At 38.0% G+C, this 123,913-nt stretch overlaps 1 protein-coding gene across 1 annotated transcript; it reads right to left on the bottom strand.

Moving 5' to 3' along the window:
* Positions 1-2,707: 2,707 nt before the first annotated feature.
* LOC150085614 (heart- and neural crest derivatives-expressed protein 2-like) lies at positions 2,708-110,341 on the bottom strand. Its single transcript, XM_090373393.1, has 2 exons — positions 109,790-110,341; positions 2,708-2,933 (listed from the first exon to the last, which is right to left on the bottom strand). Exons 1-2 carry the CDS (start codon positions 110,222-110,224, stop codon positions 2,835-2,837), a joined length of 534 nt encoding a protein of 177 aa, XP_090229519.1. The 5' UTR covers positions 110,225-110,341; the 3' UTR covers positions 2,708-2,834.
* Positions 110,342-123,913: the final 13,572 nt, after the last annotated feature.

Raw genomic sequence — 123,913 nt, 5'->3', positions numbered from 1 at the left:
TGTGAAACCATGCTCCTGCAGCATACGTGGCGATAGGTAAGAAAACAGCTTTATAGTATAACTGTAAGGTACGCTTAGAGAGACCCCAGTCGCTTCGGGAGATTCTGATAATTGAGGCAGAGAATTTTCTGATTTTGGCATATAAATGTTGCAAGTGTGGTAAGAAGGATAGCCGGTGATCAATAACGACCCCAAGGACCCTGGTCTGTGTCACCAAGGGGAGCCGTATTCCATCTATCTTGACCTGAGGGGGCCGCCGAAGATCCAGTTTAGTTTTAAAAATCATCATATTTGTCTTGTGAGGATTGATGTGCAGTTTGTTAATCTTAGCCCAGTTGGTAAGGTTAGTTAGTACTAGGTTAGCAGTATCTTCCAGAGCAAGTCTTGAGTGTCCGGAGACAACAATGGTAAGGTCATCAGCAAATGCAATGACCTTGGTGCGTTCAAATGATCTGCTTAGCCAATCTTGTAAAACTACATTCCAGATCAGGGGGCCTAGGACAGATCCTTGGGGGCAGCCCCTAAAGACTGGTCTGGTGACGTGCTGATGTGTACAGTACTCATCTGATATTAAGAACCTTGTGATCGTACCTGTTGGCAACTTACGTTTGCATACCGTACGTTGAATTATCTGACTACGCCAAATGCAAAAGGTTCCTAATTTTTTGGCCAGTGACTGCATGTGTTTCTAAGCACTTACTATGATGATATTAATGATTTCGTGGGTTCTCTACATATCTAGTAGTGCACCCTATATATGTAAGTCTACATTGTTGTTTAGCATAATTTTGAGTAAAGGAAACTAAAGTTATGTGGTATCAGTATATTGTGTAAATTGCGCTTGTTCTATGATCGGTTTTTGCCCTTGCACTAGCACACTTAAGATAATCACCGTCCTTCCCACACCAGGTGGAAAAGACATGAGTTTGACTCCCGTCAATAGCGCGAGGAATTTTTATGGGCCTTTTTCACAATGTGACTGAGTTAATCGGTCTCAGGCGAGGGAAGAGCGGGTTTTCTCTCGGAATCTCGGGTTTTGCGAACAGCAAACAAACAAATCGACCACATAACACACTCAATTTACGGACATAATAAATACGGCGCAATATGGTCTAATTCGCTGATGTACCTTAAACCTTACTACAACATGATCAGTTTGCTTGTTTGCTGTATATAAAGCCGAGTTTCCTGGAGTAAAAGCTGTACAACCCAATTTCGACTAAGTCAGCTACCGTGTCATACCTAGACAGGATTTGGACCAAGCCTTTTCCACACTGTGAAGAAGAAGAAAAACAGCGATCGTAATTGCTTTAATTGCTTCGCCGCATTATACATTAGAATACCTACCCATAAGGAAAAAAAATCTAAGAATATTAACGAAAAATGAAAATAAAAAGAAATCTGTGGAAAAAGAGATCCTTTTTTTGAGTAACCGATTGAACTCTAGTTAAACGGAATGTTTTTTCTGCTGTCTTTTCGGTGTATTGTTTTATATATAGAAACCAGCATAATAAAGTACCCCGTGAAATGTTAACACGAACAAAATGTATGTGTATCTTTTATCATTAAGAAAGTTACTAGTGATTTATATCCGACTTCACCTTCCCTTCCCATGTTCCCAAATGGCCGACTATAGAGTCAGTGGGTGTTTATAAGAACGAACGACGTACAGAGTAGCTACCACTCACTATATCCATCACTCTCCAGGAGGCCAATGTTTACAGCACGTTATAACAATAACATGGGCTCTAATGGACATCTTAACAGATGGGAGTCAGCCGTTCCACTTGCCTTACAGATTCAGAAATAATCTATTAAAATGTACCTTTTTTTTATGTAACGATCGTAGAGCATCAGTTTATGTTTAAACAATTTTTTTTACAGATTTGTGGGACAATTTTAAAAATATACACTTCCATTAAAATTAGCATAAAATATAAGGACAGAAAGAAAGTATATAACACAAGAAGAAAACCAGCAGATGAAAAATGATTTAAAGAAAAATTACATTTTCTTTGAATATAATTATTTTAAAAAATAAGTAAGTAAGTAAATAAGTAACCTAACAAAAATTTTAAACATGTTTACTGCATATATTTATATTTTACTTAGACGTTAAAATTTAAGCTCTTTCCATCATTTGGTGAATTAGGTTCTGTGTTACCCAATTAATGAAAATCTTTTTCCTGTAATTGCAGTTCAATTCTTTATTAATAACGAGATCTTGCAGAATATATTTATTTAGTGTAAATTTGATAAGGCTTTTTGTAGAAAGACATTTTAACCATTTTTGTTTCAATTGTTTGGTCGGTTTGTTCCTCCGCGAATATGTTACAGCTTAGCAGATTTTCTCCGTTATTGTCACTCAGAATAAGATTAATTTTAAAATGAAAAGAAAACACATACATTGCTTTTCAAAAACATATCGAATCACATTTATATCTGTACAATATCGATTAAAATCCATATTTCACATTCACTAATCACAAGAAAGTGCTATCAGATAGTAGAATTGATACTTTAAGAGTCACAAATGCAAAAGCATTTTCCTCTAAGTTTTGTGCTTGAATTATCTTTATATATATGTACATTTTCCCCTTAAAATTTCAATCTGTGAGCAATTACTCTGTTATCACTGTCACTGTCCAATCTTCAATTCTGCGGACTGGAACTCTGAAGCTACTTTATATAATTTCCTGTTCTTATTTTTACGTACCAGTTTCTTCAGTTCCTGGGCATATCTTAACACATCTTGCAAGGACTCTGTTTTTGTCGGCTAAAGCAAAGAATAACTTGTCTCACTTTCACTTTTCAAAATCTTTATCGAGTTGTATTTATGAATCGTGCTTTAGTTCTAGCGCCCACACATGCTGTGGCCATCCTGTCCGTCCCTTTGATCGCCTTTCACCAGAGTTTCCGCATACAAGGTTGGCCTGCGGAGAACAAAACAAGTATACAATACAGGCATATTGAACTGCAAGCTTACTCAACATAAAAAAAAAAAAAAAAATACATATGGCAATAAACCATTATTGAACCAATTTACATGGTCATCAAATGTAATAAGTTAAAATTGTTATAAAATTGTAATGTATACCATTAAAAATATATTATTATTTAAAATTATTATTCTATTATAGAAAATTAAAAATGGTAAAAAATGCTACCGCTTTTGAAAAACTAAACATACTTTCAGTTGTAATGTGTTTTCTTACTAGTCAAAGGGCAATGAAAATTATGATTTTCAAGTATAACAAGCTAAAACTCTCTCTCTCCCTTCTTCTGAATAACCAAATGTGTTATCAACTTGATAGTTCAGGTGTAAAATCGAAAAGTTATAGTCCTCAAAGAAAATATGGTTTTTCATTACTCGAAGTGAAAACGATCATACACACAAGTTGCTGAAATGATATAGAGAAGTCTCGTGGTCTTAATTACCTCAGTGCTTCCAGGAAAATAATCCAACCCAAATTGTTTTCATTTTTTTAATTCAGTTTTATATTCCAGACACCTAAATGCACGCACTGTTGTGTTGTCTCCATGATTGTAGGAAAGCACAGAGATGACAGCAGTATGCTCGAGTTGGAAGGGACATTCGCATATTCATTTATGTTATCATTTCTGTTTCTGTTTTTATTTTGGTTCTGTATGTTTTTAATATTTTGTCTCGTATTGCCATGTATGTATGTACTGTATATGAATAGCAATTTGTAATTTATTATAAATTTGTTGTGAGAAACAGTGCACTGTTTTGACGTTAAAAACGTTTTTACTGGCGTTATTCCAAAAATTTTGTAACGAAAAACTGTCATGCGAAAAGCGTTACGAAAATTTGTTCCAGTTTAATTTATCTTCTACTGGACCAAATTTAATGAAATTTTTCACGGAGCTTCATCTTAGCTCTATACTCGAGGAAAAACTTTTAAACCTCTGAAAATTGCAGTAGTTTTTCCAGAATAGTGGAAAATATGAACATGTGATCAAGGAAATTTTTTCACTTAATAAACGGGATAATGTGTACATATAGATGGAAAGCTAAAGAATTTAGAAAGAGAAATACTATGGTTTTAAGATACAAAAAAAAAAAAAAAAAAAAAACTTTCGGAAACTGGGAAATGTGTTAATTCGAAAACGCATCTGGTTTCAAGTAACCTGGTGTTTTCAGATTGAATGTAATTTTTTTCTTTACAATTAAACTCTGAGGCTGGAAAAGAATTCTGCACATTTATGAAAACATTCTTCAACTTGGACATGTCATCGGATCTTTCGATAAATATCACACGTAATGGAACAACTACAGATGGTGTATTTAGTCATGAACTCTTCAATATAAAAATTATATATCCTACTTTAGTCATCACAGACCAATACTTTCAGTAACCGATATGTATTTATTATTAATAAAATAAAAACATTGTTATATTATTATCCATGAATTTTATTAATATCTGAAAATTAAAACGCTTTTAACGCCTGCCGATGACTCTTAAATGTAAAACACGTTAAATATGCTAGCGGCAGGACACATTATGTTCCTGGTACAGAAATTATTTTTTTTAAATTTAGTCCTATTACAGGTAGCAAAATTTCAAAATTGATCCCATCCCGATTAAGCTTAAGATTCGTAGCAACTCTTTCTGCATAAATATAACTAAAATTTTTCTCGATCAGATCTCTATCGGGCAGGCCACTTGTCACTCGTTTGGAGAAGCTTGAATATGTATGTATGTATTTCCTGCGTACAGTATAGTGTCCATCTGCATCTAAAGTCGTTACAGTTATGATAGCTGACTTGTAACTGATGTAAACAATCCAGGGGTGAGAGTTTTATTTCAAATTGAATAAATAAATTAATTAATTTGTGTGCTTGATATAAAGACACCTTTGAACACAGACATCGAAGCAGTTATGTTTGTAAGATGTAGGTTTCTTCATATCAACTTCATAATGAATAGGGAAACCTGGAGATAATCCACCGTCTTTTTTGCAAGAAAGAATAAAAGAAGTTCTATTTTCTCTCTTAAAAAGCATGGAAACTCTTTACTAGGTTTTCGTTACTTACATATTAATTTCATTTATTCCATATATTTATTAGAATTTTAGAATTTTCTTTTCACATATTTTAGAATCTTTTTTTAGAGCTCTTATTCAAGTCATTGTCCAAATTTGATACAGCGCCCTCTGTATACTTAAATATTTTTTAATGACACTAAATAATTTATCTTCTTTCTACCAAAAAAAAGTAAACCTTTTACTTAATTCATTACTGAATTCAGAGTTAAATAAAAACTGAGAAGCCCCTTTCTGGAGCAATTCTTAATCTCTATGACAGTATTTCGACCGTGAGTCTCATTAGCTGCTAAACGGCAAACACATTTTTAAAAATAGATACACGATTTCATCTCAGTAACACTGATGTACATTCTAGAAAATATATTTTTGCTTTTCAATGCAAACATGTGAACTTTTACAATTCATAGGCGCTGATTTCAAACTTTAAATGATTTAACTGTATGATGCCATCTTTGCACCAAAAAAAAAAAAAGTATTACCTATAGCAAAATACGGAATGGTTATGAAGTCTAGCTATTTAAAAAAATTAAAAAGTGTAGAACTAAGCTTCAAAAAAAAAAAAAAAAAAAATTACCAGTCGGACAAAATTTAATGGAGTTTTATATTTCTAAAAATGAAAATAGTTCTAATTTTTGCCACCAGAGTGCTAAGTTTTATTGTAATAAATCTTGGTTATAGAAATTTCCATTATAAGTACTGTATGTCAATTTATAACTTTAGGCATACGAGGAATAACATTGTAGGTCCTGTTTAACAGCAAGTCAGCAGAGAGCTGAAATTTCGTGATGGATGTTATTTTTCAAAGACTCTAACATCATTTGTCCACCCTTCAAATAACGTGTTTAATAATTCCTTAAATTTATTCAGACTATCCACTTCTACGACACCAGATGGAAGTTTTCCCCAACAATAAATTACATTCTGGCTAAAATCAATCTGTCGTGCCTTATCCTGCTACAGAAGGCGACATAAATTTGATTTGAAAAATCAAATTTATGTCGCCTTCTGTGCGCCAGCAGAGAAAGTAAGGATGCCTCAGCATTTACTTTAGTCAATCCATTTAAAGCCTTAAAAATCAATCACATATCTTTGCAGGTGCCTAGACGCTTGGTACTTGATAAGAGAGGAACTTAATAAGAGTACCTTTCTCTGACTCGCCTAGCCTTGACCTTTTTTTTGCATCCATTCCAACAGATTCACGTTATTTCTAAAATGAGGCTTCAAGACCTGCTTGCAGTACTCAAGATGATGGTGCCTAACTGTAGCCTAATACAAAGAAGAATCAACTCCTTCTGCTTGCTGGCAAATTCCTGTATATTATTACCAGAACCCCATGAGTAAAGTGACCAGACGTCTCGGATTATGTGGGACAGTCCCGGATTTCAGTCATTTGCCCCGCATTGCAAAATCTCCCGGATTGGACATATAGCCTCCATACTTAATGGCAAACATACTGCAAATCATTTGCATTATGTTTGCCGGGAACCAGTGGTACAACGGAAAGAGTTTTTTCGGTAGTAAATAAGTTATGGACGTCAACAAAAACACAATTGACCGTAGAAACGCTGAAAACAATACTACAAATTAAGTGCAATTTTGCTAATTCTTGTGAAGAATTATTAAGTAAAATAGCAAATAAGGAAGAATAATTAAGAAAAACAGCAAATAAGGAAGAATTATGATTGTTGAATGCAAATGAGCGTACTTACATATTAACAGCAGAACACAGATTTAATTTGCCCGGAGATACACCTTTTTTTTTTTTTTTTTTTTTGCTTGCGTTCGGAGTTTTCGAACGCAGCTGCCGGCCTTCTTCTGTGCAGAAGGACAGTGGCTGCTCTCGGATGGTTAGTGGGGCCCCGGCCGGGTACCCTTTGGTCGGTTCGGGGAGAAAGTGGATCCCAACCTTCGTCTGCTCTGCGTGTGTTGGATTTGTATGCACAGGAGAAAAATCAGAAATGAACCCTAGCTAATGGTCACTGTATCGTCTCAAGAGGGGAAGATTTGTCATCCTGAAGAGGGTTTTTGTGTGGATGGAGAAAATTTTTCTATCCACCAGTTGGCATTGTTTATTTTCTGTTCTGCTTGGCGGCGATGTTGTATTTTGTCGATCAACGGTGGCTCATAGTTGTAGTGTGTATTATTACTGGGAGGGTGGCATGAACGGATGTGTTTTTGGAAAGTGTTAAAATGATCGCCTGTGATATTAAAATGAGCTTAAATGAACAGTCTGAATTAACAATAAAAGAAATTGCCGTTTCTAATGATTCAGGTATATATTTTGTCCTGATCCGTCCAGTCTGTACATGGTGGCAATTGCCTTTTAAAATCCGAAGACAGAACTATCGGCTGGAGGATAATAACCACAGAATTCCGTGGCAGGCTGGCGATTTATCACAAAGTGATATCCCGACATGGTTATGGGCTAAAACAAACAACATCTATCGTATTTTTGTTAAAGGGGTAGAAAAAATAAAAATATTGAAAAACTTTACATCACTGCCCCTTACAGATGTGACCGATCTGAACTGTCCACCAATCAGAAAATTACATTTCGATACGGTAGCATGTTCTTTTCGTCACTCGAGTCGTTACTACACAACCCATATTTCACAATTGCTCTGATTGTGGCTGAAGGAATCATTTCATTCTCAGTTCTTGAGCATGTATTCGCTAACCAAAGTGTCAAGTACAAATTATGACCCGCCCTGCTCGGGTACAAATTATGACCCACCCAAGCATCTATAGAAAATGTTGTTTTCTATAGATGCTTGGGTGCGCACTCAACACTCCGTGCGCTGTTTTTCTATTTCCATCCAGTTATCCTCATTGAAATGTCTAAAGCTGACATAAGTTTGTTCAAAAACCAATGGACTGAGCTGAAAAGGAAACTTGATGAAATTTTATTCCTCATACGTGGAAGAACTAAAAAGACTTTACATCTTCGCAGGCTAACAATCGAAAGACGTAATGCTTACGCGGTTATAGAATGGCTCGCTGACATTGGTAAGGCTGAAGTGCAATTAACTCTTGACATTTCCCAGTTAGAGGTCTTATCTCTTGAAATCCCCTTCATTGATGATTTCTTACAGCAATTGGAATCAGAAAAAAAATTATTCCATCTAATGGAGCTTACAGTTATGGAGGATCTCGATTAGGTACATGAGCGACTGAGATCTGAATATTTTCCTGGTTCATTTGAAATACCTTTTTTTTTTTTACCTGTTTATGATATCTGTGCACAGCAAGTCCTTTTATTACGGTGCAAATTTTTTTAGCTAAATCTAAGAGAGAAGATAGACATCCAAAATTCGACTCCTATGCCATCTACCAGGCTGTTGTAGCTATGATGAGAGAACTAGAGGCCAGTTATTCTCGCAAATATAGTGCTTTCCCGTTCAACTAGATCGAAAAGAGACAGAAAATGCGCTCTGTGTAAAAAAATGTGAGTGACTATTATATTTATGTACATGAATTTCGCATTCTGTTGCTAGTGAAGAAAATAATATATGCTTACTGGTATCTTCTTTAGAATTTGTCTATTGGGTATATCCAATAAAAGTTATTCTTTTTTCTTTTTTTGCAAATATTATCTGTCTCTGCGTCTATGTGATTCTTTAGTATTAGAGAGAAAATAACCTTTTAAGCGTTTAACAACTACTTAATTTTAAATTTTACTTTGAATAGATTTTACACATTAAGTATGTACAGGGGTTTGAGAAAAAAACACAATCATTGCAGATAAAAACTTGATAATACTCAAACAAACACACGCGTTTAATTTTCAGCTTTTCAAGAGCAGGTAATAATCTTTTAACAACAGTTTAATCTTAATATTACTTTGGAATAGATTTTACACATCAACATATACAGAGGCTTGAGAAAATAACAATCATTGCAGATAACCTAGATAAGTCTTCAATCACACACAAGTTTAATTTTTCAGCGTTTCAAGAACAGATGGAACTTTAGTCAAGAAAAAACTTTTAAGAATACAGATAATTTAATTACTGTGGATAGAAATATGTGTAAAAATAAATTGTTGACGATAGAAATATATATTCTGTATAGCTTTTTCAAGGGGAAAATATCCATTTTAATTCCAAAGAAGAGCAATATAACCAGATTAAAATCGAATTGTCTAGTTCTCGATGTTCACAAATTACAGTTTTTGAGAAAATACATAATCATTGCAGATAAAGATGACAAGTACACACACACAGGTTTAATTTTCAGATTTTCAAGAACAGGTGGCTCTTTTGAATTTTATTTTCAGATCTCAGCAGCAGATAGAAACAACAAGGAATTTATTTTCAGGTCTCCACATCAGATGGAAATAGCAAGGAATTTTTTATCATTCAGGAAAAAAAAAGTTTTTTCATCCCATACGCAAGGTGCCACATCTGCAGAGCGGCGGCATCTGCAATGCAGACGCGGGCCGGGCGGTCCACAGCATAACCACTCCAAAATAAAACTTCATAGAATGCCTGAGGACGACCTTCCCCCACAGCATAACTACCCCCAAAATAAAGCTTCCTGATTAAGACCCACAATGCATCGCCACATAATTAACGTCAAAATTATTCACAAAAATTCACTATCACAACCAATACATTCAAAACCTACATCTAACCCAAATCTAACGGGGAAACCTGCACAGTCGTGTAGTAAGATCACCATACACTAAGCATAACAACCCTGGTTCGTGCCCCGAAAAATAGATAGGAAATTAAATTCTAAAATTACAACTAATGCCATCTATCGAGAGAAAAACAAACCTTTTTATTTCCTGCCTAACCAGGACTCGCCTCCGTTCCCGCAAAATCGGTTCATATTGTCGGGACCCGCATCCTCCTGTGTATCCAGACCTGTCCCCACGAAATCGGTTCAAACCGTCCTCCGATACTACTTCGGACAAGTGTTTCCTTAAAAAAAAATCTGTGCTGTGATTGCCATAGAACTGCATTTCTGCGAAGATGATCCTGAATTTCTTCTTTCATGACTGATTTTATTACTTTGCTACTTTGCTTTGCAATTTTAGCCAAAATTAATAAAAATCGGGAATGTCAGTTCGTGGTCTGTCACAGAGATTTCCTGTTTCTTCGATTCGTGTAATCATATTAATGAAGAGTAGTCTTGAACACAGATATCGTGAAGAAGTAGTCTTAAACACGGATATCGTGTTATAAATTTGAGAACTTGAAGACGGCGGAAAGACCTAATAACGTTACAATTATTTTCATGGAAAAGGTGAACTATTAAATACTTGCCTTGCGGCAGCATCATTTAGCTTTACTTTATCCACGCACTAAAACACGATAACCTATGAGGCTACTTTTCCATTTTGTACTTACGCTGTAACATCTAATTATCTAAATCTTGGCTCTGTGATGATGAACAATATTTTTTTTTGTTTCTCAAAAAAAAAAAAAAAAAACATTAAATCTTATGCCTTACTGCACAAAAAGTTTTCGAAGCAGCTGTCACAATCGTGACATGTGATGCGGTATATCGCACCGTTGCGTAAAAGAAGGGGGGGGGGTGTCTTCACCCTTGAGACAAGCGATCGCAATACTCTACCGGGAAGTTGCAGGTACTTTATCCAGTACCCACGTAAGATCTTAGAAATGCAACACAACCTCAATACTAGACGTCATGCAGAGGTGTTTGGCCAATTCCACCACTACCATGAACGACTGTGACTTGAGTCATTGAACATATCTGGTTGTCATAGCGTTTTTAACCGCAATAGAGGCGTGCGGCTACACCCAATCATGGCATCTGTAGTGTTATAGCATAATAAACGTTGACAGTCAGCCTATGTACGCAGCCGGCATCTACAACAATCACCTAGTTCGACACTGTGATGCTTTAGCATTCGCACATCCTCGTGCACGCTCTCTCTCTTTTTACTCAACATGACCATTCAATTTGTAAAGTTTCATTTTTTATATTTATGTACGCATTCATGCAGCTGACGAAGAGTTACTTAAATCTCGAAAGCTCCTGTTAATTAATTACTTATTAAACCCAGTTACTGTTCTTACCAGTCGCACTGAATTTCTTTCTCATCTATGGAACCCGGTACCACAGTACCGGGTTCCATAGATGAGAAAGAAATTCAGAGAATATGGCGTTGGATGAAAAACGGCTCAATGTGGCCTAAATTGCTGATGCGCCTAAAACCGTATACCATAATACACAGCAATGCTAATTTTGTGTACCAGATCTAAATGTCTATGCAAACCGCTTGTTGATCATCTATTACAGCTAATTAATTTAGAATTTTTTTTTTTAAATATAACTTTGTCTTTGTCATTTTCCCTTTGCTAAATAGCTCCAAACATTCGAAATGTTTAGATCTATTACTTTCTGTAATGGATCTAAGCGTTATTTTGTAAAATCTTAGTAACTGCTAAATAGCAATTATTTATGTGATCAATTATAGATGTGATCGTCCTCGATCACATATTATTATTATTTTTTTCAGTTACACTGTAATTACAAAAAATAATATATTTTAGAATTTGTGATATCTTTAGGCAATAAATACTAATTATTAAATTATTATTTAATAATTTTTATTTATTTCCTTGAAAGGATTTAGATCTATTTTGAAGGGCTTAGATCTTTGAAGGTCTACATTCTTTAAAGAAATTATTCTCGCTATTTGTCTTTGATTGCAACTTTGATTTTTGAGCGTTCCCGTCACAAAATCTAAAAGGGGTTCTTCTATGAATTTTGAACTGTATCTTTTTGGATATCATTTGGGTAACAAATCCCCTCCATAGGAGGGTTTTTCGATCCCATAGTTGTGTCACAGTGTCTAATAAAGTTATTATCAATGTTATCAGTATTACCTTTATTTGCTGTTAATATTGGATTGTAACCGAACATATGAATAATGAAATTGTATTCAATGTAGTTTGCTTTCATAACATCATCGACGCTTTTTAAAAATTGCTAAAATTTTCTTAAATTACAACCTGCACGAATTCATGATAAACGACAAACGATCTTAAATTGCAAAATAATTGCTAAAATAAAATAAACTATATACAGTATTAGGAAATTTTGTTGCAAAGAACATAGCTATTTTTTGGACATTTCCAAATATTTTAGTAATAATTTTTAATTTTAGTGATATAATGTTTTATGTCCACTAGGGGGCATTTTATGGATAGTTGATAATATAAGCTGATTATGTTTATGTGTTGCGTTTTATGAAAAATTATCGTGTTAATTTAAATATATTAGTGAAGAACGATTTAGTATTTGTGCTTGTGTCATGTCTACGGTAGTTCTTTTAAAAGTTGTTGGTATTGTCTTGTGTTTTATGTTATTTGAAATTAAGTAAATTTCGAAAATGGATGAGGTTGCACCGATATTAAGTAAGTGAATTTTTATCTCTTTTCTTATAACAGAAATAACAGAGAATTTAAAATTAGTTGCTACATAGATAAATAATCTTAAATTACTGAAATACTAATAGCTATAAGTGTTACGTGTTTTTAAGAAAGCATGGGCAAGCAAGCTTTACATTATAATAGCTAATAATGGCTAAATGACTGGCCATTGCTATTCGGCAATGACTGCCGTAGCGTAGTAGTTAGTGTTACTATTCGACCTTAGTGAATATTCAGCTATTGCACTGGGAACATTCTTTCCACATCACTGTAAAATAATGATATGAAGTGTTGAATTTGAAATTGTGAAATTTTATATTTGATAAATAATGAGTTCCGACCATATCGTTTTAGTTTGGTTTGTATTATAGTTTGTAAAGATTGTTTCTTTTTTTTTTTTTTTTTTTTTTCTGTTTGTTATGCGTAATGTCTTTTGAGTACTATTTGGACTTTTGAGGACTATTTCATTATAATGGATATATTATTTATAAACAGCCTCAGCCTCGTGTTTACGCCACTGTAAAAGTAGCATGAATTGCTAAATTTCAAATATATTTATATTTTATATTTTGCTTTCAATCATTATATATTTTTAAGTCATTTCGTGCCTTTTTATAATATGTTATTTTTTGCTAACACACTGCCGTTCAAATGGATAGTTCTCTGCCAGTCTTGTGGTGTATTCAAATACTTGGAGGCCCCCATGGCGTTTTTGCTATGGGCGCAGAAATTAAATCAATGAAATTAACTGTAAGTTGTAGTGGACACAATATGAACTCTTTGCCCTAGCAGACTAAATTATCGATAATCGATTAAATTAACAAGTGAAAATTCATATTGGGGGAGTGCAGTGTGTACATTTGCTTACATTAATTTATTTATTTTACTACGCATACAAAAACACAGCTTATATTTTAATTTAGTCTAGTTTTCTTTTATATTTTGATGGTATCTTTAAAGTGGTTAGTAAGATGCATTTAGGGCTAAAGCCTCAAGCTGCGAGAAAATTTAGACTATCTATATATTAAATGCAATAGCATCATTAATACACAGCCATTTCTGAATAAACAGAATATTTAAAAGGCGGCATCGTTTTAAGTTATATCTCATATTGTGAATACCTTCACAAAGAGTTGCCATGATATTGCACTACTTCGAATAAGTAATGCTTCACCTAAAGAGAAGACTAAGGACATTAGTCTTGCACTTAATATATACATAGTGGTTAGTAATAACCACTATGTAACTAACAGCGGAACTTTTGTAATAATTTGAATCGATAATAGTAAAATATGTTTCTTGTGGATTGTGCTATTATATAATGTGGATAGGTACGGAAATGAAAACTTCCCTTGGTAGAAATATAATAATTATGGGGCGTTATAACTACATTTTTAATAATCTTAATTAACAGTAACTTAACTACTAGAATTATTGTTATTTTATAAGAATAAAGTTAAAACTTTTTTAGTTGTAAATAATGGTGGTCATATTGGGGGAAAAAAAGGTTTCCTTTTCAGTTGCATAATGTATACTAATCTGAAACTCTTGAGGTTTGAATCTTTTGATAAATGCTTTACATATGTTACACTCTGTAACAAAAAACGTTTGTTTATATTTAACTGTTTCTTTGTATTTTTTGCTGAATCCAACTGTCGATTTTTCTTTAGTGTCAATATTTTGGCAGTAATTGAAATATTCATGCTTTTGAGACATTTATACGCATTGCATAAGCGTTTACGAATGCTATGATATATGGGAGCGTGTAGTAGTATTCGTGTATATATATATATATATTTTTTTTTTTTTGGCACATCTCCAGTCCGCGGGGATCTCCCCTGAGTCCAAGGATGCTCTCATAATTATGGCTAAGGGTTTGCTTAGTTCTTTTGCACCTCCTTTAATATAATTGTGCCTTTCTTATGTTTAACTTCAACAATTTCTCCTCACTTTGCTTTCAGTTATTACAAAATCATTAAGCACCCTGCTACAATTTGATAACCTTCTGGTATTTTCCTTACCTAATAACTTCTCATGTAACTTCCCAAAGATTACGATTGCCATATTTGAATTGGGGGATATATCCAGGGTCGCCTACGGGGGGGGGAAGTCGACGTGGCATTGGCTCAAGACTCCGAAGTTTTATGTTTTATGAGAGTATCAAAAATCGAAAGAGCAACAGATAAAAAAAAAAAAAAAAAAAGAACAAAGAAAAAAAAAAAAACAGAAAAAAAAAATATCACTAGCAATCAACAAGAAACAAGTGCACAGTTTAAAATACGAATTCTATGTAGAAAATTATGGCGATTCTTTACGGTTGAAAAAAAAAAAAAAAAAAAAAAAAACGTAAAGAAATTTATCTGCTGCCTGATTATTTGGTACATTTTGAGCCAAATGAACGTCACAGGCAAAGTCCTTTAAGATATCAATTTAACTCTTGATTTTAAGGAGTCCTTACGTGCTGTAATGTAATAACTAGATCGTATGTATAGCTTAGCTTAATTTTCAGCACTCACCTCATAGTAATCCGCTTAGCTGGTGGAGAGTTTTACCATATACATAGTGGTTATAGGATTCTAATAACTTACAGGGATTATGGGTTTAAAAATTAAGTTATGGGCTATAAAAATTTTCCTAAGAAAGGAAAGTGCACCTTTCATTCTATGGTTGCTTAATTAAATTAAATTGAATGAAGAAAATTAGAAGCTAATAGCCGCGCACGAGCGACTTTCGAAATCGTCCTCAGTTAGCGATAGTGGGGAGGGGGGAGAGGGCGCGCTTGTGTTATATATGGGTTGGGTTTCCCGAAATGCATTTCAGTGCATGTGGAAACTTAATACGTGCTAAATTCCAAATGGGGGAGAAATTGGCGGGAATCTTTTTGTTTAAGTAGATGAAATGATCCGAAGATTTGCAACTATTAACGTAGCTGAGTGGTCATGAGCAAGAGTGCATAGCACACGTTCATTGAGTGGACCGCGGTTCAAGCCCGTGACTGCTAAATCCGTTAAACTTTTGTATTGACGATTTATTGTAAACTCTACTGATCTTGTTGTCGTGCCAGAGTGTATAAACAGAAAAAATTTAAAGTTGGGAAACTTAATATTTGAATCCGAACTTTTAGCTGTATTTAATAATCAACGCTACTTGTTTATTAAATTTAAATAAATAAATTATATTTTAAAGATTTTAATAAAATGAATTGGATTTTAATATTTTAATAAAATGAATTAAATTTTAATAAGATGAATCGTTCTTTGTTGAGCCAACGATGGTCAATGTGCACTGTGCATTATATAATTTATAAATTTATATTATATTCTATATAATCTTAAATTCTATTATTTGTTATATAACGCTAAAATTGATTTTACTATAGCGCATGTTGATGATCACAGAAACAGAGAACCCCTTATGCTTTCAGTTTGGGTGGTTGACCCCGGAAGAAGTCACCCAAATTATAGATATATAGCGATAAGTACAGGTATCTGTACTCTTTAACAATGTACCATATTTTACCTACGCGTTCTTCATAGATTTATCTAGGTATGTGTTTTGCGTTACTCTTCCCCATAAAATAACTAATACATATATTTAACAAATAATACTATATATATTATATTATGTACTTAGTGTATATATTGCCACTGCAATGGCACTAGCCCATAAATTCCGTATATTAATGATTACCAACATAATATACACCTCATATATACCGGGTGGTTATAAAGTAAGTTCTCCTATTCAGGAGACCCTAGTGCCAAAACAGTTAGAGTTAGCGTTGTGAAAACCGGTGGGTATATCATTTAGGGAATGAGGAAGCGATTTGTAGAAGGAAAAAAAAAAAAAAAAAAAAAAAAAAAAAAATGATATATATATATATAGTTCAAATTTCCGCCACCAGGAGGAAAACGGCGCTGCACATATGTAAAAATTTTCATTTACTTCAAGACACTTTACTTACGCAAATGACATCCTGTTAGATAAAAGCAGAAAGGTCAGCGCCACTGTAAATAACCATTATGGCTCTTACAAAAAAGGAACGTGCTCTTTTAGTAAAACTGTTTTAACAGAATAATAGTAACGCTAATGCAGCACTACGTGAATATCGGAAACTTAAAGGTTTGCGTAAAGACCTTTAACGTCAGTGGGGCTTCGAAAACTAATAAAGAAATTTGAAGCGACCGGGGAGTTAGGTGTAATTCCACGTATCGGAACGGAGGTAGTGGATGAAGTGGTGGTTGCAATGGTCAGAATGCGAAACACTACCAGTCAGTAGTGCCAGATGTGTGTCAAGAGACTTGAACCTTCCTTGGTCTACTGTATGTAAAGTGCTTCGAATAATTTTACGCCGGTTCCCGTACAAGATTCACGTAGTGCAAGAACTAAAGTCTTGCGATCAGCAACAACGAATAGACTTTGCTCTACGATTTCTAGCTCGTTTGGAACTTGGCGATACATGGAATCGAATGATCTTGTGGTCTGATGAGGCACGTTTCACGTGGGACTGTAAGTGCACAAAACTGCCGAATATGGGGAACTTCTCGCCCATCTTCTGTGCATGAAATACCACTACAAAGTCCATACGTTACAGTATGGTGTGGATTCATAGCAGAGTTTATAATCGGGTCATTTTTCTTTGAAGAGTCTACACCTCATGGCCCCTTAAGGTGTACGGTAACTAGTGCACGGTACTGCTCTCTTCTAAGAAATCACATTCCCGCTCCGCAAGAAAGGCAATGCTTAGAGACCGTAGTGTTCGTGCAAGATGGTGCCCCTCCCCACGTTGGTCGACAAGTGAAAAAGAACTGCTTCAATTCGTCCAACATTCGGAAATGATCGCATCAATTCTAGAGACTTTCCGCAGTTCTGGTCAGCCCTCAATCCCACAGATCTCAATCCACAAGTGAAAAAGAACTGCTTCAATTCGTCCAACATTCGGAAATGATCGCATCAATTCTAGAGACTTTCCGCAGTTCTGGTCAGCCCTCAATCCCACAGATCTCAATCCCTGTGATTTCTGGCTATGGGGATACCTGAAAGACAGGGTTTACCATGGCGGCATACAGACGCTTGTCAATTTGAAAGCAAGCATTAAACAGCATGTAGCCAACATCCCCAATGAAATGCTACGCGAAACTGTCGCACGCAGTCCTATTTTCAGAATGTCATCTGAAGTGAAGGAAAGCACATAGAAAAATATCTGTAGATTTCAATGTTCTGATATTGAAATCTAATCCTAAGTTAAGTATTCCATCTCATGTTTACAGTGCCAATTTCTCCCCTGGTGGCGTGGATTTGAACTAATTGTTTTTTTCTTCTTCAAATAGCTTCCCCATACCCTAAATGGCATACCTACCGATTTTCACAGCGTTATCTCTAACCGTTTTGACACTAGAGTCTCCTGAATAGGGAAACTTATTTTATAAACACCCGGTGTATATATATATATATTCAGTGCCGGATTAAGGCACGGGCTAACAAGGCAGAAGCCCGAGACGCCATTCTAACAGGAGCTTCTGAAGGAGCAAGGGAAAGATTTTTTTACAAAACTTTGCGTAGATTTTTAGGATTTGCAAAGGGGCGCAAAAATAATCTTTGTGCCCGGGGCCGCGAGGATACCTTAGTCATGCACTAATATATATATATAATGAAAAATTAGGGAAAAAAAGAAAGAAATGAAAAAGCATAATGTCCTCGAACATAATAAGTGGCTGCATAAAGCAATAATATCCAACAACACGTCGTGTAATCTATCTATCTTCGAAATTGTGTTCCTCCTGTTACTGGAATTGTCATATGTTTTGTGTAGTATTGTGGTTTATTTTAACTATTCATGATCTAATTTTCTGAGTTTATATATATATATATTTTTTTTTTTTATATGAGTTTGATTTTTACAATGACTCTCAAGCAATTTCACATAACAAGGAATGACTCCTTCCTTTTTATGTGAACCTTCAATAACACAGTATTACGCTGTCTCAAATTCTTGCAAGAATTTTGATGTTCTCTGATTCGTCTAAAATGATTATTTTTATTATATATATATTTTTAAATTTAAGTTTCCATCAGTTGTTATTGGTGGGTTTTAGGAACATCGGCGACTTAGGCCATGTTTCTCCGTGTATATTGTCTGTAAATTGCGTGTGTTCTGAGATCGATTTTCTGTTTGCTGGACGTAAAACCAGATTTTCCAGGAGAAAAACCATGTTACCCTCGTCCTCGATTGAGTAAGTGAGCCACGTTGTGAAAAAGACCCATAAAAATTCCTCCCGTCATCGATGAGATTTGAACTCAGGTCATTTCCACCCGGTGTTGGGAGGACGGCGATTCTACTAACTCTGCTACCCACGAAGGCTTTCATCAGTAGTTTTAAAATTATGATTTTTTGTTGAAAGCTCGAGATTTCTCTGAATTTTTACGTATGAAATTTCTTTTTCCATATAATATACTTTAATATACAGTTTCTTTTAATAGTTTAGTTTCAGAGAAGATATGCTCTGCAGAAACCATTCATTCGCATCAAAAACCGAAATAGTTTGAGTATAGGAAGGTAGTTAAATCTATGACGACATTTTATGGGTGTTGGAGATTTTGCAACCAAGAGAAAGGTGTGTGTGTGTGTGTGTGTGTGTGTGTGTGTGTGTGTGTGTGTGTGTGTGTGTGTGTGTGTGTGTGTGTGTGTGTGTGTGTGTGTGTGTGTGTGTGTGTGTGTGAGAGAGAGAGAGAGAGAGAGAGAGAGAGAGAGAGAGAGAGCAAAATTCGCAAAATTTGTTGCGATTTGATATATGGATGACAAAAGTGTTGTTTTTGACACCTATGGCCAAATTATCAGAAATGTACCTAGCTTTTTATACGACTTATTGTTACAAAAATATGTTTAAGATATATTTGAATTACGATTTTACATCTGCGCCTTTCATAAGGCGCAGATGTAAATGTATACGTTATCGGGATTATCAGTTCATGTTTGACCTAAGAACTGTACAGCCACGGTTCTTAGTTCAAACATGAACTTAGAACTGTTTTTTTTTTTTTTTTTAATTCTAACAGTTCTAAATTTATGTTCAAACATTAATTTAGAACTGTACATATACAAATTTCATGTACATAGTACCTGCTGTGTTATTATCTAAATGCAAACTGTACTGTTTATTTCCCGCACAAGACTGTTCACGCCACAGGAGTGTTTGAAAAAAGGAAAAACTGTATAGGCACAGACTTTTTTTATAACAGTTCATTAGATAATAAAAATCGTAGATATCTTTTAAATGTATATATTAAATTCAGTTATTTGAGTTTTTTATTTAATTAATTCCTTTTGGCCGATGTCCTGAGGCACGCTAACCATTTCCCTGATACTCCATTCAGTCCATTGAAGCCCTTAAAAAAACAGAAATAAATTCTAAAATACTAGTCTTTGATATGTTTAACCAGACTTTTCTTATGGTAGTAGAGCTTTATATTAATGCTCCTCATCATACCCGTACATTATCGATAAAATGCATTTATGTCGTTCTTTAATTCTTTTGCCCCTGCTTTCCTCCCTGCTTGTATGAGGTCATGACCTTTTTTGTTCTTTGATGTCCACGTGGAGTCAAAGAGCGCTGCTAACACACACACACGCCCTCTGTTCTTATGTGGACCTTCTGCAGAACTGGAAGCGAATAAAAACAAACCTTATATGCTATAAATCAGTTTTATATATGAGAAGAGAGAAGAGATCACAAGACAAATAAATAGACCGGAGACAAGCCGACACATGTAACTAGATTCCTCTAAAGCTTGCAGTTCACTGAAGCGTTGAAAGATGGACATGAAGTTTGGACTTGAGCTACTGAACAACGACGGCATTTGACAGTTGAAGGCTATAATATATTTTGTTTTCGATTACCATCAGAGCGATTCAGGCCATGAGGTGTCAGTGTTTTGTATCTGTTACGGACATGAAAACTGTGTTCTGCAGGATGAACATTATCCGAGAAGCGATTACCGATTTCTCTCTCGAAAGAGCTAGAATATATTAGCTGAGTTCTTAATGCTGCATTTATTATTACGAGAGGAATATCACTATAGTTTAATCGCACAACCGCTCTAGATTTATCCGAAAAACTCTATTTTCACAAAGTCCGTCTTCGTTTACTTACGACTGAAATGTGGGCTTATAAATTAACTGACATGTACTCGAACGATATAAGTAGTGTATTTTGTAAATCCGCAAGTTGGGAAGTTTTTCTGGCCATTTGAACGTGAAATTGCAGCTGCAACCAGGGCCTTGTTAGGATCGAAGGTTAGAAGCGATTACACGCCGGTGTCAGCTCTAAGGGGCTGCAAAATGTGTAGTATCACTGGGACCTTGTCCGTTGTGGCGAGGGGGCTGCATTTCTTGTTTGCACCGCGTGCATGAAAGCTTTGTTATAGCCCTGACTGCAACAACGCCAAAGCAGTTACTAGTTTCATTTTTTCTCCCTTCTCTGACGTGTTTAGATATCCTTACCCTAGAGTTCTCCGTAGCAGAGTAGTCGGTACGATATATCGCATCTGCCACTCGTTTGGAGAGGTCTGGGTTCAATTCTCGTTGATCACTGGAGAAATTTCTAATGCCATTCAAGGCTGTATTTAATCGATCTTAGGCGAAGGGTATAGGATTTTCTTCTGGTAGTTATTCTGAGTTTTTCAACATGCAAATCGGCCTGTGGACATACTATTCTACAGCCATAATACACGCTTGGGGCCGTTAAAATCATGTTTTTTGCGTATAATGCATTTTTTTTTTTTATGTCTGACTGGGAATGGTTTCATGGAATTTATATTACAGTTAAATTTATGAAGAATCTGAGTGAGCGACGGATTTTTTTTTTTTCAAGTTTGAACCTCACATATTGCCTTCTTTCTTTATTTATGATTCGCGCGTAGTTGCTAAGCAACTGCACATTTCTGGCTTGTGTAAGTTGATGCTACACAGCAGTATCTCTAGTCCCATAATAATGTACGGTGAGCGCATCTCTCGAACCTAGGGCAGTAGAAATGACCTTCTCACTTTGACCTAGAGAAAGCTAGTTTTCAATGACTGCATATTTTTTACCTATGAAAAATCGACAAATATTACAGAAAGATATACAGTATATATATATATATATATATATGAAGCGTCTTAAACTGCAAATAACAATAACAGTCTTAGGATTTTCTTATACACCTACAATAAGTAATAGGAATTATGTCACCTTTAAGAGATCTTATATTATTGTATCTATTTTTCGTTTTATTTCCATGCTGGTTTAGCAATAAATAGTAAAATGCTGTATTCTTAAATTTCTGATCAACTCGGAACCCACGATGAAGAATAAAAGTTCCAGGCATTGAGGAAAACTAAATCAACTTTCCACAAAAACTAAATAGACTACTCAGTTACAACTTTTCAATTGTATTAGTTGACTTATATATCTACTTAAACTCAGTTGGCCACCAGATTAATCACAGTAAGTCAGTTAAAATGGCACTTACGAAGAGAAAACAGAAGAATGATATAAATATCTAAATCAGTAACGCTCATATTCAAAATGTCAAATCCCATAAAGACCTTGGCCTCGTCTAGGATAAGAATCTCTTATTTCTCTAGCACTTTAAAGAAATAAAAGCAAAAATACTAGCAGCACTTTGGAATATCAAACAATGCGTCTGTAATCTGGTCATCTACCCCATCTATTCACCTGGCGAAATTCCTCAATATCGAATACTGAATCCTCCGATGGCAAAGTAGAGTTACTCGGAACCCACTAACCATTTCGAAATCTGTGATGCTGGCTAACTGCAAATCATCCCATGGAAAAAAACTTGCAAGTTAGCAAGAAAACATATTGAAACGTGTTGAAACTTATTGTTGCTAGAAACATCACTACCCTATCACAACTCATAATGGCCCCGGGTGCCAAGCGTTTCTTGAGGCCAAGCGATTTTCTGTGCTAAATAGTACTGCGATTCCTATAGCGATTTTCTAAAGCGACTGAGTTTTTCCTTGTTTCATTTCGTTCGTAAGTCTTTCTGTTGATTAGCTCTACTTTTTAAAAGTATAGAAAGAGAGCCAGAAAAAGGAAAGTACCTTTTTCTTTATTGTATATACTAACCGTACTAACTCCTACGCTTGGCCACAAGCGGCACTGCTCCTGCCTCCCCGTGGCGGGGCCGGTAACCTGGGTGGAAAAGCTAATCCCCCAGGGCGAAAAGGAGCCGACATGGATAAAGAAAATTATCCAGCCTTAGAGCCTTCAAGCTCAAATACCATAGATTGGTATAACTCTGATGAAGGTAGTGCGCAACATAAGCGCTTAAAAGTAGATAATCAACCTGAGTATCCAACTTTCCTGATTATCCATTCCTTAACTAATCAACCAGTGAGCAAACTCTCCCCATTTATTATACAGAGATTTCTAGAAAATGCTGCTGGATCACCTAAAATGGTCAAAAGGTTACAGTCAGGAGATTTGCTGGTGGAAACTACACAGTCGAAACATTCAGAATTATTGTTAAAGATGACAACACTTGGTGGTATCCCTGTTAAAATATCTCCCCACTCAACCCTAAATAGTTCCAAAGGTGTTATCTCTGAGTGGGATCTATTGAATGTAACAGAAGAGGAGCTTGTACAAGAACTTAAAGACCAAAAGGTCATACAAGCTAAGAGAATTTTGACTCGTAGAGACGGCAATCTCATTCCAACCCGCAGTGTAATTCTCACATTCAATACCCCAAACTTACCAAATACTGTAAAAGCTGGTTATTTAAATTGCCATATCCGCCCGTATATACCAAATCCAATACGGTGTTTTAAATGTCAGAAGTTCGGACACTCTCAGGCAACATGTCGAGGAAACACAATATGCCAAAATGTGGATCCCAGGATCACACTCAAACAGACTGTACTGCTACATCTCCAGTTTGTCCTAACTGCAGGGAAGAACATCCTGCATATTCTAGAAATTGTGAGTTATGGAAAGTTGGGAAAAAAATACAGAAATTTAAAGTTGAAAATAAAGTGACTTATCAGGAAGCGCGACGACAAGTACTGAAAGATACTCCTGTACGTACATATGCAGCTGTTACAAAGAAATACCGTTCAATTGCCACACAAACCACTGACTCAGTTCCACCGAACATATCACTTGCTGAATGGGCTAGAGCTCAGCTTTCAGTTCCTCAGCCATCCTTGAAGCAAAACAACAGAGACCAGACTTGCAATACTCCAATCTCCATCCCAAATACTAGCGGCATTAAGTCCCAAAGTGAGACCAGGATGACACAAGCCGAATCTTCTACTAAAACTCAAATTAATACTGCAGAAATGGATACAGATGACAAAACTGAACAAGAACCTATATTAGAAATTCATGCCGAAGAAGATATGGACACTGGACGGCCTACCTTTCCCAAAAAAGATAAAATTAAAATAGATCGCAATAAGCCTACTGCCTCTAAAAGGCAACCGGATCATCCTACCACTAAAACTAAATAATGAAGTGCATTTTACAATGGAACTGTCGAGGACTACGTACTAATACAGATGAACTTTATGACCTAATCCGAGATTTCAATCCAGCAGGCATTTGTTTACAGGAAACATTTTTAACTCCTCAAGTGACCCCCTCAATAAAGAAATATATTTTGTACAGGCGTGACAGGAATGCAGCAACTGCAGCCCATGGAGGTGTAGCGGTTTTGGTATCCGTTACTATTCCGTCTAGACAAATCCCTTTAAAATCCAATTTAGAAGTTGTTGCTGTGAGAATAGAAATTGGAATATCTTTATCTCTTATTTCTATTTATCTTCCGCCGAACCAAACGTATATACTCAGAGACTTTGATGAGCTCCTTGCCCAGATACCACCTCCTTTTTGTCTGATGGGTGATTTTAATGGACACCACCCATTATGGGGAAGTCTCCATATGGATAAAAGAGGGCAGCTAATAGAAGCATTACTGGACAAACAAAATCTAACTCTGCTGAACACCGGTGCACATACTCATGTTCATTTTCCTTCAGGAAATACTTCAGCCATAGATCTATCTATTTGTTCCCCAGCTCTGTACCCAAGTATACATTGGGCTGTATTGGATAATCCCCACAATAGTGATCATCTTCCAATTACTTGTAAATTCCAAACTACCACCACCTATCCGGAAACTCGCAGAAGATGGAAATTTACAAAGGCAAACTGGGAAAAATTTTCCTTAAATACAGTTTTAGATAAAAACTTCATTCTGAACCAGTCAATAGATGAAGCTAATGACCATATTACTAAACGGATACTAGCAGCAGCTAACATAGCTGTCCCTCAGTCGTCGACTCATCCACGCAGGTGCAAAAACTACTGGTGGAATGATGAATGCAATAGAGCAAAAAAAGAAAAGAACAAAGCTTGGAATATCTTCCGCAAGCATCCCACTATTATAAACCTTATAAATTACAAGAAATTAAATGCTAAAGCACGACAAATAAGAAGGAAAGCCAAAAAAGATTCCTGGATACAGTTCGCTTCCACTATCACCAAAAACACCGATACAAGATTAATCTGGAGGAAAATCCAACATCTGAATGGCAAATATCCATTGTCATCCTCTCCAATATTGATCTGTAATGGACAGGAACTGTCTTCCTCCAAAGACATAGCAAATGCTTTTGCTGAAGCCTTTGCAAAAATTTCAGCAGCAAATTCATATGATGCTTCATTCCAACAAATTAAAGTGGTAGCAGAAAGGTATAAGTTAAATTTCAACACCGGTCTGTCTCTTCCATATAATCAGCCTTTTACTATATCCGAGTTAACGGATGCTCTTAACAGAGCACCCAATAGTGCAGCTGGACCTGATGGTATATTTTATATTATGCTAAAACACTTGAATGATACTGCTTTACAAATTCTTTTAATATTTTTCAACAGAATTTTTGAAGAACATATTTATCCTAGCTCTTGGAAACATTCACTTGTATTAGCCATCCCTAAACCAGGGAAAGACCTCTCTAATCCAGGAAATTATCGTCCAATTTCCTTAACTAGTTGTTTGGGGAAAACACTGGAGAAAATGGTTCTGAAGCGCCTCACCTGGTTTCTTGAGTCACATAACACCTTACATAAAAATCAGTACGGTTTTCGGCAAAATAGATCTGCATTAGATATGATGACCAAAGCAGAATCGAACATCAGAAACGCTTTTGTCAGAAATGACCACCTTGTTATGGTAAGTTTTGATTTAGAAAAGGCCTTTGATACAACATGGCGTTTTGGTATTCTGCGTGACCTTTACACCTTTGGTCTACGAGGCAGGCTTCCTCTGTTTATTCAGAGCTTTCTCCAGAGCAGAACCTTTCAGGTTAGTCATCTAAATACTCTATCTAGAATTCATATACAGGAGGAAGGGGTCCCTCAAGGGTCTATCTTGAGTCCAACTCTATTTTTAATAAGAATAAACAAAATCATCCATGATATTCCAAGCACAGTAGAATTATATCACTATGCAGATGACCTCATGATTTCGTGCCAAGGAAAAACTATGAATTCTATTGAGAGACAGCTTCAAATCTCAATTAACAACATCGAGCTGTGGATGTCTCGCAATGGCTACCGCTTATCACCACAAAAATCTAACTGTATTCATTTCTGTAAAAAACGTAAGATCCACCCTGAGCCTGAACTACATCTTAAAAATACCACCATACCTCTTTCCAATAGTATCAGATTTCTTGGCCTAATCCTGGACAATAAATTAAATTTCTTACAACATATCACGTATCTGAGAACCATTTGCTTGAAAAAATTAAATATCCTCCGAGTACTATCTTCATTGACGTGGGGTGCTGACCGATATACTCTGCTTCGGCTATATCGGGTATTAATCCGATCTCGCTTGGATTACGGAGCTCCAATCTATGATTCTGCCAGGAAAAGTGCACTAACTCGGCTAGACACCATCCATCACAGTGCCCTAAGAACTGCTTTAGGAGCATTCAGAACATCCCCTGTACAGAGTCTATATATAGATGCACACGAACCTCCACTCCATCTTCGGAGGAAAATGTTGATGCTGAACTATGCAGCAAAAATACGGAGTCTTCCTTTTCATCCTATCTTGCCATACTTATTTGAGCCCCAGTGGACCACATTTTATCAAAACAAGCCTAACGAAAACAAGCCTATTGGGATAAGGTTGCTACAGTTAACACAATGTTGGAATCTAGACATGGGTAATGTCTTTCAGGAAATGAGCAATCACGACCCTGCGTGGTCTGATTATACACCAATTTGTGACTTCTCATTCCAACAATGGGGGAAAAAGCAAGCAGCAGACCTTACCATCAGGAAACTCCATGCTGCACATGTAGCAGAAAATTCTCGGTATCTTCAAATATATACCGATGGCTCGAAAACTAGTACGACAGTGGGCGCAGCAGCAGTTTCTTCTATCTTTTCTACTTCTGTGTCCCTTCCAAAGGAATGCAGCATCTACTCTGCTGAACTGTGGGCGATTAAAATAGCTCTGGATCACGTTATTAATCTGTCTAGTAAGCGAATTATGATCTACTCTGATTCTCTGAGTGCAATAAAATCATTGAAAAATCCATCCAAACCAATCCACCCCATCTTGAAGCAAATTAGATCACAGATAATTGCGTTACAAGCTGCAAACCAATTAGTCTGTTTCTGTTGGATACCGGGTCATGTAGGCATCAAAGGAAATGAATATGCAGATCAAGCCGCTAAACATCCAATCACTGCAAGATCTCCGAACTACCAAGTGCCATATGTAGATTACAAATCAGTCATAAAAAACGTGTGTGAAGAGCAATGGTTGCAAATCTGGCAGGCTCAGTGTGGAAATAAACTGCTTCAATTTAAACAGGAACCTAAGTTATGGCCATCAAGTATGCGATCAAATAGGCAAGAGGAGGTGATCCTGGCTAGGACGCGTATTGGGCACACGCATCTAACCCATATTTATCTGCTCATGGGGGAAGATCCGCCTATTTGTACATATTGTCAGACTACACTTACGGTGAGGCATATTCTAATAAATTGCAATCATTATAATAATTATCGAAAAAAATTTTCAAATCGCTTTCATATCTGCAAGAACCTTTGAAATTACCCCATCTGATTGGAGACAATGCAAATCTAGCTGAGTTCTTTTATTTCTTAAAGCAGACGGGATTATTTTACAGATTTTAACTGTAAATTGCACTATCAAATAGAATCAGGCACAATATGGCCTTAGCAGCCCTTGTGCCATTAAACAACACATCAACCAACCAACAACTCATAATAAGGGAGATTGACACCCCAATATCTTTAGAGTTCTGACAGATCCTTAAGCAGAAGGTAGGAAATACTGCACCCGTAACACCCAATGGCACTCTGAATTCAATAACCTCAACTACTTCGAAACCTTCTTCCAAATCAATACAGTTCATCTTTGCAAAATGCTCTGTCTGGATGTCAAGATGTGCAACTCTAAGAAATACAGAGTTTAAGCCTTGTCACAAACATTCCAATTCATTCAGTTCTTTTTCCTAATGGTTAACTGTAATACAATTGTAGGTGATCTAATGAACACGCCCACTTAAAAGTTTGGAATCAGGTTTCATTTTTCTTAATTTACAAAATTTTATTGAAACAAAAACTTGTTTATCAATTTTTATTAAAATATTTTCTGTTATATAAAAAAAATCAGAAAACTTAAATAATATTTAAGAAATGTCTAGCATATTCCAGAGAAGTGTATGTACTCGTGAACGTGGTAGAACATTGTAGAGATTCCTGAATGTGGTAGAACGTTGTAGATAATTCTTGAATATTCTAGAAAATGGTAATATTATTTCAACATTATAGAAGATTGTAGATGTTTATAGTGTTTTCCAGTAATATAAATTGAGGAATAAGAGTTGTAACTTATAAAATCTAACACCTGTCATTCAGAAAGCGTGTTGGGTGTAAGTTTTGTGCGTTTTTGGCACAAAATAAGGAACTAGGTTTTGAAAAAGAAGTGCTATTATAGTATAAAGAACGTTATTCTATGTGGCAAAACGAGGTGTTTAATTTTGGTTGATTGTTAGTTGTAGTTGGATTTTAGGAACATCGGCAACTAAGGCCATGTTGCTCCTGTATATTGTCTGTAAATTGCATGTGTTTTGAGGTCGATTTTCTGTTTGCTGGGCGAAAAACCTGGAAACTTGGTTTTTTTCGCCCAGAAAAAAACCATGCTACAATCGACTGAGACCACGTTGTGAAAAAGACCCATAAAAATTTAAAGGCCAGAGATTTAAAAGTATATGGATATTGAGGTGTGTGATGTCGTGTACCCGTGTTATTCTGGCCATTTAGCCGCCAGACCCCTGCTGAGGCCCGACGTTGCCCACACTTCGCCCCGTGGAGGCAGACCAAGTACCCAGTAGTTGTAGTTTACTCTGGCAGATCCTGCCACCTAGTTTCCTGAGATTTCAGTGGCTAGGACCTTAAAAAAAAAAAAAAAAAAAAAAATACGTTTGCATGGGTTGAACGCTAGATTGAAAGACTGAAATTTGGATGATATTAAATTTTGACCTGTGGGGGGACGGGATGTTTCGTGTAAAGGAGTACAAACCGCCATTTGAGGATTCAAGGAGGCTGGCAGTTTAACGAATAAACCACAATCAGGAGGACCGCGCGGAACAACGAAAGCACAAGATAAGACTGTGATACTGATTTATAAACGCAATCGGCATCTAAAATCCGAGCTGAGTTCAATCAGAGAAACACCCGTGTTTCTCTGTTCCTATTGAACTTGCTCGGATTTCCGCTGTAAAAGTTCTTCTTAAGCAAGCAGGACTTCATTGTCTTGTAGCGGCCCGGAAACCCTAATGAAAACTGAAAATTAGAAACAGTTGACTTGGGCTAAGAACCATCAACATCGGGCAATTGAAAAGTATAAAAACGTACTGTGGACAGATGAAGCCGAATTTGAAATTTTTGAATCGAAGCGTAGAGTTTATGTGAGAAGTACAAATGAAGTAAAAATGGTTCCATCATATCTGGGATTGTTTCTGTTTTTTTCTGGAGTGGATAACATCGTCAGAATTGAAGGAACTTGAAGAAAAGAAGGCCTTAAAAGCATTCTTGAACATAATTCAATATCCTCTGACTTCGACTTTATGAAAGAAATTTTTAATTACAACAAGACAATGGCTTGAAGCACAGCTCTAAGCTCTACAGGGACTTTCTAGCAACTAAACAATAAGAGGAGATATTACAAATTATAGTGTGGCTACCCCAATCACCTGACTTAAACCGAATTGTGCTTTTGTGGGATTATCAGGGCTCTAGGCCGTCAAGTCCGTGAAGTCTGCCATCTTAAAAAAATTTACGGGAAACCTTGATGGAATAATGTTAGTGAAGACACTATAATAAAACCAATTGCCAGAATGCCACACGTCTGTGTGAGGGAGTGCCTAAATCTCGTGGAGGTTATTTTGATGAAAAATCAGTATAGTTCTTAAAATTAATTAATTCGTTGTATTAAACCCTACGTTGTCATAGCAAATAAAAAAAAAAAAAAAAACATTAACGAAAACTGTTGTCATACGCTGTGATTCGAAACTTTTAGGCGTGGGTTTATATAATGTATGTATGCATTTAATCCATACAATTTAATGTAATAATTCCATATGGTAGTATTAGTCAAAATAGCTATGAAACATGTAGTCGTCCTAGCCCATACGCTAATAGTTATTATTATTAGTTGTTATTAAAACCTTTTTCTCCTTTATGGGGTTATTTCCGCCCCCTGGCGGGTACTGGTGCCAAATGCACTGGTGGTTGGTTGTATCCTGTTACTATTATTGTTATTATTACTACTTGTCAAGGAATTCTCTTACTGCCCTACAGGTGTTCAGGATCGCGGCTTTCTGGAGTTCCATGTAAGTGTTCTCTGGGAGGCCTATTTTTGCTAGGCTCTTATGGACGCTCTTTGGCACCATTTCGTTCAGCAAACCCTGTTTGCTTAATCGAAAAACCCCATTTTATGTTTGCTGGACTAAAAACCCTAGTTTCCGAGAGAAAAAAAACCATGCTACTCTCGCTAAGACCGACTAACTCAGGCACATTGTGAAAAAGACCCATTAAAATTCCTCAGGTCATCGACGGCAATCGAACTCAGGTCTTTTTCAGCAGGTGTGGGAATAAAGGTTCTACCAACTGTGCTATTCACGAGGGCGGTCAGGTGGCATCGACGACATGTGTAATGTTTTACTCCAGGGTTCTTGGCGATGTTTTTCCTGTAGTTCCTGGATAACGAGCATGAATCCTTCGTTCTAGGAGAAGAGCTTTCCTTTCGTGAGCTTAGAGTTGGAAGCCATTTTATCTATGTAGTCTTGATTGAGGTCATTGTAGTGTCTGCCCTGGAGTATGTTTTTCGCCAATCTTTCTGTCTTTGTATCTTCTATCTATGTGAGTGTGGTCTCCTTGTTGAGATTGAGTGTTGTGTGCCGCTTTTCTATCTTTCTTATGTCTTGGTAGCTTGGTCTGTGTTTTTCTGGAAGTAATCTCGCAGGTTCTTAATCGTCTGCTTCTCTTGTTCAGTGAGGTCAGTCAATCTTCTCCCTCCTTCTTTATGGGCTATGGCCAGTCTCTCGATTGCCGACTTCGGGTGTTTTTGCCAGCTCTTGGTCATCATTATGCTGATCGATCTCATAATCTCCTCCAGCTCGGTGTTGGACCAATCTATAGTTCCAAGGGAAGGTTAGTACTGGCATTGTCTGCGCCAGTAACACAATGGTATCGGACTGTCCTCCGTACACCGGGTGTTAAATGTCCGGGTTCGAATCGTGTCGATGACGCGAGGAACTTTTATGGCCTTTATTCACTCCGTGGTCGGTCTCAAGCGTAGATAGCAAAGTTTTTTTTTTTTCTTCCGGAACCCGAGGGGTTTTCGTCCAGCAGAGCAGGCAAATCGACTAGAGAACACACGCAATTTACAGACACAATGCATATGGGTAGATGAAATAACTTTCCAGGTGACGCTAATACATGTATTTGTTTCAGTACTGGGACTGCGTAAGTGTTTATGCCTGTGACCATGTTCCCACCATTCAGATTTGATTTTAGCAGGCTTCTCAGTCTCTGATGGCATTTCTCCGTCAGGCAGCCTTGATCTCCTTGTACTCTAACTGGTAGCCCTGCATCATTCCATATATTTATGTCTCTCCCTCTGCCATGGCTTCAGTCTCTTCATCTGGTACTTTTGTCCGACTAGATATCCTTGATGTAATCCACCGGTCTTGCATTTGTCTGGGCCAATTTGCATCCTGATGTCAGTGCTGAACATGTTGGTGATCCGGAGTGGCTATTGGCATTGATTCTATTCTCAGTTGCGGCATAGAATTTAATGTCATCCATGTGAATCAGGTGAGACAGAGTGCACAGGTTCTTCCTCTCTTTTCGGATATATCCCAACTTGCTGTTATTGAGCATAGTGGATAGTGAGTTGAGTGCTAGACAGAAACATAGTGGGCTCAGAGCATCTCCTTGCGCCCACTATGATTCCTCTTCTCATGGATATAAGTCTGGTCGTGATGTTCTCTATTTGAAGGCGGTCGTCCATTTTGCCATGGTATCAGTGTCGGGTTGACTTTATAGATCTTCACTGTCTCTGTCAGCCAACTATAGACACGGAGTCGAAGGCCTTCTGGTAGTCTATGTCAGCTGTGTACAGGTTCTTGTAGGCTTGCTCCATAACTGCAGTGTCAACGGTCAATTGCTTCTTACATCCTTTGCTCATCTACTTACATCCCTTTTGCTGCTCGGCCATAATTTTCTTTCTCTCAAAGTGGTCTTGTATCTTCTTAGTTATGCAGCTGGTTAGGATCTTGTACATTGTTGGGGGACAGCTGGTTAGGATCTTGTACATTGTTGATTGGTCTGTACTTTGCCGGGTTTGTGGTGTTTTGTTCTTAGCCTTCAGGTAGGTGATTCCTTGAGTCAGAGACTGGTATTATGGCAGGACGCCTTATTATCTGGGTGAATTGCTCCGCTATGTGCCTGTGTGTGCTGCTGAAAGTCTTGTAGTTGTGGATGTTATCTATTTCTGGGGTTCACCAATTGTGGGACTTCCTGATTGACTGTCGTACTTCTTTCTTCCGAATCTCCCATTCTGTCATCTCTTATACGTTCTTTGTTTTCTCCCTTTCTAGATATATCCAGTGCACACAGCCGTTATGGCTAATGTCTCTGCTCCACTGGTTACCCCAGAACTGCTTGAGTGCCTTTTAGTTGGGGGAAGCCCGTTGCCTTCCTTCTCGTCTTGTGCGATTTTCCTGTAGAAGGCTCTCTGGTTTTCATCAAATAGCCTGTTACCTGTTTTTTTTTTTTCCTGCCCACTCTTCCTGTAACGGCGAAGTCTGTTGCTGAGTGCCAAGGGGATTTGCTTGAGAATGGATGTAAAAGTAGTCTTCGATCCTCTGATTATAGGTCTCGTGTTTGCTATGGATATTATCTTTCTTAAGGATGGCCTTCACTTTTCTGATGCGCTTCTTACGTCTGTTGCCTAGTTAATTCTGGGTCAGTTGGCCAATCTTCACTCTTATCTCTTCTATCTTCTGCTGTAGCCTTCTTTCCCAGGTTGGTGGTTCCTTGTCTTTGCGTTTTGTGTTATGTTGTTCTTTGATTTCCCTTCCGTTCATCCTGATGGCTGCTACAGCAGCACAGTAAATGGCCGTTCTCTTGGTGTCTGGTGTTAATTCGTTGTTGTTGAGATAATCCGGCGTTATTCGCCTATTGAGGTGGTCTGTGACTTACCGCAGGATTCTTTTGGGTTTCTGCTTCGGTATGGTGTGGGTCTTTGTGGGGTACATTCCTTCGAATTCAGGTAGGGCTTTCTTCCACTCTTCTTCTATTCTGGATATTGTGATCTCGTCTGTGTCTACTTCAACTGCTCCGAGTTGTAGTTGTTCTCCAAACTGTAGTTGGTGTTAAAAAGTTTGTTGAGTTGTGTTCAAAAATAATGGACACAAACAGAAAGGAATTTTTCCAGGATTTTGGAAAATTGCTCTGTTAAAATTATTACGAAAACCTAGCAAATTGTTGACTGATCCTTATAGACCCATTTCTTTGTTAGCAAATTTGGGAAAAATACTGGAAAGATTGTTGTTTTAACAACAACAATCTTTCCAGTATTTTTTCCAAATGAGAAAAGAGGCTAGAGAAAATGTTCAGTGAAGAAAATTTTCATTTTAAATATCAGTATGGTTTTAAGAGAAATAACTCAACAGAGGATGCCATATATGATTTGATTAATTTTAGTGTAAATTCTGGTGAGAAATATGTACTAACATTATTCATAGATTTCGAAGGAGCATTTGATACTGTATGGTACCAAAGTGTTCTTTTTTCTTTAAGAGAATTAAATTGTCCTGATTTGCTATATCAAATTATTAAAAGTTATTTAATGGATAGGCAGATTATTATAAGATCTCAACATCTAACATTTAATAGAGTTATTGATCGCGGTTGTCCACAAGGATCTGTGTTGGGAATCTGGTCTTAAACCAGTGGTTAAGTAGAACAATCCCTAATTGTTATAAGGTGGCTTATGCTGATGATTTGGTTTTGTGCGTGACTGGGAAATCTAGAGTAGTCTTAGAAAGTAGAATAGAGAGGTTATTGTTCAGGATTTAACTGATTGGGCTACATTAAACAAACTAAAAAATTCATCTACTAAAACTGTCATGATGTTACTAAAAGGAAAATTAGACTACAACAGACCACCTCAATTATTAATAAACAGTAAACAAATTCCTCTTGTTTCCCGGAAAATATATTTAGGGGTTATTTTAGAAAGATGATAAGTTATTGTTTTCACACCATTTGAATTATTTAAGTAGGAAAATAAAAAATTACACTGCTTCTATAGTTAGGGTTACCAAAAAAGATTGGGGATTAGGTAAACGCATTTTGTATCTATATTATAAAGCTATTTTTATTCCAATTGTGGCGTATGCTGCATCAATCTGGTACGTTCGTGCTTTCATGTAAAATTTAAACAAAAGCTATTATCAATCCAAAGAATAATATTAACTATTTTGTGTGTTTGTAAGACCGTTTAGACTAATGCTCTACAGGTGATTGCGGGGATATTGTCTTTGGATTTTGCAGTCGTGTACAGAGCTTTTTGTTATTAAAATACGTAAGGGAAAACAAATTACATTTATGGGGATTACTAATGAAGTTTCTTCTGCAATTAGCAAACAGAAGAAAGAAATTTTGGTGAAATTAATTAAATTATGGCAGACAGGACCGTTGGGATTCCAGTAGTACTGGTAGAGTAACTTATTTATTTATACCTAGTGTCAAATTTAATTTTAATAACAAATTGCATTGCTGGTTTTATCCAAGTATGGAATGCTCATATTTGATTACGGGGCATGGTTCCTTAAAAAGCAAATTGCATCAGTTTGGTTTAGTGGAAGATCCTTACTGTGTTTGTGGAAGTTTGGAAACATGGGATCATATCTTATATGAATGCAATTTGTATGACGAATTTAGATTAGACTTATTTAATTTGGTACCTAATTTGATTAGGGATTCTAAATTAATTTGGCTGTCTAATGAAAGGAATTTTGTGGAATTTTAACGGTTTTGCAGGTTGACATTTAATAAAAGGAGGCGTATACCTGTGGTTACTAATACTGAGTAAACACCTGTACACATCCCCTCCCTCTCCTTCTCTGGATGGATAGGCATTCTGTCTTGGTGGGGAAGAGAAACTTTTTTTTTTTTTTTTTTTTTTGCAGGTTTCGTGGAATGACCATGAGGCGGGATTGTTGCACTCACTAGTAAGGAATATTCTCCTAGTTGGTGCATATTTTTCTGTCTCTTGGGTGCGAGCAGCCCAGGAGCGGGATTGCTGGCACCCACCAGTCTTGCACACTTACTGGTAGGTGCGGGATCTAGTGTAATATGCACCACCAGAGTTAGTAGACCCAGGCTCGACTCAAGTATCTTCTTTCATCTTCTCAACATTCAGCCCATGCACAGTACTAAGTGCTATAGACTCTAATATCGATCGTGTTTGGGGTTTTCATTAAAAAATTTTAAAAAATAATTAATAAATAAATTTCGTCGCTTTGACCACCAATAAATGTAAACCAGAAATTGCTCATAGATGAAATTTGTAATAGTGTCTGCAGTCTAGACCAGAGGTTTTCAAAATATAGCCAACCGGTTGGATCCGGCCCTTAACAAGGTATTACTCCACTTGCCAAAGAATTTTAAAAATTGTCACTAGTTAAATTAGACATTATAGAAGCAAAATATCGAATTACGGCTTTGCACCACAGCAGTCAAGGCTGTTCAGATATAAGCATGCGGTCCAATATATATATATATATATATATATATATATATATTCATTTGATATATATATATATATATATATATATATATATATATATTCGTTTGATATATATATATATATATATATATATATATTCATCTTCAGTTTAACTTTAATTCAACTTCAGTTTAAAATATAAATTTATATTTTTATTAAAGATCATCAATTCTTAAATATAAGCTTAAATTCTGCAGTTTGGTTAAGTTGTTTTTCGATGAAGACCATGCGTTTTCATTTGCTGTTACAGAGCGAAACAAAGCTATGTTAACGCACAGCCCTCGGAGCCTCAGACAATCTGCAATGCGGCCTTTCCACATAAAAGGTTATGCAGCAATGGTCTAGAGTTTAAACCATGTGGAAACGAAAGGTACAGAAAAAAAAAGTTTCAAAAAATGATAACGCACACACCATGGATTCGATACATGCAGATGCAGTCATATTATCAAGAAAAAGTGAAAAAAGGCAATATCGTACGGCAAATGAAAGCTCGCACTTTTTTTGAGAAGGCTGCTTTTAAAAAACAATAACACGCCTTAGCTGCGCTTCGAGAATAAAAAAAAAAAAAAAAAGAAAACCTTAAAACTTGTGACTACGGGGACCTTCTCGAAATGTATTGGGAGAGGTGACGAAGAAACCCTATTATTATTATTATATATATATATATATATATATATATATATATATATTACGGTAGAAATTATATATATAAGTAAGGGAAAAAATGTGTGCTGAGCACGCATAGTGGAAGTTAAGTGAAACTTCTTTAAGCGAATATTTATCACTTGACTGAGGATCCAATATTGACCTTATGAATGCCGCAGGTGACGAATCTGCATAATTGGGATCCTTAGAGATATGAGACGTTCCGTTACCAAATCTACTTTCGGCAAGTTCTGTGGCATCAAATGATATTTAAAACCATTTGACTTCGATAGAGCCGGAACCACTTCTTGAGAGAGCCACCACGACAGCTGTTACAGGCTAACATTTGATTTACATCCTCATTTGGAGATGCTTTTTGAAGAAGAGCGTGATCCCGAGCTGCTATAGTCTTCACATCGTTCTTTAACCAAAGCCAATCACACACACGGAACAGACTGAACCGAAATCATTATCCAGGAATGTATGTTTAAACTGTGCATGGATGCTTCGGTGTTTCTTAAAATCCTGTTGTTGTGTATTACCCTCGCTACTTGTTGAATGATTTGATGGAGTTCTTCTGGCAGTCGGTTTGGCTTCTTCGTTTTTCGTTCAGGACTGGGCCCCGAGGACTCTTCATAGTTTTCATTTGCAGTATCAGCTTCCATGACTCTCCTTCCAAATTTACTTCTAACATTTCTGGGGAGATGTAAGGCTCGGAAGATGTGGATGGATCTTCTCCGGCTTCTTTGTTCAACTCCTTCGCACGCTGTAATTCTTCCGCTGTGGAAATAGCTTAGATCTCTGCTTTGTACTCAACGGAGGTGGTTTCAGTTGTCGCATTGCACGTATACGTGCTGTATATGCCTTACAACACTCACTATTGGTCTTTGGCATGTTGAAATTATAAATTCTTTTCCGTTGAAATTATAAATTAAATAAGGTGGAGAATGATGAAAGAAATAGCATGACGCAATTAGTAGGAATACTGATTGTGTTATGCGTCGCTCGTGCCTGGTACGGAGTGGTACAATGGTTTGGGAAGAGATGAATCATTTCTTGTCGCGTTTTCTGGCGATTTTTGTCAATCCACGGACGCATTGCACGTGTACTATACGCCTTACAACGCTCACTACAGTGGACCCCCACTTTACGATTGGTTCACTGTACCATCAAATCACTTTACGATGGACACTTCATAAAAAATACCGTTCACTATACTATAAGCGCCGGTTATTGTGATGATGATTACGAATTGAATTTTAATGCTATTAACAGCGATTCTAATAAGCGAAAATAAGAGGAATATTATCCACGGGCTATAAAAGTAAAGATATAAAGTACAGATTTACACTTTATTACCTTACCTTACCATACCAATTAACAAAATTAAGTGATACGTGAAAAGCAGAAGAATGTTTTCTACAGGTTAATAAAAGAAAAAAAAAAAAAAAAAAAAAAAAGGAAGGTAAAAAGTCGATTACACTGGGTATTCCGAGGTGATCATCCCTTCAATTACTAACTGTGTCTAACTTCAGTAATAGCACGAGAACCAGGGCATTTAGCCTATTACGATAGGTGACTGTTCAGGGCGCCTGTAATGCATTTACTTATGGCAACGAGTGCATTTTCGTTGCTTTTTTTTTTTTGTCGATCCAAGCAAGTTACTCCCATCTGAAAACTGCTTGGAGCGCACCTAAAGAAGTTTCACTTCAAAAAAACAAGTACTTTGTGTGTAGATCTCGTTGCCCAAATTATGACGAGTATTATTATAATCGCTGCTTGCTCTGGCCGCTGGTGCTACACGAAATATACACAAGCTGCTAGTACCAGAGAGAAGTTGCGACAGTTTTAACAGTCCACAAAGTGCTTCAGATCTTTCTTGCGGTGGTTTCCTTACAAAATACAGGAGCGTTGAGAGCTATCATGGTACTCCGGGGCAAAGAACCTTACCAGGCCCGTCTTTCTCCTCCAGTTTTTTCTTGTTCTCTTTTCTGTAGCTTATGCCAGTGCCCCTCCTCCCGGAACAGCTGGTCTTACTTCTACCACAGAAGTGGTAGAAGTAGAAGCATATAAAGAGTATATAGGACTGAAGACTATTGTGAACACAGTAGAAATTATAGTGATAAATCATCTTGCCTTCAAGGATAACATGTCTCATCAGCTGTATCTTGAGTTTATCTAGATTCGTTGAAAACCTTATCTGACGATTGAGGTGGAAGATTTTTCCATGTTTCAACTCTTCCATATTTTCAGTTTATTTGGCTAATGGATTTTTCTGAAGAGTAGACTCTTTAATTTTTACTTCCAGTTATAAATTTTCGTACATCTTTGTTAAGGAAAATGATCTTTAAAATCCAGAAAAATTCTGCAGTGGTTGAGATTATTGAAAGCAAAGATTGTTTAGGATTTATAGAGTATCTTTTGCATATTTAGAAGCCGAGTTTTTTAAAATCTTCTGCTAACTGATAGATACCATTAAAAATCTAGAATTTTAGGTTAGGTGTGTTAAGTGCCAAAGCAAGGTTAAGAGGCAGCAGTATATTGTGTCTGTAATTGCTCGTATTCTTCGTTCAATTTTTTCTGGATGAAAACCATAGTTTCGGAGAGGGGGAAAAACTATGCAAACTTCCCCTGAGACTAATGTAGGGAAGATATAAAGAACCTCCATTACAGGACAGAAATAAGCAATAAAATTGTATTAACGGAAATGACACGGAGGTCCACGTCTAATGAAAGAGTATATAGGTAATCTTGAATTATTTCAGTTTATTATGGCCATTTTTGATGACCATAATACTTTGATGAACCATTTGCATACGCAGCTGCAATGGGAATATCTGTTTTGTCGGATTAAAAAACTCGAATTTCTATTGGGGGGGGGAATGAGATGCATCGGTTGTCAGAGATCGACTAACTCGGCCATGATGTGGAACAAAAGTCTTTAAGAATCCTTCCCGTCTTGACGAGATTCGAATTATGATTTCAGTCTCGTCAAGACGTGATTACGACACTTCCGTACTTTGCAAACGGTACAGGAAGACAGTGATCATAACCGCCGTATTACCGGTTGGGATAAGCATTGCACTGGTAAATTGTCAAATATTATTAAACCTAAGTGTGTTACACTATGATTTTCGGTGTACTAATAACATGATAGTATTATTTATTCATTAATGCTAGTAAGCCATGTTGTGATCATCAGGGTCTTGTTAATGTGGAAAACATTAGATATTCACTAGTTGTGTTGTTATCGATCTAATAATCCTATCACATCGATAATCCTGTGTAGTACCAATGCGATTTACGGATAAATTCTTAAAAATGATGGAAAAATAGTTCATTTTTATGGGTAACTTAATTTTAAAATGCGTAAATGCTATTTATATCACTTATTAACTGAGTGTAACCAAGTGATCAATTAATGGTGGTTAACTATTCTGTGGATACTATATCTATATTGAAATTGTTATACGTAAATATTGCAACTGCGATGGGAATATATGTTTAGGGCGAAATGAACAAAGCAAATAATCCAGTTTTTGCAAATAATTCTAGTGTCATTTGTTTGTTTACCGTCGGCTCGTTCGTTTTCCAAGTTCACTTTAAGCTTAATTCGTTGATGAATTTAAAATTTTTCTTGGTTTCCGTGGAAAAGAGGATAATTGCACATCATATTTGAAATATTCATATGCAGTTTTTGCTTTAAACATCAGTCATAAAGAGTTTATATTTTAATAGCAAATTTTACATTCTCGTTTTATAAAGACGTTTCTTAATTTAGCATTTAATTTAGAGGGGGATTTCCTTGTTTCTTTATGTTAATATTTATATTTAATATATATTTGGGATTCATTTGGTTGTTTAAAGCAATCTTTGTTACAGGAAGGGAATGATACTGTAAAGGTATTTAGGCCATATACTGTTATAATGAATAAAAAAAAAAAAAAAAAAAAAAAATCGTTTTGCCCCCTAGTGAGGAGCAAAAGGAATAATTTGGATGCATTTTATAATCCTGTAAAAAAGAAAAGATTTTCAACTGTATGAGGTTCCCATTTTATTTCTAAAGTCTGAAGTATTTCTTCCATTCAGATCATAAATTCAGAACAATTCAAAACGTATTTCTTTCATTCAGAACATAAATTCAGAACAATTCAAAACAAAAATTTGTTTTGTTTTCCTCTGGAAGATGTAAGGCTCACTTCTAATTACATAACCTCCCTAGTTCCTCTGCATAAATTTATACACTTGTCAAGGCAATTAGAGGATCACTGCACAATGTGTTGAGCAATCTACCGTATCGATATCCATTGTAGCTTCAATGATAACACTTTCACTGATGTAAATTACTAAATTCTCCAATAATTATATAATTAAACGCCTAGAAAATGCAAATTCATGCCTACGACTGTTTCTTTAAAATACTCCACCATGTTGCAGACTCATTTCATTCGGGAGCTACAGCTGTAAAAGACAACATACCCGTTGATTATCATAGAAGGCATTTAAAAATGCCATCTCAGACGAATTTGCTCGAGTGTTGGTGACTCTATTGTCAGGGAAACGGGGAACATGCTTTGTAAAAAGGATAGGTGGAACAGGACCGGGGTATGTCTGCCATGGGCAAAGGTTGATGACGTTGTAGAGCAGATATCATCTTTTAAGGGCACAAAAGGTGATATAGTTGTACACGTTGGCACTAATGATATCAAGAGTAGGCGACCGGCAGAATTGCTTAACAAGTACAGGTCACTATTGAACTTATCTTGGAAGCTACTAGGCTTTACATACCAACTAAGACATATTGTTCAAGGTTTAGGCCTAAATGGATGTCAGATGAACTGATGCGTCCACGGCTTTGAGGGTCGTTGAGGGACTGGAAGCGGAGTGTCACAATGCCAAGTTGCAGCACGGTTTGGTGTGTCTCAAAGTGCCATCAGCAGGTTGTGGAACCGGTTTCAAGAAACCTAGACCGTTCATAGATGTTCAGATCAGTGTTGTTGACCATCAACAACACCGAGATAGGATTGCTCTCTCTTTTTCTTCCCCCGACCTGACTCGTACCATGTCTGATGCGCTTTGGAAATACATGTTGCGGATTGTCTGGATCTTCCACTGATATTTAAATCAGCCTGGAAGACAGCATTTACTCAACAGTGGCGACTAGGGCGTGAAATAGTAAATTGTATAAAACGGAATGCTCGTTAATAAAATGTTATTTTTAATAGTCAGATATATAACATGACGTTACCGGTATTTTGGACTCTCCAGACCAGTTGATATCACATTTGAATCAAAAAACTTCACTTAATATTTAAACTAATTGCCTTTTAGAGTTGCAAGTAATGTATTTTGAATATTTTAATTAATTCACTTTGAATGTTGTTACTAATTTGTTTTAATACTTTAACTTTAATTAAGGGCTCGATTATATTTGTTTACTCCTTTTCGATTGTTTTAACCTTGTTTTTCCTTCATATCCCAGCATTAATTTTCTTTATTATCTCTAACGTCTCTTCCATGAATGCAGTTGTACAACGCTCAATATACCCAGCTACACTCTAGCTGTACCGTAATGATCTCTAAATTACTACTTTCAAATTTGCTGAAATAAATTAAGTAAAAAAAAATAATAATAATAAAAACGACAAAATTTAGCGATAGAGTTTCTTTGTGATGAAATGATAAGATTCATAATGATTGCATAATCATTATGAGAGAATGCATCGAATAATGAAGACATCACCTTGTGCTTGATCTGGCTTCATCAATAATAGTCGATCAATAATAGAAGAATACATTACCTATCAACAATTCTCATAATGCTGACATCTGTCCTCCCTTACAGCTTATCCTGCAGAAATATTTCCGCCTAAAATGACAAAATTAATATCGACGACCGTTGGCCAGGAATGTCGCTGTTGCTGAACAATGGTCTTGCTATGAGAGTTAGTGCACGTGTTACAAGGAGAGCATTCCAAATCTACCCTTGTTCTATGTTAGTTTTGTCGCAAGACGTCACAATAATTGCGATTCTGGGGAAATAGTTGATGAGCGACCTCCGTGCGCATTCTCCAGTTCACTCATAAACGCGGATGTCTAGAAATGCCTTTCCTGTGACAGATTAATTCATACGCTGCAGCCCTTTAGCTTAATTTATTTCATTACCCTCTCTTGCTCTTTTGTAATTTTCTCTTTTTTTTATTAGAGAAAAAATATATGCATAGACACATTTCGGGCTATAATTACTTCCTTTCTTCCCACTGCTTATTTGTCCATTTTTTTATTATTTTTATTTTTTTTATTATGTAAAAATAAAGTATATTTCGATACTGAAATTATTATTAATTTGAGCACCTCTATTTGGATCGTAATTTGCTTATTTCAAGTATATACTTCGTTTATACTTGAAATTTGTATTTTAATTATAAATGAAGTAAATTAAAAGAAAACAGGAATAAAATATTACAAAACATTTCTTCCATGCTATGGAAAATGTACTGCTTTGCGTAAAACTAGGAATCAAAACTGGAAGATAGGAACTGAACTTGAATCTCTTGCTACCTATTATTATTCTTGAATTATACTGTACATATAATGCAGAGAGAGAGCCTTTAAAGATTGAAACAAAATGTAACTTGACAGAGATTCAAAATACAATGCACTGTAAGAATGGCAAGCTGATATATCCATGTAAATAGATTAAATTTATCAAGAAATAAAACTCAAAGCTAACGAGCAGGAATCAAGTGTCCACTTCTTTCAGGAGTGAAAGAAGATAGAGATACGCGTGCTAAGAAGCACCCAGAAGTGAGGCATATTTTCAGAATTTATAATGTTCTCAATTCGAAGTTAAAGTGTGTTTTCATTTTATTTACGAATAATCTGGTTATATTCTGTTATCTTGGTATATGGGAATTTTCTTTCTTTAACCATTTTGATTTCTTTGATTTTTTAATTTAAGGAAAATACAAGGTACTCGTTTCTAAGGAGTTCTTTGGCCCAAAGACGGCCATGGTTCAATGCTTTGTGTATGCGGCCACAAGTAAGGAAGTTTTAGGCTCGAATCTGTACGTTGCCACAAAAAAAAAAAAAAAAAAAAAATGCAGCGTTCATTCTGAACTGCGGCGTTTATAAAAATCCGGCTGCACTTAATAATTCGATATGCGTGCAGTCACGATGAATTTGTAAACTTTTCTAGCCTCAGACGTCTAAAGAATAACGATTTTTTTTTTTTTTTTAATTAAAAGATGGCTAGGTTCCAGTTTACGAAGCTACACAGTATGAAAAATATTTACTATTTGCAAAATTAAAAGTATTCATCGAAGTACCATACTCCTTTTGCTGGATCATACAGGGTCATAATTTATATATTATATAATGTATGGTTTGTAAAAACCCTTATGCAGTAAATGCAGTTTACCTTTATCTCTCTCTCTCTCTCTCAGAGTAATTTAGAATTTATTTGCAATCGAGCAAGCAACTAGGAAATCGTGCGAAGCCCTCGGGACAATCACTTGCACTCTACAAGAAATACGTACTGAACGGCGGCGCTGCACTAATGACAGCAGCCCTGACACAAAACGAGATGCAGCTACAGTACTCAAACAACACCCCCGGAGTTCGCCCAACTACCTACTCAAAACGGAATGATACACAATAAGAATCCCAATAGGATGACTAAAGAAAATGAAAGCCCCCCCCTCGAAATTCTCCTAATTGAATCAGATTATTGCCAGTTCTGAAATCACTTGAGAGTCGAAATGAAAAGAAGAAAATAAAACGAAGTGATAAACGGGCACAGGAAGAAACCAGATCCAACTACGTCGTGAACAACACTAACACGTTGACACAGTCTCATGAAAGAAACGAAGATATTCTACAGCACAGCAGGCATGAACATACTTCCGAACTGATGATCGTCGACTAGAGATTCGCATCGAGAAGCAAGAGCCCCATCCCATCCCCCCCCACTAGAAGGCAACCAAAAGATCCCAACAACACTAACAAACAACTAATTATTAAAATCTAATCACCGCGGTAAACAGACGCTCGCAGAGAGATATGACATCTCTGTCGCCTTTTCCAGAACCAAGATTTTTGCCTCCCGGTTTGGATCTTCAACACGCTCTGAATCCATTAAGAGAATGTTTCTTGTGGAACACAATATCCCGTTGAAATGAAACAGCTTAAAACTAGGCAAACAGGCTATGCCTCATTTCTCTGAGGAAAAATGGCCATTCCTCCTGCAACCCACACTAACTCGTCCTCTACAATAGCAATTATATCGATCCCAAGCAATGAAGGCGCGTCCTGCCGTCAGAAGAAAGGTTCCCCTCACAGATTTTTTTTGTTCTCATATATCAAAATGTTCGTAGTGTACGTTACAAGATTGACACCAAGGAGATGATCCTCCTTGCAGGCAAAATGGGCATTCTTTCCATTACCGAGACGTGGTTAGAACCCAATCAGGAGTGCATTGCCGTTGCTACACCTGCAGGATTTCAAGTTGAGTTTATCTCCCGAGAGTCAAGACGGGATGGAGTGGCAACCTTTTTTTAATCAGTCAAAGTTTAAGTTAATTAATAAGACGTCCAGTGATTCCACCAACTTTGAAGCACTAATCTTAACCCTAGCTCACAATAAAGCCATTATTGACGTCTGCACCGTCTATGTTCCTCCAATGTGCAATCGAGATATTATTACCGAAATTGCTAATTACATCCTAAACTGCAAAGTTAAATGCCAGATTATTAGTCTGGCATTTAAAGTTAACATATGTGCGATAGGATATGCTGATAGGCGCAACATGGACAAAGCAGCCATTACACCATTAAATGTACAATCCAACAAGTATTTTATCGTTTTTGGCCACTGCTTTCATCATAAGCTTGCTTACCTTCACATCATTGTCCAACGACACGCGACAGCCACTAACCTCCTGGTAACGCTGTTCAAGATTCAGTATACCATAAACTGTAAAACCCAACTTCATATACAGTAATTTTATTGGATGTCAAGACAGTTGATAATGGCAGAAGCTAGCACTCCTGCATATTCTGTGGGTTTTCGAGATCCGTGGGTTTCCTGTTATTTATTCCGCGTTTCGCAGCAACAACAACATGCCGATCGACCTGTGCACACACTTGTACAGACTTGATATACAATGGTAATTACGGTCTAAGACGCTGATGCGCCTAAATTCCTACAACGAGAACTAGGATCTCTAATAGTAGTCTGAATATGCTTCTTAGTTTCAATTGGCCACGTCTTTCTTCGTAAGCCTCTTTACTTCCCTGTCCAACAGGAAATTAATTTTTCTTAAAACCAAAGGACCAAGACAGCTCCCAAAAATGATTCTATAGGGTATTAAGCAAATGAAGCATCTAGAGAATTCACATCGGTGAACATCCGTGGTCTGTGCTCCCATTCTTGCGCCAGGTCACTCAGCTACGGCTCGATGGTGAGAAATCCGAGGACCTGGCTAACCAAGACAGTACATGCACAACACAAAGACACTCGGATGAAACCCCCTATGCTATGTATTCGTGCGTTGTCCTGCTGAAGCTTAATCCTCTGAAATCAGCCCATTTGGTACTCTGTGACAATTGAATATAATAAATTTTCTGTTTATACTCCGGCACGACAACCAAGTCAGTAGAGTTTACAATAAATCGTCAATACAAATATTTATCGTATTTAGTAGTCACGGGCTTGAACCCCGGTCCACTCAAGGAACGCGTGCGATGCACTCTCACTCCTAACCACTGGGCTACGTCAGGCCTAATTGAAGTTGCAGCACCGTGAAGGAACAGGAATACAGAGAGGATACTTTAGAGTATTGATAGCCAAGAAGTTAAGGAACACATGATAAAAGTTACAGACGCTAATGTCTGAGTGAACACATTTAATGACACAAAATGACGCTTACAATGAACAGATCAATATGATGTAAATCCACTACGGTTGCGGATACATCACGCCAAGCATCTCAGCTTTGGGCCGTAGAGATGTCGAATAGCCTCCTACGGTATTTCCCACCAAGCCTCTTGGACTCGATCCCGCAGAACATCCGTGGTCTGTCTCGCTTTGAATGGCGCTGTAGATAGCTTCCAGGATTTTCCCGATTATAAAATAAATAAATTTTCTGTTTATACTCCGGAACGACCACACAGTCAGAGGAGTTCACAAGATAGGAAGAATACAAGAAACAACACCGTATTTAGTAGTCATGGACTTGAATCCCGGTCACTCAAGGCACGTGTACCTATGGGGTGAAATCCGAGGACCTGGCTGACCAAGACAGTACATGCACACCACAATGACACTCGGATGAAACCCCTATGGTATGTATTCGGGCGTTGTCCTGCTGAAAAATGGCATCAATAGGAAAGGGGAGAATGCCAGGTTCCACAGTCTCGGCGACATAGCGGCGAGCAGTCAGATTGCCGTTGACGAACATCAACGAAGACCAACTATCAAAACTGATCGCTCCCTACACCATAACATCAGCAGGGAGTGCAATATGGCTTTCAATATGGCTCTAGAATCATTGCATTCACCATATCTTCGCGATACGTGTATGCGGCGACCATAGTGGCATAGTATTTTGGGTCAGGCGCCACCGGTGGGTTCCCACATCTGCGCCGTATGTACTCTGTGATGGAATGTAGAACAACTGCAAAGGCCAGAAAAAAGTGCAATGTCTGGTCGGCATGAGGAGAACTGTGAACGCAGTCAAAATGCTGGTTGGCAAAATCAACTCCCCTGACTTCTGGGATATATGTCAGTGGCATGTTCCACTTCCTTCTTTCCTTACGAGCCGCCCCTCTTCTTCAGCTACAACGGAACAGGCTGAAGATCAGTGACAGATTCCTACCTGGCCAAGTACTTCCTACAATACAAGCCCTGCTAATGATCGGAGTTAGTTGATCTCCTGAAATTCGCTTCGGATCGCAATTACAGGCGCTCTTTGGCCGAACTTGTTCCCCATTTATTTGGCCCCCGATGTCGATTGTTACTGATATCTCCACTTGCTATCTCCTATGAGGTGCAGAACGGCACGTCACAGGCAAATCGATGAACTGTTTCACAAGAAAATGCTATACCGAACATCAATTTGGCACTGTGAAATATTTTGACTTGTGTGAATATTCTAAAATATGTGCTTTGTACATATGAACGTATACATATCTTGGTGTATATCTGCCTTATACTCATATCTATTGAATGGTTAATGCTAGGTTTTTAAGTTAATTTAATGTTATGTTATTTTTTGTTATACTGTACATATTTTTATATTACCCTATATCTTTGTCAAGCCCCTGGCCTCCTAGCTGTGGCGGGCACATTATGGTATCTATAGTGTACAATAAAGATTTTCTCTCTCTACTGTGTTTTGTTCTGTTGTTGTGTCTCTGGCTGCTTGGCCGCAGGGCCCCTAGTGGGATCCTACGTTGCCCGCCGCCACCAGTGTGAGGTGAGCCAGGCTGCCCATTATACTCTGGCTGGTCTCTGCCAGGGTCGCCAGAGCTTCCTGACAGAGACCAAGTAAAAGAAAAAAAAAAAAAAAAGTGCCAGCAGCGGGATGCTGCTGGTACTCTTCTGAGTGCGGGATATCCCTTCAGAGCGCAAGGCCAATCGCCCTCATACGGGGGCACATGCCCCTGTGACTTTAATTCCTTATACCCTCTCCCCCACTTCGCCTTAAATCACCGGGTGGGCCCTTCACCTTGGTCCATCTCTGTTCCTTACCCTACATTCTGACACACTCTACTCTTACTCTAATTCCTAGTGTGCACTCTTCAACAAAAAGGTTTTTTTTTTTTTTTTTTTTACTTGGTCTCTGTCAGGAAGCAAAGGCGACCCTGGCAGAGACCAGCCGGAGTATGCGGCGATCATTGGGACCTGAGCAGAAGCGGGATTCATTGTGCTTGACGCCACTCTATGCCATTCTTGATCCCGCACGCAGCACCATCCCAGACGCTGTTGATGATGGGCAACGGTCAGGGGTAATCGACGCAACGGCCGGTACACATGGCGGCCTCCTTCTGCCAGTCAGCGCGCAATGGTTCGATGGGTGATAGGCAGCTGATATCGCAGCTCTTTAGATGGTAGCCAGCGTGACTATAGGTGCGGTGTAAATCTCTCAACGGATAAGACGATCCTTTCGTTTTGTAGCCCTCCATGGTGCTCCACTACCAATTTGGTAATACCTTTGCGCAGCCACTGTTGTCATATCTTTGCTCTGTGGTATTGTCACGGCCCAAACGTTCTGTTACACGAGGAAGTGACCATTCAGCACTTCAAAGGCAGATAATCCGCCCTCTGTCGAAGTCTGAGTTGCTGATATCGAACGTGACGTCTTGACATGCTCTACATCTCCTTCCACTCTGAAGTCGGTTCCAGCTAGACAGAAGCCTGTTCATTGCGTCACATATGCGTTGATTTGAACTTCACGATCACTACTTTCGTTTTTATATTATCCAAAGCTTCCACCCGATTGGTCCCGTACATTAATCATTTGTATATCTCGGCGCACTTCATCTGCTTGCTGATTTGCATGCACTTCAGATTACTCCTTTTGGGTGCTGCATTTATGTCACTAAGTATACAAAAATAAAATCAGTAAATGAAGTGCGACTTTTCATCGGTAGCTCTATAATAAAATCCGTCAAACGCCATTTGGACCTAGGACTCATGTGGCGCGAGTCCTTGACTTTCAGCGCTTTAAACAGATTAAACAAGGACGTACAGACTTATGTTATGCAGCATATTTAGCAGCCTCCTTCTGCCAGTCTTAGTAATTATATGATAGGAACTTGCGCCATGTAATGACCCAAATGTGATTGTGCACTACACACAAACGTGTCTCATAACATTATCATTCTACGCATAGATGACTTGGTTCTCTGCAAGTGACACGTACCTGAGGGAAAAAAAAACCAGGATGAATCCAATATTCTACTAGATTAATCGAGGAAAGAATACAGCGAACTACTCATCTCGTGAATTATTCTTTATATCAATTTCGGCAAAATCCCTTGTAAAGCCTAATGATAAGAAACCTACTTATCATTACACAGCTGCTTACAGAGAAGTTTAGGCGCCTCCGTAGCCAGGTGGGAAGGAGCAGCAGTGCATAGCACACGCTTCTTGATTAGCCCAGGGTTCGAGCCCCTCACCACCAAATATGGGGGATGCGGAAAGGTCAGGGAATGACCACCGCATATCACGGAGCAATATGGCCTTAGTTCCTAATGCTCCTAAAAACCAAATAACTAACTAACAGATAAGTTTAATTTTGAAAAAATATCTGAAGTAGTCACACCCCGTCATGGGGATCACTTGTCATTTGAGGGAGCTTGCATCTTTGTTGTCACCCGTGCTTCCGTCCATATGTGACAAATTCGCATTCGTGCATTGTTATAAACATCTAGTTGGTTAATTAATTATGATTAGTAATAAACAGAGACTCCACCTGATGAACTCAAATACCAGCCTATAAGAGAACGAAAAACCAATTCAAATAATTTTGAAGGGATTTGCGTTACCTTTTCAAAAGAGCACGTGAAAATACAGTTATGCATCATATACCTCCCACCTGAGCACTCAAAGGAGACAAGAAACGAACTGTATGCTTGGCTTGCTGCAAATCTAAAGCCATCAGTCGACACAATAATAGCGGGAGATTTTAATTTGCCTTTTCCGAAACACAGGGAGGCCAAGAAAGAGCTGGATGCTACATTGGGTGCATTGCACTTAACGCAGCTTCCGACACCAGTGACAAGGGGAATGCAGCAACTTGACCTGTTGTATCATAGTTCCTTAGACATAAGGCTAGCGCAAAACTGCATAAAATTTAAGTCGGACCACAATCCCATTGAAATAGAAGCAGCACTGAAGATACACAAATACATGCAGGGTAACCACACGAACTGGGAAAAGCAAAGTAAGTATCTTTTCTCCGTGAAGTATATTAAATCAGAGGTCATTCTCAGTCACCTGACTAGTTACAACTGGAATGACCTGCAAGAAAAGCCAGTAGACGAAGCTTTAGAAATGATCACTAAAAAGCTATACCAAACAGCATTGGAAGGAGCAGCAAAAGAAATCAAAATATCTGAGAGAACAAAAGAATGGTTTAACCCACAACTGAAAGCAAGTTTCCTCAGGAAGCAAAAACTATATAGAAAATGGCAAAGAACGGGTCATCCTGCCGATCACATTCGTTATAAGAAAGAAAGAGCACATTTCATCAAAGCAAAACGACAGGCACACTGCAGTGTTGTTCATAATAAACTAAAAAGAGCAAAAAGAATTGCTAGCAATACAGAGAATATGACCGAATGCATTTTCAAGGAATGGGCTAATAACACTTTTAGTAACCTGCATGGACTGAATCAAATTGAGAACACTGATAATGGTAACAAAATTTTTGAATTCCTGAAAGATTTAAACAAGCGAAACCATTCGGCAATAGAGGAACCAACAAGACCTCCTTTGAGTGAAATACAAATCACCAAAGAGAGCGTAATGAAAGCAATCAACGATCTGCCCAATAAGGCCACTGTTGGACCAGACAAATTTCCAATGTTCATCCTTAAGATAAGTAGCCCATTTATAATAGATCTATTACTGCACATCTATCAGGAAATCATCAGGTCAGGAGCTTTCCCGCAAGCCTGGAAAAATTACATTGTAACCCCAATACCAAAGATTAAACACCCAAAATTGGCTAAGGATTACAGACCAATTTCTGTCAGCTGCACCCTACAGAAGGTATTCGAAAAAGCACTGCTTCCCACCATCAATCAACACTGCTTCAGCCATAGACCACCACATTTGCACTCAGTTATTTCGGGTAGATCAACAATAACAAACTTACTGGAAACCCTTTTTCGCGTGCAGAAAGCACTAAATGAGAAAAAGCAAATTGATATTATTTTTTTGGATATCTCCGCAGCCTACGACAACGTCTCAATTCCAGCGCTCATTGCGATTTTAAAGAATTATTTTAATGTAAGAGGAAATTTGTTAACTATAATAACCAGCCTGCTAGAACATAGAAAACTTACTGTTAAGCACCAAAAGCTACAATCTTGCTTTACCATCTCGCGAGGAGTGCCACAAGGGGGAGTTCTTTCGGCTACTCTCTTCGCGGCCGCCCTGGAGCCGTTTCTTGCACGGTACTACAATTTTATAACATATGCTGACGATGTAAAATTCTTCATCACTTCCAAAGACCAAGAATCAGCAGAAGGTATTTGTCAGATGGCAAATAGCACAATCAGAGAATTTGAGAGCTACCTGGATTGCATCGGGCTCCGTATTAATGCGCAGAAGTCTGCCCAAATGACCATAACTTGCAAGCAGAATAAAAATGACATTTCGATCTCTGTGAACGGGTCTAATGTGGTAAAAGTGCACTCTCACCTGGACCTGGGTCTTAAGTGGGATGACAGACTCACCTTTGCTCAACACTTCGCCCATATGAAGACAAAAATATTCGCCGCTTTATGGGCTACTAGACAGGAACTTGTAGGAATTAGGGATCCTCAGCTAGCGACCAAGTACATTTTAATGTGTGTCCTGCCAATTGCAATGTATGCCTCGCAAATCTGGTCTTCAGCTCCAGATTCACATTATAAGTCCGTCCTTGGGATCGAGTACTGGTTCTTGCGATGGCTTAACAGAATTGCTGGCCACCCTTTTACTATCTCAAGGGCCATTCTCTACTCAAACCTTAACATCACACCCTGGATGCAGCGGACAATTAACAGGAACATACACACTCTCGCACAAATGCTCACAGGCAGAGTGGATGCTCCAGTCCTGGATAATATTCTAGTCAAACCGCGTGCCACTGCTAGACGTTGCGGGGAAGTAAATAATCCACTGCGTCCAGTCCTGAACAATCTTAGTAGCCTGCAAAGATTCTTCCCATCAAATGCAGCGAAAATATTTAACTCACTACACATAGATGCCGAAAAACTGTGTGAGGATGCAACATACCGGAAAGAGATCTTCCAGGATTCGTATAGACTTACCAAAATATGAATCGGCTGCAAAGTACCAAAGAATTTAGAGTAAAAGAGAAACTTTCTGCTTTCAGAACAATAATAATTTGTTGACTGTAAAAATATACCTTCTGTAACAGTTATGTAAATATGTAATTTATAGATGGAATTATTAGTGAATTGTAAATATATCAGTTGTATAATGTATGTACAGAATCATCAATGTGTAAATACTGTATATATTAAACATAAAATGTGTATATAATATTTCGGGACGAGACTACGTGTTCAGTATATGTAACCCACTGCACGTAGTATCTCGTACCCTGATATGTACTTAGCACCCTCCTGGCACTTTGCCGTCCCGGGGTGGTTTCCTTATGGAAATAAACGGATAATAATAATAATAATAATAAAAAAAAATACAAAATAAACATAAATAACATAAAGAGATTTTGAAAGCGACAATTTAGCCTCGTAGTAAGGACAGGCCGTCACACCCTCACCACGAGGAGGCAGGACTCTACTATCTAATTAAAGCCCCACTCTTCCCCCCACCCTTTTTATCTTGGTGTCAGTCCAGAAATCTCAGGTCAACCTGGCGGAGACCAGCCAGAATATGATAGGCAGCCTGGCTCACCTCCCACCTGGCTACGGTGGCGAGCAACGTACGGCCCTGCGGCCAAGCAGCCAGAGACACACAACAGAACAAAACAATACTGCATAAACTAGACACTACACTTTTTTCTGGCTTTTGCAGTAGTTATGCAATCCAACACAGTACATATGGCGCAGATGTTGGAAATCACCGGTGGCGTCTGACCCTAAATACTATGCCACTATCTAATTAAAGCTCTCCAAAGAAATACTTTTTTCACAACTTAACAAAACATACCAAAATTCTCGCTGCATCAAGGAGCACTCGTAGTGTATCATTGTATCACTGAAGTTTAATTTTAGTCATACCCCGTCCTGGGGGTGTAAATAACGGAAGTTATCGAATTCCTCAGATGGTTGACTGTTGTCGTGTTTTAGGCGCATCAGCAACTTAGGCCGTATTGCGCCGTATATATTATGTCTGTAAATTGCATGTGTTTGGTCGATTTGTGTTCTGGATGAAAAACTAGAATTTCTGGGAGGAAATCCATACTACCGTCTCCTGAGATCGACTAACTCAGCCACGTTAAGAAAAAAGACCCGTAAAAATTCCTCGCGTCACCGACGGATTCGAACTCAGGTTTTTTTCTACCCGGCGTGGGGAGGACAAAAAATTCAAATTATTGTATTAGGGCCAACCGTAATCTCTTACATATACCCATATATGTAGTATGACTGTAAATTGCGTGTGTTCTCTGGTCGACTTGCCTGTTTTGCTGGACGAAAAAAGTTTTGCCCAGTTTCTGGTGGAAAAAACCTTGCTATCTACACCTGAGACCGACTAACTCATCCACGGAGTAAAAAAAGCCCACTAAAGTTCCTCGCGTCATCGATGGGATTGGAATCCGGGCCTTTTCCATCCAGTGTGGGAAGGACGGTGACGATACCACTGTGCTGCTACCAGCGCAGACGGTGTGGGAAGGACAGTGATTATACCATCTGTGGCACCCACGAGAGCATGTTGCCCAGTAATTCTCTCAATACGTCCAATGCGCTCTGTTATTATTTAAGCCTTCACGGGTAGTATAGTTGGTAGGCTCACCGTTATCTCCACACAGGACGGAAAAGATCTAAGTTCTATTCCCGTAGAAGACATAAGGAATTTGTCTTTTTCACAACTTGGCTGAGTTAGGTGGTCTCAGGCAAGGGTAGTAGCATGGCATCTTCTTCCAGAAACTCAGGTTTTTCGTCCAGCAAACAGGCAAATCGACTACAGAACACACGCAAATTTTACAAACATAACACACACGACGCAGTACGGCCTAAGTCGCTGATGCGCCTAAATCCCTAAAAATCAATCTGTGCACGAATTATTATTTACGTAAGTATTAATACAGCGCCATATTGCACTAAGGTTTGCCAACGTTACCATGGTTACATTACACAAAGTACGAGTAATTCGTGCAATATGCAGGCACTTGGAACCATTGTTCGTAATTGTCTTCAAATTGCGATCGTTGAGATTATGCAGATATCCATTAGAGATGGTATGTCAGCTTAACATTGGGCCGTTAAGGGGACATTCCGCCTCTAATGCTTTATTTGTGTTACAGTGAAACAACTTAAACTGACACTGTGTTACAAGACCTTCAGTGAGTAGCACACTTGTACCCTTATCTATTGACAAACCAGAGATATTTATTTGTAGAATCTTCCTTGAAGGTTGAGAATTTTTCATCTATTAAGATTTTAATGTAAGTAATGATATCCTTAACTGTGAGTTTGTTAATGAAGTTATTTTAATTTGTTTTCCAAAACGTTTAGAATCCTTGGAACATTAACTTTCGTACATGTTTAAGGATTTGGTATCCAAAGATGCCATGCATTTTTATTTAAGTTTAATTATAAATTTTTATTTTTTCTAAGAGCATTTGCTACATTTGTATAGACTTCTTTTCAATAACGGGTTGGTTTCAATTCCGAATTGTTTTCCAAATATGCAGTCTTTAACCTTCCCTATCTCTTTCGAGCTTCTTAAAAATTCCTAACAACAATTATCCCATATGACTGATTGTCAGGTTTAAAATTTCTACGATTGTCCGATTTCAGAGCTTAGAATACAAAGAAAACATAAGGAATTTAACATGAGAAATTACACACATTAGCCAAAAAGAAAAGAAAAAAAAAAATTACGAACCTTTATTCAGTAACGAATCGGGCCGCCTTTGTTTCGAATAACAGCAAGTGTGCGGATCGGCATGGATTCTATGAGGTGTTTTAGTGCGTTTTGGTCGAACTGTCACCATTCTTCCAGCAAAGTTGAAGAAGAGGGCTTCATTGCCGAATATCACTCTCTAGCAATCTCTATCTCTCTCTCACACACACACACACACATTCTCAATAGGACTGAGATCTGGTGAATGTAGGGGCCAGGGAAAATGGTGGATATCTATGTCATGTTCTCCAAACCATTCTTGCACGATTCCGGCAAAATGGGATATTGCATGATTATCCATAAAGTGGCCATCATCTGCGGGAAAAGAGTATAACATTGCAGGGTGCAGTTGATATGATTCAAACTTCAGGTACTCCATGGATGGCATTCGACCTTTCACCAGTATCAACGGATCCAGTTCGTGCCAATAAAGCGTTCCCTATACAAAGATACTGTCACCTCCGGATGCTGGGGGGGGGGGTTGTCTTAACTAGGTAAGCAGGGTCCATCATCGCTTCGTGAGGTTTTCGACACACTTCCTGCGTATTTCTGTTTACCGTCAGTACAAAATTGGTACTCACACTCAAAGTGTATCATGATTTGTCTAACCATTGATTTTCCTGCATTGTTTCACTGTCCAAATACGACTTTCTCGGCAACGCTACAAGCCGATTTTTCTATTGTTTTTCTGAAACAAGCGGCTTCCGAATAGGCAGGCAACTGCAAGTATCCATTTACTTCAATCCCCTGCGCATAGTGCAGGTTGAAATAGGACAGTTGTAGGCTTGGTTGAATTCATGTTATTTGCTGCACACTAGATGCCTTATTTTTCGTACAGTCCTCCGTAGAGTACGACGGCTTTGATCTTGTATTGTTTTTCTGCCTTTGAAATATGGAAGAACCGCTTGCCTTCCACTCATTAAAATCCCTCGAGATTGATGCTTTTGAAAAACCAGTTATGTCTTTCGTTTCTTGTATCGTGGCTCTTGCTAAACGTATCCCTACGATAAAACCTTTTTCGAAGTCTGATAGACCACGCGTTTTCCCCATTCTGGCTTCGGATTACTGCAGTCTAACAGCCTGTGCAGTCTTAATACTCAACGAGGCAACACGGCATCACCCCTCATCACAGTTTTCTTTCCACATGTTTGTATTTCTTCTGTTTGTGACTTAATACAAGGGTTCGTAATTTTTTTTTTTTTTTTTTTTGGCCAGTGCAATTTAAATCCCTACCCACGCCTCCAGTGCTAACATCAGTATTAAAACTTAGAATTTCTTTTCTTTGCTTAAAGAGATATCTTAACAAAGATCTCTAAACATCCTTTACAGCAGGGGCTCCAACTTTCGTTTCTTAATCTCAGGATTAAGAACGAAAGGTAAATAAACCCGTACGTGATATAACAAGAAGGAAGCGGGGGGAGGGAACGCTCCTAAAATAATTTAGGAAAAGCCAATTAATAGAATACCAAATAACCGATATTTTAGAGTATGCCAAGTAGTTGAAATTTAGCAGCGCCCAGACGATAGCACTAGGTCCAAATTATGTGAAATATCACTGAAAAAAGGGACACGAAAACCAACTACAACATTGTACTAACAAAATGAAAATAAATAAAATAGACTGACCATTATGCCCCATCTCGACGGAGAACCACAAGATCAATAATGGTCAGGGAATCACTGCATTTCGAACATTAGACAAATCCATGCATCGTCGAACCAATACATCGATCGAACCGCAAATACAATGGATTTGAATAATAATGGCACTTATGCAGTGAAAAATTATAATAGAACAGATATGTTTTCTGTACTAATTTTCTTTCTATTCTGTTTTTTTTTTGCTGAGTTAAAGTTTTCAATTTATTTTACATGATCGGTAGTAAACCGATATGCTAATGCTGCTATCTATAGCCTAATTTTATCTGTTCTGTTATAATTTTTCTCTGCATAAGGGCCACCATTATTCAAATCTATTGCATTAGTGGTTTGGCATATCGTTTCGACGATGTATGGATTTGTCTAATGTACGAAATGCAGTGATCATTATTAACCTTGTGGCCTCCGTCGAGATGGGACATAATGATCAGTCTATTTTATTTATTTTCATTTTGTTTGTCAAGTATTGTAGTTGACTCCGTCTCCGTTTTTTTAGTGATATTTCACATAATTTGGACCTGCTGCTAGGTCTGGGCGCCGCTTAATCAGCTAATTGGCATACTTTAAAATTTCGGTTATTTGGTATTCTGTTAATGAATGGGCTTTTTAAAAATTATTTTAGGAGCTTTCCTTCTGCAATACCTTTATCACCTCCCCCTCCCTTTTTGTTATATTGCGTATGGGTTTATTTTTCATTCTACTGGTTTGCCATGCTACTGATATTTGCTTCATTTATTTTTAATTTGATTTATATAATACATATGTAACTACCCAACCAAAAGTACTCCTACTATATTTTAACTACTTCCTAACAACAATTATCTGCTTTCAGATGTATGAAACATGACGTTCTGTCATGAACATAACCGAAATATAAAATACGTAATAATCTTAACATTAAAGACGTTTATTAATTCTGTTATGAATGTTAGCAGGTAAAATATCAGTTTATATGCTTTAAATGCTCAGGGGAAAAAAAAAAAAAAAAGAGTTCATTACTTAATCTACTGACTAATAACTCTGGAGATATCTTCAAGTTTTTAACTTTATTTACTCAATCTTATGTTGTGATTCTGGTTTTTCTGCATTTGTGATTCAATCCACTGATATGAAATTGCGAATGTATACTCCCGCCTAAAAGTTCGGAATCACAGCCTACGACAAGTTTTCGTTAATTTTTTTTTTTTTGAAATTAGCTTTATATTTAAAATTAAGTAAGGTTTAATATAAAAAATACCGCAAAGTATTTTAAGATTTTTTGTTAAGGATTGAAAAATTGACAGCAAAAAGTATTGAAATGATTGATATTAAAAACTATATTAATTTTTCATCACGATATCATCCAAGAAATTTTATCACTGCCCTAAACAGACGTGGCATTCTAGCGATTAAGTTTATATTAGTGTCTATAATAGTCTAATAATAATCGTGAATAACATTATTCCAAGTGATGTGGAAGGTTCTCTCCAATAAACCTTGCAGATCACTTGGAATCTAGCAACTAAACAATTATCCTATTCTTTAGTTGCTAGAAAGTCTCTGCACAGCTGCGCTTCGGGTCATTGTCTTGTTGTAATGTAAATTTTTTTCCGAAAAGTCGGAAGTCCTGAGGATATTGCATTATGTTCAAAAATGTTTTTAAAGCGTTCTTTTCTTTTAAAAATTCCTTAAATTCTGATAATGTCACCCACTCCAAAAGCAAAACAGAAGCAACCCTATGGTTGACTGCAGGCACAAAATAATGTGGCACCATTTTTTTCTTTTTTTGATCGTCTGGCATAAACGCTTGGATCCAAAATTTTCAAATTCGGATTCATCCGTCCACAGTACGTTTTTCAACTCTTCGATTGTCCGATGTTGTTAGCTCTTAGCCCAAACCAATCGTTTCTTTCAATTTTCCGGACAGCTACACGACCATGAAGTCTTGCTTGTTTAAGAGAAGTGTTACAGTGAATATAGACACGGAAGTTTCTCTGTCCGCATTGAACTCAGCTCGTATTTCAGGTGAAGCGCGTCGTCGGTTGCGTATATAAATCAGTGTTATTGACTTATCTTGTGCTTTCGTTGTTATGCGCTGTTCTCCTTATCGTGGTTTGTCCTTCGAACCACATCCAGTCCCCCGAAGAAATTTTATACGGCCCGCAAATAAATTTCTATTATGTATTTGTTGTAAATACGGTGCTTATATTCACTCTCATTTTGTTAAAAAAAAAAAAAATTCCGGCCAGTCAGCTGCTTTCAGATCGTGCATTCGGCCCGCATGCAATTTGAGTTTGAGACCACTGCTTTAAGAGAAACACCTAGTTTTTTTTTTTTTTTTTCAATACTTCTCATGGAATAACTTTATATAAAATTATAATAACACTTCTTTTTCAAACACTCAGTTCCTTATTTCTTGCCATGTTTATCACGAAACACACAAAACTTACACCAAACACTAAATGACGGGTGTTCGATTTTATAAGTTACAACTATTCCTCGATTTATTATTATTATTTTTTTGTCCTCGCCTTTTCCCATTATTATATGGGGTCAACGTTTTTTTTTTTTTTATTGTTTTGGCATGCAATTTTTTTATGGCCGGATGCCCTTCCTGATGCCAACCCTCACCCTTTATTCGGACTGAGGATATGCGGTGGTCATTCCCTGACCTTCCGCATCTACTATTCCTCGATTTATACTATTGCAAAACAATCGAGAATCATCTATAATCTTCTATAATAGTGAAACTAGAATATTCCTAAATATTCTAGAATATTTAGGAATATTCTAGTTTCTAAACTCCTAAAATATTCTAGAATTATCTAGAAGGTTCTACCACATTCAGGAATCATCTACGATGTTGTACTGCATTTAAGAACCCTCTACACTTCTCTGGAATATTCTAGAAATTTCTTTAATATTTCTAAAATATTATTTCAGATTTTTTGATTTTATACACAACAGCAAGTATTTTAATGAAATTAGTGAACAAGTTAGTTTTATTTTAATAAAAACTTTGAAAATTAAGAAAAAATAAAGGTGATTCCAAACTTTTAGGTGGGAGTGTAAGTTTATAGCTTACCCCATGACAAATCTCAGTAAGTTATGAATTTATTTAAGAGAAAAGATATTATTGAAATTTTGATCTAGTAAAATCATAGCCAGAAGCATGAATAACCAAATAATGCTGTTTGTCTGAAGAGAAACATTTAGACGTTTCTTTAATACTTTGAATATCAGAAATACATATATAAAATTTCCTGTTAATTGGAAAATTCTGAGAAATTTTTCTATTTTATATACTACCTTAAAAATCATTTTGCTATATTAACACTCCTACCAGAACTTTTGTACACTTGTATTTATGAACAAAACAGGTATTTATCAAAGAAATTAATAGTATTGCCCCACCTTTGGCCGTAATGACTGCTTCTATGCGTCGTGCAAGACTTTCTACTGATTTCTATAGAGAGCAGACTTTTTGCTCCATTCCTTTAATGCATTCGTGCACTTCACTAACGAAATAGGTGCTTTGCTAAATCAAACCACTTTCTTTTCTGTTTTAAGTTCTTCTTTCCATAGATTTTATTTTATTATTTATTTTTTTTTTTTCGGACAACCCTCACTCCTAAATGTCCAACGATTCTCATTGTGCTTAGTTGCAAACTTTAAGGTTTTCTTCTTTATTATCAAATACACTCATGATCATTGAATTATGATCAACTACCTAATATCGTGTTGGGCCACCGTGAGCACGGATAACAGCCGCAATTCGCTTAGGCATTGACTCCACTAGATGTGAATCAGAATATTTGCAGATCCTATCGAGCCAGTGTTAGGTGTGTCGGAAAACTGCTAGCTTAGGGGAATTCACAGACTAAAAGATTAATAGTAGCCGCAGGCAGAGGCGAAAGCAATTCTTGCACTGCTTCTATTGTAATCAGCAGCAGCAGCCTAGAGAGAAAGTTTCTGGGGATTTCAAGAGCTGCTGGGAGTAATCATGGAACAAATAAATACATGGGCTGTGTTAGGGTAACTAAGAGTAAGAACAGGTGCATGTAGACTTGCATGTACGCCAATGCTAGAAGTATAGTAAATAAATTTGAAGTGCTGATCAAGGCATCAAAGGTCTGATATTGTTCGGATATCAGAGACATGGTGTCACACAGATATAAGCAGTGCAGAATTGGAATTTGGGGAGTACAATGTATACAGAAAGGATAAACAGGAAGAGAGGAGGGGTTATGCTGTTAGTTAAGAAAAACTCATAAAAATCTAAGGAAGTGCATCCAGTTTACATGGGTGGACAATGCAATGTTGAGTCAGTTTGGTGTGACAAACACTGGGAAAGGGAAAATGAGAGTAGGAGTGTGTTATTGGCCTAATGACTACAACGAACAATTGTGCAGAGAAATAGTGGGCCAGTAAATCAAAATGTCTTGTAATGGGGGATTTTAACTTTCCAGGTATTGAATGGAACTTGTGGGTAAGTCACTCGCACGCTAGCAAGACGTTTGTGGATTTATTGGAGGATTGTTTTCTACAGCAACATGTTTGAGGGACAACCAGAGGGAGTAATACTCTTGATCTGATTATCAGCAGTGATGACTCGTGCATTAGGAATTTGCATATAAAGAATCACTAGATGACAGTGATCAGTCTACTGATTTGTGATTTACTTAAGATGTAACTACCATCAAGGGTAAAAGGAAGGGTTTTTGTTTTCGTAAAGGTGACTACAGTGGTCTCAGGCAGTTTTTAAATTCTATACATTGGGATCAACTGATGATGTTAAAAACAGTGAATTCTAAATGGGAAGCCTTCGAGGAATTAATCTTGGAAGCTACTAGGCTTTTCATACCAACTAAGAAATACCGTTCAAGATTTAGACCTAAATGGATGTCAGACGAACTAATGAGGCTCGTGGCAGAGAAAAAAAATGAGAATGCGTAGAATGCATATAAATTATGAGGTGACACAGAAGCCTATGGCAGATGTAAGATAGCCTGTAATTAAGTCACAAAGGAGATTAGGCAAGCAAAGACTGATTACGAGAAATCTTTGACAAAGGATGCAAAGAAAAACAACAAAGACTTCTTTACTTATGTAAACTCTAGAAGGAAGGAGATGAATTAGATTAGTCCACTTGATGTTGGTAGTTCGACTGGTGATAATCCTGCTCAGATAGCTGACAAACTGAATGGGTATTTTGCATCTACATTCATACATGAGGAATTCTGTTAGGAAGGGGAGGACATAAGTTTACTAAACTCTAACAAGGAGCTAAATGATTTTGTAATAACGGAGAGCAAAATGGGGCAGAAATTATTGAAGTAAACATAAAAAAAAGGCACCTCGGGCAGATGGAATCTATCCAGTTACACTGGTGTTCAAAGAAAGGGCATCGCCTAGGAATTTCACATTTCTAACCCTTTTTGCGGTATGTTACATTAATGACTAGCATCACAAATAGAAATATAAACAAAAAATATTTATTAATAGTTAAGGCAAAGCTAAGTAATATTTGACGGGTGCTCCCAAAATTTTCCAAAATGAGCATTTGCAACCTTTATATAATAGTTTTGGTAAACACGACAATTATGGCTGAAATGTTATCAGAAGCCCTCAATTTGCTTCTGTTTATCATTTTAAATGGAAAACAAAATGAAAAGTTCACCAGGTGCAAACTGATATTTAGTTGAACCGCCTCTGGCCCTGATGACAGCAGCACACCGTCGAGGCATTGACAAGATCAATTTCTGAAGATAATCAACCGATAGTTCGTGGTTCCAAATACGAATTATGGCTTCCTGAAGTTCACGAAGGGTCTTTGGTTTCTTTCTAGCAATTTCAGATTGAACTACCCGATGCCAACAGTTCTCTTATTATTCAGGTCCGGGCTGTTTCCTAGTCAGCTAGGAGTTGTAATGGACCGTTCTTCCAACCATTTTTTCACCCTGTAACAAATGTAAACACATTACTGTCGAGCCTCTTATCCAGAAACGAAGCTAGAGTTACTACAGAAGTGCCTACTTACACTTTTCGCCCGATCACAAGGGGCAGAGTCGTCCTGAAAGATGCAGTTACATGACAGGTTGAAATGGTATCTAATGGCTGGCAGCAATTTGTCTTCCAATATAGCCAGTTATCCATTGGTATTTACGGAACCTTTTATAAACTGTAGGTGACCTACTCCGCGATACGAAATGCACCCCATATCTTTTGACTGGTAGGGAATTTCACTGTAGACACCATACAGTCTGGATGGTAATGGTATTCTTCACCACGTCTACGGCGAATCGTTTGTCTCCCATCAGAGCCATGTAGGTTGAATTTCTTCTCATCCGAGGAAATAACTGACTTCCACTGCTCGGGGGTGCATTTGACATGCTCCTTACACCAAATTAATCGGGCCTTTTTCATTTTTTGTGTAAGGAGGGGGCTTCTTCTTAGGACGACGGGCTACAAGTCCATTTTTGAAGAGGCGTCTTCTGACTGTTATTGCGCTTGCTACCACTCCTGTATGTTCTTCCTATTCTCTTTTCAGCTCAGACGAAGAAGCTTTACGGTTTTTAAGCATAAGTGCTTCAAAACGCGGTCCTGTTTTGGCGTATCAGTAGAACCAGTATTCTTGAGTTTGGAAAGAAATATACTCACTGTCGACTGATTACAAGACACTTTATAAGCAATATGATGGGAAGAACATCCTTCCTCACGTAAAGCAACAATAGCACTCTTTCTTCGTGGCCAACTGCACGTAACTCGCCATCCTGACACAAGCAAGGAATGACTGCAACTCTTGTAGAGGGTGCTTATATAGCTGAAAGTAACAGCTGATGCAATATTACGTCACCACCTACGCGTGTCAATCTTATTTGATGCAATCTGTAAGAAATATTGCCATAAACTTAGGTTATTCGGACGACAATTACAATTTTAAGGGGTGATGCACTTTCTTTGAACACCAGTGTATATTAAAGGAGGCAGCGAGGGAAGTATGTTGTTGTTGTTGTTATTGGGTTTAGCGACACAAGGGCTACTAAGGCCAAATTGTGTCTGTTCATCGTTAATTCACAAGAAGCATATCGTTAGAGATGTTAAATTATATGCTTCTGTATAAGTCAATATGTTTTAGATACAATAAAAGCTCTTCAATATTTGCTTAATTTCCTAAGAAATCAGGTGATATATTCAATGTGGAGAGAGCCTGAAAAGTGTTTGACTGGATGGTTAAATGTAAGGGACAATCAACCAGAAAATGACGGATCGTAAGTTGCGTCTGACAGGATGAGCACTGTGGTGGGTTTTCTCCAAATAATAGGAAGAGATGAGTATGGTGAGTGTGTCCAATTCTGAATCTTGCCAGTACCACTTCCTCTCGCCTGTTTCGTCGGAAGCCAGAGAGCCACAGCTTTGGATCTTCTTTTATGTGGTAAAGTTTATTGTTGGTGTCATTTTTCCAGATCTGTGCCCATTTATTGTAGCACGCTTTGCGTATTACAGACTTATAGTCAGTGTAAGGAACTTGAGGATGTTGTGAGAGAGTGGGCTGAGGATGTTTAGCGGCAAAGTCAGCACTTTCAATTCCCGGAATGCCAGAATGGCCAGGGATCCAGCAAAAACTGATTGACTGATTGGACACACTGCAAGAGAATAGCTGGGAATGTATCTGTTTCAATGTAGGATGAGAAGAGGAGAAATTCTTCCTTATGGCAGAGACAGCACTGAGGGAGTCTGTGTAAATTATGGCAGATGAGATGGAAAACTCAATAATCTTACTAAGTGCTAATTTAATGGCATATAATTCAGCGGTGAAGACGCTGCAAGCTAGCAGTAGTGTGGCTGAAATTGTACATAAAGGAAAAACTTCCGCAGCACCCATCCTGGAGTCAGAGAATCTCCTTCCAGAACAACAGTATGAGTTTCGAAAGAATAGATGAACGCTAGACGTGCTTATCAAAGTCGAATCTAATATCCGTAATGCCTTTGTCATGAAACAACATCTAGACATGGTCAATTTAGATCTTGAAAAGTAATATCTTTATTGCAGGCAGTGATTGGTTACATGATTGCCTGATGTAATAATACCCACAACAGCGAAAATGCTAGGGGTTTAACATGAAATATACAAGAAAAATTACATGAAACATATATCAGGGCATAAAACGTATAATTACATATTTTACATGTGAAATGAAGACACATGAAAAGCGATGAAAAGACGATGGCAGTTACTCGGTTGAAGACGAAAGCTGGTCCCTGATGAGGCGTGTTCTGTACGATTTGTCCTCTATGAACTTTTTGTAGTCCACATCTATCTCCTGGACGTTGTGGAGCATCTCCATGGGCAGGAATCTATCCCCTATTCTGAGCCTCCAGGCCACAGACTGCAGAGAGGGGAGGGCTCTTAAGGGTTTCGGGGGATCCTCCAATTGCACATCTGCTAAAAATTTGGTGTATTGACTTCACCCGCTATCATTTTAATTGACACAAGCAAGCGGAGGGCAAATATCCGTTTGGAGACTTTTCTGTAATTTAGAAGTTGCGTGATATCTGAAGTAGGTATGAGTGGTGGCAGTTTATGCTTGAAGAGGACCCACCGAAGAAGCCAGTACTCATCAGATGTAATGGTTTTTAGCGTGGGTTTCGTTGCCGACGCCCAGATTTCAGACCCGTAGGTGATGACTGGCTGCAGAAACCGGTATATGTATTGGAGCGTGTACTCAGGCTCTGTGACATGAAGGAGGTGTTGTTTGGCAAGCCATCTTGCTCTGCAGACCTTGTTGTGAATGTCTGCAACATGGTGTTTGAAACTGAGTTTAGGGTCGAATATAACGCCGAGATCTTTGTGCATGGTGACTAGGGTGATGGGGGTTCCGTGGATTTCCAGGTTTAGTTGCGTTGGGTTTGATTTGAGGGAAAATACCATTTGTGCAGATTTTTTTTTTGGATTTATCTTAAGAGAAAACTGTGCCAAGTATGTAATCAGATTCTTAAGGCTGTTGTTAATGGTTTCAGGAACAGAATCAGGTCCGGCGGTCTCGTTGATCCGATTTTTTGATACTACATAGCTACCCACCATACTGTCAGTTTTGGAACCATCTGTATAAATTTTACATGCATGATTGTTCATAGTAGCATGAGCTGAATGTACCTATCTGATATTGCAGGGAGATATAATATTTTTCCCCAGTGGAGAAAGTGTATATCTTGAGAGATGGACACATATGTCCAAGGTGGAATAGGTGCAGTTGTGTCTTTAAAAATTACATTTAATTTGATATTCCACCTGTGAACAAGCTCTTTGATCCTGAGTGAGGCAGGTTTTTTCCATTTGGCTTGCTGTCATATAAGGCTTCTCACCGAGTATTATAAAGATATTCCCAACTTGGGTGCGATGGTAGACTTTGGATCTTAGCAGTGTAGTGGAACAGTAGTGTTTTTATACGCAGTTGTAATGGGGAATCATGCGCTTCAATATAAAGACTTTGGATCGGAGAAGTCCTGAAAGTTCCCAGCGCAGTCCTCAGATCACTGTGATGGATCACATTTAGCCGTTTTAAAGTAGTGCTCCTAGCAGAGTCATACACTGGACAACCATAATCTAGCCGTGAACGGATTAAACTTCTATAAAGATGCAGTTAAGTATATCGATCAGCTCCCCATGACATCGACGAGACCGATCGAAGTATATTCAAATGCTTTATACAAGAAGTTCTCAAATAAGTGATGTGGACTTGGAAATTTAGTTTGCAGTCTAATTAGTCCAAGAAATTTAACGGTATTAACAAGCGGGATTGGAGTATTGTTTATTTGTAGTTCAAATTCGGGATGGAGAGCTCGTTTCTTGCAAAAGTGAGTGACAGTGCATTTCTTTTCTGATAGTTTGTAACCGTTCCGTGAAGTCCAGAATTCTATTTTGGTTATGGCAAGTTGGAGCTGCCGTTCAATGGCATTCATCCTTTGAGATTGACAGGAAATAGTAAGGTCATCTGCATACACATAAGTTTGAACAGTTTTTGTGATATCTTGTGTCATGCTGCTAACTCGGATTGAAAACAGTGTTGGACTAAGTATTGATCCCTGCGGGACTCCCTCTTCCTGAACGTGAGATGCAGAGAGTACGTTTTTATATCGGAACTAAAAAGAAAGCAATTGCAGAAAATTTTGAATTATTTCCAGAAAATGGCCCCGAAGCTCCAGATGGTAAAGGTCCATAATAATACCATGACGCCATGTAGTATCAAATGCCTTTTCAAGATCTAAATTGATCATGACTAGATGTTGTTTCATGACAAAGGCATTGCGGATATGAGATTCGACTTTGATAAGCACGTCTAGCGTTGATCTATTCTTTCGAAACTCATACTGTTGTTCTGAAAGAAGATTCTCTGACTCCAGGATGTAAGTGAGCCTACTATGAACCATCCTTTCGAAAATTTTTCCCATGCAGCTCGTAAGAGATATTGGCCTGTAATTTTCAACATAGGAAGGATCTTTTCCTGGTTTTGGTAAGGCGATAACGAACGAATGGCGCCAGGAAGAAGGAAAGGCATTTTCAGAGAAGATCCGATTATAAAAAATTAATAGGGACCTCAAGTCTTCTTCACGTAAATGCTTTAGCATAACACAATCAACACCATCCATCTGGACCTGTTGCACTATTGGAAGATCTGTTTAATGATTCTTGAAGTTCTATTAATGTAATTGGTTGGTTGTACGGGAATGAGCAATGCGTGAAGAAGTTGATTTTATACTGTTTTGCACTTGCTCTGATGTTCTGGAAGGTGGACGCATAGGAAGCAGAGATTTTAGCAGATGATTCTGTTAGTGCATGGCAACTTCTTCAGTTGTAGATAGGTCTTTCCCTTTACAATGAAGTATTGGAGAGGGCAGTCGAACGAATTTTCCATTTAACGCCTGTATTCTTTTCCAAATGACCCGTGTATCCGTGTCTTCGGTGATGGTTGAGGCAAAAGCAAGCCATGAATCCAGTTTCGCTTTCCACCTAACTTGTCTAGCTCTTGCTTTGAGTCTTTTATAAGCAATTAGGTTACTAGTGGTGGAATACTTGCGTAAATTATTCCAAGCGCGGTTTTTTCCTGTTTTACAATTAAACAATCTGTATTCCACCAGTGATTTCTGTGTTTACGAAATGGTATGGATTTTGGAATGGAGGCATTAACAGCACTCATAATCTGATTGGTTATGTAAGTGTTTACATCATCAATATGTTGTCTTTGAACATAACATGTGTCTAAGAGTATTTGTGCAGAATAGCCACCCCAGTTTACCTTTTTAAACTGCCAATTGGATTGTTGAACAGGATTTGGAGTTAAACCTGTTTGTAGTGAGCAAATAATTGGAACGAGTGAACTAAGCAAACTCTTAGCCATAATTATGAGAGCATCCTTAGATTCGGGGGAGGTCCCCAAGGACTGGAGATGTGCAAATGTATCCCCAATTCACAAGGTGGGGTTCAAGGGTGACACAAATAATTATATACCTGCTAGTTTAACTTCTGTTCCGGGGAAAATAATGGAGTCACTTGTTAAAGAAGTGATGCAGGATCACCTAGACAAGACTGCAGTAATAGTTCAGACACAGCATGAGTTTGTTAAGGGGAAGTCTTGTCTGATTGGATGCTACGATGTGGTCACAAAAGAACTGGATGCAAAAAAAAAAAAAATTTGATGTCATATACTTCGATTTCAGGAAAGCTCTTGATACTGTTGCACATGGAAGACTGCTGTACAAATTTGAGCGGTATGGCGTTAAGGGCACGTTGCTGCAATGGATAAAGGGAAGGGTTGAGTGTGAAACTGCAGAGAGTGGTAATAAATGGACACTGCTCTATCTGGACTAATGTTATTAGTAGAGTTCTCCAGGGTTCGGTGTTGGGCCCTTTGTTGTTTTGTGTATTTATTAATGATATCGATAAAGTTATATCAGGCTTAATGTCCAAGTTTGCAGATGATACAAAGGTTAGCAGGGTTGTTAATGATAGTAAAGACAGTATGTTACTGCAACAAGATCTAGAAAAGTTAGGTAGATGGGCTGAGAAGTGGCAACTGAAGTTTAATATTGACAAATGCAAAGTACTGCATATGGACAGCAGTAACCCAAGAGAAACATACCAACTATGTGGTACTACACTCAGGGAGGTGGAGAATGAAAAGACCTGGAGGTAATTGTGCACTCGGATATGAAGTTCTCTGAGCAGTGTAGACGGGCTGCCAGAGCAGGTCATGGAGTTTTGTTAATGATATATAGGAATTTTACTAGCAGAGACAAGAAGGTGATTATTCTCTTGTATAAGGTATTGGTCAGGCCACAACTTGAGTACTGCATACCGGTCTGGAGGCCTCATTTTAGGAAGGATCTAGAGTTGCTAGAACTAGTAGAGAGAAGGGCAACAAGATTGGTGAGAGGAACAAAGGGGTTCTTTTACCAGGATAGGCTTAAATGCTGCAAGTTGCAGCATCTGGAGTCTAGCCACCTGCGAGGTGTTCTGATTGAGGTGTACAAAGCCTTGGATGGTTTGAACAGGTTCAATGCTAATGGGACACTTCCGCTTACTCAAATTAAGAATCTGAGGGGCATAGATTCAAATTGAGGAAAGAAAGTTGTAGAATAGATGTGCGGAAGTTTGCCTTTTGCCAGTGGGTCGTTGATTGCTGGAACAGACTTCCATCTGTTGTTGTGGAAGTTGATAGCTTCAATAAATTTAAGGCTGAACTAGACAAATATTTGGAGTGACGGGATGTGTGAAATGAGAAAGGTTTTTTTTTTTTTTTTTTGGCTGATGCTCTATAAGCTTGCTTTCTTGCATCATATGCCTCCACTAATGCTAATGTATGAAGACGTCCGTAGAGATCTTTAGATATGCTGCCTGCAAGGCTTTCCACAGTGTCGGAATAGATGACGGTTGTGTCCATACCATAGGCATTACTTCCCATTCCAAAACATCCCACAAGTGTTCATTGACTTGAGGTCAGGCGAATTTAGAGGCCAATCAAGATGGGTAATATCTTCACTGTGTTCCTTGAACCACTCGTACACAGTGCGGGGCCGATGACACTGTCGTCTTGCAATATCCCGTTTCTGTCCGTGATCTTTCAATGAAAATGGAGCATGGCAGAGCCCAGTGATCTTCTAAGAGCTACCAGTAGACCTCACCAGTAATAGGCGGAGTTGAGCAAGCGTTTAGGAACCTCCCTATGTAAGACACAACACATTTCGACATATGTTGTGTCTTATGTACAGCAGCACCTAAACATTAGTTCAACTCCGCTATGGTACACTGTAATGAATACAGAACTCGGTAAAATGGCCGTATGGTATAGTGTTATGCTTGCAAATTGTTGTGTTGTTTTGTTGTTTTGTTTCTGGCCACTTAACTACTAGAGAGCAGCGATCACCTAGTACCCGTCCATGCCACGAGGAGACGGGCCATAACAATACGAGTACTGTCAAAAGAAAGTGACGAGGTAAGAATTCCCCATACATTGGAGGAAAAAACAATTCCAGTGGATACTAGCAGATCCCGTACCACTGGGAGCCCAAACCGGTGGTAACAGCAAAAAAAAAAATAAATAAAATAAATAAATAATAATAATAATAAAATAAAAGTATAAGTAAATACAAATAAATTAAATTAAATTAGATTGACAAAAAAAGTAAAACAAAATAAATGAATATTGAAAATACCTTGGAAATAATAATAAAAAAAAGACATCAGGAATACTTAATTAGAGAAGTGAGATACAGAACAGGTAGATTTGTCCATCAGTCGTCATGCCTAGTCAGGTGGTTGCAATCAAAAGTGCCCTCGTGGGTAGAACAGTTGGTAGAATTGCCGTTCTCCCTCCTTACACCAGGTGGAAAATACCTGCGTTCGAGTCCTGCCAATGACGGGAAGAATTTTTATGGGACTTTTTCACAACATGGCTGAATTAATTGATCTCAGGCGAGGGTAGCATGGTTTTTTCTCCCGGAAACTCAGTTTTTCGTCCAGCAAACAGAAAGTCGACCTCAGAACACTCGCAATTTACAGAACCGCTGTAAATTGTGAATATGGCCTTAGTCGCTGATGCTCCTAAATCCTAGAATAACAACAGCAATTAGAAGTCTCGTCGTTGGATATGATCAGGAGGCAAAGCCTGGTAGCCGTTGTTGCGAATGGCCAAAATGAAATTGGGAGATACACATGGCAAAACAGAAGAATCAGTCGGGTTGATATCCAAATCACATGAAGAAAGGAAAACGTATATGGTCAACGATGATAGGTTCTGTACTAAGTAAGGTAAAAACATGAACGTTAATCAAAATAAGTTCTTTCGAGAAAGGTAACTATATCGTAAGAAACTGCATTGAGTTATAAGACAGATATCTTGATAGTAGGGAAGCCAGTTAGCTGGCTCCGTCTGTTACAGATTTCTTTGGCAAATCCTTGGAAGATTTCTTCAAAAGTTTCCTTTATTGCAATTAAAAAAACACGTGAAACGTTGGTTCATACGCTCAAGAACTAGTTCTTGCCAGCAAAATATGTCCCATATTAAGCAACTACCGCCACCTGCCTGTATAGTGGGCACCATGATGGGTCCATGGACTCGTGTTGTTTACGCCACACACGAAGGTATCAATCGACGTGTTTCACCAAGTATCTGGGCTCATCCGACCAGTACACTCGTTTCCAATCCTCCAGTGTTCAACCAGCTTGTTGTTGACACCACAGCATTCGCTGTAGACCAGGGATGGCCAACAAGTCGATCGCGGATTTAATTTCGGTCGATCACGACGAATTTTAAATATACACTGTATATAAAAAAATAACTAGTCAATATCTAAATGTTATTATTATTATTATTATTCGCCCCACTGCATAAGCTTATTCCAAATCCGCTGAACCACGTGACTATTCTTGTCGCCACACAGCCGCTAAGCCTGTCTAGTGAAAATTCACGCAGTTACATTGTGGAGAGCATCGTGTATGTGTCGAATTCTTATTTAGCTTACTTAATATTAATAAATGGACAGTACTTATGCGTTAATTTAATACCCTTTGATTTAAAATGAATACTACGAAAAAGAGTAAAACGTATCATTTTCATCAAATGTGAACTAGAATACTTTTTTGTAATGTTGTTTGATTTGCAATGCTTCCGTGGCTATACCCAAAAAAGAAAATTTTTCTAAATTTGGGAGATACACATCTCAAAACAGAAGAATCAGTCGGGTTGATATCCAAACCACATCAAAGGCACTTCAACGCATTCCATGGTAAATACCAATCGGATTTTCCGCCTAATAGTGACTTTAGAAAAAAATAAATTAAAAGAATTAAATCCAGATTATTCGCACAACAAAATTTCTTCATTTACAATCTAAAGCAGTAGCTGCAGAATCATTTGAAGTGAGCAGTCTTGCAAAAAAAATGCAAACCATTTTCTGATGGTCAATTCATCAAAGACGCATTTTTAGAAATAACAGATTCTCTTTTAGAAAATTTCAAGAACAAAAATGAAATGAAAAGTGCTCTTCAAGATCTGCAATTATCTCGAAATACTGTGATGCGAAGCATCAAAAAATGGGTAAAAATGTGAGTGAACAATTGTGTGCTCATATTGCTAATTGTGTGTCCTTTTCTTTACAACTGGATGAATCGACAGACATCAGTGATGCAGTTCAATTGCTTGTTTTTATTCGTATGGTGTTTGGTGATTCTGCCACTAGAGAAGAACTGCTGAGTATGGTTTCGTTAAAAGAAAGAACTAGAGGTCTTGATATATTTAACGCATTCAAAAATTTTATTGAAAAACTTAAATTACCACTATTTAAGCTCGTATCAGTAACAACAGATGGAGCTAAAGCAATGACAGGGCATCTTAACGGATTCATCGCATTGTACCAAAAGGATGATGAATTCCCAGATTTTTTGAGTTACCACTGTATCATCCACCAACAAGTGTTAGCCAGCAAAAGATTAAAAAACTAAAAGTGTTATGGACATCGCTTTCGAAATCGTGAATTCCATCAGAGGACAATCTCTTCAAAGGAGACTTTTCAAAATGCAACTCGATGAAAAAGAACCAGATCTGATATTACACACAGATGTGAGGTGGCTGAGTCGGAGTAAGTTTCTACGGAGATTTCGAAATTTGTTGAATGAAATTAAAAAAATTTGTTAATCAAAGGGGAGATGATTATCAGCATCTACAAGATACGGAATGGTTGTGTGATCTGGCTTTTTTGGCAGATTTCACCAGTAAATTAAGTGATCTGAATTTGGAATTAAAAGGAAAAAAATAAAAATGTGGGTGACATGATTAGTAATATTTCTGCATATAAATATCAATTTTTGGCAATGGCTAAGGATCTCAAAGAAAAAAAATTCTATCATTTTGCAGATATGCAAGATCATTTGCAAAAATATCCTGTTTTTGAATTTAATAGTGAGAAATATGTTTCTGAAATTGAGAAAGTTGTTGATGATTTTAAAACCAGATTCAGTGATTTTAAAAATTGAAGACAATATATTTCTTATCCATTTAATGTCGACTTAAGATGCAAAACGACAACTTCTTAAAAGCCAGATCATCGGAAAAAGACTTTTGGAAATACATTTTCGGCAAACTGCCGAGAAAAGTACCCAAATGTAAAAAAAAAATTGAATTTTTAAATTCCTGTTTTGGTTCCACATCTCTATGTGAATCGGCCTTTTCGTGTTTGAAATAAACAGAAACGAAGAATCGCTCTACTCTTACGGACTTGCATACAGAAGATTCTTATCACAGTATATCTCCAATTTTGAAAACTGGGCAGATGACATGAAGACACAAACTTCACATAAATTAAAAAACGTATGAATTTAAAATAAGAATTCTGAATTGTATTTAATTTGAAACTTTATAAACAACATTTTTCAGTATGTGTTGATTAACTTTTTTAACCATGTGAAATGAAATTCTTGAGATGGTAGATCGCAGCACATTTTGAAGAAAAAAAGTAGATCGCATCACAAATTAAGTTGTAGACGATTCAGCGGTGAAAAGAGGGTGTCTCTTGGATCATCTGTTGTGGAGCTCTCATACGTCTGAGTGTACAGCGCATCGTAATTTGGGATATTGTTCTTGCATTTCCCATATTGTATTGCAGTGTCATCTGTCGTACAGGTACCAGGTGTTGAGCCCGTAGAACGCGCTGTACCGCGCTCATCACGAATATCCACCTTGTGTAATCTTTTAAAGTTCTGTTGGTTGGGGGGGGGGGGGTTGACCCGTTTGACACCTTTCTTTGTATATCTTAACCACAGTGGGCCGGAGCAACCAACAAGACATGCTGTTTCCGATATGGAAGCACCTGACGTACGAACTCCATGATATCTTTACTACATCTCATAACCGCTATTTTATCACTTTGAGTTGCACAATCTTATGCAAATTACCACTGTTCCAGGGTACAAATCTGTTTTGCTTTTTATACTGTGAGCTATGCGGCGTAATCCATTACAGATGGGGTGGTAATTCAGCGATCACTGAGTGTATCTTTCTCTCTGTGTGTTTACCTATTTTATTTTGAAATAAATTTTGTTGTTGTTCCAATAATATCTTTGATCAGAGATGAGGAAATGCTTTATTCAACTTGAAGTCAAATAGCTATCGTAAAAGGTTTTTGATTTTTTTCTTTTCTTTTCGTTTTTTTCCTTTTAGACAGCTTTCCTTGCTACAATTTTCTGTACTTTAATTTAACTTTCATTTTAGCTATTCTTCCAGTATCGTTTTTGAAAAGGAAGGTAAACTTTCTGACTTTTCAATAATGTATTTTTACAAGTATTAGCAATTAAAAATTATTTTTATTAATACACATAAAGGGGATTTTTTTAAATGCTGGTTTAAACCCACCGAGCAACAGATGATCAACTTAAATTATATAATAAATTGTATGTAGGTATTAATATGATAAAAATTTTATAATTTATTAACTACATTTTGGTTAATGTTCTAAATTGTAAAGTGTACTAAAGTTTAAAACTCATATTTCAAATTTTTAAATTTATATTTGCATTAATCCATGCACGATACTAACTACTATAGGTTCTAATATCTTTCTTGTTTGGATTTTCATTAAAAAAAATAATAAAATAACGATAATATCTGACATCACATCCGACGATACATTTGCTGAATCATCATTTTCTGCTTTAATGTAGTTAGTCATGCTTTGTATATTTTTCATACCGTACTTTCATTTCTTTCTTTTCTTTCAGCACCACAAAGGCGAAGTTATACTAAAGCAAAGGTGAGTTTATAATCATTTTAATTTTACGCTCTATTTTTGATTATGGGTAAAAACCTCCGTGATATACTGTATAATAATTATTTTTACTTTCGACATAAACTAACAGGTTCGAATATTTGATGCATCTTTCCTTCTATTGCTCATTTATATATATATTTTTGTATTTCATTTGATGTGTGTAACACGACAAGAATGAACAAAAGAAATATCAGGATACATTGCAATACAACAGCACTTGTCGGCCCCAAACAACACTCCTTTATTCATTTAACTATCGAGCAGTAAGCCGACCCCCGGAAATACAACGCCTTGATATAAATAACATCGGCTATCGGAGTTTTTAAAACCTTTTTTTTCCTCCCTTTCCAACCTCCGCAATGACTTTATATATCGTTCTATTAATCATACGGTTTTAAATCCTCTCTATCTTTCGCTCTTCCACTTCAAAAACCTGTCACCCAGAGCAGGCGTACATAATGGAATGATGTCTCGCGTTTCACATTAGAGCCCGCTTGTTACATCAGCAGCTGGCTATAACTGTGTTGTGCTTGGGATAGAAATGAGTTGCGATATCACTAAGCGCTCTTTACGCTACACAAAAATTCTTGGGCGCCATATTTAGAATTAAGTGTAATATGCAGGTGGGGCAGGCATGTCTAAAAAAAAAGGAAATCTGAAATATTTTCTGCGACGAATAAACCAAAAAAAAATCTCGCCTTTTCTTAAAGCATTTCAGAGAGGAGAAGGAGGAAAATCCTCTGGAATGATATACATAATTTCAGTGCAAAACAACAAAGTAAATTCAGTTTGTTTTACAAATTATTGTGCTGTATGGTTTGAAGAAAAGCAGTTATTGTTTATCTTTACTATATAACTTCCAAAACGAAATAGTATGTATATTAAATTTAATTTAAACAGGATTGCACTGAAAACGTTTTCTAGTTTTTAATCATACAGAATAAATTTAACTTTTGTCAGAGGAATGTAATCTTAATTTAATTCTTTTTTTTTTTTTTTTTTTCGCTCTCTCTCCAACCATATTGCGAAAAGAAATGATCTTTTGAATAAACTGATTCTGCTTGGCTTTATATATATATATATAAAATATTATTAGTATAAAATACAGTAAGTAGATGTTTATGCATAGAAATAAACTAATGAAAATACGATGTACCCTGGGAGCGATATACGTTGTGAACGAAGGAGGTAAGAAAGGAAACGGAAAAAATAATTGTAACGATTGAAAAGTAAACCAAATGAATTTTTTGAAGAAACGACCAAGGTGGAGATAGCATTGCAGAGTCTTTCATGATTTTGGTGGATGACCTCTGATGAAGACACAAAAATTATGAAAGACTCTGCAATGCTATCTCCACCTTGGTCGTTTCTTCAAAAAATTCATTTGGTTTACTTTTCAATCGTTACAATTATTTTTTCCGGTTCCTTTCTTCTCCCCTTCGTTCACAACGTATATCGCTCCCAGGGTACACCGTATTTTCATTAGTTTATTTCTATGCATAAATATCTACTTACTGTATTTTATACTAATAATATTTTATATATACATTATGGCTGTAGGGTACTTTTGCGATAGCAGTGACCCTGATCCATAATTCATGTTATTGTAATTCAGTCTTATCTAATCTAATTCTTAATTTTCTTTTCACCTATAGCATATAACTTCTCTATTGCATTATTCTTGATGATTATATATATATATATATATATATATATATATCACAGTTCTACACATTGCCGAGGATCAGCAATTTCAAACAAAAAACTTGTATTTAGAATTAAAACTTACTACATTTTATCAGATGACTATGTATTTTCAGTCGTTTGATATAATATATTTAGCGGATAAATGAAGAATGGGCAAGAACAGCTATTGAATTAGAAGATGGTTTGGACTTGGAGGCATAGTTTCTTAAATCCACTGCTGCTCATCACTGGGGGGGGGGAATGTAAAAATGGAAATATTTGCTTTTAGAGCACCCGGAGAAGCCTAGAAATAAGGCCACCCATTTGGCCCAGAAATAAGGATCAATGCAATACTACCTGAAGAAATTGATGAAAACATATTTATAATTCATCTGTGATGTTAGAAAAATAAAAGAGATTAAAAATGTCTCTACAAGAAGATATGCAACAAAACGTCAATCTCCTAACGAACAAAGTGAATTAGTTTAGTAGAAATGGTTTTGAGCTTCACACTAAGCGACTTATTTTCCACGATTCCGGATTAAATGAAATACATGGAAACACACTGAAATTACAAATCTGACTTTGAAAAGAAAATGTTATGCTCAGTAGAAAACATTTGTTCAAAGTTTGTGCTTTCAGATAATTCAGTACTAGATATCTGGGGACCCATAACGGCAATATCCTAGTACCACAAATATATAGAACAATAGTACATACTGTGCTAAGCTTGAATTTACGAGGAACTGGAGTACTGCGCAGAGTCAAAATTTGCCTTTATTTCTTGCTGGGAATAATTACAGATGCTCCTCAGACGTTTCGTGGTCCTTTCTGTGCACCTCTTTAATAATTATATTTTTTCTACAATACAATACTGTGTATAATGGAAAGAATATACTACAGTAGTGTATATTGTAATGCAATATGCGTTAAACGCCAAAACAGCTAAGGCTATGAGGTGTCAGTATATTGCGTGTTTTCTGTGGTCTGTTTGCTAGATGAAAAACCCGAGTTTCTGGGGAGAAAGCCATGCTCGCCTCGCCTGAGACCGAATAACTTAACTGCGTTTTTGTGAAAAATTCCCGTAAATTCCTCTCAACATTGGCGGAATTCGAACTCTGTGTGTGGGGAGGGCGGTGATTATATCAACTGTCCTACCTGCACGGGCCCGTATATATTGTGCAATACTGTTTCTACAATAGTAGAGATAGCAGTCCAGTCACTTATGAAGTAGTACAGAAAGGATCACAAATCGTTTGGGCAGTATCTGTAATTATTTCCGGCAAGAAATTATGCACCATGCCACTGAAGTAACAACTTAGCACTTAACTTTCACGAGGCAACTTTCATACTGATATGAAGTTACATGACTCTACTGCAGTTAGTTCCCACAAGTGACAAAGTTTTACAACAGTAAAATTTCGGCATAGTCGACAGGATATTTTGAGTCGAGTTACGAATTAACTGGATTCTCTAAGTGTCCACAATGGGAAATAGGCGTCATATTTTACAAATGTTTTGATAGGGACTTTGTTTATGTTGGATTATTTCAATAAAAATGTATCTTTTAAATATAGTGTTGGTTATTATAAGTAAAATTAATTAATCATTTTAACCGTTTTGACAGTATATAAGTAAAGTTTTTTATAAAGAAAAAAGGTTCTCAGTGCAAAAATTTTCAATATCCAATACCAAACGGGAGGAGGGAAATAATGTTTGTTTAGAAAATATGAATGAAGAATATACCTTCTAAATACGGTTACTTCTTAGTATTCATTTGGAAGAAACATTCCAGCACGTTTCTCTCTGTAGAAACGTCGGGCAGCAGAGGCAACGTCTGCATAATGGGGAATAAAGTGTGTGTGTGTGAGGAGAGAGAGAGAGAGAGAGAGATTATTATTCAACGTGGCTGCTCTCTTTTGGATTGAGTTTAGTAGCATTAGAAAATAGTTGAGGGCATTTCCTCAGATGAGGAAACGGGCCCAGTTTTTTTTTTTTTTTTTTTTTCCAGTTCAGAGGAAACGATATTTTGTGACATGTTATGCCAAGAAAAGTTACAAGAGCGAATAATACCAATAAACAGATATATTTCTTATTTATAAATTGTAGTGCTGTTGGAGATGAGAACGGGAGCTGTAGACTTACTCTTTGCTGCAAACAAAGCATGATTCGGTTTCGAGAAGGACAGACGTTAATTAATTTCTATTTCCTGGGCGATCAGCTAAGGAATATTTGAAAAGTTGCGATTGTTTATGCAGAGCAAGGTATGCCAAACTACACGATACTGAGGTTTCATCAGTCTTAGTATGTTGTGTGTGATGTAGTATATGGCCTATTGCCATCAACAGAGCTATGGATAGTATTTCCGGTAAGTGTGAGAAAGCACATTACGTATACAAGTAATAAAAGAGCAGGTGAAAGAACAGTACTTCAGCATTTTCCTGAGAATTTATAAATTGTCTGAAGTGGAGGTAAAAACCTCCTCTTAAGACATTTAAGACGATGAGGTTTCAGCATATTTTGTGTGTAATTGAGTATATTCTCAAAAACGCCGGCTTTCCGGGAACCATGCAATCCTCGTTTGAGACCAACTAATTCTGCCACGGTGTGAAGAAAGCCAATTAAAATTATTTTCGGCTCGACGAGATTCGAAACCAGTCCTGTGCAGTATGAGCTGTCACAGAGGAAACTGGTCACTTAATTACAAAAATCAAGAGGCACTTTATAGGATGGAAGTTTTCTTAAAGAATTGTTATTTAGAGGACCGTTACCAAATCCGATCGAAAGCCTTGGAAATTTAGAGTAACTGCATGAGTTTCTCCAAGCATTTTTTTTTATGAAAGTGACATAAGCAAGATATCACTGTGAGTCGGCATTTGTGGAATCCATATCGAATTTTTAATTTGATTAACAGTTTTAATCAAATAAGCAGTTTCAAAAACAGTGTTAAGCTATCGGTTAATGCATTTCTCAATCTCTTTGAATAGGATGAAGTAAACATAATAGGAGATAATTTTAAGGCAGGAAGCTTCCATCCTTCTTTGGAAGGCTGGTTTCATGAGCAAATTTCCATGCAGAAGGAAAATTACCAGCGAAAGATGATTCTGAAAATATACAAAAAACAGGAGTTAACTTTAACTCCCATAGGTTTGAAATCTTATGAAATCTTAAAATCATATTAAACAGAATCTCAAAAAAAAACTTGAAGAAATGCCAGAAGAGCAAGCAGGTTTCAGAAGGGGCAGAGGAACCAGAGATCAGACCTTTAGTCTATGACTGATTATTAAAAAAAAATCATTTGATTGTGTTCAACATGATAAACTATGGGGAACTATGACTAATATGAGATTCCTGGTACAGTAGCTTAATCAGCTGAATTATGTGGATTGGGAATCCCATATCAGTCATCGTTTCCCATAGTTTATCATGTTGAAGGAACTGTGAGAACCAACATGGGAAATACGGACTTTTTCAAAATAGGTAATGGTGTCGGGCAGGGCTGTATTTTGTCACTTCACCTTTTAATCTTTATGCCGAAGATATCATGCGTGAAGCTTTGGAAGATTTAGAGACTGGCATCAAAATTGGAGGACTGAAGATAAACAACCTTCGTTATTCGGTTGATACTGTACTAATTTGCAATTTTAAGGATCATCTTGAAGAAACTCTGAGAAGAGTATGTGAAGCAAGTAAGAAAAAGAGATTGTTTCTGAATGTGTGTAAAACTAAAACAATGTTGATTGGTAATAATCTCGGTTCCAGTAAAGTGAAAGTTTAATGGGCAAGATATCGAAGAAGTTGATGAATTCGATTACTTAGGGTCAAGAATGAAAAAAATAGTGACTGCTCAAACGATGTAAAGAGACGACAGGCAATTGCTATTGTTAAAACGTTGGTCACTGATCTGACAAAATTAGAGATCAAGACCTTCCCCTAAAGACGAAACTGAGAATCATTGATTCGTTAATTTTTTCAGTTGCCACTTATGGATGTGAAGGATGGAACCTGAAAAGAGTTGATAGGAAGAAAATTGAGGCATTTGAAATGTGGTGTTACAGGAGTTACAGTCCTGTAACACCACGCAGTATTCTCCTGTAACACCACAAATGAGTGGGTATTGAATAAAATTGGCAGGCCTAAAATGAATTCTTCTTCATAGCATTAACAAAAGAAACCTCAAGTTTTTTGGACATATAGTAAGAAGGGAAAACTTTCTGTTGAAGAATATAATGGAAGGAAAAATTGAGGGGAAGAGGTGCAGCGGAAGACCTGCAACTAGGTGGAAGGATGGGATCAGTGAACTTCTAGGAATGACACTTTGCGATGCCGCTCGTAGAGCACATGATCGATGCAGTTAGAGGAATTTTTTGGTGGCCCCAACAGCTCGTCAGGGAGCTATGTGACTGGAAGAAGAAGGTTTGAAAAAATTACTGGAGAAATCTCATTAATCGACTTGTTAGTATGAAGGTTATTTAGGATTCTTCTAATCACTTTTCAGAAATTAGAAAAATCTCTTTGTGGAGCTAGAATAACTACAGAAAGTAAGTCAGAGAAGAATCCCGAACGCCTCGCTCGATGCTTTCGATTTTCAAAAGGAAAATAAAATAAATAAATAAAATAAATTTTCTGTTTATACTCCGGCACGACAACCAAGTCAGTAGAGTTTACAATAAATCGTCAATACAAATATTTATCGTATTTAGTAGTCACGGGCTTGAACCCCGGTCCACTCAAGGAACGCGTGCTATGCACTGTCGCTCCTGACCACTGAATGGTATGGATTGGGCGTGCGTGTTCAGTCTAATAAGAGATTTATCGAGGCCATCAATGCATGAATCTGAGGAAAAATAAGGTAGCATGAGATCAGCTTTAAATTTCATTTCATATTTTTATAATAATTTTTGAACTACATTCGCCGATTTATGACGTTTTCTGGTTTCTTCTTGCATAGTTTTTTAATAAACACCTTTTTTTTTTAACCCCCGTTTCCTAGCCTTTTACTTCTTATCAAGTTATTTAATAATGGGCTTCTGTAAAGCATGTACAGTAGACTTTCGGTAACTCGAACGTTGATAAGTTGATTTCCTGGATATCTCGAACCCGACAGTCTGTCGGTGTAATGGTATAATGTAAATTGTTAGTAACTGAAATTCCGTTGTTCTCGATAACTGAACATATTTATGAATATTTTTCCTAAAACTAAGTAAACACAATGTTTCTGTGCAAGCTAAATCCAAGCAGAAATTGATATAATGAATATGCGCAGAGAACGGGCCTGCAGCATATTCGTTATATCAATTCACAGACGTTCATGCTCTCTCTGTCTCTCTCGCTGAATCACTTTAATGAAAAAACACGATGTTCTGTCATTAAGTCTGATATATAATGTACTTATAGCTACAGCTGTTCTGTTTGTTTAGAATGAACTGTTTCGGCAGTTTCCGAGTGTTACATAAAGATCAAAGTTAGAGTATTGTACATACAATGCTGTAACTTTGATCTTTGATCTGTAACAAGAAGGATACGTTGTAGGTGCGTTTTGTGTTTTTAGTCTGTTTTGGTTTCGCTTTTGAGGCCGTCGTAGCCGAGTGGTCAATCGCCAGGGTACATAAGTGCACGCGCTTTGAAAACGATAAACAGAAATTTTATTTATTATGTACACTTTAGCGAATGTTCCTACACTGTGCTAGCGAATGAGAAAACTAAATACTGAGTAATTTGGGATTGAAATTATCATTTAGGCTGTGGAAAGGGTGTGTAGAAATCTTTTGTAATATTTTATCCTGCGAAAATATATTTTATTAAAGCCATTTGTAGGGGTTAAAGATAAATCTGTCTATGCTACTATACAGGCCCCCATTTTTATGGCAGTCACAACTTGGTGTGAAGACGTCACTCCCTAATGCTGTAAGCAGGATATCCCTATTTGTAAGCAGTTAATTTAATTTACTACTCTAATTGTTAAAAATAAATAAACTTCTTCACTTGGGCCTCAGACTACCTGATTCCAATCAGCGGGGCGTGAGAGTGAGTGAATTAAATAGTCACTTCTCTTTATTTTTTCTTTTCTTTTTTTTTTGTATAAGTCGTTTAATAAAGAATTTAAATACGACAACATATCAACCTCCAATCTTTTAATAACAGAGTGCCACTACCAGTATAAATAACTCCCCTGCCTACAGAAGTCAGCCCATTCTATGATTGTTTCAATTTAGGTTACCTATGGAAACTTGTGTGTGTTTCAGTCTTCTTCGATATTCAGTCTATTTCTACACACGTTTTTGAATAAATCCAAAGATGAGAGGCTAGTTTAACACTTAATGTCGTGACTTGCCACATTCATGAGCAATGATAATAGTATCATGCAACTATTTCTATATTTTCTAAGAATCTTTTTTTTTTTTTTTTTTTTTGAGGACCGGTACCAGGCCATGGATCACACTTGGGGAAACGCTACTATTGAATAATAATTCGCAAAACCTTTTAATCCAGATTACTTTTGCTTAACTCGCAAATAAGTTATATTCCTATACTTTCCCATGAGGGCTTTTCTGCATTCAATATTATTAGTAGAAGGACCGAATGTCGACTTCATGAACTTGTCCGTTACCGTCTTCCAGGCGTAATGTTCGTTAAATCCCATTCCGTCTTTCTTAGGATTGGTACCCGGCTGTCTTATTTGTTATCACCATGATTCAGATTACACTCGATGAATACTGACTCTCAATTCCCAGTATACTAATTTTCCTCCTTTTTCACGATAACCTCGCATCGAGGAACGCAAACTGCACTGCCTTGGCACACGGCCGCGAACCACTATCTCTCCCAAACGTATCTTTTGCACACTTTACACTGCCCACATTGGCCAACACTTTCTATCTCTCTCTCTCTCTCTCTCTCTCTGTCTCGCTCGAAAAAGGCCCCGTCTCTTTCAAAACCTTGGATCCTATCCAATGAAGAAAGTTTTTATCTGTGCCAATTAGAATGTTTTTTTCGGTTCACGCCACATTAAAATTTTCCACACTTGTCGAGAAGTTTCACTTGCCAATTTAACTGATAATTTAGCTAATCCGGCGCATATAATTTTTACCTTGATATAAGCAGTTTAAAAGAAACTGTTCTATGCATTGATTTTAAATCAAGATAGAAAACTATTCAATGCATTGATTTTAAATCAAGATATAAAACTATTCTGTGTATTGATTTTAAATCCATAGTGTGAGGATTAAAGAATTAATTTAGCTTGTTTCGTAGTAGTTTTATCCCTGAGTTTTCCATTGCTCTCCCTCTCTCTCTCTCCCTCCGGCTAACAGAGGAATTAGGGAAACTGCCCCATTTAGGTATTTGTGACCAATAATGCTACAATGAATAAAAACCTAATAAATAATTGTTTTGTTTCTACTCCTGAACAGCCACATAGGGTCAGAGGAGTTGACAAGGCAGAAAAAATACAAGAACATCGCCATATTAGTAGTCACGCGAACTTCAACTCAAACGCATGTATAAATATATCTTCGCATTTGACTACTAGGTAACAAGAATAGTTTTGTAATTGCTGCTAAAATTTGAGATTCTTCCTAATACGCTTTCTGGTTATCTAGAAAATATGGATACCGTTTGCAAGTGGCAGAAAACAAAATCCCTTAGCAGCAAGAAACGAATGAAAAAGTGCAGATTATTCAAAATATGTACTAAAGTGGTGGTTTTCTTAGTGATGTGAAAAGAAGAGCACTCCTTTATGCGGGACACTCATTCGTGAAAAGGCTGAAAAATTTTCTAATGATTTTAGTCATGAAGGATTCGAGAAAATACTTGATGGCCATTAAATTTCCAAAAAAAAAAAAATTGTTTTAGGTCAACTACATTCCCAATAACAAGTTCTGTTATTATTGGGAATGCAGGTGTAGAGGATGTAACTCTTCAGATGACAGCTAAAATGCTGTCATTTCTTCTTTGGACATAAACCGAAGCAGTTTCATTTGACGAGTTCGTAAATGTTGATATTGAAATCAGTGGATTTGTGTTTAAGGGTTTAATTGTGGTTTACTGATGCAGAGTTAATTTCCAAGATACAAAAGAAGAGCAACAGAATGAAATAGGAGTGATGACGATTGGAAGAAAGAATTTATGTGATGACTACCTCCCAGAAAGCTCGGAAGGCGATTGATGTATTGTGTGGATTTATTGAAAGTCTTCCGACCGCAACAGAAAATAATTTCTCTGCGATAAATCACATTGAGAACATTGCGGAACGTAAATCGATGAATAAAAAATGTACTACACCTTTTCTTACTGAATATTTTAAATAAAGTGAGTGTAAATTTTTCGTTTACAATTTGTATGAAATTAATTCAGTCCTGTAGTTATAGTTAAAATTTGAGTGGTGAATACAACGTATTAATCAAGTATTTGCAATTTTATTTTGATAAAACTGCAAAAATACATTATGTATATTTGATTAATACAATGCAATACATTGTTTAATAAGAGTAGCTTGATTAATGTATTATTTTATAAGAGTAGCTTATTTTAAATTGAAAACCAGTGAAATTCGAAAAGTTTAATTTTCGATAATGCTATTTTGGTTTTATTTTTGTTTCTTTCTTTTACTGCTATAATTTTGGCGATTTGTTTTTCTCAGAATTTTTCTTCCTAAGCTCCTGAATTTTCTTTATTCTTGCAAGTTAGCCTCCAAATCGCTAACCTACACACTGCAGTAATGATACGTTATCCTACGTTATCCAATTCATATGATGCTATTTCACCAGATACGTCAATGGGGAAGGGAAGAACAGATGGGTAAGTTGCCCCAGATACGGACACCTTAAAAAGAGCTGGAACCACTGCTGTATACAGAAGAGAGGAATTGAAGGGCTATTTGATTGGATTGGAAGAGGATTTGGAAGGTTGTTTGATCGGGGGCGGGGAGACTGTGTTGGCTCTCAAGGTCATTGAATCATGCTGCAAAATATGGGGATGTTCTTGACAGAGATATCATGCCTACACGCCTGCTTGGCTGTCCAAGAGCATAAAACAGAAAATTTATTTTTAATTATTATTACCTATACGCGTAATTGCCCAAATGACCGTATTTAATTAAATTAATTAATTCAACTACTTTGGTAGATAGCCATGTTAAAATGATGCATTTGCACTAACCTACATGTTCGTATTTTTCATTAAAAGCGAACAAATCCACAATAAGAATTATTGAATAATAGACAGTAATTGTTTAAATATCATATCGGCAAAAAGAAGAAAACAGATCGTATAGAATTACAAAGAAATGGGTTTAGAATTTTGTCATATTCAGGCCGCCGTAGCCTAGTGGTCAGGCGCGCGGGTGCATAAGTACACGTGCTTTGAGTGACCGGGGTTCAAGCCCGTGACTGCTGAATACGGTGCTGTTTCTTGTATTCTGTCTATCTTATGAACTCCATTGATCGTCCCGGAGGATAAACAGAAAATTTATTTATTTTTATATTTGGGGTTTTTTTTGTTTTTTTTTTAACTTGTTAAACTTTTGAAGAAAGACCCACCTTTCGTTCCTGCTCTTGAATTGTTTGCCTGTTACATCCCCCACCCCTTTTTTTTATTTAATAATTTTCATCGCTTATGAGATTTTCAACATGTAGATTAAAAAAAAAAAAGTATCAAATACTCTGAAGTTCATATGCAGTGTTGGTAATTCATAATGGAAACTTGCACTGTGATAATATTTTGGCTTCATGTGTTGTTACTTTAGATAAAATATAACATACATGTCTTTTCTTCATCCTCCAGTAGGTAGCAGAATAAATTGACTTCACTTTCCCCTCACAACTAAAAGAACTTTGTCCTTTGAAGAGTCTACACGTGCACACAAAACAACACACACATACACCGCTTATGATATGCTTCATTAATAAGAAAACTGAAGTCTTTCTTTTTCGATTTTTTTTAATTCCATTGCCTACTAATTACAGTCCTATCTTAATAAAGCTGGCATTTTTCGGTAACGAGTGTCTCCAGTGGCCAGTTTCAACCTCATAAGATAGAATGATAATCATATAAAAAGAGCCGTTTATAATCGCACTCGTGAGGCTTAGACGGCGACTAACAGTCCAAGGAGGGACGTAGTTAATGGACCTCATCAGTGGTTGTAAAGGCACAGTAAAATATCTGAGGTTCATTATTTCCTTAACGACATATTTCGGGCTATAGGGTAAGAAAAAGAAAACGCGGTGTAACCCGCTGATCCAGTTACTGCACTGTTGTTTCGTGAAGGCTACAATTACCTTTCATGTTATTGCGCGGCCAATAGTTGAAATCTGAAAATAGAAAAAATTCTAGTTTAAATCATTCTTTTCGAAGTAAGACGGAAGGTGATTTACAAGCTGTAGCATGGTCTTTACTAAAATGAGGTGTTATATTCCGGCTTCATTTGGGATAACCTAGGCATTGAACTTAAACAGCTGTGTGAAAGAAAAATCGCATTTAAATAAAGTAAAAGATCTTCCAAAACTAAGAGAACTAACTATAGTGAGTTGTGGGGGGGCCAGCATTTTTATATTCCTGTTTATGGAGATCGAAATCCCAATTCCTTCAGTTGCTTATAAAAAGTTCTTTAATTTATTTGTAAAAAAACATAAGCAGAATCACATAGTATAAATTTCTAAAATGGAATATCACCTATAAATACGAAATCAAAAACTATATGAATCGCAAACATATTAAACCTAGTATTTGTTTACTGAATTTCTGCTGATGGATAGCGAAACCGGTGAGAATTTCTGGGGAAAAAATAATAATAAATAATTTTTCTTTGCTAAAATTATCTTTTTATGGCTTTTAATTCTAGAAACACTGTTGTTTTTAGTTACTTATTATTAACGAGAAGATTGAAGGCATATTGTAGTTTTCAATAGCAAGCGCTGCCATAGAAATTATGGATTCCCTTACCCAAGAATCTTTGCTTTTAATATTTTATTATATGAATTTCATGCACTGAGACCAGTTTTTATTTTTATTTAAAGATTTAATTGAAAAAAAAAAAAAAAAAAAAACTGAAATTCCACTCAATACTGGTTAATTCGTTATTGAATTTAATGAAATCTTCCAAAACCTTGCAAATTTGTCTAGGGTCAAACACCGGCTTTTCCACCCGTATGCTTCTTGCTCTAATTGAATTGCCTGCCACAGCCAAAAACCTGGTAAAATGTCTAAGCGCTAAATCAAAAGTTTTAGCAATAAAATATAAGCGAACAAAAGCCAAATAAAAACCAAAATATTTGCATATTGCTATTTAGTTTCTGCTGCAGTTAGTTCCGTTTATTAAGGCTTTAAAAAAAAAAAAAAGTCTACCTTCATTACAAGTACTGTATTAAACACATAAATGGGCGGAGACAAGCATATTTTTTCGAATGCTGTCGTCATTTGATATATGGGTTAAGTTAGGTGGATGAGAGGAGATCGGAGCAGCAGGGGACCGAAGACCCGTGAAATGACAGTCGACCGCCCGGAACACTAATTGGAGTCACATGGCATCGTAAAAGATACTCGACTAAAGAACACTGATCTGAAAGCACGGCAATTTCATCGCTTCCACATGTTGCAGGAAAAGTCGTACTGTATAATCCTAACGTTTTATACTCCTGCAGTCTTGCTCAAGATCCCAGCCGATTGTTTTGCAGTAATACGGAGAGAGGGTGGAGGTGGAGTAGACAAGGCTGCCTTTGACAACTGATGGTGTCGCCTAGTAGTTGAAGAGCGTGGGCGATTTGTCGCAGAAAATGTGGATCGCTTTCAAGAAATCCTGACCCGTCTTTATTTATCAGCTAATGAGAGCCCCTTTGAGCATGAAGCCGTCAGACTGTGGCGGCGTGTATCCCTCACAGAAAGCTTTATGCCGTCATTGTTTTCAGATCTACACGCGCTCTTTTCGGTAACCGTTATGTTCACGTGCCGCGTTACATTTTTAAACTGGCACTACAAACACAAGTGAACAATAATTACAATGGCAACAAAAAAGTAAATGTGCAGACCATGTGACAATTAACGCTTATGCTTTGGTTTTTGCAATCGTCCATCAACTGGTATGACTAACACATCTGACACGAAAGCTGCTTGTCTTTGTCGAATTACTTTTTTGTATTGTTGATTTGCCTAAATATAGGTCGTTTTCAATCAAAAGAAACTTTTAGGTTTTTTCTGAAAAATTATATTTTTCCAAGGTGATTTTTAATGACTATCAACTGTATTAAATATGTCCTTTTTATTACTTTTTATTCCTTATTCGATTCGTGCATTCTGTTAGGGCATCATCAAGCCATTAAAATAAAAGTTCTTAAAGGTTCACTTCGCATTCTTAAACTAAAATTTTAAGCTAACCATATTTAGTATTCAGTAAGGTGTGGTTAGCAGTGACGCACTCAGAAATTCTGTTTGTGGGAAGGGGGCTCATAGGTTCCTCATTGATAGTCTTTAAAAGCGTCAGCACATCACAGCACAATTTAAAAATGTTCTTTGGGAAGCCATTGGCTCCCCTGCCCCTCCCTCCTTCCCCAGTGGTTGCGCCTGTGGTGGTTAGAGTTGCCACTATGATTACTGCTATGATTCAATTTTAAAATGCAGTAGGCTTTTTTTTCTTTTTTTTTTAGTCTTGACAAAAAAAAAAAAAAAGAAAAAAGAAGGACATTTAGGTTTGTCCGCTTTTCCGGAAAGAGGAAACAAGTCCACAACTTAGATTTCGTCTTCATTCTTCATGATTTCTTCACTGAAAAAATGAAAGCTTTAAACTGACTTTGTAATAAGATGTGCATACAAAGTCAGTTTAAAACTTTCTTCTTTCAGTGAAGATATCATGAAGAAGAAATCTAAGTTGTGGACTTGCTTCCTCCTTCCGCTAAAGAACAGAGGGTAAAAAAGGGGGGAGGGGGGTCTGCATAGTATTGGGAAGATCTGACAGTTGTAATTGTTGAAGAAGTTTGTTATTTTTGACGAAATGGTCGGAGATAAAATGAACGGTGAAGAGTTAGTGAGATTGGCAGGAGGTATATACAAAGGGTACTAGGAAAGTTTTGCAATACAGCTTTGTTTATTTAATTTTTTCAAAGTAATTTCCTCTACATTCAATACACCTCTCCATCCTCCGAAACCAATCTTTAAACCAGTTCTGCCAAGTTTCACTAGGGAGTAAAGCACACTCGTTGTCCCAAGCCCGTAGAAGGTCCTCATCACTGGAAAACCGCCTCCCTTTTAGCTTCATTTTCACATGCGGGAACAGTGCAAAGTCGCAGGGAGCAAGGTCTGGCCTGTAGGGAGGGTGCTCGAGAAGTTTCAGTCCTGTCGTGGTCAAATATTCGGTGCAGGCTTTGGCGCGGTGAGCTGCAGCATTATCGTGATGGAGGTACCAGGTGTCCATTCTTGACTTTGGCCGCAGGTTCTTCATAGATCCAATGACTTTAGGCAGGCATTGTTCAGTATACCACTTAGCTGTGACTGTCTTCTGCGTGTCCAAAACGACACGTTCCACAATTCCACTCGATTTGAAAAATACAGCTATCATTTTCTTCTTTACAGATCGGGATTTTCTGACAATTACGGGTGTGTCGTCATCATCAAAGACTCAAACTTTGTTTTGAGCCTTGGTCGGCAGATCGTAATAGTACAGCCAAGTCTCGTCACCTGTCACGATGTTGTTCACATACCGAGATTGTCCCTTATCAAACTTTTTTTAACATCTCCCGGCACCAAGTCACACGTCGTGTCATCTGCTCTTCAGTCACTTGATGCGGCACCCAGAGAGAACAAAGTTTCTTCACGTGCAAATGATCTTGCAGAATCGAACGAATTGCTGGTGCATTTAGGCCCAAAGTATCCTCTATCTGTTGGTAGGTCACTCGCCTGTTTTCGTCAAGCATTTTCCTCACAGCAGTAACGTTTTCCTCCGTAACTGACGTTCGTGGCCTTCCCGGCCTCTCAGAATCCTCCAGAGTGAAATTTCCCCTTTGGAATTCTCTATACCACCTGAATATCGTTGTACGATGTGGACAATCATCATCTAGTGCAAGAGTCATTTCTTCTGAGCACTGGTCTATGGTTAAACCACGCACGAAATTATACCGCAAAACTGTCCTTATCTCATTTCGTGACCACGATGCCATCGCAAGCACTTTACACTCTCACTACTAATGAATAACTGAGCCCATCGACTTGGCGCGGCGGCTACTATGCACGTATGAACATGTCTCAACATGCAGCAACAAGCAGCTTCCTGTGATTCATTGTTGCGTCATATTGCAAAACTTTCCTAGTACCCTTTGTATATATATATATATTTTTTTTTTGCTATTGACAACGGATAGAAACTACGATCACGCATATGGCCATTAAGGTAAAGAATGTTATTGCAATCAGTGTTTAAGGTCTCAATTGCATTCGTCCTTAGGAAATGACACCTTTCTTGGGAAAGTGAAGATTAATTAAATTAAAAGGGTAGTTGATTAATTAATTAGACATTCAGATGAAGACCAAATTTAAATAGTATAATAGGATTTCATAACAAATCTTAATAAAAGAATATTTAAGAGCTGGTGTGGTACTAAGATAACGTACGTAGGGGCAAATTCACACATTACGAGACCGAGTTCGTACAAGTAAGCTTGTCCACAGTGCTTAATGATTAACTGTTAGTATATTGGCTGCCGAATACAGTAACAAAGAATTTGCAAACTCCTCAGAGCATCTTGGTGCTGAATCGGAGTGTAAATAAGTAAATAAATAAATATATATATATATTTTTTGTTATCTTATAATGTCATCCCAGAGAATGGTAATCACACCAACGATTAAAAAATTATGATACTCTTATTAGTGTAATAAAAGATGGAAAGATGAAACATAACACTACATTTGAATTTTTGAAGATTGTAATTTTTGGTAAATATTGCATTGAGGAAGACTGTTCCTGAGAAACAGTAGAGGCAAGGAGTATTTTGAAACCCCATGCATATGAAACACATTCTAAAATCCTTTTTTATGTATGCAGTTGTGATGAAAACCTCTTAATCATTTATGCTCATTTATCTTTCAGAAAGTCTATAAACTGGATAACTTCCAATAAAGAGAAATACCATACATAACGAACAAATTAGTTTTTAATGTTATAACAATAATTTCCCATTATATAGAGATTTAAATAACAGCTGATGAGGAGGTTGCCTTTGCTTTCGTTTACTAATACGGTATTGAACAGAGAGAGAGAGAGAGAAGCCGAAATACTCATGAAGCAACAATGTATGAAGCATTTTTGTTCTCTTTTTTTATGGCTATTGTAGTAACTTGTTGCCGAAACGTTGTAGTTAGGTTGTGTTTACAGGTCTTGCTGTTTTGAAGAAACTGTAATCAAAAGCAATTCGTATTCTTTTTGCCCTTCACAAGATTCACATCGTAGAGAGTGTAAGGTACCGTAATTTTCCTTATCATCACATGCCTGCTGAACATATCAGACATTATGGAGTCAACTTATCCTCTAGCGAGAATACTCGAGGACATTGATACTCTGAATAAGCTTCAGAGTTTCTATTGTCACTATACTACATGGCAAAAATTCAAGCTCTTTCCATAAAGCTGATGTCAGTAAAATACTGTATTGCAGCATGTTATTAATGTTTATTCTTTTTTTTTTTAATATCACAGTACAACACTTTTTTCTAGCGATTTAGACTGTGAATTTCATTCGAGTTTAGTGGACATTTAGATTTAGTGGACAGGCCTTACCCCCCATACAGTACGCTAAATCGGAATTTTACTATACCAGAAGAAATGTTTACAGGATCGCATTTTTAATCGTAGTTTATACATAGTAATAAAAAGCAAATTACGAAAACTTATTTTAGTAAGCTTATCACGTTTTAACCAAAAATAAAAGGCAGTACTGGAAAGTCTGTCACTAAAACCATATAAAAATTACATAAAGTGTAATCCATTCAACGTTATCTAAGTTTTTTCCCTATATTGTATTTTAAGTAAGAAAAAAAAATAATGGTATGTCAAATCCATATTTACAATTGAGTCATTTCAATAAATAAAAATTTTAATAGATTTAATTTTTATTTTAGTATTTTTAACAGTAAATAAAAACGTTCGCAATGTAGGCCTGCGTCGAAAAATAGTAAAATTTAAATACAATGCTGCTGAAATTTATTACATTTACAACCAGAAATCCGAGATCGTATGAGTTATTATGTGAGCAGTGATGCGGACCATGAACGCACTTTCGATATACGTCCTTTGATTTCGCACTTCAGACAAGCTTTCTTGCCAGCTTTGTACCTGTAAGAACATCAGCCTATTACGGACATGTGACAAAGTTCAGTGCACATAATATCATGCAGCATTATGGAAAAAATTAACTTATGTGCTGATATACACAATTTGATCTCTGCAAAAAGGGCCGAGAAGCTATTATATGCTGATATAGAATTTATAGATAATAATATAGCCTTTATAGATGATCTGGAAGGTACCCATAAGATTTTGAGATTCTAGACTATACAAAACATGGTATAGTAACATGGTAACATGGTTTGTAACATGGTTCGCCGTTATCTCAGGCAGACACTGCCAGAGAACATCCGTAGACTTGATGTACGAAGAGGAAAAAATTTTAGTCTGGTCATAGGGAAGTTTAAACAGGGAAAAGATGGTTTGCTGGCTATCGCATGTGCTCTGATATATATATATATATATATATATATAGAAGAAAAAAAGGAAATTATAGATGGCACTTGAACAAAACGTGGAGACTGTTCTTAATTCTATTTAGATTGATGCTACTGTCTGCTGTTTATCAGTAAATTCACAATCAGAGAACAGAATTAATGCAGTCGCTGAAACACAGAAAGCAAGTTAAACTTAGTAAGGGATGTTTTATGTGTTTCGTTGCATTTTAAAATGAGTGATTTTACTGGGCATAAAATTTGCCTATGGTGAAGTGTAATAAGAACCGACGATTTGTTAACAACTGCTTTTGGAGAATATGCTAAGTACCATTTTTCAGGATTCACAAAGTTAAAAGAGAGCCGCTTGTCTGTCGAAGATGATCCATTCCCTTGGCTACTCTTCAACTTCAAAAACCAGAGTCCATCGCACGAGTTCTGGATCGGTGTTTAACAATCCGCGAAGTTGCGAGTGAAATTGGTATTGCTTATGGTACATGCCACTAAATTTTAATACAAGATTTGGGATTGTGACGCGTTTCGGCGAAGTTTGTGCCTAGCATCCCTACTGATCACAAGCGAGCGGAGAGTTCTCGCAGTCTGGGACCTTCGTCAGCGTGCTGCTGCGGATCCACACTTTGTTTCTTCCATCATTACTGGTGACGAATCATGGATGCGTAGCAATGACTCGGAAGCAGAGGGCCAATTCTTTCAAAGAATTGGTCGGTCTCCGGCGAGGCTTGCACTTTTTTTTTTTTTTTTCAACCCTCCCAGATTATCGATTTTAGTTTCAGCGAAACAGACAGACGGGCGGAGTCGGACCACAGAATACACATAACTTACAACATGCCGATGTCTTCTAGCCTTAATCGCTTTGGCGTAAATTAAAAACAACAAAAAAATATATAAAATTAAATAACTCGGGCCTGAATGCATTTAACGTGGAATCAAGGTTGGATTTCAGTCTGGTATTGATAATTTATTTGATTTCACTCTCGGGCTCGCGTTGGATTCGGCCAAACAGTCGGGAGACCAGGTAGGATAAAATTGGAAAATCTTGGCCCATGAGGACCTCTAGTGATTCCAGTTCCTCCCGAAATAAATTTTTCCGACCAGCACACATTAAAAATTAGATTAAAAGTATTGCTTAATAAAAAAAAATCCAAAGGCTAGGAGAAGGATTGCTTAGGCGCTTGCTTACCTCCCTCCTCCTTCGGTGATTTGGAAATTAAAACTCTCCTTCGGTGAGATGGGTCTGCTTTCCATATGGGTAGTGGAAAACTATACAATTTTGATAGTCATCGGCATTGTGAGGAATGAAAAGGTTATGCTGAATACGAAAATCATTAAATGCACAAGTAAAGCTGTAATTGGAAATTATAGCTTACAGTTTATAATATTAATTGTTAATATTAATTTAATTTTAATATTAAGTTAATATTAATATTGAATTAATATTTGATATTAATTGCTAAATGTTTATTTGGATAGTTTTACTTACAAGCATTTAAAATGATCATAATCCTAATATGAATAGAGAACTTGTTTTGACAGCAGTTGTTTTTAGAAATGGGCCTGCTTCGTCTCTTTGATCATTCAGTGTTGCCAGATTTTCTAAGAATTCTGTTCAGGCGTTAGAATTTTGTGTTAGTAACGACAACATCCAAATGGTAGGACGAGATTTTTGTAAGGTAAGTTGAGAAAATTTAATATCTAAGGCGTTACAGCTTAAATGAACATGGCGGGTTGGAAGTTATAGTGGGCCGTCTCAGGAATGTTGGCAGAACATACGTTCATGCTTAGAGGGTGCACATAGTACATTCAAAAAGTTCTCGATCGCACGGTTGCATTTAAATGAATTGCTTTACGGCCGTAAGGTTTCGTGGGGCGTTGACGTTGATCTCGGTGCTCACGCAAGCCAAACGAGAACTGACTCGACCACTTCACTCGTGTGCTCGGAGCAATATGACCTTAGTTGCTAATGCTCCTAAAAACCAAATAACAACAACAACAACAACAACAACAACAACTCGTGTGTTACAGCTAATTTATTGCGGAATGTCGCAGTTTGACACTACTTCTTGAAGCTTGCTAACATCAAGTTCTTGATGTTAGCAAGCTAAAAGAAGTTAGAAAAGTGGTCGCTGGGGATGAGCGTTGGGTGTTCGTGTACAACCCGCAGACCAAGGTATACTCATCCGAACGGTAAACAAAAATGTCCCCACGGCCCAAGTAGTTTCGCCAAAAAAAAAAAAAAGCCAATTTCAAAGTCATGCTGATCGTTTTTTTTTTTTTTTTATTTTGTTTTTTTTCAATGATGAGGGCATAGCGTGCACCACGAATTTGTGAATAGGAGGAGAAGCATTACTGCTGCTTACTACGTTAAGGTTCGACACGTTTGAGTGAGAATGTGAGGCGAAGACGACCTCCAAAACGGAAGGATGGCTGCATCCAGCACCGTGACAATGCGTCCAGTCTCACGGCGATGGCAATTCAGCAGTTCTTGGCTGAATTGCCAAGAACTGAAATGCTAAAAAAATTAGTCACGAAGCAGCCACCCTACTCCCCGACTGACTTCTGGCTGTCCTAAACTGAAAATGGTGCTTCGGGATCGTCGTTTTGCTGCAGTAGATGATCATCAAAGAAAATATTGAAGCAGGCCTACGCGCGCCAAACCCCCCCCCCCCAACTTTTAAAGAATGTTGCAAAGTTTGGGAAGACCATTGGAACAAGTTTGTGTGTGTGTGTGTGCGTTCGCGCAGAAGGAAGATACTTTGAAGGTGATTAGGTTAGTAAGCCCAACTATTCACTGAATAAACTTTTATAGCAAAATTCTGGGATATTTTTGAATGTATATATGCCGACCGGGCTAGCCGAGTGGGTAAAGTACCTGCTTGGCAACCCAAAGGTCGCGGGTTCGATTCGCGCCTCGGGCTTGGATCAAAGTACTGCAAAAACCTTGGGAGGTGCAATATGGCCACAGAAGCCGATGCGCCAACAACTACCAAATCAAAAAAAAAAAAAAAAAAATGTATATATACATAGTTACCAACACTGTCTCTGTACTCGTTAATCCGATATTCATTAATCTATTTGTGTGAAAGAATAGCAATAAAAAAGATGCTTCAGTAATTAGTAGAGACGTTTCGCTTAAGCACTACTTGGCGAAGATTTTTAAGAACGGATTGAAAACCAGAGTCTTGCCCCCTTACGGTTGGTGAGGAAATGATCCAAGGGAGGCGAGAAGGCCTCCCAAAATACACATTTTTCTTTACTTGCTTCAGACTGATTTAATGGGCAAAATTGTACCTTTAAACAACAGTCTTTTCGGAATTCAGTATCCTGATCATGCATTTCATTTACAAATTTTGAAACTAGTATATGGGAAGAGATGGTAGAGCAAATTGAAAGGGGGTGACTCTACAAAACGGTTAAGAAACTCTACTTAAAAACAACGGATCTCAAATTTTTTCTGGACAATCCTTCAGACACTAATTTCCGTAGCTGTATGTTCCCATTGTAACACTGCATAACTTTTTAAAGGAAACCTTTCAATAATCTCGAAGATGGGTAATATTCACTGGACACGCCGAACACTACTGAGCCCACTCATTATGGGCCTCTAAGGATCCATATAGATCAGAAATAAAAATGTTTCATAAGACAAGAAAACATTAAGTTTTACATGCTATTTTGACCTGCTGTTTTTCGCATTCAATTAATATTCTTTTAATAAATCTAATCTTAATTCAGAAAACATTTCACATGCTTTACAAAACTCAACTCTTATTCTGCTTGGTTTAACCAAAGAAATGTGAAAAATAAAAAAAAACTAGAAACTTACTCTCCTGACGAATGTGCGCCTCTGCATGGTAGAATGTCATTCTACTTAAAAATCAATTAAACCAAAAAAAAGAAAAAAAAAAAAAAAAAAGAAGTCAGGCGCTCGAACGAAGAGTTTTCGATTTCCCGTCCTCATGCTGAATGTAGCTAAACTTACCCCTCCCAATGAAGGCTACATTCATTCTAATTGTGATCTTTCTGAGAGAAGTAAGTTTGTTTCTGGTTCTTAGCTTTTAATCCTTCACATTTCTTGCATTAAACCAAGCGGAATAAAAGGTGAATTAGAAGCTTGTAATTCATTTTAAGCTTTGGCTGACTTAAGATAATTGTCACAAAACTTAAGCTCATAGCTAAAAAAAAAAAAATTGTATATAATATTAATTTAATTAAGTAATTCATCTACACCCTACTCTCATCTTTTCCGGTAACTTCAGTATCCAAGCTGGATTCCTTCTTAATGGTAGAGAGTTGTTGTTTGTTGTTACTGGGTTTTATCAGCATCAGCGACTAAGGCCATGTTGCTCCGTGTATATTGTCTGTAAATTGAATGTGTTCTGAGGTCGATTTTCTGTTTGCTGGACGAAAAACCCGAGTTTACGGGAGAAAAAACCATGTTACCCTCCTGTGAGACTGACTAACTCAACCACGTTGTGAAAAAGACCCATAAAAATTCCTCCCGTCATCGACGGGAGGAATTTTTATGGGTCTTTTTCAAAACGTGCCCTGCCAAAATACTCGGGTATTTTGGCAGGATTGCCGTCCTGTGGGAAGGACGGCGATCCTACTGACCATGCTACCTACGAGAGCTGGTAAAGGGTTTGTTGTTGTTGGCTAGATTACAACGACAAACTCAACAACAACAAAAAAAAAACTGTCATGGGCCCGTGTTTGCTTGTTTGCGGTATAAAAAAAAGAAAAAAAAATGAAAATATCCTCTAAAAGACGTTATACCTCTGTCTTGAGACTGGTTAGCTTGGCCTCGAATGGAAAGACCATCAGTAGGTTCTCCGTTCTGTAACTGGAATCGAACTCGGACCTTTTCAAATGAGTGTGAATTGTGCAGCTGTTATTCTACCCTGAAGCCGTTTTTATGGTAATTCAACACGAGAGATTATTTAAACCTTAGTATTTTACTGGGGTTAAGGGTTGAGAGAATAGAAGATAGTTCTTTAATTTGGCACCAACTTTATTCAGGTTGAAAATTTCGGAAATATATGAAAAGGATGGAACTAATTAATTAACCAGTAATTAATTAAATCTAATCAATTTTATTAAATGCTGTTTATTAAAAAATACCAATAGTATGAACGAACCTGATATTTCAAGTCATATACATCTTTTATCCAGATTGGTTGGAAGATTGCTAACCTTCACTGTGGGAGTGAAAGTTAACAATCTCCCCCTCCTTACCAGCTATATATAAAAAAAAAGTCATTGAGGAAGAAATCTTGATAACGCTAGGGACCTCATACTAGACACAGCCGGTTGTCATCAGTTTTCTAATAGGCCTGTTTCCTAGCATTACAAGAAAATTTGTACTCGTATATGTGTGGTCGTGATAACTAACAAGTATCTTTAGAGTTATGCGATAAAGATTCCTGGAAAGCGTAGCCAAACAGCTTAACTTGGAAATCATTTTCCATAGAATATAATAAGGTTTGGTACGACCTGGATCAGACAATAAGATATTTTTATTTTTACGGATGTACTTGTTCTTATTAATGTTTTACGAGTATGGTCTGGTCAGAATGCATTTATGGGCAGCATAAATGTACCATGAAGGGAGAGATATTTCATTCCGATAGTCTTGGAATGTGCCACATGTTCAGAAAACCCCCATCTCTTCCATCATGCAGTATGATGTCTTTTGTGATTATGATGGGCGTCATGGCGAGATCCATTCTTCCTTACATTTCGAGGGTATAGCTCTAAAACGGTGTTCGCAGGTTGGCCACTAGATGGTCCACCAGATCGAACTTATTGGTAACTCTCTAGGAGCCATCCGGATCAGCTAGTATATAATCTCGTTGCGTCTACCCTGCCAGATGTGCGTATGCTCGGGACATTATCGCGGCCACTTTAAGGAGCTCTGTATATTCTTACTGTGTACACCATACATGGCCCACCTTTCCTCAATACTGAATACATCATGAATAGTCAAACTAATAGAATAAACTTATCTGAGAAAAGATCTAAACCTCGCAAACACTTCCTTGTTCAGTTCACAAATAGACATGGTCTCGGTCCCAATTTCAGTGATGTTCATTTCCACTCACAGTGTGCCAAGTCACACTTAATTTTTTCGGACAGAATCTCAATTATTGGTTTTTTTAACCGCTTCTCATCTCAGATCTAATTATTCGTTGTGCGAGTCCTTTCGCTTCAAAGTTGGTACTTGTGAATATGTCTACCCTGATATTCCTCGTTAAAGACTTAGTACTGTAATTCGGAATCTCATCTTTTCGATCTTCTTTGGCATAAAATCTCTCTACCCCATCCTGTCAAATTCAACAGTTGCTTCTATCGATCACCCGATTCCACTAATCATTTGAACTCTTTGACTTCCTTTCTTTGAAATTCGACTTTCTTCCAGTCCAAGTTTCCTAACAGTGACGTAATTTTCCTTATAAATTTTAATGTTCATAACTCCAGCTGCCTTCAGTTTTCAGATTTTACATGGACCCAGGTAAGTAAGATGCTGGGGCTTTTGCAGTTACCAATGACCTCGCATAGATTTTCATTTACTTACCAGAATACCACAAAATCCTAACCTCAAGCCAACACTCAATCTTTTTTTCTCACAAACACCTCTTCCAAGTGCATGGTCGAAGTGAGTATTCCTCAAGAGACCACCTCACATCACAACTTAACGATGGTCTCTTCTCCAATGGAGCTCCTCTCTCGTGAACATTATTAGCCTCGTGTTTGTTTGGCATTACAAGAATGTGGAAAGAGATGATCCTGCGAGATTTCTATACCGTACTTCTTTTCCCTGGTTGGATTACCGTTTTAAATCTTCCCATGTCAATGTTTTCGCAAATCGTGTCAGTGAAATTATTCTTGTGTGGACGCAGGCTACGCTGGATCCCCAGACAACAGCTTAAATTTTTTTTACTAATCTAAAAGTATTAATTATTTATATTTGTTTTTATTTTATTAGTTATTATTTTTTTTATTTATTTATTTTGTTTATTATTTTTTATTTCTTTATTATTATTTTTTTCTCATTTTCTCTTCGCGCTCTGCACTAGCGTACTTTTCCCCCCTCATTCCTAACCCCCCGCTTTCCACTAGTGTAGCTTTTCTCTGTCTCTCTCTCTCTCTCTCTCTTTCTTTTTTTTTTAATTACACTATGAGATTTTTTTTTCTTCCTCTCTTCCTCTGGAATGGGCTCCCCAGAGGAACCTGGCTCACCTTTTGACAACATCAGGTGAGTCAGAGTCTCTTTTCAGACGGTACGTGTTTTACTGGGACTGGCCCACCTTCCCATGGTGTGGACGAGTACCCCGAATCATCTGTCCAGGTGACTGATGCTTCTAGGTAGCCAAGAGGCCAGACCAGAACAGAACAGCAGAACACACACATAATACACACAAACCTACGCCACACACATATCTGGCCCATTTGTAGTGATACTGTTCTTTACAGAGAGACGAGACGGAGTTGAACAGACGTTCTAGGAGCCGCCCTTTACAAAAACACATGTCCACATATTCTTGTAGGCCTCAGTACATTTGTTGTTGATCCTATCCTGTAGTTATTTAACAAGATCCTTAATCAAAATTTTTTCCCTCCTATGTGGCATGTCTATCTAGTAAGACCGCTACCGAAAACACGTTGTGCTTCTCAGCCCAGTCACTTCCGTCCAATTTCCTCTGCATCATGCCTATTAAAGCTCTTTGAGAAATATCTTCTAAGAACATTAACCATCCAAATTATGCCACAACAGCTACCGCAGATCCACTATGCTACCCGGTCAAGATCCACTGCTACAAATCTAGTCACCACCATTACCAAGATCCTCGTTCGGAAATCACCGTTACGTATATCGACGTCCAGGCAGCATTTGATTCCGTATCCGTTCACGCATTGGCAAAGCTACTACGTGAGTATTATTACCTCATTGGTGGAGACGTGCTCTGGTTTATTCAGACAATGCTGGAGAACAGGACCATTATTGTTCGCGATGGCAATCTGCGCTATACCAGGACTATTACAGCTGGAGTCCCACAAGGCGGAGTCCTGTCCGGAATCTTGTTCTCTTGCCATTTGTGACAGGCCGAACTGACATCCTCACCTTTGCCGATGACATAAAACTGTTTACTCCCATCAGCCCTGGAGACATTGCTGAATACATCAATACCTTAATCCTTCATAAAATCCGGAATCTTGAGGCCTTCCTCTTCGGTTTCGGACTTCAAATCAATCCTGAGAAGTCAAAACAGTTGACTTTCTCAAACGGAGCCCAACAATAGTACAACCCATTTTAAGAGGATGCGCAATTTCTGCCGTCCGATAACATACAGATCTGGGCGTTATTTTTGATCAAAAGCTCTCCTTTCTACCACACATAGACCACTTGCAAATAAAGTTCTGTGGACTCCGTTGGATGATTAAACAACAACTAATGCACGTCCATGACCAGGCTGTTGGGTGCAGATATATTAAGACATGTGTTTATCCGGTCATACTCTGTGGCGCCGAAGTCTGGACTTCAACTGCTACGACCCATCTTAGACGGATTTTCGCGGGGGAATTCTGGCTACTGAAGTGGGCCATATGGAAATTTCGGCTTCCCCCTACACCAAGGACCACCCAGATGGCGGCAACTCTGAACATCAGACATCTTCCGGCCATCATTCACGAGAGAAGATTCGTCTTTGCCATCAAAATGATGGTCCTCATTATTTCAGTACCAGATTTCTGGGCTAACTGCGGATGAAGGATCCCGGTCCCAAGTGTTAGGGCTAATCCAATCCTACAGGCCATTCCAAACCGGTTAAAGCTTTTGATCGATTCCTACCCGTGCAAATGCTGCAAGACATACAATCCTTGGACGGCGACTTCTACAAATTCGCAGTCGACAAGGAATATAGGCAGAAAGTACTCGGTCGACTTCCTTCCCAGGACCACGTCAGAGGACATTAGAACCTGCTCCTGGAGACCTATTCATTACTGCCTTGAATCTATCATCCTAGTGTTCAAACCTTTCAGGAGTCATAATGCTTTTTTTTTTTTTTAATGTTGTGTGATTTCTTTTATGTAAACCCCTGGCTTGCAGCCGTGAAGGGAGTTGTATACAGCAATGTGCTTTCTGTATATAATAAACAGTTCTTCTTCTTCTTATATTGGATTATTCTGATAGTTCTATTGATAGTTCTATTGCCACCTCAGCTAAAGATAAAGCCGACCTGCTAGCATTATACTTTTCTGCTAACTCTTGTATCAATGATATTGGTACACCACCTTCTACCATTTCCAGTGCACTCCACTGAATGCCTCCTGAGGTCTTCCGTCCAAAGGATGTCAGAAGAATTTTGAACAGCCGTAATTATCAACCCATCCTCACTTACTTCTATTCTTTCTAACGTAATAGAGAAATCCATTAACCTCCAACTCCTAAACTATCTTGAAACTTTCCATGTGATGAGTGATAGCCAATATGGAACCTTTTAATGTTGATCCACTAGTGATATATTGGCTTATGTTACCCCTCTATGGATAAATTCAATGGGAAAGTTTGGTGAAACTCAAGCAGTTTCTTTTGACATTTTCAAGGCTTTGATCTTGTTTGGCGTAAAGGTCTTCTAAATAAGTTTCCGTCTTATGGACTACGAACTGTTTTTTTTTTTTTTTTTTTTTTAATTGAATATCCAATTGACTCTGACTGCTCACTGCCAGCAGCGGTAGATAGACGACTCTCTGTATTCTAACTCTCCACTAATGCTGGTGTTCCCCAAGGTTCAGTTCGTTCTCCCACTCTTTTTCGTCTTGTGTATATTAATGACCGTCTGCGCAGTAGCACAGTGGTATCGTCACCGTTCCTCCCTACACCGGGTGGAAAAGACCCGGGTTCGAATCCCGTCGATGACGCGAGGAACTTTGTAATGGGCTTTTTTCACTCGGAGTGGCTGAGATAGTCGGTCTCAAGCGTAGATAGCAAGGTTTTCTCCCCAGAAACAGGTTTTTTTCGTCCAGCAAAACAGGCAATTCGACCATAAAACACACACAATTTACAGACATAATACGTATACGGGTATATGTAAGAAATTACGGGTGGCCCTAATATAATAATTTGAATTTGTATATTAATGACCTTTATCCATGTACTGAAAATCCTATCCGTAATTTTGCCGATAATAGATAGCACGTTGCATTCCACATTCCTGCTAGGTTTGAGAAACTTAGCCCCGCACAAACAGCTACAACTCCTCAAATTACACTATCAATTCCTTAAATGCCGATATCCAGGTAATTCTCCAGTGGGGGCAAAAAAAGCTTAATTTCAAACCTTCTAAACCTTCTATCTCGCAAAAAGGAATCTTCTGATCATATGCTTACCTTGGACGACACTCAGATTTGTAGATAATATCATCTCTATTAGGGATGCTCCGACTTCTAAACTCTCTTGGTATAAGTATATCACAAATACACTACCTACCATTAATATTCGGACACCCTTCCATGGATGGAGAAACAGATCCTATACATGCAACACGTTATCTAGCAGGGATAAGGAGATGATTATGCCCTTGTATAAGGCAATGGTCAGGACACACCTTGAGTACTGTATATAGGTCTGGAGGCCTCATTTTAAGAAAGATGTATAGTTGTTGGAACGAGTGTAGAGAAGGGCAACAAGATTAGTGAATGGAACAAAGGGTTGCTCTTACGAAGAAAGGCTTAAGTTTTGCAAAGTACATTGTCTGGAGACTAGACACCTGCGAGGTGATCTGATTGAGATGTATAAAGCATAGAATGGTTTGAGCATGCTCAATGCTGATGGGATTCTTCCTCTTGCTCAGAATAATCACCTGAGAGGGCATAAATTCAAATTGAGGAAAGGCAGATGTAGGATAGATGTGCGGAAGTTTGCCTTTAGCCAGCGGGTAGTTGGTTGGTAGAACAGACTTTCATACTTTGTTGTGGAAGTTGATAGCCTAAATAAATTTAAAGCTGGGCTGGACAGGTATTTGGAACGAACGGAGGGGTGAAATGGGAGATTTTTTTTTTTGTTTTTTTTTTGGCTGATGCTGCATAAGCTTGCTTTCTTGCATCATGTGCCTCTACTAATGCTAACGTCACAGACCCTGCTATAAAGATGCACACTGGGCTTCGAACAGGCAATTGCAAAAAGTGGTCATTTAAGATGACACATTCAACAGAATTACCTCAACAGTTCAACAGAATTGAACACCTCAACAAATGCTAGACGCCGATTAATATGGTGTAAAGAGCGCGAATCCTGGACTGTAGAGCAGTGGAAAACGGTCCTGTGGACAGACGAGTCGAGGTTCGCACTGTACCACTCTGATGGCTGTTCCTGGGTGTGGCCAGTGCCAAGGAAACAGCCTTCCTGATTGTATCCTCCCAACAGTGAAGTTTGGTGGAAGCAGTGTCATGGTATGGGGCTCTTTTCATGATTTGGCTTGGGTCCATTAGTCGTTATCGACAAAACCATGAATTCTGTGCAATACCAGGACATCCCGGACAATTATGCACTTTAAACTTTATGGCAATACTTCGGGGAAGGCCCATATCTGTATCAGCAAGACAACCCGCCATGCCATACTGCTCGGGTTGTAACAGAGTGGTTTGTGGACATGGGTGTGGAAAAGTTGGATTGGCCAGCCCAGAGTGCTGATCTGAACCCTGTCGAGCAACTTTGGAATATATTGGATTGTGGGGTACGTGCATGTCGAGATCGCCCAAAGAACAAGGCCGAACTGGTGGCTGCGTTAAAGGCCGAATGGAGGAACATATCACCTGATATTTATAAAAAGCTGGTTGAGAGTATGCCGCGAAGATTGAAGGCTGTCATAAAAGTAAAAGGTTTCAGCACAAAATGTTAAATGACACAATAAAAGCCCTTTTCTGTCCTAAGGCTGGTGTCCGGATATTAATGGTAGAGCAGTGTATATCCTTTGCGTCTAAAAACTGGGGTTTCCTATTTTGTTCTCGGCGTTACTTTTCTGCTGAATAGCTAATCACTGTACATAAATCTGAAATTCCCCCGACCATGGAACATTGTTCAGCCATCTGTTGCGGTGCCCCATAACATTTCTCTCTCAGGCTGCTAGACTCCACTCAGAAGAGGGCAGTTAAGTTAATTTAATTAATGGCCCATCTCTTAAAAGTCTCTTCATTCTCTGTTTAATAGACGCACTGTTTTTACTGCGTGCGTTTTTCTTTAGATACTTCCACGGGCACTGTTCTTCTGAATTGGCTTCTATAATCCCCCCCCCCCTCCACTTTCTCTTCACACGTATTTCCTGAAAATTACATATACAGAAATTCAAGTCGTTAACAAGTATCTTCAACTTGTTCCCGCTACTAAGTGCTATCGGTTCTAATATTTTAGTGTTTGAGATCATAAAACAAAGTAATAATAATAATTATTATCTTCGTGAATTTCGAAATCTTCCTTTCCATTAAAGACTTTTTCGAAAATGGTTAAACTCAGAGGTGGAAATAGTGTTTAAGAACTAGACTAGATGGACATTTCATTTATATAGTTACAGGAAGATAGATCCTACACCCAGTAATATCAGTATACGGGGTCACAGCAGCTCTAGAACTAGGAGGATGGCGTCTGTCCACCTCCAGCTTTCAGCCTTAGTTGTACTAGTTATCTAGTTATATAGCCATGTATAGTTTTGTCTTAATACTGTTCTCAAAGGGTTCTTGCTGTGCTCTTAATTCTGATCTCAATAAAATCCTCTAATTCCGTAATCAAACGATATGGAAAGCAAGTACTTTTATTGAAAATATGTGCTGCAGATGTTGTCTCATAGTACATTCCTGGCTGTGCCACTAGCCGTATCAGAGTGGTCAAGCGAAAGGGCAGAAGCAAACGTGAAATCGTGGTTCCGTCCAACATGACTATAAAATGCGGTAACGTACTTGTATCTCTCTCTATCTTGTGACCTCCTCTGGCCTTCTGTTGTTGCCCCGGAGTATAAACAGAAGGTTTAATGTAATTTAATTTTAATTGTTTTCAACGTAACGTCCTGTAATTCATTACTGCTCTTCTTCATGCCTTCTCGAAAATTGTCAGTTTACATTTCATTTTAAAAAAAAAACAAAGGTATAGTGAATATCTCTGGCATAAGTTCGTTGGCTGTTATAGGATTTTAGGCGCATCAGCAACTGAGGCCATATTGCGCCGAAAAACCGAGTTTTCTGGAGAAAAAACCATGCTACCCTCGCCTGAGACCGGCTAACTCATCCACGTTGTGAAAGACTCATAAAGATTCCTCGCGTCATTCAGGGGAATCGAAACCGCGTCTTTTCCATCCGGTGTGGAGAGGACGGTGATGATACCAACTGTGCTACCCACGCGGGTCCGGCCTAAGTTGGGTGGATTGTTTAGGTCAATGCAATGCAATTCACGACGTGTTCCATAACAGTAGAGTCGGTTCATGCTGTTAGTCGGAGGGAGAGTGTTTTCTCCGTAAATTATTATCCGCACAACATGCAGATTGGCTCGTGAACACTCGCTTGCAGACAATGTACTGTGTATGATAAGGATATATGAACTAGCATATCCTATGAATGAACATACTACAGGATGGCCAAAACAACAACAATTCAGGTCACAATGAGTCTGTTTATTATTTCTGTAAATTTACAAAATTTTCGTAAAATTTACTTACTCAAGAATAACCTTTTATTAAATGAAAAACCAAAGAAAACGTTTGGGAGTGTTCCAGTCATTGATGTGATTGGAGCCTGGGCCTTTTCATGTGGGAGGCAACCAAATAGTCATGAAGTCATATTTTGAGAACAGGATACTGTATTGCCTTTTCCCAGTGGGTATAAGTCGAAAGCATCCTTGAAAGTCGAGTAAATTATGTGAATATACATTTAACAATGACTATAACAGCAAAAAAAAAAAAAAAAAATGCTAATAAAATGATCATATAATGCTAAATACTCAAAAGAGAAAATTACAATTTCTTGGTATTAAGCAACAAAAAAGAAAAATACTCATTTTTGTGCTCTGACACGATCACCATGGGTCAGAAGAGCTTAGAGCTAATCTAATCATTCAATGAGAATGTTATCATTAACCGTATATAGCGGTCAGGTACAGTACGTTGGAGCCGCATTCAACTCAAACAGTACGCTTGCGTCGACCACTCCGCTACCTCACTCCTCAGACCGGACAATAGCAAACTAACGATTCCCTTCTCTCTCTTTTTCGGTACTGTTCAAGAAATAGGTTTGGCCTTCATTTAGTGGCTGCGGAGCATGAAAGCAAGTCACCACTTTCTTAAATCATATGAACCTAATACTGTCCGTTTTCTGTCAGATTAATAAATAAATAAATAAACTTATCTTGACTGATAAAAAAAAAACCTAGACAATCTATTGTGTAATACTCGTCTAAACTGAAATATTAATCATTTTGCGAAACGTATTTAATAATTTGTTTAAGGTCGTATCTGATTAATGTTCTCAGTTATCTGATGTTTTTTTATTAAGATCTTGAGAGTAAAATTCCGAAGCGTTCGCCTGTAGTATAAACTTTCACCGACGTCCACCCGAGACGCCTTCCGTTTCTATGGAAGGCGTCTCGGATGGACGTCGTTTTCCCTAGCTGCAGAGCTATTGTTCCATCTATATGTTGTTACTGGGCGTTGCGTCTCGCTTCCTAAAACTATAGTATAAATAAAGCCCCCCACTTAGTTTTGAAAAACCATTTTCCACCCCTGGTTTTCATATCGGTCCTTGCACATAAATACGCTTTCTTGACCAGCAACGCTTATGAAGATTCCTGTTATTTGTTGAAATAAAATATATATATATATATATATATATATAGTATAAATCATATGCCACCCATATACCATTATTTTCATATTGATTGGTCACCACGAATCTTTAAAAGTTGAAAAACAGAGCCGCACAACAATTAGTTGAGTGTCTTTTGTTTGTAAATCTGAAATCACACCTCGTGATTTCAGATTTACAAACAAGAACATCTGAGAGAAAATATACTCGATCCAGGAGCAAATGAAAAGGGTATTACGGCAAGAATCAAATGGTTGATGTCTCATTGGAGTGCATGTCGAGGTCTAGCAATTAGCGTGTGCTGCCGCAAATGAAGTTTCGTGGCAGCGTACGGGTTCAAACCCGTACGTTGCTATAAAAAATGCACGGTACGTTGTGAACTGTAACTCCGTAAAATTCTGGCCACACATAATATAGATATAGAATCATGATGAATGTGTAACCACTTCCCGCCTCGGCCGTTTCGAGAATAAACTGAAATGTATTTTTATTTACTTATTACATAACTGTAAAAGCATTAAAAGCTGTAAGGTAGAGTTTTTCATTAGCCATAATCACTATAGAGTGTTCGTTAGCGATAACTGGGCGAAGTATTTAGAGAAAATTCAGCTGTTCCAAGACAGTTCAGGCATATTCGAACAGTACTTTTCACTTTCTGATTGTCGAAATCCTTGGTTTACGGCGATAAATAACGGGTAACTTTTCCAAACACTATCACTATTTTCTCACATTTGTTTCTGATTATTAATAATGCACACTGTTCAATGTATAGCTTTGAACTTGAGAAAATAAACTTAATGTATGTAGTTTTTCATCGGTAAACACGAATAAGGCTATATTTAAAATTAAATTAAGTTAAATTTTCTGTTTATACTCCGGGACGAGCAAACGATCACAGGAGTTCACAAGATAGACAGAATACAAGAAACAGTACTATATTCAGCAGTCACGGGTTTGAACTCCGGTCACTCAAGGCACGTGTACTTATGCACCCGCGCGCCTGACCACTAGGCTACGGCGGCCCTCTTTGCGTATCCTGGAGGAATATGTTACGAGTTTTCAACATCACTTGCTTTCTACTTTTTTTTTTTTTTTTTTGTTATTATTGTCATTTGTTTTGTTATGTATCAGAATGAAGTTGCAGTCAGGTTGCAGAAAATTTTCGAGGAACTGTTTGTACACACAAAAGTAACTATAAAATAAACATGGCTTACTTACGATTTCTTTCTTCCTCCTTTCTTCCCTCGATTCCAACTTCTTCGTTAACTCAGCTTTGAAGCCTCCTTCAGGCGCTCGTGCCGGATCGTCTTGTGCCAGTAAGTCCATCAGGTATGCAATGTAACTTGTGGCCAGTCGAAGAGTCTTGATTTTTGAGAGTTTTGTGTCGGCCGGTACGTTCGGGATACAGTCCCGTAATTCTGCGAAGGCGTTGTTGATAGACTGAGTTCTCCGTCTCTCTTTCTTGTTCGCCGTCACTCTCCGCTTTACAACACGTTCGCCCCTGATAATCCCCGGAGGCATTTCACAGATTCCGTAGTCCATACTGGGGACATGGTTCACTGGAGTAGAGACGATATGTAGCGGAGGGGGCGGAGGTTGTCCGGGGCTCGGGGCAAATGGTGGAGGACTGTATTCGGTGCTAGCGGGAGACATGTCTGGACTTTGACTCCCGCTGAACGACCAGGTGGAAAAGTACGAAGGATCTGCTGTTGGCGCGTGAGGTTCAAAACGAGTGGCGTAATAGGTGGGATATAGAGTGTCCGGTGTGTGAGACGCGGGGAAGGGCTGTGAGTAGCCGCCCACGAGACTCATGATACCCTGGCAGGAACCACTTAGCACTGTCTTAATACAAACCAGAAGCAGTTAGTCCGTCGGACGCACGTGCGCCGTCTCTGGTTTCCGTTCGGAGGATTTTCGAGTACGGGCAAGTGGAAAACCGAAACTGCTTTGATCGGTGTGGTGGTGATGGCCGTCTCTGCGTTTCCAACAAAAAGTAATGACTCTTTTAATAGCATCCAATGGAGTCACACACCTCTCTTCCAGCAGAAGTAGGAGGCGGAGGAATGAAGCTGTCGCCTGCGTGTTGCCAAGGGAACCCGGAACCCGGATGTTGCTGACGGAGACAGATAAGAGAAGTGGCACGCGGTATTGCAAGGTGGCTACTCAAGCAGCTCCGCCTTCGCTACGAGCTCCTCCCTCGGTTATACCAAATCTGACTTCATACTGACAAGCGCAAAAGCGGAAACGGAATGCGACGGTGTTTTACACCTGATCAGCAAGCACCCCCTCTTGATACTATTACTTGCTGTATTTCGGTGAGAACAGAGTACTTTTTTTCTCTTCTCCCATCGCCTGTCAGAATTTTTCTTTTGTAGGCAAGCATATCAATAACTGAAGAATTTATACCTCCCGAATAAGCACATAATATGTTCTGTGGTCTAAGAAGTCACATGCTTGAAAATACAAACATAGTGAATGCTGTGAAACGTAAACTATTGCTGCAATTAAATTAAATCTGTGAGTAAAAAGAGATCCTCAATTTTCAGATGCTCATTTCGTGAAATCTGGCTGTTAAAAAATCCAAAATGTTCCCGCGAAGTTCATTGAGTTTTCATTAAAGAAAAAAATTTTCTTTAGGACGGTTAGTCGACAGCTAACAACATAACAATAAAATAATATTTTGTTATAGATTATGTGTACGAATATGTATTGTGCAGTGTGATAATTTAAAATTAACGCCTTTGACGAGATCTTTTCCTGAGACTGGATTGTTTTATTTTGTTTTTCAATCGAAATTTAAAAACCCAAATAGGAATAAGTATGCGGTTACTATTCATATTTTAATTGACAATTAATTTTACCTGTATACTGACAACATAACATTTTCTAATATAAATAAGACAATATAACTATACACTAATACAGCAATGACATAAATAATATAAGACTTTTTCTGATCTTAATTGTCGTCATCTAAATCTTCTGTGCATTTCTCCTTCTCGAAATATTCTCCCTTGAACTTTACACACTTTTGCCGCCGTCGTACCCACGCATTAAATGCTTCTTGCAAGTCATTTTTTCGAAAGACTGCGAAGTGCTTCCGTTATGGCTCTGCGAGCATCGTTGTGTCGAAACGCTTGTCTTCCAGAGCTTTTGAAATATGTGCCTTGTACATGTGAAAGCGTACATACCTTGGTGTACTGTCTACCTCACAACTATGTATATACTCATATCTGTTGAATGGTTAATGCTACGTTTTTAAGTTAATTTCATGTTATGTTATCTTTTTGTTATACTGTACATATTTTTATATTACCTATATCATTGTCAAGTCCCAGGCCTCCTGGCTGTGGCGGGCACATTATTGTATCTTTACTGTACAATAAAGATTTTCTCTCACTGGCTGCCATGATACAGATGTATCAGTGCCAAAGATGGAACAAAGGGAAGAGGAGGTCCTTAGTTGGAGATATGGCCACCCCTAATGTCGATGCAGGCTTTGCACCGCCTGTCCATACTTAGAACAACGTTGTTGATAAGTTCTTGCGGTAACATCGTCCATTCCTCTGTCAGCGCCATCTTCAGCTGGTGAACGTTTTCTGGTGTGTGTGTGTGTGTCTGTGTCTGTGTGGACGTGCCGCTAAGCGTCTCCCCAAAGCGTCCCATATGTGTTCGATGGGATTTAAAACGCACAGGCCAATCAATACGAACAATGTCCTCACTTTCCAAAAGCATATCACAGCTCCACTGCGATGGGGTGTGGCGTTATCATCCATAAACACGAACTCGAGGCCAATGGCGCCTCGGAACATACGCTCATGGAGAAGGATTATCTCAGTACAGTAGCGTGCACCGGTTACAGTACCACCTTCCAGTATCTGGATTTGTGTACGTCCATCCAAGATAACGCCTCCCCAGACGAGAACACCTCGACCGCCATATCGATCTCTTTCAGTGATGTTGGCGGGGTGATGCCGTGTGCCAAACTCTCGCCAGATTAGCTGACGTCCAGAATTGGTGCTGAGACTGAATCTACTGTCATCAGTAAAGAGTACCTTAAGTAAAGATTTTGTGGTTGTAACCTTTAGAAATAGTGTTGGTCCTTAAGTTTTGAACACCAGTGTACATGCAAAGCACATAATAAAAATATGTACATGGCAAGAATTAAAATTGAATTTTACTGAATTCCTTATATGAATTCGTGATTTCAAAGTTGGTTAGTGATTATACGTATGTTAAACCGTGCAGGTAAGACTAAGATTATTTACGGTAACGCAAATAATCTTAGCAAAGCTGCAGAAAAGTTGAAAGGCTGGAGTGATGTAAATGTAGAGTTGATGGGGAGTCCTCAGAAAAGATTTTATGGCCCTGCGACAGGTTTCAGAAGGAGGCTCATGGAGTAATGTACTTTTTATCTACTGCAAACATGTATAGTTGGCCCTGAGGTTTAAGCCGAAAAGTTGGGTTCAGAGATTATCCCGATTATCACCGTGACAGCAAACACGAACCTTCTCTCGTGAATTTTGGGTGGAAGGCGCTTTTATGCGAAGTCGAGAGCAGCGGAGCACAGATTATACATAAATAGACATGCGCACGCGCACATGTAAATAGACATACACATGCCTAAATAGATATGCGCGTGCGCATGTCTAAAGTGACGTCCGCACAATGGTTTTTCATTTATCGAAACAAGTCTGATGGTGCTAGAGTAGTTCGAAGCATTACACAAATCCAACAGCTGGCACAAACCAGCAGTACTAAAGAAAAACAATCTTTAACTAATAGGAAACACAGCGACCTGCCTACTCCCATCGATATGAGTCAATTACCTGTATTAGAGCACCCTTGTGAACTTAGGTGCGATATCGATTATATATCTGAAGCAACCGTTTCTCACAATGAAGCTTCTCAAAATACTCCATGCCTACACTCAATCATGAGTGGTGACACCAATAAAAAACCCACTATGCACATAATGTCTCCCAGCATCATCCTTCAAACGATCGCGACCTAATTCCCCTTCGGAAGTGTCATTAACGGTCAATGATCCAACTTCTCACCAAGATAGTTCTGTAAATAGATTGGTAGCCCAGAGGGCCGGTTCCACTCAAGAAACATCACCAGCATACCCCAACAAAGCCAAACCAGTCAACCAATCCAACGTATTGGAGAAAATATACAATATAACATCCATCCAAACAAAATCGAAAATCTTCATATCGAGACTTGGACCGTCCACAACCGATGCAAATATACCTAAATTCTTTGAGGAACAAATAGGGATCAAGGTGGCTGTGAGACCTGTGAAAACAAGATATCCCTCCTATTCTTCATTCACAATTACTGAAAAACAGGATGAACTAAAAGTGCTAGATACCAGCACCTGGCCGCCAGGAACTCTAGTAAAAATGTACAAAGAACGGACATCTTCCACATCCTATCGCATAAGGTCGACAATAACACAGGGATAGCAACCAACGTCAGCCTCATGCCAGCCTGTCTCAATAACCACTTAAATGCTTCTACCAAAATGTACGCAGTATCAGCAATAAACTACACCCCCTACAAACCATCATGTTACTAGCTGAATATCAGTTCATCTGCTTGACTGAAACCTGGTTATCTCACGGAAGGCAACTGGATGTCATAGGTCAGCCTCTTGATTACCTCAGCCTCCATAATTCCAGGGATAGCAGACGCGGTGGAGGTGTTGCGTTACTGTACTCATCCAGTTTCAAGCAGTCCAGATTTCAGGTGACCAAATCAGATAAATTCGAAGCCCTATGTGCCACATTAAGAAAGGATGCCATACAACTCCAAATTTGTCTTGTATATCTACCCCCTGACCACACAGAAGATTCACGAAGTGAACTGATAGCATGGATAGCAGCCAGCCTAGCCCCCAATATCCTCCCCTTCATTATAGGCAATTTCAACATGCCTACGCCTAGACATGATGAGGCCACTGAGGATCTCATATCAGCCATTGGCACATTTGGCTTATTTCACCAAACCACACCTCCTACCAGGGGAAACCAGATGCTGGATCTATTATTGCACAATTTCCCACACCTAGGTCTGACCACTGAACACCACAGCTTCCCCTCTGATCACTCTCCCATCACGTTTGAGTTCAATGTCACTGTAAACTCAAACGCTGGTGAAGCTCTCAGGAACGAGAAGATTACCAAAACAGTATTCTCCATCAAATATTTAAACCCAGAGATCATCCTTGCACGTCTCACAGAAATAAACTGGAAGGATCTACAGCAAGAATCAATAGACATTGCTATATCTAACCTGGCTAACCAGCTACTTGAAACTGCCTCCCAAGGAGCTTCCAAACAATTAAAACTCTCTGATAGATCCAATACATGGTTCAATGCCGAAGTCCAAGTAGTATTCAAGAGGAAACAAAAAGCATTCAGAATATGGAAAAAGTACCATAACTCAGCTGACTACCAGATGTACAAGAAAGAGCGAGCAACCTTCCTCAAATGTAAACGAAATGCAATCCGGCAGCTGGTACTCAACAGAATAAACCGCTCGAAACGTACTACATCCAAATGCAAAAATGATTTCCATATCGATGAGAAGGTATTTCAGGAATGGGTATCTTTGACTTTCAACGAGTTGCCATTAGACCCAAAAACCCCAAACCTAAGTGATTTTATCATGCACTCCATACAGCCCCTTTCAACTGTAACGCTAACAAAACAACACTTTATAAATACCGCCAATAGACTTCCTCATAAATCTACAATTGGTCCTGACGGCTTCCCTCTCTTCATGGTTAAAGTGTGTAGTGCCTTCATTGTAGAGCTCCTTCTTGTAATCTTTAATTGCATATTGAAGTCCGGATCAATCCCGACAATGTGGAATCACTACAGGGTACAACCCATACTCAAAATAAGAAACCCAAAGGAACCTAAGGACTTGAGACCGATCTCGGTGGGTTGCTCTCTATTAAAAGTGTTTGAGAAAGCTATCTTATCAGCACTGATCGACCAATGCTTCTCTCATTGACCGAAACATTTGCATACCGTGATCCCCAAAAGATCTACATATACAAACCTACCGGATACCCTATTTAAAATTCAAACTGCTCTCAACAGTAAATCTCAGCTGGACGTCATCTTCCTGGATATTTCATCTGCTTATGATAAGCTCTCAATTCCCGCTCTCATCTACATTCTGGAAAAGTACTTTGGCATTACTGGAAACCCGCAAAAAACCATCAACCGCATCCTTACACCAAGACAACTCATCAGCTATAAATCCTTCCAACAGGAGTGCATTATAACGAGAGGAGTACCACAGGGAGGTGGCCTATCCTGTGCACTGTTCGCCGCTGCCCTTGAACCTTTCCTCGCAAGGTACACTGATTTCTCATCATATGCAGATGACCTCAAATTATATATAAAATCAAAAGACCCTGAACAAACCCACCTGATAAATCAGCGAGTCGCCGTCCTGATCAACAGCCTTGTAACCTATCTACTGCAGATAGGTCTGGAGCTAAACATATCTAAATCAGCCCAAATCACATTTACAAAAAAGAGATTAAAAAATGACATCACAGCCTATCACAACGGAGTGCAGATAAGGAAAGTGAAGTCTCACACCGACCTCCCCCACCCAGCTAGACATTATAAAAGAAAACACTGAATATGACAATGCTAATATTGAACCTCTGTTCACTATACAAGACTTAGAAATAGCACTATTTAAAACCAAAAACAATAAATGCCCAGGTTTTGACCTCTTAGAGGTTGAGATTATCAAAAAATTAGCGGAAATAGCACCACATAAATTAATAGCACTATATAATAACTGTATGACAGAAGGCATATTCCCAAAAATATGGAAACAAGCTGTGTTAAGATTAATCCTCAAAAACCCTGAAAAACTCCCTACTGATCCCAAATCATATAGACCAATAGCCCTACTCCCTGTACTAGGGAAAATATATGAAAGACTAATATATAGCAGATTAGCTCAATATTACACAGAAGCAGGTTTGCATTCCAACAATCAGTACGGTTTTAAGCAGGGCAATTCTACGGGGGATGCCATGCACCACCATGACAACAGTTAAAAACACAGAGGAGAAATATATGCTGGCAATCTCCATTGACTTTGCTGGGGCATTTGACACTCTGGTGGCCTAGTGTCCTTAGGAGACTTCGCCAGGCAAATGCCCCACAAAACCTCTATAAGGTAATAAACAGCTACCTTACAGATAGAAGTGTCTCAGTACGCACAAGGTTCCAGGAATTGACACGCCCTGTGAATAAAGGCTGCCCGCAGGGTTAAATCCTTGGCCCTTTATTTTGGAACATTGTTCTGGACGAATTTCTGGCCTTGGATCTGGGCCTCGTGGAAAGCCTGGCCTTTGCAGATGACATGATTTTCCTTGTAAAAGGTAACTCACGAATGGTTGTAGAGCAAAGATCAAATGCCGCCCTCTTGCAGCTGCAGGAGTGGGCACAAATGCACATGCTCAAAATATCGCCTGAAAAAACTAAACAAATACTTCTAAAAGGCAATTTGGACATAAGAAGACGTCCACAAATCAAAATCAACACAACCACTATAAAAATGGTAACAGAACTAAAATATCTTGGAGTGGTCTTTGATTCAAAATTAACTTTTTACTCCCATTTAATCTACTTGGCGAAGAAAGTTAGAAATTATGCAGGTATGATTGCCAGGATCAGTCGAGCAGACTGGGGACTCAAAAGAAAGACCCTGGCAATCATATACCGTGCAATGTTCCTACCTGTTATCACCTATGGAGCCGGTGCGTGGTTCATCCGCTCGGCCATAGTAAGAAATAGGAATAAATTAGAATCGATACAAAGGACAATACTACTCACTATTACCAGAGCATGTCGCACAGTAAGCACACCTGCACTACAGTTGCTGGCCGGAACTCTCCCACTTTATCTAGAAGTAGCCAAAAAAGGCTTATATTATAGATTTAAAAAGGGCATACCCACAGAATTTCTGGGGATAGCCCTTGACACAGCCAACACCTTCAATGATGAAAGAAAAAGAATAGCCACAAAGCTCCACGAGCTATGGCAAACAAAGTGGGAGCAGGAAACCAGAGGTCTGGTTACCAAACGGTTTCTGCCACGGGTGTCAATGGTTAGCCCAAAGCCACCTAAGTGGTATGCCCCTGGACTTTTAACAACATGTATATTGACAGGTCACGGCTCCCTAAAGGGGAAACTAACCTCCTTAGGCCTGACCGATGACCCAAACTGCACCTCTGGCGAAAGTGAAGACTGGGCACACATTCTATATGAATGTATAATATATGACATCCCCAGAACAGAGCCAATAGCACAGATTGGATCCCCTTCCCAGGGGAGAAGAACATCTGTTCATCACAGAAGAGCAAAATTATAAAGCTTTTACATCTTTCACACAGAAAGTATTCGAAATGCGCAGAGCAATGCAAAGAATGGCAATTCAGCCCCCCAGCAATTAAACAATAATCAATAGTAAAATTGCCCAAGTTTCCCACCACGCCCAGACGATGATTTAAAAAACTCTCAGGATAGCAGTATTCTGCACCCTGACAGAAACCTGACATGACAAACCTCCCCAGGATTACCCTGCCATGTGTAGGAACCTGGGGCCCCATGCCAAATAAGTAACCACGTAGGGGAGGGAGATGTACAGAGAGCAGATTAGCTGAAAAATATTAGTAGGCTAGTAGCAAAGGGATGCAATGTAGTATGAATGAATGAGAATGAAAGACAATGAATAGGCTGGGAACTGAGTGAACTAAGAATTATGGTAAAAGGGAATAAATGGCAGTTTTGGTGAAAGAAAGAGTGACTTAGCATGAGGGAAAGAGAGAGTAAATGGGAATGAGTGGAAGAGCAAATGTAATTGGCCAAAAGAATACAAAGTTAAAAATAACTTACATCACTTTATATATACTGTACTAAAAAATATTTACTAACCACATAAACACTATCACTGCATTCTCCCCTGGCCTACAAAAAAAAAAAAAAAAAAACTTGTGGCTAGGCCTGCACCACACTGAAGAATAACAGTAAGTTGAGGTGCCCAGAGAGTGCAGTGCAGAAAGTAAGAGTCGAATAAATGATATGAGGGCTAGAAGAATGAATAAAAGCGTAAGCATATGAGAAAAAGAACACAAACTATAAATGCTACAGTTAAGTACACACTAACCTTAGTTTTAATTAGCATTTAAATTTACACTACACATCATTGCATCCCCTCCTGGTGTGTGAGAAAAAGATGAATGAGTGAAAAAAAAAAAAAACTTGGAAAAAAATTATAAAATAAGAAAAGTATTTAAAAAATAATAATAAATAAATAAAATAAAAAAATAAAAAATAAAAAAAATAAAAAATAAAATAAATAAATAAAAAAAAAAAAAGAATGCAAGTAGAGTGAGAATGCAGATTATGAATGGAGTAAATGTGTGTCTCTCCCACCCCCTTGCCTGGTGGGTTCCCCCACTGCCAGCTAACATATCCCACCCCCGGAGCGGGATGGGCAGATTAACCCTCATACCAGATTCGACACTCCTCGGACATGACACTAACGAAGACATTCTGCGGCTTTGCTGCAAACGGCGATCTGAACTGGATACTCTAACCTGGTTCCCTTTAAAACCCCATTCCCAGGCAGGGGAGGGAGGAGACGGATCTCTGTCTCCTCTCCTCCCTGCCTACCCCCCATACTTCGCCTGGTGGGGCTCGTCTCCACTGACCTCTTTGGGGATGCCTACTCTATCGTCCCTATTCCTCTATCTGTTTCCCCCCCAGTCTTCAATCCGCAACCCATGGGGGAGACTCAGCAGTGGGCTCCTCTTTTATTGAAGGGTTGAATTTGGGTGGGTCCCTGGATGCACTCATGGTTTATTTGGCAATGTCTAAGATGAGAAAAGCTCTTGCGGATTTTATGTCTTCAGATTCTAGTCAGGTAACAAAAACAGCTTCTAGTTGCATACATGGTCTCTGGGCGGACTTAGAGGCGGTAACTACGGCGGTACTCTTGGATAATGAGCGTTTGAGGGCTCGCTCTGCAGAACTTGCAGTCCGAGCTGGTCAGTTAGAAAGTTCGTGGAAGAAACAATCGTTACCACGGAGCTCAGCTCCTACATCTGGGTCATTTGCGGATGTTGTCAGGGGAGGCCCTGCTAAAACGGACGGAGCTGTCTCTCTAGAACCTTCTGGAGGTCCGGAGAACTCTGGTGGATTGGCTCGAAGGGTTCTTGGGAATCAATCAGATCCCAATAATATTGTTATATTTCGTCCATCTGAGGGTTCTGAAATTGCCTCGAGCCAGGATGTTAGATCCACTGTGACGGAAACAATAAAACGAGAATACAAAAACATGAAGGTAAAAAACATTCGAATTCTGAGAAATAAGGGAGTCTTGCTTGAGACAACTTGCCAAAGTGATGCAAGTAAAATAACTGAGATTTTATCTTTAAAGCAGGCAGGATTGTCTGCAGAAAAGCCTAAATTTTCAAATCCAACTATTTTCATATATGGAGTCCCTAAAGATCTTACTAAGGAAGATTTATTTTACAAAAATTTTCAAGCTCATAATTTCACCAAGGATGAAGTTGATCAGGGGGTCTCCTTTAGGTTCAGCTCGTGCTCTGGCCCTAGGGTGACAAACTGGATCATTGGATTTGGTCCACGTTTGTATAAATGCTTATTCAAGAATGATAGGATATTTTTGGGCTTTGGATCTCACCGTTTTCGGAAATTTACAGTGGTTAGCAAGTGCTTTAGATGTCTTGGGTACGGTCATTCTGCCCAGACGTGTTCGCACAATACAGTGTCATGTGGTCATTGTGCTAATAGTGGTCACATTTATGCAGAGTGTCCTAATAAGGAAAGTCCCCCTCAGTGTATCAATTGCAAGAGGAGAGGTCGAGGATGTGATCATTCAGTAAGAGACAGTAAATGTCCGGAATACATCCGAGCAGTAGAAATGACGGACAGGAGAACTTATAATGAGTAACACGAGTTCTTTAAAACACATTACAGAAAATTCTAAAAATCACAGGTGTTTAAAAATATTACAGATTAACGGACAGAGGTCTCGAGCTGTTGCTGATGAGATTAGGGTTGCCGCTACTGAAGGCAATTTTGATCTGGTGTGTATCCAGGAGCCTTACTATTCTGCTCAAGTAGGAGGACATGATTATAAAATAACAGGATATCCAACATCATGCAGAATAATCGCAGTCTCTGATGTCCCTCCTAAGTTGGCAATAGTTGTATTAAACCAGGACATTGTACTAACTGCTATTTCTGGTCTGTGTTTTGCCGGCGTTGCGTGTGTCTCCGTGTCATTGATGGAGTTTTCTTTTTGTTTGGTCTCTGCGTATTGTTCTCCTGCAGAAGATTTTCAAACTTCAATGCATTATATTGATAAAATCTGCTCGAGGTTTGCTGAGCGGGGACTGGTTTTGGCGGCTGATTTTAATGCCAAATCTAACTTTTGGCATAGTGGAATTGTTGATGCTCGCGGCTCTCTCCTGGAAGATCTTATTTTACTGCACAATTTGAGTGTCCAGAATTTACCTAACAAACCATTTACCTTTTCTACTCGTAATGGAGAATCGAACATTGATGTGACTATTGTTTCCTCGGTGTACAAGGGACGGATTCAACATTGGGATGTGAACCCAGGTTTGGTGAACAGTGATCATAATGCTATTTCCTTCCATATTGCTCCCGAGCCTGTGCAGGAGAAAGTCTGTGTTGGGAATTTGAGAAGGTTCTCAATGGATAAGATGAAGTGGGATAAGTTTGGTAACTATCTCAAATCAATATACAGTGATCACAACGCATTAACCTTAAATGAATTTAGTGCACATGAATTAGTGACCCACGTCGAGTATCACTTATATCAGGCAATGATACAGAGCACTACACGAAAGCAATTTAGAGTGAAACCGGTTCCTTGGTGGACTCCGGTGTTGTCTATGCGAAGATCTCAGGTGTTTAGAGCTAGGAAAGTGCTACAACGTCATAGACATTTGTCGGAGCGAGATGTACAGCAATTCCAAGAAAATTATAAATTACTGCGTAGTGAATACCACAAGGAAATTATTCGTGCTAAAATCGATTGCTGGCAGAATCTTATCAGGGAGGTAGGCAATTCGGACCTCTGGGGACTGATATACAGGATCTCGCGGAGCAAGCTCCTGCATGGAGATATTTATAATACTGTTGTATCTGATGGAGAGGAAACTGACAATTGGTATGATACTGTGGAACACATAATTAAAAAACTCTTTCCTGAGGATGAGATTGACTTGGATACGCAGGATCAATCAAGAATACGTATGGATAATGCTATGTACGAGGGTCCAGCTGAAACAAGTCTTTTTTCCTTATCGGAGCTTGGTGCTGCCATTGCTAAATTGAGTGTTAAAAAATGCCCGGGTCTAGATCTGATTGAAAATAAGATGTTGATTAAATTCTTTGATCTTTGTCCACAAATTTTGTTGAAAATGTATAACAAATGTTTTCTTGAGATGATTTTTCCGAAATCTTGGAAGATTGCATTGCTCAAGATTCTTCACAAGCCTGGGAAACCTAAGGAGGATCCTCGCGCGTACAGATCCATCTCTCTATTGGCTAATCTTGGAAAATTGTTTGAGAGATTACTGGCTCCTCGAATTATTGGGCAACTAACGGAAAATCATATTACATCAGATTCTCAGTTCGGGTTTAAAAAGGGACATTCAACTGAGGAAGCAATTTTAGTATTAATCAATTATATAAAATCTTCTCCTGATAAGTATGTTTTGGCTGTATTTGTCGACTTTGAAGGTGCTTTTGACTCTGTTTGGTGGGAGAGTGTGCTGATGTCTCTGAGGAGGTCTGGTTGTGATAGACATATTTACGGAGTCATCCGTTCTTATTTCAGTGATCGGCTTGTGAAGGTCTGCGCAAAACATCTTATGTTCAGTAAGTATGTCAATAGGGGATGTCCACAGGGATCTGTTCTGGGGCCGATATTCTGGAATTCGGTTCTAGATCAATGGCTAAACAGACCAAAAGTTTCACAGTGCCTGCAGGTGGCTTATGCGGATGATTTGGTTTTGGGAGTTTCTGGAGATTCCAGGGCTATATTAGAGCTGAAAATACAGGAAATGTTGATGAACCTCTCTGAGTGGGCTGTATTGAACAAGTTGAAGATCTCATCTAAAAAGACTAAGATGATGGTATTTAAAAAGCATTTTGACTACAACCGTCCGCCCAGAGTGGAAGTCAGGTTCCTCTTGTGTCTAGTATCAAGCACTTAGGTTTGATTTTGGACGATCGATTGAGCTTTAATCTGCACGTGTCACATCTGAAGGATAAGCTAAAGAAATTTACTTCCTTTGTAGTACGCATATCTAGGAAAGATTGGGGACTTAACAAACGAACAATGTTATTATATTATAAGTCCATTTTTCTGCCGATTGTTGCATATGCTGCTGGTGTGTGGATGGAAGCTGTGATTAAAGTCAGAATAAAAAATCAACTTATGTCACTGCAAAGATCGATGTTACTAGCCTTCTTGCATGCTCCGAGAACTGTGTCGACGGCTGCATTACAGGTGATTGCAGGGTCTATTCCTATTGACCTATACATACTGTATCGTGGAATGCTGTATGCATTAAGAAAGGGAATTTCAACTCAGTACCTTGATATTTCTATTAACCTGACTGCCAGTATTAAAGAAGAAAAACTCAGAATTTGGAACTCCCTAGTTGAAATATGGAGAACTCGGTGGAGCTCTTCTGAGGTTGGCGAGATTACAAGGAAAATAATTCCACTGGCAGATTTTGCTACGCCAAGGACGGTGCCATCTTGGTTTTGTCCCTCAATGTTTACCAGTTATATACTGACAGGACATGGATCCTTTCGTGATAAATTGTATTCAAGAGGACTGGAGCCGGATCCATGGTGTCTTGTGGTGAGGCAGAGACTTGGGCGCATATACTGTTTATTTGTCCTTTCTATGGGTTTGAGCGGAGACATCTTTTTGAAGAGGTATCCTATTTTACTGAGGATAACGTGAGGGTTCTCTTGAACGATGCATCTAGTTTCCAGGCTTTGCAGAAGTTTGCTGCTGCTGTGTTTGCCAGAAGAACAATTATACGAAATTTATCAGATGTTGAGTTGGCAGCATATGTGAATCATGCATGAATGCATCTGGGTTCGGGAGCTTCAGACTGGGAGGCTATTTGTCCGGTCTGTGGCTCCTGAACATGTACCACTACAGTTTTTTTTTTTTTTTTTTTCCCTTGGTTCTTGGGTTTGGGCGGCCTGAGACAAG

This window comes from Mastigoproctus giganteus, chromosome 5 (genome assembly GCF_048544385.1).
Source record: "Mastigoproctus giganteus isolate SK-2022 chromosome 5, ASM4854438v1, whole genome shotgun sequence".
Taxonomy (NCBI): domain Eukaryota; kingdom Metazoa; phylum Arthropoda; class Arachnida; order Uropygi; family Thelyphonidae; genus Mastigoproctus; species Mastigoproctus giganteus.
This window is presented reverse-complemented; position numbering and strand designations above follow the sequence as displayed.

Bases quoted from the DNA above. Each gene is read 5' to 3' on its own strand.
- LOC150085614 (XM_090373393.1), bottom strand. From the start codon at position 110,224: ATGTCTCCCGCTAGCACCGAATACAGTCCTCCACCATTTGCCCCGAGC. The intron at 2,934-109,789 runs GTAAGTAAGCCA...TGTTCTCCGCAG, and splicing joins AAAGGAGGAAGAAAGAAATC to GCCAACCTTGTATGCGGAAA.